General features: G+C 37.7%; 1 protein-coding gene across 1 annotated transcript; it reads right to left on the bottom strand.

The window, feature by feature from the left end:
- Nucleotides 1-36,723: 36,723 nt before the first annotated feature.
- On the bottom strand, nucleotides 36,724-120,439 carry FAM83B (family with sequence similarity 83 member B). Its single transcript, XM_008149574.3, has 5 exons — nucleotides 120,170-120,439; nucleotides 102,183-102,686; nucleotides 51,774-51,938; nucleotides 50,909-51,033; nucleotides 36,724-42,078 (listed from the first exon to the last, which is right to left on the bottom strand). The coding sequence occupies exons 2-5, from the start codon at nucleotides 102,624-102,626 to the stop codon at nucleotides 39,780-39,782; spliced, it is 3,033 nt and encodes a 1,010-aa protein (XP_008147796.2). The 5' UTR covers nucleotides 102,627-102,686; nucleotides 120,170-120,439; the 3' UTR covers nucleotides 36,724-39,779.
- Between the last annotated feature and the right edge of the window lie 23,740 nt (nucleotides 120,440-144,179).

Genomic DNA, 144,179 nt, shown 5'->3' with positions numbered 1-144,179 from the left:
AACATTTAATTGTATATTGTTTATTAGTGTTATAATGATTCACTTATACACTCCCTCCTTTCCGTATGACCAGATCATCTATGCTCTTGGTTTTGTTTGTCTAACTCTAGCAACATCCTTCACAAAATAATCAATAGAACTTTTATGAATGAAACAAAAAGAAAATAAAATTAGTACAAAGTAATATAATATGAAAACACATTTTGTTTTTAGTAGAAATTCATTAATGGTGTCATGAGAGTTGGTATAGAAGATCTCATTTTATAACAAGACACTAAAAAAATGGTTGGGAATGCCAAAAATCAGCTTAATTCGCATTAAAATTTACAAGGTTTGTAATCATACTGACTTGGGTTTCAATCTTAGCTTTCACAATTTTTGACTAAGGACTGAAAGAAGGTTGCTTAAGAAAATTTTCATTCAGGTCTCAGGATATGATGCACATCATTGGGTTGTTTTGAGGTATAAATGAAATCATGCATTCAAAACATACAGCACAAAGCCAAGCATAATGGAGGGCTCAATAAGTGGTTGTTATTCTCATTGTTGGTAGTAGTGTGATGGTGTTATCTACATTGTAGTTCAAGGAATATATCATTTGGTACAAACAGACTTCAACACCATGACTCACTCAAGATAGAAATGTGTTTTCCTCTTAAGTATGCAAGTCCAGAAGCAGGTGAGTGCTCAACGAGATCTTTCAGGAACCCATGTAACTTGAAACCTGTTAGTCTGTCATTACCAAGGGTATGAATCTGTTTCTTCACAACCAAATCTGCCTCACCTTCACATCTACATCCTAGCCTGAGAGAGGGACATGGGGTGAAGGACAGACCCCTGCGCTTTTTAAGAGTTTGAAGCAGAAATTGCACATACAATTTTTATTCAGATCTCACTGCCTCCTCATCTAGTTGCATGACCACATTTAGCTCTAGAAAGCTGGGAATTGTAATCTATAGTTGAGTTCTCTATACGCAGCCCAGGGTTTGGGGAAAGAACATCTGGGAAACTGGGAGATCATAGGAATTGACCTCGGATACAAGCTGCCAACAGCCCTCTTTAGCGTTTGTTCCCTTTTAGATTAGGCTCTCAATTTAACCCATAGAAAATGAAACTGCATTTGGTGGCACTTCTTTGGAATCGTTAAAATATCTTTACATATTCATTTTTCTTTCACTTTATTCCCCCAGGACAAATAGCAAACATTAGCTCATGAATCTTCAAACCCAGTGGTGAAGGTGGAAGTGGGAATACTTGTCACTTCAACAATAAAACCTTGGATAGGCTTAGCCCTGTGACAACAAAATCCTTAATGACCATGTCCACGGTAAAGAAAATATTTACAATGTGATTCAATGTATACATTCATTTCTATTATATGCAAAGTAGAATTTGTTTTCTCTATTTAAAAAATAATAGACACAGCATTTGATTTTATGACTCACAATTTTAAAAGATTGACTTGGTTCATATAAGTCTATTAAATATACTGGAATTGATCACCTTTCCTTAAGAGTAAAAATTGTCTTCATATGAATCAAGACTTTCCTTAGCCCATCATTACAAAAATAAAATAAAAAGTTTAAAATAGAATTATTTGGGCCCCTTATATTAAATGGACATGATAGCCTAATTGAATCAGAAATTCTAGTTTCAATAACTCTCATACACTAATAAGTATGATCCTTTATTAAGTACTTACTATGTTTCAGAAATTTACATATTTTACTGATGTAGTATGGTAGAAAGATTAGGAATATTAACCACCAAAACTAGATGCCTAAGAATTTTTATTCCACTTTAGCAGACTATCTTTGGCAGACTAATTTATCTTTGCCTCACTTCCTCATCACAAAATGACGATAATAATAACACCTACCATCAGGAATGGTTCTAAAAAATAAACTATGTACATAAAGGTCTTATAATATTCCAGCAAATATTAGCTAACTTAACTCATTCAACTATTATATACTGAATGTCAGCCATGTATGAAGCACGTTTTAGGCGCCAAAATGACAGTAGTTAACTTAATAGAAATGAGAACCTCGGGATTTTTGAAACTTTACATTTTAATACCATCTTATTTCAACTCTGAGAAATAGGTCTTCTTATCATTTTAAACATAAGGAAAAGTTACTGAACTAAAGGGGTCCATATGCCTGTGTGCAGCAAAGCCTAATAGAAACAAACAGGAGCTTGCAGCAAAGAAAGGGCTTACTAGTTGAGGAAGTGGTACCACACCCAGAGTCACAGCTGAGCTAAGATGGCTTCTAGAAGTTGAGCTATATAGGGAAAAAATATTAACCACGGTGACTAAGGGAGTTAGGGTCATGGATTCCACTGATTGGTAGGCACTAGGGTAGTGGGTATTTGATCAGTACATATGGTCCTGATGTTAGCCATGCTGTCCCTTTGTCTGCTTTCACAACAATGTGGTCAACGAGGTAGGTCATTTTGGAGCTGAAACATAACGGAGGCCTAGATTCTATCTCTAGTTTGACTGGCACTCTATCTCTGGGGTCAACAAACCCAAGGCTTTGTTGCTAAGATGATTTGATGCTGATCAGAACCTCATTGTCCTGAGGGCTTAATGATTAAGGGGGTGGAGGTGCAAGAGTGGAGGTGAGTAGGGTGCTGTATGAGGCCAGTTTGAATCAAAAGGAAAGAAAGGAGAAAAGCTCATATTTTAAAATGAAGTTTCGGTGCAGTTACACATGGACATCTGAGGCTGCATCTTTGTGGCAATGGGGTGTGCCGAGGAGTAGTTACAGTCAAGGTCTCTGGAAATGTCACATTTAAACCTGAGAGTGCTTTGCCTCTCACTGGCTGTGGGTACAGTGTGTGTGATTTGCCTCTTTCATGGTGTGTAGCAGAAGCTTAAGAGAAGTTTGCTGTACAAATAGCATGGTAGTTAGTAGCCAGAGCTAAACTGGCCTGAGTGTGACTTTTGGAGGTGACAATCATTGTTTACTTGATTAGCTGTTTGGATGAATCATGTCACAGCTCTGAACTCGATTTCTGTAACCTCATAGAAACTTCATTTCTTTAATATGACCTTTTCTTCTTTCTTTCCTTTCGATTTAAACTGGCTTCATCCAGCACCCTGACTCACCTGCCTCCTTCTCTCTTGCACATCCATTTCCTTAATCAGTAAGCCCTCAGGACAATGAGGTTCTGGTCAGCAACAACTAATCTTAGGAGCAAAGTCTCAGGGCTGTTGACCACAGAGTTTCAGTCAGACTAGGGATAACACCATTCAATTGTGTCTCAGCTCCAGAATGACCCCACTGACCACAGCCTTGCAAAACCAGACAACTGAGTCATGCGGCCAGGGCTATCACTTACAGTCTTGATGCGTCAATCTATGTACCCAGTTCTTGTCTGACCAGAGGAGTGTAATATGAGTTAACAAGACCAATCAGACTCTTTTCCTGAAATTTAAATCTCAAAAAGAATGGCACTGAAACCAGTGGGTGTGATTCATGCTTGTGGTGACATCCTGATGAGACTTTGTGCAATTCCTTCCTAACTAGATTCCATGTGCTGGATCGTGTTTTTTCCTCAGCCTCATGGTTCAACTCTTTCTTTGATTCCCTGAGTGTGAATGCATATCCTTCCTACCTATCTAGGTAGGCAGCTAGCTATCAGCATTCCAAATGCATAATCAATCCATATTATTTGTGGATTTCAATTTTGTGAACTTGCCTATTCCCCAAAATTTAAATACAACCCTAAAATCAATACTCCCCAAACTTTTGTTGTTATTCACACACAAGTACAGGATGTCGAAAACTTGCTCAACACCTCTATTCCCAGATGAACTCTCATACCATAAACAAGTATTCTTTTCACAGTCTATGTAAGTGTCATGTTTTTGCATTTGTGTACATTTTTGGTGGTGATTTACTTGTTTAAAATGTCTTTAACCATTGAGTGGCTGAAGTGATATTGTGTGTTCCTAAGCACAAGAAGGCTGTGATGTGCCTTATGGAGAAATGTCTATGTTAGATAAGCTTTGTTCAGGCATGAGTTATAGTACTATTAGCTATGAGTTCAGTGTTAATGAACTGACAATATAGAGCATCCAGAAAAAGGAAGAGGAAATTTCCTGTTTTGTGTATAAGGCTGTTTTGGAAAGTACTAAAGTAACATCTATAGTATATGATGCAACTATAGAAAAGATGGAAATGTGGTTCGATTTGTGAATTCATGAGATATTTAAAGATTAAGAAAAAGCATATTGGTCAGCATGTGTGATGCTAAAAGCCCAAGAAAGTTATGATCACATTACTCAGAGTCAGGAAAATGTTAAGACCTTCTCAGCTAGTGCTAACTGGCTCACATGTTTCAAAAGGTGATAACTGCATGAGAAAGGTTACACTGGCAGGCAAGACAATTAAAAAAGTACTTGGTAATTATTGTACAGGAAAAGGGTCATGTGGAACAGCAGATTTTCAACAGTCATGAGACTAGCTTGCTTTACAAGGACATTTGTAAACTAACCTGCATAATGAAAATGGCATTTCAGTTGACAAAAATGTAACATTACTACCATAAATAACAAGAATCAGCTCATATATATATGTATATGTGTATATATACATATATATATATATACATATATATATATATACACATATATTTTTATATACACACACACACATTTACACACACACACACATACACACACCACCAGTCTTTGTGATGCTGGTTACTATAGAATCCTGTGAATACACTAGATCAAAAGCTGAACCTTAATTACTCTTTTTGTTGTTGTTAAATTTATCTTTATTGATGAATGTATTATAGATGTCCCCTTTGCTTTTTTCCCCATTGACCCCCTCCACCCACACCCACCCCTCCCAGGCCTTCACCACACTATTTTCTGTGTCAATGGGCTATGCATATATGCATATAAATTCCCAGGTTAATCTCTCACCACCCATTCCCCCACTCCCACCTTCCCTCTGAAATTTGACAGTCTGTTCCATGCTTCTGTGTCTCTGAATCTATTTTGTTCATCATTAGATTCCACTTATGAGTGAGATCATGTGGTACTTGTCTTTCTCTGCCGGGCTTATTTTGCTTAGCATAATATTCTCCAAGTCCATCACTGATGTTGCAAATGGTAAGCATTCCTTCTAGTTTCCAGCTGCATAGTTACTCTTAATATAGCTTTCCAACAACACTCCTTCAGAAGCAAAGGAGAGATACTTTCCCAAACAAATAGAAGCAGAGGGAGTACATCATCAACATGTCTGCCTTACAGAAATGCTAAAAGAGTTCTTCTAGCTGAAAGGATACTAAGATACAAAGAAAAACACATAAATGTATAAAACTCACCAGTAAAGATAAATATGTAGTCAAAGTCAGAATTCACCTAATATTGTAATGGTGATGCATAAATGGTCTTAACACTAGTATGAAAGTTAAAAAAATACTAAACATAACTATAACTGGTTTTCAACTCTTCGTGTAAGGAACTTGGAAGCCACCCCTCCATCCTAAAAATAAGTAGATACTGAATAGACTGAAAAATCAGTAACTCTTCTTCGAGTCATAAAACAGACTGGGGAGGACACAGGGCAAATGAGGCCCACAAGACTGGAGAGAAAGGCAAACACAGGGAGTCATGGCTTACCAGAGCAGAGACCCTGGGAAACGTGGTGGGGTAGGAAAACCTGAATTACAATTGGTAAATTGTTAGAGGCAAAACCTTCAGGGGAAACCAATCATGAGAGGATTCCCACAATATTGTGGGATTTACTTCCAGTATTTCCCACAGTCAATATCAAGAAAAATCCCCTCAGGTTTCCAGCAGTGAAAAGGGCCAGGAGTCAATTAGAAATACACAGAGCACTCTGTTCTTCTTATCTTATCATGGAAAACCAGTTAACAAAAGCCTAACCTGCTGGGGTATCAGAGCATAACTGTTCTGAGGAAGGAAAATACCCAACCCTAGCCTGCTCAAGACTTCCAAGTGGGAGTAGGGAAATAACCAACTCCAGTATACTTGCCATCCTGTCTCACCTAGGTGGGCCTGAAAACTGACAAACACTGGGACATCCACGGTCCAGAAATACAGACTTAATGAAAGACTGGGATGAGCCTGGCTGGTGTTGCTGAGTGGTTGAGCATCAACCTATGAACCAGAAGGTCATGGTTAGGTTCCCAGCCAGAGCACATGCCGAATTGCAGGCTCGATCCCCAGTAGGGGGCATGCAGAAGGCAGCTGATCCATGATTCTCTCTCATCATTGATGCTTCTATCTCTCTTTCCCTCTCCCTTCCTCTCTGAAATCAATAAAAGTATATTTAAAAAGGAAAAGGCTGGGAGCTGATTACAGGACTGGAACAGTAGTCCTATAGAATCCTCCCCCTATACCTCAAAACCACATTACTAAAGAGATCTTTACAGTAGTTCCTTTTACCTGTACATTATGTACTCTACAAAAAAATTAATGCAAGCTTTATCAATAGCAAAAAAAATACAACAACAGCAAATAAACCACACACACAAACACCAAAACAAAAAACAAAACACCAAAAACAGTTTGAAGAGAGAGAGCAGGCGTCAGAACCAGACATGAAGGGATTATCAGACCAAGACCTTACACAATTATGATTTATATGCTAAGGGCTCCAATGAATAAAGTATACAGCATGCAAGAACAGATGAGCAATGTTAAATAAAGAGATGTAAATGCTAAGAAAGAACCAAAAAAAATGCTAGTGATATAAAAATTGTAACAGAAGTAATGAATGCCTACGATGGGTTTATTAGAAGACTGGATATGGTTAAGGAATAAGTGAGCTACAGGATATATCAGTAGAATCCTAGAAAATTGAAAAGTAAAGAAAACAAAGACTGAAGAAACAGAACAGAAAATCCAAGGACTGTGGGGAATACTACAAAAGCTATAAAATATGCACAATGAGAATACCAAAGGAGGAAGAGAGAAAAGAAGAGAAGAAATATTTGAATCAATAAACAATAACTACTGGGAATTTGCCCAAATTAATGTCAGAAACCAAACCACAGGTCTGGGAAGCACTGCAAACACCAGACAGAATAAGTTCCAACAAAACTATGCTTCAGCATATCTATTATAAATTAGAGAAAAATCAAAGATAAATTAAAACCTGAAAAGCTGGAGGGGGGAAAATTATCTACCAAGGAACAAAGATAAGAATTACACTGATTTCTCCTCAGAAACCATGTATGCAAGAGTAGAGGAAAGTGACCTATTTAAACAAACTTAGAATTCTATACTTTGCAAAATTACCCTTCAAAATGAAAGAGTAAACAAAGACTTTCTCAAACAAAATGTGGGGAAATGTGTTGCCAATAGGACTGCCATGCAACAAATGTTAAAATAAATTCTTAAGAGAAAATTGATTAAGATGATAAACTAGGTTTATATAATAAAGAAATAATATTAATAAAAGGAATTGGTGAAGATAAACAATATTTATTTTTCTTATTCTTCACTGATCTAAAAGATAAGAGCTCTTCAAAAATAATAATAGCAAAATGTATTTGATTTTGTATGCTTATGGATAGGATATATATATTTACATATATATAGATATAAGTGTAATGAATGACAGCAATGATACACATGATGGTAGAAAAACATTAGGATTATTTTGTTATTATAGCCTTCACATTATCCATGAAGCAGTGTAGTGTTATTTGATAGTGTACTTGGATTAGTAGTAAATGTGTATTGCAAACTCTAGGGCAGTGATGGGCAACCTTTTGAGCTTGGTGTGTCAAACTTCGCCAAAAAACTGAGCATAACTCGGGTAGTGTGTCACTTTGAGGAAAAAAGTAACTCCAAGACTCTAGTCGCAAATGTTTCATCCTCAGGAGCAGCAAATGTTTCATCCTCAGCATGCGGCCGCATGTCATCAGAAATGGTTATGCGTGTCAGTGCTGACACGCGTGTCATAGGTTCGCCATCACTGCTCTAGGGCAATTACTACAAAAATTATTAAAACACATATAATTTATATTCAAAGAAAAAAGATGTAAATTCCTAAATTAAAACCACAGAAGTGAGAAAAAAATGTGGAAGACAAAATTGGGGAAAAAGAACAAGGACAACAAACAGAAAATAGTAACAAATGTGATAGATATTAACTAACTATGTCAATAACCACTCTGATTACCAATGATAAAGGTATCAATTTATTGTCAGAACAGATCAAAATCCACAAACTCTATGTTTTCTACTACAGACTCCCTTTAAATATAATGACACATATAGATTAGAAGTAAATGCATGGAGAAAAATATACCATGCTAACACTAATTAAAAGAAAGGAGGAATAGCTACATTAATTTCAAAAAGAGAGACTTCAAAGCAAGAAAAGTTATCAGGGATATAGAAAAGCATTGTATACATAGTGATAAAGGAGTAAATTCTCCAAGAAATAACAATTATTAATGTACATGCATTCACAACACAGAGTTTTACACGAGGCAAAAACTAATAGAACTTCACAGAGAAACAAATAAATGAACTGTCGTAGTTGGAGACTTCAACACCCCTCTCTCAGAAATATGGATTCAGAAGGCAGAAAATCAATAAGGACATAGCTGAACTCAATGATACCATTGATCAACCAGCTATAATTGATATCTGTAGACCACTTTATCAAACAACAGCAGATTACATATTATTCTTAAGTTCACATGGAACATTCACCAAGATAGACCACCTGCTGGGCCATAAAACACACCTTAAAAATTGTTAAAGAATATAAATGATGCAATATCTGCTTTACACCACAACAGAACTGGAAATCAGTAACAGAAAGATAACAGGAAAATCCCCCAATACTTCAAGATTAAACAACACATTTCTAAATAAAACATGGGTCAAAGATGAATCTAAAGAGGAATTTTAAAATATTTTGAAGTAAATGAAAATGAAAACACATTATCAAAATGTGTGGGATGCAGCAAAAGTAGTGCTTACAGGGAAACTTACAGCATTAAACACACATAGTAGAAAAGAAGAGAAACCTAAAATCAATTATCTAAGTTTCCACCTTAGAAAACTAGAAAATTTAGAGCAAATAATTCCAACTTACATAAAAAAGGAATAATAATATAGCAGAAATTAATGAAATTGAAAACAGGAAATTAATAGAGAAAATCAATGAAACCAAAAGCTGGCTCTTTTTAAAGATCAATAAAATTGATAAGTCACTAGCCAGGCTAAGTGAAAAATAAAAGAAGGAGGACACAAATTACTTAGATATAAAACAGGGGACATCTCTACAAATCTCATGGACAGTAAGTAAAAGGATAATAAATACTATGAACAAGTCTGTGTCTATAAAATTTTACATCCAAGATGAAATGAATCAATTTCTCATGAGATACAATACACCAAAACTCACAGAGAAGAAAGTAGATAAGCTGAATAGATCTATGTTTATTAAAGAAACAGAATTAATAATCAAAAGCCTTCCAAGACTCAAAGCACCAGTCCAGAGGGGTTCACAAGTAAAGTTTACCAAACATTCCAGAAAAAAAAATCATGCCTATTTTCTATAATGTCTTTCAGAGGTTAAATCAGGTGGAATACATCGTTCAGTAATCACTCTTCACTTGAGTCTGTTCTGTTACCCATTCTATCTGATGAATTTTATTTAACAAACTAGAGGCCCGGTGCATGAAATTCGTGCACAGAGGGGGATTGTCCCTCAGCCCAGCCTGTACCCTCTTCAATCTGGGACCCCTTGAGGGATGTCCGACTGCCCTCTCACGATCCAGGACTGCTGGCTCCCAACGGCTTGCCTGCCTACCTTCCTGTTTGCCCCTAACCACTTCTGCCTGCCAGCCTGATTGCCCCCAACTTCCCTCCTCTGCCAGCCTGTTTGCCCCTAACTGCCCTCTCCTGCTGGGTTGATCACCTCCAACTGCCCTCCCTTGCAGGCCTGGTCACCTCTCAACTGCCCTCCCTTGCAGGCCGGGTGCGTCCCAACTGCCCTCTCCTGCTGGCCATCTTGTGGTGGCCATCTTGTGTCCACATGGGGGCAGGATCTTTGACCACATGGGGGCAGCTATATTGTGTGTTGCAGTGATGATCAATCTGCATATTACTCTTTTATTACATAGGATAGAGGCCTGGTACAGGGGTGGGGGGCCAGCTGGTTTTCCCTGAAGGGTATCCCAGATCAGGTGGGGGTTCCCTTGGGGCGTGGGGCTGCCTGAGCAAGGGGCCTGTGGTGGTTTGCAGACCGGCCACGCCCCTTGGCAACCCAAGCGGAGGCCCTGGTATCTGGAATTTATTTTCCTTCTACAATTGAAACTTTGTAGCCTGGAACGGAGCCAAGCCTGGGGCTCCCTTCGTGGCCGGCAGCCATTTCTGTTGGGGTTATAATTGAAACGTTGTTGCCTTAAGCAGGTGGGCCCGGCCAGGGTGTGCGGAAAGCTTTGCTTCCCCTGTTGCTGCCAGCAACCCTGTCCTGCTCTCTCAAGCTCCATTCTGCCGCCATTTGATTTAATTTGTTTACCTTCTATAATTGAAACTTTGTAGCTTGAGTGGAGGCATAGTCCTGGCAAGGGCAGGTGGAAAGCTTGGCTTGCTCTGTTACCTAGGAAACCTTGCTCTCTGTGGCTGTAGCCATCTTGGTTTGGGTTAATTTGCATGCTTGCTCTGATTGGATGATGGGCGTGGCTTGTGGGTGTGTCAGAGGTATGGTCAATTTGCATATTTGTCTATTATTAGGTAGGATTCATATGTCTAAGGTTTCTTATTGATTCTTTTGTGTGTGTGTGTGTGGCCTTTTCTCTTCATCACTTTGAGTTTAATAATTTTATCTATCCTAAAGCCTTGTTCTTTGAATTCAAGTCATACCATTCCATTAGGTGTTGGTTCTTTTCCTTGAGATTCATACCTCCTTTCCATGGAATACTTTCTTACATTACTGGAGATTTTTCCTTGTGTGCTAATTTTGCTGTGCAATATGATGAGGGGCAGGATGGTGTAGGAACAATTTAAACAGGAGCTACTTTTCTGGTCATAGAATTTTCCATTTTCTCCTGGATGTCTCTAGCTACCCAAGGCATTACCATGCCTCTCTGGCCCATATGCTAAATCTCTTTGCTTCTACCTGATCACAAATATGTCTGCTTGGCCTTAAACTGAGGAGAGGAGAGTTGCATGCTTTCTGGGGCATCCCCACCCACCAAGATTCTTGTCTTGTTGACTCATAGTCTTCTTTAACATATGCATCACATCCTAGATTGGAATACTTTCCTAGCTCTCTCCAGCCACTTCCCCTGCTCAGTATCTACCCTCTTCCATCATGAGTTTTTTTGCATATTGCTTTTGATTTAATCTGATTTGATTGTCTGCCACCATCCAGTGATTCATTTCTGGTCCAGTTATAGAATGGATTTTATATTTCTACTTCTGTTATAGCTTTTAAAATACATGCTATTGAAAGTGTGACTACATCAAACTAAAAAGCATCTGCACAGCAAATAAAACCATCAATAAAATAAAAGGGCAATCTACCAAATGGGAGAAAATATCTGTAAATCATATATCTGGTAAGGGGTTACTATTCAAAATATATTAAAAAAACTCATACAATTTAATAGCAGAAAAAATATCTGATTTTAAAATGGGCAGATATATGAATATACACTTTTCCAAAGAACATAGTATGTTATCTCACACCTGTTAGAACAGCTATTAAAAAGAAACAAATAAAAAAATAAAATAAAAATAAAAAAAGAAACAAATATCCTATATAATAAAGAGGTAATATGCAAATTGACCATCACACCCTTGCACAAGATGGCTGTCCCCATGTGGCCACAAGATGGCCGGCAGGGGAGGGCAGTTGGGGGTGACTGGGCCTGCAGGGGAGGGCAGTCGGGGGTGACTGGGCCAGCAGGGGAGGGCAGTTGGGGCAACCAGGCCTGCAGGGGAGGGCAGTTGGGGGTGGACCAGGCTGGCAGGGGAGGGCATTTGGGGGCGATTGGTCCAGCAGGGGAGGGCAGTTGGGGGCAACTGGGCCAGCAGGGGAGTCAGTTAGGGGCGACCAGGCTGGCAGGGGAGGGCAGTTGGGGACAATTGGGCCTGCAGGGGAGGGCAGTTGGGGGAGACCAGGCCTGCAGAGGAGGGCAGTTGGGGCCAATTGGGCCAGCAGGGGAGGACCGTTGGGGGCAACCAGGGCTGCAGGGGAGGGCAGTTGGGGGCGATCTGGTCTGCAAGGGAGGGCAGTTGGGGGGGGACCAGGCTGGCAGGGGAAGGCATTTGGGGGCGATCGGGCCGGCAGGGGAGCAGTTAGGCGTCGATCAGTCTGGCAGGGGAGTGGTTAGGGGGTGATCAGGCTGGCAGGCAGAAGCGGTTAGAGGCAATCAGACATGCAGGCAGGCTAGCAGTTGGAAGCCAGCAGTACTGGATTGTAAGAGGAATGTCTGACTGCTGGACCTAAACTGGCAGTTGGATATCGCCTGAGGGGTCCCAGATTGGAGAGGGTGCAGGCTGGGCTGAGGGACACCCTCCCCACCAGTACACAAATTTCATGCACCGGGCCTCTAGTGTAATAAATAACCAGTGTTGGGGAGGATGTGGAAAAAAAAGGAACCCTTGTGCTCTGCTGATGGAAATGTAAATTGGCACAGCCACTGTGAAAAAGAGTATGGAGGTTCCTCAAGAAATTATAAATTGAACTACCACATGATTCAGTAATTCTACTTCAGGATATTTATTCAAAGAGAATGAAAACACTAACTTATATGCAACCCATTATTTACCATAGAAAAGACATGGAAGCAGCCTAAGTGATTTTTAATGAGAATATCTACTGCTAACAAGTAGATATTTATTTTTTCAGAATCCTTCCCTTTTATTTCATGTAAACTAAACATTATCATATACTGCTAATGATTGTTGGAATGACTTGTTTGCCAAAGCTTTTGAAATATTCTAAAAATTTTAACCATTTGATCTAAATATGTGACTAGCAATACATTTAAATAAGGATGTTGTTTTATACCAGATATATAAAGGAATAAAAAAGTGTCTAATGATAGAATAACAACAGTTAAGTGTGTTATAGTTGAAACACATTATAGACCATTATGTTGGCATTAAAGTTGATGAATATGAATACATTTTATGGGGACATGCTTTCAATAAGTTAAGTTTTAAAAGTAGAGCATAACTATGCATATATAGTTTGTTTGCAACTTAAAAAATACATCAGAAACTAAAAGGAAATTTGCGGAAATAGCAAAGATTGTATATAATTGATAGATTTATTTTTAATTTTAACTTTTCTTTCTAAAGTATCTGTAGGAAGGAAGTAATACACTGATGGACAATAACAAAACCTATTTTAATAATTAGTCATCTGAGAAATACTTTATTTTTCAGAATCCTTCCCTTTTATTTCATGTCTAACAATTTTCCCTCATTGTGTTAGTTTTCTAGGGCTGCTGTAACAAAGCACCAACACTATGGATGCTTAAAATAACAGAAATGCATTGTATCACAGTCCTGGAGGCAAGAAGTCCAAATCAAGGTGTCAGCAGAAGTGTGAGCTTCTGGAAGCCTATAGGGGAGAACCCTGTCTTCCCTCCTCCTAGCCTTTGGTGGTGCCCCCCCCCCCCCCCCCCCCCCAATCCTTCGTGTTCCCTGGCTTATGATGGAACTCCAATCTCCACATCCATCTTCACAGGGCAGCCTCCTTTTGTCTTCCCATCTCTTCCTTCTGCACATGCCAGTCTCTGTGTTAGATCTTTCCTTCTCATAGGACACCAGTCATACTGCATTAAGGCGCACCCTGAGGCTTTCATTGTAACTTGGTTGTCTCGGTAAGGACTGTATTTCCAAACAAGGTCACATTCTGAGGTACTGGGAGATTAGGACTTCAACATACATTTTTCTCGGAGGGACATAATTCAATTCATAATACTCCTGCTTGGCAAGCTAGGTTGTCTTACCGATTCCACTCTTCAAAGAGATGATCTCTGAACTCCGAGCATCTCTCTTAACCCTCTTGATTATCAATAAGTGCTGAATGAGTACACAACTGCTTAGAGGCTTTTTCTCCATTAGTTGGAAATTTCTTTACAGGAAAGGGCTCAGTATCTACCCTCTTCCCTCATGAGGTTTTTGGCATATTGCTTTTGACTTAATCTGATGAGTACACAGATTAGGGTGGGGGTAATGCCCAGTAATGGTTGATGGGATCAGACACAAATGACAGACTGGCAGATATTTCCAGCACCTCTGTCATCATATCATCCAGGAAGAGTGACAAACTACCTCACCAAATGCAGGAGGAGCAAGCAGAGACGCTGTCCCCCACCCTGCCTCACTGGGGACCATCAAAGCAGAAAAGATTTGGAATTACGGAGAAGGGACAGAAATGTCATGTTAGATAATGTGCCTAGTAACCCTTTAAACTGCTTCTTTCATTTAATACTGTGATATTTTGCCTACAGAAACTGCCCCTGGAAGCAGTAGTACCCGTTTCAAAGGAAAAAAAATTATACATGAACCTATAGCCAATTACCTTGCCTTTTTTTTTCAAAGTCTGCATTCAAAATATAAAAAGGAAAAATATATAACAAATGTGGTAATTTAGGTGGTCTTGGTGATTCTCAGTAAAACGTGTTAAATAAGGTATCAAGTATATACTCAGGAGATGCTAAGCATGAAAGCATGAGTTATTCACCAAGTGGGTTATAGATTCAATCCTCAAAGTCAATCTCCTTTATTCAATTTTAAAGAAATCTGGAAACAGTTAATTATTCTTTTTTGTTGTTGTTGTTTTTCATCCCAGTCTCTACTCCTTTGGCAGCCCATATAAAGAATAGTGTTCTGGTATGTATTATGAACTCTATTCAGGGGACATCTTTTATTTTTAAGTGACTTTGGATTCGGTGTTAACATATATTATTTAGATCTACATATTAAATTATATAGCAATTTATTCTATTTCATTCCCACATTTAAGATGTATGGGCTGCATGGTGTTGCATCTATAGGCAGACTCGCAGGAACTAATCCCAGAGGCAGCTGCAGAATCAGTGCTCAACCATTATCTCAGTGTGACTCCGTGGCACCACACTGGGAGAAAGTGCCATTTCTTTTAGGGACAGTAATGTCTTTGGCCCTATTCATTCAGGCTCACTACAGCAGAATGAGGGGCTTTGACAAAGCGAAGATTATTCAAAGCCACACCTAAATGACAGATTTGTGTCCTTCCTCTGTGAAACTGTGGAGTATCCAAATGGTGGGCCCATGCTTAAAATTCCTTATATTCAAATTTAAGGCTATTATTATATTCAAGGCCATTGTTGTAGAACATCATTTTTTAAAAAAATATTTTATTGACTTTTTACAGAGAGGAATGCAGAGGGAGAGGGATAGAGAGTTAGAAACATCGATGAGAGAGAAACATCAATTCAGCTGCCTCCTGCACACCCCTTACTGGGGATGTGCCCGCAACCAAGGTACATGCCCTGACCAGAATCAAACCTGGGACCTTTCAGTCCGCAGGCCGATGCTCTATCCACTGAGCTTAACCGGTTAGGGCTAGAACATCATTTTGAGGGCTGTTGTTATTCTGAGTGAAATGAAGATTTACAGTAAAAAAAAAATTAGATATAAGTACAATCCAAGCAAAACTGGTATTTCAAATAGATAGTCTCTGAAATGTATTAGCAGGCAATTATTAAAGGTGTAAGGCAAACATTAGTACTGCACTTCTTTCAAATAAAGTGTTTTGTTTTGTTTTGTCCCCCCCCTCCCCCCCCCCGTTCGATAGAGAAATGCTACAAAATTCCAAACACATGATCTGCAGGCATAAATTTGTCTTACTGCCTAAATGGTTTCTTAGCAAATCAGCTAGGCACCTGCTAATCCACAGTCCCAACTTCCTGCAAGATTATTTTTCTGGTATATATTACTCCCCTATCTTGAATTTCTCAGTACTTGATCATTATTGGTAAATTTTAAGAATGCAAATTTTCATTTTCTTTTCATCTAAGACAAAGGCTATTTAAAAGTTGTTGGCAGTATATCTTTCTTGTGGCAGAAATATCAAATCCTAAATTTTGGAAGTTACACCAGAATTCACTCTCCAGCTATTATCTCAAAATAAAGCAAGTAAATCACTATGTCTGTTTTTTCTTAAAGACCTTTGGCTTAGGTGTGGTGTTGGCTTCGATCTCTGCACTGCGATAGATGCTGGAGTTCCTCCTGCCAAGCCACTTACTTGGCATGAGTGGGTGTGTAGGATAAGAGGCTGTGGAGATGAATAAAAGAGTTGCTATAAGGACTGAGCCAAACCCAGGAGCCAGAAGTATTTCTTCTTAGAGCTCTGATTATTTGATATGAAAATAAATACAATCTGTTTTCTACTCCAGTGAAAAATGCAGCACTCCAGTTACACTTAAAATAATATTTTTTTTTTGCATTTTTTATAGATGATTTCTCTAGAGCAGTTTTATTTCTTCAAAAAGGTATTGTCTCCCTGATAATATGAACCATATCTTCTACATATGTTTGTGTCTTATGATAGCATAACTAGTAGTAATTTATGTATATTAAACACCTGATATATATTTTTGGCTAAATGATACTTCATTTTTATATAACTTTGTGGTTCATGGTATGTTTTCTCTCTCCCCGCTCTCTCTCTCTCTCTCTCACACACACACACACGTATCTAACAACCTCACAGAGTGTCAGTTGTGCCAAATAAAACTGTTTCCTTGAAACTTGGGGAAATAAGGGATTTGTTCATGGATAAAGTCTCATGGGTAATAATTGGGAGAACCAAAATTCAAATCTAAACTTACAAAATCTAAATATATTACTATTCCAGAGACCACCACTGGTGGCAATTTGATGGCCCTCAAACCAAATTTCAGTCACAGATTTCTTTTTCCTCTTTTGATTCACCAGTAGATGACTCTTTCTCCAGTTGACCACATTGACCACCAGGGTTGAGTGACAACTGGTGCCCCTCAGTAATGCAGCTTCTTGTCTGGCACTTAAGGACTTGATATCCTAAACTTCACCATAAACCAAGCAACATGGAAAGCTTCCATACAAGCTTTGGGGTTTTCCTTAAAAGAGAATTCATTAAAAGCTAAAAGGAAGTAAAGTAGCAGAAAGAGAAACTGAAAGGACAAAGAACTATTGAGAAAGACATTTGTTATGGGAGATCCTCATAAAACCTCTGTGAGGGATAAGACCTCTGTCTTGCCATGATCTTTCCTTCTTATAGAATGCAAAAGAATTACAGATGATGAGTTTTGTTTTTAAACAAATGATAAGTCCCTTAATACCCCTTTTCAAAACATAGGCAGCATATAAAACAATGGAAATAATAATGTAAGTCTACAGTTCTACTCTTATAAATTTCTCCCTGCTTCTAAAAATAAGTTGTATTTGCTTGGTTAATTATGTTTATTGGGAAATTGAAGGTAATTTGCTCTTTAATGACATAAATCAAAAGTTATAACTGAAAATCACCAAGGATCCACAGAATCTACCACATGATGGTAATGGAAGCAGTCAGGACAAATTCACTTTAGAGCCCGACAGGCATGGCTCAGTGGTTGAGCATCGACCCATGAACCAGGAGATCATGTTTCCATTCCCAGTCAGGGCACATGCCCGGGTTGCAGGCTCAATCCCCATCAATGAATCTCTCTCATTATTGTTGTTTCTATTTCTCTCTCCCTCTCCCTTCCTCTCTCTGAAATCAATAAAAACATATTTTTTAAAAAATAATTAACACTTCAGAAAGAGATTCAACTGGCCCCACAGGTCACACCTTGCAGTGGCTATACGGTCCAAGCACTTTTCTGTGTCCCCATCCCCAATTACTGTAAGAACACCATAAGCCCCAGGTTCAGAATTTACTGGACAAGTAACGAATCTCAATTCAGACGCAATTTGGAAGCAATGCTATGATGGAATGATATTGTTTAGCATCATACTTAATAGGGAATTAAAGGACAGGCTATTCCTTCTGGCAATTCTGTATCTCTAATTTCCCTGACATTTCCCCTCTCTTTATGCTCTTAAACGAATCACATAAAACTCAATCTCAGAAAAGGGAATCATCCTGAATCTTGTCATATCTTAAAAGAGGATTAATGTTCTGATTCATACTGAGGGCCTTTTAATCATTGAATTGTCTAAAATGACATAACTTTTTAAATTAAAAGTCTACCCTCTTATCCTCACTCAACTTCTCAAATTCCTATGGCATTTCCCAAGACCTGGTGAGAAGGGTCTATAAGTCCCTTAAAGAGGTCTTTGGATAAAATGTACCTCCAGTGGAAAATAGGTTAAGATTTTTTTCCTCTTCTAATATATTGGTAGTAGTTTGCTATAGTGGACAGTTAGGAAGATCTATGAGTCTATGTTGGGCTCAGAATGAATTTTGAGATTACTTTGTGTTCTTTCCTCCAGGCTTCACAGAAGAATGAAGATGGGAAGGCCAGGTATTTGCCATGGTCACTCTGATAACCTATCATCAATAGGGAACACGTGTTTATCTCAGATGGCTATGACTCAGGCTTGTTGGAATCTCAATAAGAAACAAAGGTTAAGGGCCTGATTAGCCCTCATATAAAGCAGACAGCTGCTCCTGGCTTTAGCAGGTACTCACAAATTCAACTGCAGCATGCAAGGGGCTAAAAGGGTACTGACCCTTCATCAGGTCCATTCTCCCAGGCCTGGTTTGGCAACTACAGCCCCGCAAGTCAAAACCCCACACAGCAAATTACTTAAATCTAAGCAAATGACCTCATTGAGCATCTGGTTGATTGACCTTGTTTTTATACCCCCTAGAAGTGAATTACACATAAGGAACAGGACATGGTGCTTGGGTAGCATGAATGGTCAGTTAGGTCAGGGCAAAGAATTTGAGATTAAAAGGGAAAATCAGAGATTAGGAAACTGGGGCCAGGCAGAGGAGGGGATGTTTGCAGTCCAGTGAGCTGAGCCCACCAATCATGGTTACGGTAAAGACACCTGCTGCCCCAAGACACACGCAGCACAGTCCCAGGCCGTCTCCCACCAGCTCTCTATCTCCTGACTCATGTTGGTTCCAGAACTGGGGACCCTACCTTGGGCTCCAGAAGGTCAGTGTGATCTCCTGAGAGCTGCATGTTGGCAACATTGAGAGGACATATGCTTTTTCTTAGCTGACCATGGGATGCGACTGTCATGGACTTAAACATGGGAGTGTTTTGACAGACTCTTCACTTCTAACCATGGCAGACGAGGTTCAAAACAAACATCTTGCCTCCATATTTCATGCCACTCAGTACAACATCTCCTACCCATGCCAATATATCATTATCCTTACCCAAATCATTTTGACTTCTTTTTTAATTTTTTCTAAGTATGATTTTAAAGAGAGCAGTTTATACACAACCGATCCAATACAAGAAACAGCCAAATGTTGTGGAACACATTTTATGAGAAAGAGGGCTTTGAGCATATTTGTTGAAATAATTTTCATGTATCTATTTCTTAGAAGATTGTGCCTGTCTTGTAGTTCGTTTCCAACACTATTGGAACAATGCCATGAAATAAGTGATGTAATGTGCATGTTAATCTCTAAAGGAAAAGTAAATATACTTTTCTGTCAAATGAGATATGCGGGGCAGGGGGCGCGAATCGACCAGCCGGGCCACATAGGAGGCTCTTGGCCTGCCCTCGCACAGCTACACTGAATGCACAGCCACACGCAGAGCAACGCCCTCCTAAAGGAATCAAAACTAGCCGAGCAACTCCTACACATCAAACACAGGAGAACTAACCACACCAAAGGGTAGGAAAGGCTGGGACACACTCTGGCCGTACAGCCCACCCCATCTCAGTGCCATACAATGGCGGGGGAGGGGGGGTTCAACTCCTGGATTCTTTCTGAGGAGCAAAGGGTTTGGATTCCACATCTAAGTGTCCCAACCACAACTTCTAAGACTCCCACTGGAGAGATGGGCTCCCCTAGTTCTGAAGGCCAATGAGGAGTGTGTTTATGCACCCACGAGATTACAGCAAACAGAGAAGCAATTTTTTAAAATTTGTTTAAGTTATAGCTTTCTTTCTTTTTTTAATTGAGAGAGAGGAAGAAAGAGAGAAAATATGGGTATGGGAATGAAACATCCATCAGTTGCCTTCTGTACCCACCCTGACTGGGAATTGAATCCACCACCTGGGTATATGTCCTAACCTGCCACCTTTCAGTGTAGGGGACAAAACTCCAACCCACTGAGCCACGCAAGCCAGGGCAAGAAGCAATGCTCAGTGGGTACACAAGCACCCCTTTCCCCCCTCCACCCCCCCCCCCCCCCCCACACACAGCTATCCCCTCAGGGCTCAGAGCTCAGGGAACAGGCACAACCACCCACTCCGTGTCCTTCCTGGAAAAGGGTTTTTCTGTGTACTTTGCAAACTGCTCCGGAAGGCCTGGCTTCTCACTTAGCGGGCATCTGGGGGCTGGCCATGCTGCTGCGAGACCAGGGAAGCCAAAGGCCGCCTCTCCCCACCTCTCCAAGCTGCCAATACCTGCCTGGAAGGAAGGAGCTTGTCCACACAACTGCATCCCAGCTCTAAGGGCTGCTGCCTAAAGGCATAGTCCCCAATTGCCATTCCCCAAATCACACAGGACTGCAGCAAACAAAGCAGCAGTACTTACAGGGCACAGCACTCTCCACAGCTGTCCTCCCAGGGCTCAGCACGGAGGGAGTGGTAAAAAAAACTCCCCATCTTCCCCTGAAAGGCTCATCTGCATACTTTAAAAGCTGCTGCCTGAGGGCCAGGTTTCCATTTAGCAAGCATCTCAGGGCTGGCCACCGTCCTCCCCTGTGACCCGGAAGTCAGTGGCCACCTCTCCCAGATTCCTCCTATGATTAAACTGAGTCAAGTCACCTGGAAGGAGTTTGTACACACATCCCGCAGCCCAGGTTTCGTGGCTCCCACCTGATGGATGGGGGTCCCCAGATGACCTGCCCACCTCCCCACCTATCCCCATACACCTGGGCCCAGCACAGAGAAAAGAGGCAAACACACCATCGCCCAGTTTCTCCCTGAAAGGGATGAACTGCATACTTTCCCAGTTGCTGCCTGAGAGGGTGGCTACTAATCAACCTGCAATCAAAACTGTACAAGGGTAGGCTGTGTTTGTTACACCAACAGGAAACTCAGAGAGAGAAATTAAGAAAACAAGCCCATTGGCAATAGCATCAACAAGAAAAAAAATACTTAGGAGTAAATTTAGCCAAAGAGGTAAAAGGCAGTAGAACTTAGTGTTCTCACACACATCCAAAAGGTAAATATGTGAGGGGATGGATATGTTAATTAACCGGATGGGGGAATCTTTTCAATATATATTCATATATCATATCATCTTGTACGTTTTAAATATCTTACTACTTTATTTGCCAATTACACATCAATAAACCTGAAAAGTAAACTATGAGAGAAAAGAAACAATTATGGGGGGGTAACTGCTCCAATTTGGCAAATGTTAGGACAAGTGTTTCTTAAAATTTAGTTGCATGAGCCTCACCTGGGGATCTCTGTTGAGTCATCCATATAACAGTTTGAGAATTGCAGATCTATTCAATTTAGAAAATTACCATAAGTGGGGGAGTTTTCCAGATTGCTTCTAGAGACTTAATTATGAATACCAAATGCAAACTATATTCCGAAAACATTATAAACATTATTTTAAATGATGCATTATAAGTTTAATTATTCTCTATTTCAAAGAAACAATTATCTCTATTTTTGGGAACTGAATTGCTTTTTGTAAAAATGAATATAAAATTGCCCGATGAGTAAAATGTTTTCAGTAATGGAATATAGGTTTGTTTGCTTTTTGTGTATTTGGGTATATATACACATATATATGTGTGTGTGTGTGTGTGTGTGTGTGTGTGTGTAAATTCACCTGTGTCATTAAAAATATGAAAACTATGTTTCTATATATACATTTTAAATTTCCTGGAAAAATTGTTTGGTAAATATGTAACTGCTGAAAGGCTCATTACTTCTAAAAGAGAGGGATATGTTCATTCAATTTTCTGAGATATGTTTCTAACAATTAATTAAGTCTTATAGAAAAAAGCAGTCAAATAAATGATATGCACATCATCACCAGTACTGAGATCCTTGCTTATTTCGTATTAATGTAAGTGTGAGAGTTTTATCTAATCATTTGAAAAGAATGTATTTTTCTCACTAACTCTGAATTCAGACATATCATTTTAAACAAAATATAACTGAATATGCCTTTCTTTGAATACAGTGCAAGCCTGGGCTTCTTTGGTCTTTTATATTTCAAAGTCGATTTTGACAAAGCATCAGGAAGGAAGTCATATAGAAGGCTGCCTTGAATTTATAAAGCAGTGTTTTTCCCAGGAACTCAAAATAGCTTGCATTTCTTCTCACGCCATGTGTGTCCATCTGCCGGTCTTTATTGTGCTTTCTTATGCACTGAGATGTGCCAGGCTGAATGAACACCAACTCCTCCTGCCTTCTAATCAAGGGAGCTGGGCAGAACCAAGTCGCTCTACCTGGGTTCTGAGTCTGATTTAGTTTTAGGCACAACAAACCTCATACATCCACGGACAGAATTGTGTTTGTATGAACCTTGTCAAAGTAGTCACCTTGGAAAGATAAACAGTCCACGAAGTTGCTACTGTATCAGATATATCTGGGGAAAGGGTGGCGTTGCCTTTGGAGCCAGGCAATGGGCCCTTTAGTGCCACACGACACTCCGAGCACATTCCATCTCCATTAAACCCAGCTGCAACTTATTTTTATTGTTTCTCTTATTGTTTCCATCCATGAACTTACCCCCATGATTAAGATTTGATGCCCAATGTAAATATCCAATGAATGAGACACCAAAAACTAATCCCTGCCTTTCATAGATCAGGTCAATAAAAATGATGTTGATAAACATATTAGCTAACACTAACAATTTCCTAAAAGCCAGAAAGTATTCTAGGCCCTTTATTTGCATAATTTCATTTAATGCTCAGCACAAGATGTATAGACTTTTAAAAAAGAGATATTGAGAGATTGCATAATTTGCCTATGGCCATAGCTACTCAAATGCTCCCATATGCATATTCAAATTGCCCGTTTTCAAGTCATTTATGACCAAGGCAAGGAATACATGACAACTGACACAAACACGACCTCTAGCAATACATGAAGTGAGAAAGAAAGATTTATGGTCTAAAAATTTAAAAATTTGCAATAGTTGTCAGAGAGGCAGACAGTACTGCATGCCTCACCCTTGGATGCAGGCAGATTCAGGTTTTGTGATGCCTGAAGCACATTTAATTTGGGGACTCCTCTTTAAGGAAAACGTTATAAAAGTTTGAATAAAAATATAAAAGTACATAATTAATAAGAATGAGAATAGAAATCGTAAAGAATTAAAAAACTTAAACACAAAGTACCACATCTATTACATAATGCAGAAAAATAATATTAGTATTCGCTACCTGATATACCTGTCAATATTTTATTTCTATAATTTTCGGTGCATGTTCTTTTCTTCTTCCAATGATAATGATTTTAAAATATAACTTTCTAAAAAGAGTGTAAGAAAGTAATTTCAACTGCACCTCTACCATGGCTGATGGAAAGTTGAGTGTGTTAGTGATTCACTTTTTTTTTACAAAAATGCCACATCTGTTTAGAAAGTGTTTCTTGCCTGGAGGCAAGTCATCAGAGAATGTCAATTCCTGGTCCAGCTTGGCCACGCCCTCCCTGTACCATGACTCCTCCCCATTCTAGCCTTCATGGGGCTCTGGGTATGCAGAGCATGGCAGAGCCCCGAAGCCTGGTCATGGTGATCTCCAGCAGGGAGCAATGAAGCAGACTCTGAATCTATTCCTGTTTTTTAAGTCACAGATGGGGTCCGATTCCTAATGAGGTCTGCCTAGCACAGATCTAACTGTTGGAAGCAAATATGGTAGCCTATTGGCCTGCCCTCGGCCTCAGGGCCACCATTATGGGTTAGAGGGTGTTATCCAAGCTGGGAAGCACACCATGCTCTCAGCAACTCTCCACATCTCCTATGGAGAGGGCACCAAGCCATGCTTCATTAGCTTTCTGACTATAATACTTTACATATTTATAGAGAAGTAGGAGATGGCAAGTGACATCCCATGGATTATACAACTATGAAAGTTTTGAAACCAGGGGAATGCCTTGTTAGAAAATGAAAAAAGTCCAGGTGAGCCTGAATAAGCAGCATTGAATTTACCTGGAAACCTTGGGTTCTTCCTTTGAATCAGCTCAGTGGGCTAGCCAACTTCCTGCTAGGTTATTAAAACTTGAAGAAAGGGAGAGCTGACAGGGGCATTTGGGAGAAAAAAAATCAATCTCTCTTCAAAAAAGAGAATGGACTTTAGATCCAGTTAGACTGTGTTGGATTCTACCACTTACTATTTCTATAAAATGGGAATAATACATACTGACAACTATTGAGTAGAGATTAAATTTTTTCATTATATGTATAAATGAGAGTGAGCTACTCAGCCTATACACACTTAATGTTAAAATTCTACCATCTCTCCTGAACCAATCAAGACCAATATTCTTCACCAGTGGAGTGAGTTTTACTACTGCAAACTGGGCAGGCAGGAGGTCTTATTGAGCCCCAGTAACTAAATATACATTAAGTCATAGCCAACGTCAATCTCTGTTCTCTGTAGACTATTGCCTTTTTTAGTTTAGCATGTCAGATCACACTGGATTAAATCCTTACTATAAATCTCTGCTCAGTGGACTAATTCTGAGTGTATTCATAATGAGGATATTTTGCATTGATGACTTACTGATGTGAACACTTCTTGATGGAAGCGACCCCTGCTATCTTGTTCAACCCACTAAATTGGATTTCCTTTAACATTGTTGCTGGCCTGTCTGAAACCTAGAATTACCCAAGCCCTGTGACACTGAGGGGGTGGCTACAAAGCTAAGTCATTTGATTTCATCTAGTGCTTTCATGCTTCTCTTTCCTGCTGGCCAAATTCTCAGCAAGTAGGAGTGTCTAATCTAGTCTCTTAGGCCACTTCCCCAAGAGGTACACAAAACCATTCTGAGTAACACTATGGCTGAAAAATATATACTAACTCCCAGGATGACTAGTGTATAAAAACATTTATGTGAATAAAAATTGTAAAGATCAAAATAATGCTAAGAACTTTAATTCTTTCTCTTATTCATCAGGACACCATAAGGGACCTACTAAAATTATGCCCATTATAAAAAATCAGGGTTTGTCACACTATGTGTCTGGGCTGCCACCTATTTGTGTGTGCCCAATCAACTTTTTAAGTGGTTGAACCATAATCAGAGAAAGAACAATCTTTTCTGACATGGGGAAGTTATATGAAATTTGAATTGCATATCCATAGGTGACGTCCTAGTAGAACACAGCCACAGCCATTTATTTACATTCTTTCTGTAGGTGAATTTGCTCTCCAAGGCAGAGGGGAGTGGTTGCAACAGGGACCCTATGGGTGGCAAAGCCAAAAACATTTACTAGCTGAGCTTTAATTGAGTAACTTTGCTGACCCCATTTACAGATAATGAAGCTAAAGGTCAGAGAACTCAGTAAGTTGCCCTGGCCTGCCCTAAAATATAGGTGGTGAAACTAAGATAAAATGGGTTGATTGATTCAAGAGATCATACTTGAACAACTCCTAGTGTATACCGTGGCTACAGTTCTGGTTGTTACAAAAGTCAGTGAATCTCACACTGAGAAAGTAATCACATTTTAATGACTGAGGTCATATTTTCTCTCTTGACCATTGTAGATAGGTTTGGCAGAAGGTGCCTGCTACCACTTCTGTAAAATGGTGTGCAGCTGAATTTACAAGGAGAACATTTGGCTTTGCTGACGTCTGCATGGTGCAGTGAAGTTCTGGTCCTATTTCAAGTGGAATGATTGCCAAGTTCCATATTATAAACACGTCTACTTCTAACCTAACTTCAAAAGCACAGCACATATGCTAGGCGTTTGGAATTGGATGAAAGTTATGGGACCATGCCCAAGAAATAATTGCAAATGATTATTCAAATTATGTATTCACTTAATTGCCAGTAAAGTGAAAAAATAATCCTTTCTTGGTTTCAGAAGCCGGAAATAGTGGGAAATGATTCAATCCATTACACAAATTAAAAAGATGCCAGGTTGATGTGGCTCTGTGGTTGAGCGTCACATGAACCAGGAGATCACAGTTCAATTTCTGGTCAAGGCACATGCCTGGGTTGGGGGCTCGATCCCCAGTAGGGGGGTGCAGGAGGCAGCCAATTAGTGATTCTCTCTCATCGTTGATGTTTCTATTTCTCTCTCCCTTTCCTTCCTCTCTGAAATCAATAAAAATACATCTAAAAAAATAAACTTTATACCCACAAAATCTTTAAAAAAAGGAAAAACAAATAAATAAAAAATAATTCCATCATAATAATCATTATCTCAGGATAACATTTTAATAACCAACATTCATTTTAAGATCAGTTTATAATATAAATATTAAAAATATATTTATGATATTTTATTTGTATTGTAACTGTTAAATTTTAGATCTAATGATTTAAAATAATTGTACAGTCTGTTTTTGTTCTTTTTCACCACAGAGGTGATTACATTTTCAATTAGTGGTAATGCTAATTTCCAAGGATGCTATTATTTTATATGTTAGAGTATACAAGTAGGACCATGAAGGATTAAGGAAATCTGTTTTAAAATATTTTCAGAGCTGCATAGATGGCATGGACTACCTCTGCATAGACTGTGGCAAATGGCAAATTAATAGTATTGTGATGTGAAAGTGACTTATGAATTAACAAAGCCATAATGGCATTATCACATGCTATCTTCATTGTGGATGGTATTAGGATCTATGGACTGAAACTCTTAATCTGAATTTATGACATGTTGTCCACTCTGGAAGGCCTCATTCTCCAATTATTGCTATGTTGGATCTTAGAAAACCTGCTTTTGTGACTCGGCTCTAAAGGTAAATGGCATATCTTGGGAGAGCCCTGCTTTTGTAGAACTGTTGTTTACCTTAGTGGAGAAGTAAAAGAGGTAAGATGTTATTTTTTAAAACTCTAGGTAAGAAAAATGGACATAAGTTTTAGAAAATGTTAAAGGGTGAAATACTTGATAAAAATTAAATCTGTCTTTCCAATTTCCATTTCCATTTGTAAGGAGCTTAGAAGTAGTCCTTCCATAATGACAAAAGGCAAAAAGCTGTACAGACTGAAATATCAATAACTCTTTGAAATCTGTAAGAGATGGGAAGAAGACACTGGGAAAACCAGTGCCTTGAAGACTGGAGAAACACACAAGTGAATACAGGGAGTGAGGGCTTATGGGAGCAGCAATCACGAGGAAAAAATGGCCTTGTAAGCAAGTGCCAGAGTAGGAACAATGCACTGAAATTGAAGAATTCCTGGAGTCTCAGTGTGAGCAACTCCAAGAGTTAAAAACTGCAGGGGACCCAGTTAGATGGAGTCTCCATATATAGGGATTCGCCTAGAGGAACTCAGCCAGATTCCCAGGGGAGTGTGGGAAAGAAACCAGTTTCTTAACAAGTTGACCAGAGCCTATCCTGCTGAGGTTTTATCAGAGCCTAAAGCAATTTGGATAAGGGAAATACCCAAATCCAGCCCACTCTAGCCATTCTGTTCTAACATGGTGAAGGGGGGAGAGGGGGCGCTGAGAAACACTTGTGAAGGCCCCCTAAAAGTCTGTGGAATGCTCTCTCTCCCCTCCATACCCAACACCACTTTACTAAAGGCTTGTTTATAACAGTTTCTTTTACCCAGTAAATCACGTTCCCTATAAAAAATAAAAATACAATGCATACCAGAAGACAAAACAAAACACAACACAAAAGATCAAGCATGATTACTAGATATGGCAGGAATATTAGAATCACCAGACCCAGCATACGAAACATCTCTGATTAATATGCTAAGGGAGCTAATGGATAAAGTACACAGTATGCAAGAACACATGGGCAAGGTAAACAGGCAGATGGAAATCCTAAGAAAGAACCAAAGGAAGTGCCACCATTCGGGTGAGTCATGTCCATAAGGAGAGTAAGCATGTGCAGAGATGGGGAGAGAGATATAAGGAAAGTCTCTGTACTCTCCCCTTAATTTTGTGAATAAACCTAAAACTGCTCTAAAATTAATATTAAAATAAAATAATAAATCAAGGTATTCCAAAACTGTGCCTTTGACCAATTTTCTGGACAAAGCTTGCTTCATACTTAAAGCTATTTTCATACACATAGTAAGCAAAGCATGTGAATCTTCACCTGGTTATGTTTCTTTCATCTTCTGAGCCATCTTAGCATTTTGTCTGCACGCCTCTTCTTGAACTTTATGTTTTCTTATTGTTGATTTACTTGAGCCGTTCTGCTGGATTCAACATATTGTAAACTCTTTGAAGGCAGATGCTGAATCTTAAAAAAATATTTCCATTTCCTAATATAAGGGATTAATGAAAAATCATTGACTCAAATTTAATGAAACATTTAATTATGGAAATGCACATTATAAGAAAAGGTGTACTTTTGCTGGACAGACCCAGGGAAACTGCTATGTGCCACAAAATTTGCTGTGTAAACTAATGAAAATTTGTTCACTGTGAACGTATGATTTGCTTTGATCTTTTGCAAAGACAGAGTAAATAAGCATGAAGTGGAGAGGCAAATTTACTTTTTTAAGTAGAAAGTAGATAAGGAGAAGGAGAACTTCAGAGAGACGTAAGGAGATTAAACTTGAAAAGGACTTGCAATCCCAATGGAAGGAAGGTACAAGATAAAATATTAAGGGCATTGGAGAGAGTGTCCAATCTGAACATATCTTTCAGCATCATCTTCCTTGTAGGTACCATCACAGCATCCAAGAATGTTCCTCTCTTTTCCCATCTCTAATACTCATGGAGTATTCAGTATTGCCAAGTACTGTTCCGGGAACCATAATATTTTGTATTCTAAGTGCCTCAAATTAATTTTGCTGAGGTGAATAGATAAATCTGATTCTTTATTCTAATCTGTGATAATGAATCTGTTCTGAACAGACTTTGTGGTTCAGGCACGAATGGGCACACAATGGGCTTTGAACCATGAAATTAATTAATTTATCCATGAAATATCAATCAGTCCTAAACATATTTTTATGAGCTTTGAAATCTAACCATCTTAATCTTAATTCTAATTGACTACTTACTCTCTCCTTATCCTTTGAGACTATTAAGGAATTTCTGTAAGCTTCAGTTTCCTCATTGGGTAAATGGGAATAGTAAAACTTAGCCCATATAATTTCTGTGAGGTCACTTGAAACAATGCATTTAAAATACATTGCACCTTATACCGTAAGCCCTCAATAAATACTATTATAATCAGTGCTGATGTATTGTGCCACTGTCTCTACTATGTTCTCTTGACCCCTGGGGTATTTTTAAATGAATAACTAATACTGATAAAGTTTGAATTTATTAACTGGACTTCAATAAGATAGCATGTGTCCATTCAGAATGCTTTATATAAAAATAACTCTCCCAAGTCTGTGAGTCCTTAGTTTTCTCTCTCCATATTTAACAAAGCACAGAATCATCAATCTTGATGGCCATCCCCTTTTTTATTTCAATTTTTTAACTAGTTCCAAATAATAAGATGTATTCAAGCACATCTTATAATTCATTAGTTATTTAAGTGTAATGTGAATAGAATATACATCAATAATATTTTTTAAAATAGATTTCTAGTAGTTAAGTCCCTACTTGACCCTAGTATAAAACAAGAGTCCTCCTGAGCATATATTCTCCTCTGAGTATAAACATCTGTACTCTCATTGTACTGGCATTTCTGGTATTACATTCTAATTATTCTTTAACTTTTCAACCACAAAGAAATGTCCAGTTTCATAGACCATCCAGGTAACCAAAGTGACTCCTTAGTTTATACTGGTACAGCTTGGTTTTTAGATTTTTTTTTTTTTAAATTGAATGCCGTTGTGTGTTTTGAAATTTTTTTGTATTACCAAGGTCAGTTTCAATGTTATTTTTATGACACAAGCTAGGCCTCCTGAGATGGTACTATGTACACAAACAAAATAAATACTATTTATATTGCAGAATTCAGCTTAGTAATAAAGTTTATTCTCTGTAGCCCCACAGACCTACCTTTTTTACTGTCACCTACGACATAGTAACTCTTTATTTCAAGTCTCAAATTTATTTAAACTGATCAAGTAAATGTATTAAGTAATGAACATCTGGGTACTAAAGTTTTTGAAATGAACGAGTCATTTAGACATCTAAAAAGTGACAAACTTAACAGTTTTTTGGATGATTTAGTAGACATTCATCTATAGTGCTATATTTAAGAACCAAAAGACTTGACAAAAGTGACTATGTAAACATACTTGTGTTAAAGCCTCTATTTCTGAACTTGTACTACGTGTTTACATAATTTCCATAAATGTATCCTGTAACCCTTGAGGCCCATGCTCAATAATGTAGAGGACAGTGTTGATGGTAATTTAACAGTATGCATATTGAATTAAAATCCAAACCTATCCTATATGTTTATTACTCTGACATAGGGAAATATAAGACAAATAATATCCAGGTGTAGGAAAGAAAATAATTTGTTAAGTATTTGAAAAATGGACCTATAAATAGTTTTTGCTTAGACTATATTGAGTATAAGAAAAAAAAACTTGCATAAATTTGGATAAGTCAGTATGGAACCCGATGTAGAAAAGATCAGGCCTGGTCATCACATGCTAAACATACTTTTTGTCATTAACCAAACTGAGGTGTGCTGCTCTTGGGATAGATGATCTCTCAGAATCCCAAACATGAGATAGACAACTTAAAACTAACTTTCCAGAAATCTTGCAGTCTCTTAAACCATGTTTTTAGTATTCCAAGAGGCAGCAATGAGATTCTCATCTTTTACTGATGGAGCAGCTGGTACTCCATGCATGTCATTGGAGGTTGTACTGGATCATGTACCCACATGCTCTCCATTTCCCAGTTCTGGCCAATCTCTGACGTCTGGTCTTATATTTCTTGGAACTCATGCAAAATCATTTTAAGCTAGATGACATTTAAAAATATATTTTATCCTTCTATATTTACAGTTTTAATTCCCAGCATCTGGAAAGCAACCTCTTTGTCAAACTTTGAATTCACTGGAGATAACTAAGAATTTAAAAGCTATTACTGCCGTTAGCCAAGTTAAACACACACACACACACACACACACACACACACACACACACACACACACAAAGCAATGCTACGGAGACGATAATTCTACTACGCTAATGTTTACCTTGTACCCTTCTTTCAAGGGTCTCAAATGACAAGGGATGTCTTTAATATGCACTACTCCCATTAAGTACAAAATAGCCTTTTCATTAAATAAAGAAAACATGCACAAAGAAGTTCAGTTTCAAAGAGTGGTTTGTCAGAAGATGGAAGTAACATTCAGCTTGCCACTTGCTCTTTGCCCTTCCATCTATTTTTATTTAATTTATTTCCAAACAATGTCTTCTACCTTATCATTTTTAGAATGCAAAATATATCTCTCACATTTTTCCTTTGGAAGTAAAATGAAATTAGTACTTACTCATAGTCCTATCCAAGCACTGTGAAAGCACTTGATATCACAAATATTGTTTAATTTTGAATCACATAAAACACATTTAAAAGAATGCTTTGCAAAGGTCAATGAATTTATTTTTTATTTGAATTAGCAAAATATATAACATACTTTTATCTTATCTTTAAAAGAGCAATGTTATAATCTGCTTGGGAAGAAAAATAAATCAAATTTTAAGTATTTTGGACTCCTCATTTATAGAATTACATCTAATTCTGAGCTTTATGGTCAACCCTCACTAACTAGAAAACTCATTCTAATTTAACGAATATCTAACTTATTTAGCCTTAACAATTGGCTAAAATAAAATTTTTATAGTTCGTAAAACATCCAAATAAATACAAAACAAAAGAATGTTTTTTCTAAATTATAGCCTTAAATCTAATGGAATCTACAATGTCCTGTAGTTTTCCAAGTACAGGTCTTTTACCTCCTTCGTTAAGTTTATCCCTAAGTATCTTAATTTTTTTGTTGCAGTGATAAATGGGATTTTATTTTTAGTTTCTCTGAGAGCTCATTATTGGTGTATAAAAATGACATCAATTTCTGGGTGTTAATTTTGTATTCTGCTACATTGCTGAATTCATTTAGTAAATACAGTAGCTTTTTGGGGGAGTCTTATGGTTTTCTAGATACAATATCATGTCACCTGCAAATAGTGAATTTTACTTCCTTCTTTACAATCTGGATGCCTTTTTATTTTTTCTTCTTGTCTGATCATTGTGGCTATAACTTCCAGGACTATGCAGTCACTATGGAAAACAGTATGGAGTTTCCTCAAAATATTAAAAATGAAGCTGCCATTTGACCCAGTGATCCCATTCCCAGGAATATATCCTAAGAATCCCAAAACACCAATCAGAAATAATATATGCACCCCTATATTCTTAGCTATTTATAATAGCTAAGATCTTGAAATAGCTCAAGGGCCCATCAGTAGATGAGTGGATAAAAGTACACTTACACAATGGAATATTATGCAGCAGTAAAACAAAAAGGATCTTATCCTTTGAGTCAGCATGGATGGACCTGGAAAGTATTATGCTAAGCAAAATAAACAGTCAGAGAAAGATAATATCACATGTCACATGATCTCACTCATATGTAGAATCTAATGAACAAAATAAACTGATGAACAAAATAGATCCAGAGATATAAAAGCATGGAATAGACTGATGAATTCCAGAGGGAAGGTGGGGATGGTGGTGGTGGTGATGGGGATTAGGAAGAGATTAACCAAATAACTTTTATTCATATATGCATAACCCATGAACACAGACAATAGTGCAAATAGTGCAGTGAAAGCCTGGCAGGGGTGTATGGAGTGGAGGGGGTCTATGGGGGGAACAAGAGGGACATCTGTAATACTTTCAACAATAAAGATAAATTTAAAAAAAATGACAAAAATAAATAAATAAATCTAATGGAATCTGCCTGACAACGAAGACACACAAAGATCATTAACAATCTTTATTCCTATAGCTATAGCAAAAAAGAAATTTAGAGACACAATGTGCTAGTATCAGGGTATGCCCTGAAATTCTTTTTCTAAAATAAATCCCTGATTAAAGTTTATTTTTGTTTTATTTTGGAGGTTGTTGGTTCCCTCTCTCACTCCATTTACCTCTTTCTAACGTGTATTTCCTAGGTCAGTGGTCGACAAAATCATTAGTCAACAGAGCCAAATATCAACGGTACAACGATTGAAATTTCTTTTTAGAGCCGAAAACCGACTTCTGCGCATGTGCCACGAAGTTTCAATTGCACTGTAGGTGTGCGCCCGCACGTGGTATTTTGTGGAAGAGCCACACTCAAGGGGCCAAAGAGCCGCATGTGGCTCGCGAGCCGCAGTTTGCCGACCACTGTCCTAGGTCATTCTAACGCAGTAAGAATGAAGAAAACGTTAAGTTCCCATCCCTCCTGGCAATATTCTTTCCTGCTCTGGCCCATTGTGGTAATATTGCCAATTACCTTCCACACCAAAAGTGGTCCATGTACCTAATTGTTGCCCAGCTGTCTGCAGTTATTGCTACAGCCTTTCAACCTTGAGAGGTTGCTGTTGAAAACCCGAGGCTGTGCACTGGATTTCATGGTGATGGCCTAGCCCCTGACACCTGAGTCTTTCTAAGCACCATCCAGGGAGACTTTAGAGAAGCCATTCTTCCCTTATAGTTCCATATTTGGCTTACGTTGGTTGACTAACTAAATGTCTAACACAAAACACCACTTCCTTCCCTTGTGTGCCAATTGCCTTTGAACTCAATTTGAACAGCTCTACAGTTTTATTTAGGATGAATTCTTCATCAGGGGTTTCCTTTCCTTCAAATATATATTTGTGTGTGTGTGTGTATACACACACATATATATATATACATATATATATATATATATATATATATATATATATATATGTATACACACACACACATATATTATATATATATATATATATATATATATAAATATATATTATATTATATATATATCCTCAGAAGATCAGCCCTGTTGGGGCTCTAAAGATGCTTAAATCCTAGGGTAAATGTGGCTGAAATTTAAACTAGAAATCCTGCTTCATTAACCCATCAATGCCTTTGATAAAAATGGCTATTCAAATAGGTATAAAATGCAGATATTAATACAAGGATATTGATGGAATATATATTTACCAATTACAGTTCAGGAAATGACTGGACTCACACACAGAATACTTCCCAGGCACCTCTCTGTGCACCCTTTGCTAGGCACGAGGAGTACATCAAAGCACAATTTGGACCAGTAGCATACACATTTTGCTGTTAGTTTGGGCTAGTCTTAAAACACATGAGAACTTGCTCTAGCTTCTGATTATTCAAGACATTCTCTTTTTTCTTATATCAAACGTCTACTATAACCTACACACTTGGAATAAAGTAGGTTCCCAGCATGTGTTAAATAAATAAATGATCCAGATTTTTGAAACAGATTACTATGAGAAAAAATGTCCAATTTGACATGTTATATTTTTCGTTGTTAAATCAAGAGTTTTCTTTTGAATCACTGGCTTCTGTTTCCTACTGCATTCAGCTTTCAGCTCAGGTAATTCCACCTCATGAGATTCTTTCCCCAGGCAGGACGGACACACACACACACACACACACACACACACACACACACACACACACACTGCCCTTCCATATTTACATTACCCCAGGATGGTCTTTGATTAGTTAAATCAACTGAGCCTCTTCTAAAGTTTCCTTTAGGATGGTCACAAAAAGTAAACACTTATCTATTTCCCTTACCATTCCAATGAACCAGGCTTTTCTTAAACATCAGTTTTTATGGTAAATAAAAACTAAACATTTTTATTTAACTACTTAAAATTATACTTACCTACTTAAAAATCACATTTGCCTTTACAAAGTCACTAATTTCCAAAACACAGTATTTCAACTGTATCTTAATCTGCAATATCAGAAATTGTTTTTTCTAAGAAAAACACATTTGGAGTTGTAAATAACTTTCAGACTTTAAATTACCTAATGTCACTAATGAAATGTTCCTTTAGCATATTTTACTCAAACTAAATGCTATAGTTATTCAAATCAGCTATCAAATTTAAAACAAAATAGATTCTCTATTTTTCAAGTCCCAAATTATTTAAAATAGTTACTATAGTGCATTAGAAATAGAAATAAACAGGTGTATATAATATTGTTCAGGGAAGAATATTGTTACTGGATATCAAATATGGATAGGTTATATAAAATATTATTGCTAATCAAAATAAATCTAAAAATGTTTAAGTATGGTTTCAAAATTTATAGAAAACATGTAAAAATCTAAATTCATAATAAAATAACTAAGTGAAAGTATAAGCTTATATAGAAAAATCCAGGGTATGAAGAGAAAAAATAAACAACTTACAATATATTGATGTTTGTACAAAATTATTTAATATTCATTTATTAGATCTAAAAACAAAGTTAATTTGGAAGAATATTTCTTTGCTAACATTGTAGTTATATTAAAAATTGACTTTTTGGTTTATAATTTCATCCTTTTTATTTTAAATATTCTAGAACCAAACTCAATATTATGATAAAATTTATAAAAACAAACATAGCATCACATATAGTTTACATAAAAAGTTATTCTTCTTTACATCCCTTTTCCATAGGCACATTAAGAAGGACAGATATTCACAAAAGACAAATATCTGTGGAATAAGAGTTGAATAACTAGATAATCCTGAGAAAAGTTAAAGTTAATTCAGAGTTCAATCTTCTTCCTGCTTTTCTAGATCACATTGGATGTCATCTTGATTAAACAAGGTTTTTGGTTCCACAAGTGAGAATAGTAACATATACCCATACCGTAACACAGCACATCAGAACTGAGGTTAACCCGATCTTTAAGATAGAGAGACATCAATGTGCTCAGAATACAGGCACTTAAACTATTCTGAAACTACCTGCCAAGAACTACTTGGAAATCACATCAATTTTCTTGAGTTTCTGTTTACAGAAATCAATGTAGTATGTAGAAAGTAAAAATGACCTTACCAAATTTTAATATGAAAATACTCTTATGTGACATTATCTTTCTACCAATACTCACTTGGGAGCAAAATGAATTATATTACTTGAAATAAATATATCCATGGAGTGTGGAGTGCCTGTAAATTATCTGAAGTACTGTGTGCTTGCTCAGTTTTAACCTTGAGGAGTTTCTCGGCCACAGAAACTTTGGAAAGTTACTCTGCACAGATTCTGACATACAGATATTTCTGAAGGTAAAAATATAGAAGGAAAATAACCAAAGGGAAAAAAAGGCAGAGAATAAATCTGCTGTGCAAAAGTCTAAGCTACCCGTCACGAGTGGATAAAATGAAGCATCCTGTACTTCCAGTTTCACTAGGGAGAGGGGGAACTCAAGACACGGTGTAAAAACTGCTTCCAGAAGTGATGGCAGCGGCTGTACAGAAAGGCAACCAGCTCTTGCTTGTATTTAAACATGATCTACACACTAGTCTTTTTGTAATCTCAGCTTTAAAATTACATTGCTCTAAATTTTCAGGATTTGCCATTTCAGAGCTGCCTAAAGACAATTAGCCCACTATCCCCTTATCTCTGAAACGTGCCCCATCTAATAGTAACTTAGAATGGGTCAGATATTAAAGTCAATCTGGTTTGGTTAACTGTGGGGTCCAGAATTACAGAAGTCAATTTTTCTATGAGCAAAATTACAAATCTCTTTTACTCACTGTTAATGTTTTTAAATAACCTGCAGAGTACACACTTTCCAGTTGACTCTAAAAATTAACCCACTAACAATTAGAAACAGCTTTGTTGCAGCTGAATTCCTTTTCTGATTACAAGGAAATGCACATCAGTTTTGTTTTAATTCATTTTTTATAAATATACTTGGCTGTTCCTTCTGTGAAAATGGCTCTTCTGTCTCAAAGTTTTATTTTTATGCTATTAATTTATGACAAAATGTGCAAAACTTTCTATTACATTTAACTTACCGAAATAATAAAATCCTATGTTGTAGTACTTGGGAATTCCCTAGGTTATAATGAGAGTTTTAAAATCTGCTTTTGTGAATGATGCTAAAACTGAATATTATATTCTGAATGTGTTTATAAAATGCTACTGTTATAGAGTTACTGTTATAGTTTTGCAATTTGTAAAGAGAGCAAAAGACAGGGACTCCTTTCAAAGGAGGTTCCTCAAGCATCCTATATAATAAAGAGGTAATATGCAAATGGTTGTTACGCTGTGAAGTGTAACGACCAACCACGTAGTGACCAGATCACAGATCAGCAGGAGGGTGGGGCAGCAAGCTACAAGCGGGTGGCCTAGAGCTACAGGAGGGGGCAGGGCAGCAAGCTGTGAGGGAGGGCTGAGGGAGGGGGTAGGGGGAGCTAACGAAGAGCGGGGCGGTGGGCGGAGAGCTACTGGAGGGTGGCAGCGAGCTACTGGTGCACGGATTTGAGCGCAGGACTACTAGTAGAGGAATAAGAAGCCAGTAGGGTATGGTGTAGTATAGTGTTAAAAATATAAGCTTTTGTGTTTAAACCCGTTCTACCAATTAAGAGCTGTGTAACTCTTGTCAAATTATGTAACTTCTTTGAGGCTTAGTTTTCTTATTTGCACAAAGGAGGTATCTCCCAGGGTTATTGTGAATATAAAACTGGATCATGTATTTAATTAACCCTGAGTTCCATTCCCTGCCTAGCTTCCTACCCTAATGGGCTTCTTTGTCTAGTACAGAAGCAGGTTGAAGCTCACCAATGGTTCCTCTTCCCTTCCTCTCATTGTCACAGGTGAACTGGAAAGAGATCAAAATGACTACCCAGCAATTAAAACTGGCCTGCTGGGTTACACTCACACATCAATCTCAATTTAATTCCTTAATCTCAACTACTATGACTATTTTAAGCCCCATGTGTCCTGTTGTCTGGTGGCATTCAACTAAATCCTTTTTGGTTGATTGCTCTTGAGTCAGGAAATATAAACATTTTTCTCATTTAATCCCTAATAGTTTGGTTGAGGCAGAAGTTGAACATATTTTGGAGGTAATGTTCTGAGACTGTACGTGATAGATACTTTAGTACCATTACTTATTAATTATGTGACTTGGGGCATTATCTCTTTGTACCTCGTGTCTCAATTATCACCTCAGTCATCAACTATAAATAAAGAGGGTGATGCTAACCCACAAAATGTTGTTGTGGTGACTTTAGATTCAGGCTCAAGACCTGGTCTAAGTAAGCACTCGGTAAATGTTTTCTTTTCCTGACTGTTATTATTTCTCCCATTGTATTTCTTATCATGGTTTGAAAATACTGGGGAAAGTTATTTAAATGGCATAGATATTTTAATGCCATTATTTTAATTATCTCATAACATATATTAATATTTGACTGAATCTTGAATTTCTAAAACCATCAAATATTGCCCCATCCAGCCCCAGCCCCTGAGAGGAGCTAACTGTTACAGCTTCCTTTCTCTTGTGGATGCTGCCTTGAGAGTTTGACACAGGAAGCCTTAAAACCTTCAGCCAGGTCCCAAGGTCATGAAAGAACAGTACCACTTTCCATATTCATCACAGCACTCCTACGAAAACACTGCCAAATCACCCGGTATTTGGCACAGCATAAAAAAAGAGCAAAGATTTCTGGAAGCAAGACACTTAAGTACTGTCATACACTTAAGATAAAAATTTATGTAGAAATTTACGTTCCTAAAAGGTTATTTTAAAGTATGTAAAGGGGAGGAATAATTCAGGTTTTTCAATTCCTGCTGCCTTGCTATTAGTTTGAAAGAAGAAATGACTATAAAAGCTCAGCAGCTGATGGATACCTGAAGTACAGGCTCCCTGGAAAGGGTGCAGAGAAGCACATCTGGAAGGAAGACACATCCCTAAGATGTACTTGTACTACATGAGGCTGATACTTTGCCAACACCCTCAGGCAACATAAAAAATATGCTGATCTATAAAGTTTATTATTGTGCTACCCACCAGTGGTATATGCCCCACAGAAAAACTAATACAACATTAATAAAATATAACAAGTTATCCTGTAAAATTTAAAGGCAATTAAAACAAAAAGGCTTTGTCTTATTTTCTCATAATCTGAAGTTATGAAAACCCCACAAAGATGTGAGCCACTGAGAGTATTAGGATCCTTTTATAAAAGGAATGACTTTGCAATAAATGGTTAAAACCCATACACCCTCTCTCCACTAAAGCTCCTAGTTAAGACTTAAGAAGATCTTCATTCTGAAGAAACCAATTACATTTTTTTACCATTACCATTTAAAAATTACGTGTTTATAGAGACATTCCATTGGTAGCATAATTAAGCACAACTTCATCATAAACAATAACTTTACTGTACACAGTATGTTGGTAAAAATATATATCATACCCCAAATCCTGCCTCACAGAAATCTATTGGCATTTACAAAAACTGTCCACAATGTTCTTGGGACAAATAATTATAGCCACATTCCTTTTGTATTTTAATATCTACTTGCAATTACAGTATTTCACTTATTTTTGTTTATGAAGTTTCCAAACTTTTGCATAAATCCTCGAAACTTGTTTTCATTTGGCTGATACGTGTGGTAAACATTAGTGTTGTAATGAAGCCTTGGACTGGACCTACCATAGCTATTGCCCACAGTTGTGGGTTTCATTTCTGGGCGGTGGAGACTGCTATTTGACATGCTGTTTGTTGGCTGAATAGAATTCTCAATCTTACAAAATGGCTCAAAACGACTGTAAATGCGCCGGTCAGTTGACTGAGTTCTTAGAAGCTCATTGGGCTGTGACCTTGTAGGAGGAGCTGGTTTTCTGACAGGAGCAACGACTCTATTAACCTCCTTTGAATCTCGGTATTGGATCTGTTCTGTGTTAAATCTCGGGGCAGAGGCATCCCCCGCCCTTTCTAAGAACTTTTCAACTGGACTTGGAGAAGGCATTATTTCATTACTTCCATCGGGGGGAGAATGCATCCCCTGGGAGGAGCTAACCGTTACGTCTTCCTTACTCTTGTGGATGCTGCCTTGGGAGTTTGACGAGGAAGCACGCTTTCTTCTAGGAGACGACTCAACTTTCGGTTCTGACTTTTTGGGGTTTTGATTCTCTTCAGCCTCAGAAGCCAAAGTGTCAGAACTGCTACACATTCTATAAAAGGGAGATGCCTTATTTTTGGATAAATTTTCTTTCTTTTCTGGGCTAAGGCTAAGTAATGACCTTAACTTCTGAGATCCCTTTTTCAAAAAGCTTGGGGAACCCTTAACTTCTTTCTTTGAAGTGAGGTCTTTGTTAGATTCCTCTTTATTCACATCGAGCAAAGCAGCAATGGAAATGGACTTGGCAGCTGCGCCACTCGGCGGGTCTCCCTTGATCACCTCCTCCTCCTCTTCCACACTATCGGTCACATTGTGCATGCTTTTAGAACTTTTCAGCAAATCCTCTTTGGGTTTTGCAGGCTGTCGAATTCGATTCCTGGTAAGCGTACTATAAACATAATGCTTACTATTTCCATGATCTAAATTGACTTTTGAGTGGTCAAAGAATGGGAAACTTCGCCTTTTAAGCAGATTCTCGTTTTGTTGTTGATTCTTTAGGTTTTCTGTCTGCTTATTTGCACACAAGTTTGTATATAAATAGTTGCTTGACTCTGGATGGCCATCTGTAGTTTGGTTTAAGACTGCTGAGTGGTTTTCAGGCGTCTGCAAGGGGTGCATTCTTGGCGACTCTGCCTGCAATGGTAGCTTGGGGATGGATTCTGGCAAGGGTTCATCTGTCAAATGCTCTGCCCTGGTAGGGGTATCTGGGACCTCCTTGGGTGTGTCACTTCCCTGGGAACCAATGATAGTTGAATTTGAAGAGCCAGTTGTACAACTATTTACTTCTTGCTGCTCAGGTAAAGTTGGTTTAAACACTAAAGAGGGGCGAAGCCGCGAATGTGTATAAAGGGCACTGGCTTTCAAGTTCTCACAGCTACCATAGTTCTCAAACCGGTCACCTAGTGCCGATCCATTAGAATCAGGTGCAGCTTCTGAATGATCATTTAGGTAGGATTCGATCCTCCAGTTACGCAAGAATGACTTTGTGGTATTTTCAAGGGTTGGCATTCGTTGTTGCAAAAAGCGAACATGATTATCTGTCCCATTAAAAGACCTCCGGACATTTGAATTCCTCTCTGCAAGATGTGTTGTTTTCCTCTGGGCAAGCCAATTGCCAAAACTCTGGGCAGGGGTGACCTGGGGGCTCGCATAGCCTCCCCGGGACGAGGATGCCACACTCAGACTATCCGAAGGCTTTTTCCAGTTACCAGGAGGATTGATGGTGCGATTCACGGTCCTGTTCAGCAACAGGTATGACGCCGTTTCTGGCTGTTCCCCAGCATAACTGTGCCTCTTCCAATTTTCATTCTGACTGGGCTGATACTGACGGATTGTATTTGGACCATTAAAGTTGGGAACAAAATGAGGTTTGTATCCAGGATTCCTCATGCTATATTTGTCATGTTCATTCCGAGTGTATAGCCCTCTGTTTTTGAAGTAACTAGCATCTAGGTTATGGATTTGGTCTTGTCTAGCAAGAAAGTTTCTCTGGCTGGAAGCAGAAGCCAGTGAAGAGAGTGAACGCTGGTAAGTGCCGTTCTCCCACAGAGCTTTGCTGTGCTTCACCCTGGCTGATTCTTCCTGAGCAAAGGGACTGGGGACACAGGACCTGGCATAGAGTGTCCTGAATTCTTCATCAAAGGACTCAACAAGTTGTCCTGTGATTACCTGAACCATGCTGAGGTGAGCTTTTTCAAATGACCACATGTAGCTGGGGGAAAAAAAAATCAAAATTAGAAAATTTTACATTGGCTGAGTTAAAAGATTAATGACAATATATATAGCTCTACTAAGAAAAATGTGTGGCTTAATGCCGACAAAAGAGTATATTTTTCATTTGTTTTCCTTGACAACCATAATTTAGAACATCTCCAATCATTACATGCCTGTAATAAATACATAAGCCGCCCCACTCCCATATTCATATTTTAAATAATAAATCAACTCAAGTTCTGGGTTTGAATCCACCCACAATTCTTTATACAAGAAGTCCAAAGAAAAGTCTGCTATGCATTTTGGATCTCTGCCTGCTAAGATTTTATGGAATAAAAAATGATATGATATTTCATATATAGCATCCGGGCAAGGTCCAGGCAAACTAGTGCCACAGGAAAAGTTGAGAGAACTGGTTTCTGCTGATCTCTCTAGTCCCATGAAGTGGAGCCTCAGTTTATTCTTATCCAAAATCAGAACAAGAACAGCATAATCGCTAAAATTCTTTATACTTTGAACATGTTATAATGCCTGATAGGCCTATGCAAATAGGATGTGGGGACTTGTAAACCGAGAGAGGGTTTGTGGGCAGTAGTTATTAAACAGTGCACTCAGTGTTCTCAGGATTGATAAATTTAATCCTCACAAACCATGCCAGTCAGAATGCCAATTCAGATCTTCTAATATAGGTACAATTTCTAGGAAAATAAATTTGTGACTACTTTATAGTATTTTGTGGAACTTCCGGTCTCTTTTTCAGAGTTTAGAGCAAACAGTTACCTTGAAGCTTCATGTAAAATGTTAAATCTGTTGTTTGAAAATCTAAATAATTAATATGCAGAGTCACTGAGCTAAAAAGGAAATGACTAATATGTTATGTATCAAATAATTACATGATGCAATAGGGGTTAATACAAGGAAAAAACTACAGAGACATTCTCCGCAATAAAGGACTTTAGTGTTTATACAGGGGGTACAATAACGCAGGCAGATTAAATTATTAAAAGAATGTGCAGAGTAATAATGTAAAATACACTAAATACTATAAACAGTAGTATGCAACTTAATTATTCTGATATGCTTAATGTTATCTAGAATACTTATTGAATGATGGTATGAGTACAACATTTACTACGTGTTCTTTATTTACACACTAGAGGCCCGATGCACGGAATTTGTGCAAGAGTAGGCCTTCCTTTCCCCAGCTGCCGGCACCGGCTTCCATCTGGCACCGAGGACCCAGGCTTCCCTCGCAGCCCTGGCTTTTATTATTATAGATGTGTTGGCCACCAGGCTGACTTAAAAGAAATGGTGCAAAAGTGAATCATTAAAGAAATTTCAATCCAACTAAAATTTCAATCCAACTGAAATTTCAATCTAACACTGAAGTGTGTTAGAAACAGCAAGCAAAGGAATGAATAGTCAGCTATCAAATGCAAGAAAAATCCCTGGAGAAAGTGGAAGTGTAGCAATATTTTGATAGAAACTAGACAACCCTGAAGTTCACACACAAAAGGTGTGGGAGGACAATTTGTGTGGAAGAAGAAACATAGAAAAAGGAAGTAATAATGGTCATGTATTGATTGGACACAGGAAACAAATTACATTTACCTGAAGTAAAGAAGCTATATAAGAGATGGATGAACCTTAAAAGCAAAGCAGAGTTGGATTGTGTGGAATCTGTTCCCAGGTTTGAATAAGTTATAATAAAAAGAGATGTTTGAAGAATGATTTTTTTTCTTTAGCTAATTGTTGTATAGACTTGAAAGATGAGGGATTGCATTCACTGTGAAGAGTAAAGTAGCTGCAATGAGGTGATAAGAGACTAAACCAGAGCAGAAATTGGAATGAGTAAAAATGGTGAGCCACTAACAAGCAGAAAGAATATCTGCAGGTCATAAAAAGACTGTGCATAGGATATAAAAGAATTACCTGCAGGTGTGGAGCTTAGGAATCTGAGAAGATAATGGTACTAATGAATGTGTGGCAGTTGGAAAATGTTCTAGGATTTGGTAAATCAGAAAATACGATTGAATTCACCTATTGGTAAACATTTACTACACAATTTCCACTAAGTTCTACAGTCTCTTATTCTTAAATATAAAGACAGTGCAAAAGATAGACAGACATTAGAATAAAGTTTAGAAGATAGCTTATAATGCTTAAAAGCTTAGATGCATTATAGAAACCAAACCAAACAAACACAAAAAAGGTACTTGGAGGAAAAGAGAAAATGGACAAATAAGAATAAATATGCACACACACAATTAATATTTTCAAAGAAATAAAGAGAGAAATAAGTACATAAAACACAGGATGTTAGGAAAATATTTCAAGTAGCAGATATTCAAAATATTTTATAACAAAATTTTAAAAAATAGATATTAAGCAGGAGGAAATCCGCCTGTTAGTAATAATACCCCCACTACTGGATAGAAAATTACAGGGGGAAAAATACAATGGGAACTGAAATCTAGTTAAGAATTCCAGAGACAGACAATAGAGACAATTGAGGAGAAGACATTATCAAAGAATAAATGAGAAAGCTTCTCAGAATCCAAAGACACAACTATTGGGATTGCCCAGAACAACAAAAGGAAAACAGGCCTAAATCTAGAAACATCTTAATAAATTTGAGAATAGCATGGAATAAAAGGGAAATCCTAGGCCCTGGCTGGGTAGCTCGGTTAGTTAGAGCGTCCTGAAATATTAAGTCAGTGGTTTCGATCTCCTGCCAGCACAAATACAGAAATCAACTAATGAATGTATAAATATGTGGAACAACAAATCAATGTTTCTTTCTCTCTCTCTTTCTCCCCCTTTCTAAGCTCTCTCTTAAAATAAATAAATTAAGAGAGTAATCCTAGACGTTCCCAGAAAGAAAAAAAAATATATAAAGTTACATGAAGAGAATTTGAAGTACAATTGTTTGAGACTTCTTAAATAGCAATTTTGAATGCAGGGCAATGCCTTCCAAATTCAGAGGGAAAAAATGACTTAACTTAGAGTTTTATCGCCAGTTAAAACATAAATCATCTGGAATTATGAATTTTTGGACTTAAAAAATTCCTACGCTGATAGAAAATGTTCTTGAGCAAATTTGAGAGAAAAACCATGACTGGAAACAAAAAAATGAGTTAAAAATGGGATTAAAAGTAGGATTTTAAAAACTGTAGCTCAAACTACCTGAAAATATCAGAACCTCAGCTGTGCTCATTAAAGACCTGTTAGTCCAGACTGGACATCACAGATTGTTGGTAGTAATTGAGCATCTGGAAAAGTTTGTACTAAGAATTCTATAGTCAACTGGGAGAAAAAAAAACAACTAATAGAAAACAAAGACAATGAATAAAACCAAAACAAAATGGTCATTAACATTGTTGTGAAGGAGAAAACATATCATAAATCACTTCATCACTTATCAATAATAAATTCTGACACAACTTCAGTAATGTAAACCCAGATTTCTTATTTAACCAAAAAATAATGATAAACTGTATAGGGTGAATGGGAATCAGGAGGGCAAGTGGATATGAGTGGGTACAAAATATAACTCTTCGATTGCCATAATATAAAGTCAAAAGATCATATCTCAAAGTGATCAGTTTAGCCTGGGCAGGATGGCTCAGTTATTTGAGCATTGTCCTGTGCATCAAAAGGTTGCTAGTTCAATTCCTGGTCAGGGACATACCTGGGCTATGGATTCTATTCCCTGTGGGTCACATAAGGAAGACTACTGATGGATGTTTCTCTCTCTCTCCCTTTTCTTTTCTCTCTCTCTTTCTCTCTCACTTTCTCCCCTCCTTCTCTCTCCAAGCATGTCATCGGGTGAGGATTAAAAAATAATGATAAAATAAAATTGATAAATCTAGAAATAGCAGTATAATCACATTATTTAAGAGAATGAAATACATATCAGGAGAACTAGCTAAATAATTAAATAATTGCCCAGCTGGCATGGCTTGGTGGTTGAGTGCTGACCTATGAACCAGGGGATCACGGTTAGATTCCAGGTCAGGGCACATGCTCCAGTTGCAGGCTCATTCCCCAGTGGGGTGTGTGCAGGAGGCAGCTGATCTGATGTTTCTCTCTCACATCGATGTTTCTCTCTCTCTCTTCCTCTCCCTCTCTCTCTAAAAGCAATAAAAACACATTTTTTACAAAAAGTGATTCAAGAACTCTGAGTTTGGATTGGGGGTAATAAGTGATAAGTGATGTCCATGGAGTGAAAACAGTGACAGGTTGTGGCATGGATTTCTAAATATGATGATCAGCAAGTCTGATCAAAGATGGCATCTTGGAGCCAATAACTTCAGTGAAACTTACTTCACTTTAATGAAACTTTTAGAAAGATTATAAGATTTAAAAAGAGCTTATCAAATTCTGTCAGTCAATGTTGTGGATAATACTAAATATCTTCCAGATTTTCATAGAACTTCAAATGAGGGTATCCAATTAAAAAAATTTTATTTACACACATTGATAAAAAGTATGTAACTGTTTTATCTCATTAATGTTAGGATCATGATATGACAATACACTTAGGTTTTCCTGATAAAACCATCACCATGTTGAGTGAGCTGTCACACAATGTGTGACTGTGGTTAGTACAGACATCAGACCTGTGTAAAAATGCTGGGAGTTTAAAATATGAAGACTGCCCGGCTGGTGTGGCTCAGTGGTTGAGCATCAGCCCATGAACCTGGAGGTCACAGTTTGATTCCCGGTCAGGGCACATGCCCAGGTTGTGGGGCTCGATCCCTAGTAGGGGGCACACAGCAGGAGGCATCCAATTGATGATTTTCTCTCATCACTGATGTTTCTATCTATGAGAAAAACAGTGACAATTACAATTTCTTGCCTATGAGAAAAACAGTGACAATTACAGAATGTAAGAGACAAAGGATGGTTTTAACCTAAAGGAACTAAAAATTTTGGTCAATTTCTATGAAGACTGGTTCATAACTGTTTCACCAGATCCTGTTAACAGTATGAAAGTTTCATGATAATTAGTCAGAAAAAAACAAAAGTGACAAGGGCCGACAACCATTAATTTTTAAAATAAATATATTTAAAATTAACATAACATCATAAAGAGATAGAGTTATTAGTTAAGAGTTTTGATTAATTTTTATAATCTGTGGTCTTAGGCATTTCATATCCACTTCCATAAATGATCATTTTAATTCTGCTTCTGGCTTATGATATAGATAGAAAGATAACAGTTTTTGTTGCTGTTGTTTGTTTTTCCCCAAATCACCTCTAAACTAGCTCAATTAGCTGAAGGTCTGGGGCGGGGGGTGGGGACTGGCTGGAGGGGGGTCAATGGGGGAAAAAAAGGGACATGTGTAATACTTTCAACAATAAAAATTATTTAAAAAAATAAAGTAGCTCAGCTATAGTCATCTCAAAATATAGCACCTATTAACACCAAATGGTAGCAAAACAAAGTTCAGGTGAATTTATTGTTGAAAGATCATCTTAAAAGTCAAGTTAAATAATAAAAATGGAAAGCATTCATTATTATGAGATTAATGAATAAACACCATTCTATAAGTCAAGTGAATGCCCAATTTTAATTAAAATTTCAATTAAAATCAAGTGGATCTGAACAAATATATACACATATAATGAGTTTTTAAAAGGACTCATTAATTTTAAGCACTGGTTGTAATTTCTGCTCTTCACACATTTTCCTTTAGAACTCCAAACTACATTTTCCAAAAAGGATCCCCTAGAAAGGGAAATTGGCAAATAACAGTTTTTTTAAAGGCCTAAAATAACAGCTTACATTAGAGGTTTTGGATGCATTAACTCTAATTCTCATAACAACGGCATGAGGTAGTTCTATGATTATCTTCCCTTTAGAGAGGAGCAAGCTCAAGTGCAACCACATTAAGTAACTTGCCCACAGCCTTCCACTTTAACATGTTGCCTCATTCTTGCGGACTTTTAAGTTCCTAAGGTTTCCTCTCACACTGTCCTGCTTACATCCACAGGTCTCCTGGCTTCTTGCCACAGTCTTTAGTAAGGAGTCCACTCTGTCCTGGTGACCTGGCAGTGCATACATGATCGTTGGTACTTTCCTCGGCCTGTTAATATAGCCTCGCTCTGTATCCCATTCAGGACCGATGCCTGAAATTTGTAAGAGAATATTAGGGCAGTGGAGAGCCAGTGGGATCTGGACTGTGCTGCCAGTCCTGGACTGCCTGTGGTCCTTATCTGTGGGGTTTTAGACAAGTCACTTAAACTCCTGGAACTTCAATTTCATCATTTATAAAATGCAGAAGAAAACAACATTTGTAAGGATGGGATTGAAATATATAAATGAACTAAGCTGGAACAGAGTAGATATACCACCAGGAGAAGCCTCAAAAGATGCCAGAGAGTAGAATCCGAGTCACCTGTCTAGTGTCTACTGTGACAGCCAGACTCTTAAAAGTACTTTTTAGTAGTATTAGTGACTACATAATTATCAGCTTCTCAATAGCGATGAAATAAGAAAGATCTGTTCAACAGGTTCTTCAAAAATGATAAACTGCTTCCATTTAAAAATATATTTTTATTGATTTCAGAGAGGAGGGAGAGGAAGAGATAGAAACATCAATTATGAGAGAGAATCACTGGTTAGCTGCCTCCAGCACACTGGAGGGATCAATCCCACAACCTGGGCATATAGCTTGACAGGGAATCGAACCGTGACCTCCTGGTTCACAGGTTGACACTCAACCACTGAGCCAGGCCTTCTATTTTTATGAGCAATTATTATTAAGTCCACACTATGTACTGCTTTCCTCCATAAGGAACAAAAACACATTTACTACTGTAGAGCCATAGAGAACCTGAGATATCAGTTAACCCCCTCATTCTGGGGATGAAGAACTTGAAGCCAAAGGAAGTTACGGGATTTGCCCAATGTCTTAATGTTCTTGAGAGGTATAGTCAGAACTGAAACCCAAGTCTCCAAGATTGTTTTTATTTTTTTTATTTTTAAGAAATAACTAAATAGATTACATTAACATTGGAAACTAATAGTTTCTGTAAATGATTGATAACAATGCAGGTAAACACAAACTAGGCTGTTATTAAAAAGACAAGAGATACGTGTTGTGCACTGTTGGTGGGAATATAAATAGGTGCAGCCACTGTGGAAAACAGTATAGAGGCTCCTCAAAAAATTTAAAAACACAATTACCATACGACCCAGGAATTCCACTTCTGAATATTTATCTTTAGAAAGCAAAAACACTAACTCAAAAAAGATATCTGAATGCCCATGTTCACTGCATTGGCTATTATTTACAACTTGAGGCCCAGTGCACGGGATTCATGCACTGGTAGGGGGCATGGCCTGCGGGGATTGGCCTGCTGTGGGAGCACCGCTCATCCCGGTCAGCTGAGCTGCTGCAGTGGGAGCAGCCGCTCATCCCAGTCAGCCGAGCAGCTGTGGACCCACGCTCTGAGTGGCTGCTCCTGCTGCGGAGAGCAGCCGCTCAATCCAGTCAGCCGAGTGGCACTCCCACTATGGAAGCACACAGACCACCAGAGGGCAGCTCCTTCATTGAGTTGTCTGCCTTCTGGTGATCAGTGCGTGTCATAGCTACTGGTTGACCGCTCATACTGATTGTTCCGCCATTCAGTCGCTAGGCTTTTATTATATAGGATAGCCAAGATATGGAAGCAACCTACGTGTCCCTCCACAGATAAATGGATAAAAAAGATGTGGTACATATACACTGAGTGGCCAGATTATTATGATCTCTGAACGCATAATAATCTGGCCACTCAGTGTATATCCTATATAATAAAAGGCTAATATGCAAATTGTCCCCTCAACCAGGAGTTCGACCAGCAGGCAGGCCGGCCAACCACCCCGGCCAGGCTGGCCAGACCCCACCCATGCACGAATTCATGCACCGGGCCTCTAATACATACACACACACACACACACACACACACACACACTGAGTGGCCAGATTATTATGTGTTCAGAGATCATAATAATCTGGCCACTCAGTGTATACAACATAAAACTATTCAACCATAGAAAACAATGAAATCTTGCCATTTGCAACAACATGAATGGACTTGAGGTCATTACGCCAAGTGAAATAAATCAGATAGAGATAGACAAATACAGTATGACCTCACTTATATGTAAAAACCCTGTCCCCCCGTCCCCTCCCAAAAAAGAGTTTATAGATACAGAGAACAGATTGGTGGTTGCCAGAGGCAGGGAGATATGGGATGGGTAAAAAGGGTAAATGTGTCAAAATGTACAAACTTCCAATTATAAAATAAATAAGTCCTGGGGATGTAATGTACAGTATGGTGACTATATATATAAAAGCCAAGCGAGTGGAAGGACGGAACGACTGGTTACAATGATGCGCACTGTGGAGGCCAAGTGGCATGATCAGGGGCAGGGCCGGCAGCCAACCTCCCACATCTCCTTCCCCCCAGCAGCCTGGCCCAATTGGCCCCCATCGGAGCTGGCCGGCCGGACCCCACCTGTGCACGAACTCGTGCACCGGGCCTCTAGTAGTTAATAACACTACATTGCATATTTAAAAATTGCTAAGAAAGTAATCTTGAAAGATTATCTTCATCACAAAGATAAGTTTTTTTGTAACTATGTATGGTGATGGATGTTAACTACCCTTATCATGATCATTTAGCATTATATACAAATATTAAACCATTATACCTGAAACTAATATAATGCTACATGTGAATTATAACAATTAAAAAAAGAACTAAGCAGATTACAATAAAATTTGAAACTAATAAATTATTATTAATGTGGGAGATGAACACAATGATCTTACCTGTAAGAACCATACATAACTTTCTGGCAGTCAATTAACAAAAATTTCTGTTCCAATTTTCCATGGAATTTGGCTCCTGTTTTTGAAAGATAATCTTGGCCTTTTACTGTCCTCACTCGAATATTCTAGAATTATACATAAATATAACATAAAAATTAAGGCTAGAAAGGGAATATTTTGAAAAGTAAAATATATGCTAATATAAAACCTTAGTACCCAAAACAGTGTACTTGAAATAATTTTTAAACACATAACCAAAAGACAAATAGTGAAAAGTAAATTGTAAAACACTACCCAAAAAAGAAATACACTAGGAAAAGAGTAATTTAAGATACTACTTTACATTTATACAGGATGATTTCATAAATCACTTAAGGGTCCTATTGCAAGATCCTTTCAAGTTATAAATTCATAATGTCCAAACAACTAAAATTAAAATGAACCCGCCTTTTAAAAAGTCAAATGAAACTGAAATCACTATGCCAAATGACTGTGATAAGCAACATCTGCTGCATGAAAGAATCACTGGAGTCAGTAGTTTCAAGGTTGTATATGCAAAACAGAAGCATTAATTATGACTGCTAGCAAAAAAAATCTCAGAAGCTCAAGTGCCTCACTATCAAGAAAAGCACCATAAACATTCGTCATAAAGATGTGTGCTTTCAGTTACATTTGAAAAAGTACAAGGGGACCCTTTTGGGATCAACCATAATTCTATCTTAAATTATACTGCATATGTATGTATTTTTTTTCTATTTTACTTTTGGAGTAATATAGCTTACTATGTCTTAAATTCGACTGAGACAAAAATAGTACACACACTATCAAAACGGGTACCTGAGGGAAAAAAACATGGAATTCTTACCCTGAGACGTTGAACTTGGCAACCCTGCTTCTCAGTCATGTTTAGGAAATGATTAAAGTTGGATTCATCAAGCAGAATGTATACAGATACCCCTCGAGTTGATGCCTCCACTATTTCTTTGAAAATGTCCACATCTGTAAACATGTCCATCACTAAAGCAATGACCTGTTAAAGATAAGAATATCAAACAATGTTAGATACCCACTAGGAAAATATCAAGAAAGTGGTGCTTTCAATAAAAATTGGATAAAATAGAAAATTAAACACATGAAACATATACATGTATAAACAAGTATTTGTGTTTTTCTAAAATAGAAGGTAAAGGATAAAAAGAATATGTTGAAAATAAACAAAAATAAATATGAAATTAGAGAAAATGGAATGACCTGGGAATAGACACATGGCAACAACAGCCAGGATCATGTAATATGTTAGAAGATGAGCAAAATCATGGGTAGTATATTAAATCATTTTATTTACTCTAATAAGACATTAAAATGAAATACTGGACCATGCATAAATTATACAAGTTGATGACATTCTCTAAACCAGTGGTCGGCAAACTCAGTAGTCAACAGAGCGGCAAACCGTGGCTCCCGAGCTGCATGTAGCTCACAAGCCGTGGTTTGCTGACCACTGCTCTAAACTGTGAAACATATTTGAATTAGATTTTCTCCAACTAGAACAATTTCAATCATTCTAGTGGCCTCTCATGATCCTTTTCTTATTTATAAATGGAATAAGGTGCTGGAAGAAGGGAGATGCTAGGGTTAATAACATCACTCATGTCTTGTGAATATTCTTTAATCAAATATGTGACAAACTCTCAAATTACATTCATAATTATTTTTTATTGTTGATACTATTACACATGTCCCCATTTTTCCCCTTTGACCAGCTCCACCCAGACCCTGTCCTCACCCGCATTCCCTAGTCTTCACCACACTGCTCTCTGTGATTACACTGCATTAATAAGTGGTGTGACAATGTATGGGCACTGAGATGAAGACAAGAAAATGCCCCTATTATAAACTTACTAGTAGCCGGATGCATGGATTCGTGCACCAGTGGGGTCCCTCAGCCTAGCCTACACCCTCTCGCAATCCAGGACTCCTACGGGGATTGGGCCAAAACCGGCAGTCTGACATCCCCCCAAGGATGTAGTAGTGCACAAAGCAGCAGGTGACTGGGGAGGAGCCCGAGCCTGGCCCAGGTGCTGTGCCGCTCCCGCTCATCCTGGCCCTGCTGCACCTGTCACCACCGCTGCTAGGCAGCACTGCCATGGGGCAGGAGAGGCTTGCACCACCGCAGATGCGCTTGCCAGCAGTGAGCCCGGCGTCTGGCGCCCATTGGTCAGCTGAGCGGCGGTCCCACAGTGCGAGTGCACTGACCACCAGGGGGCAGATCCTGCATTGAGCATCTGCCCCTTGGTGGTCAGTGCACCTCATAGCAACTGGTTGACTAGTCATTCAATTGTTGGGTCATTCGGTCACTTAGGTTTTTATATATAAAGATTTTACAAAATAACTCTTAGACACATATGTGTAGAATAGTCTGGTACCAATTTCTTTTTTAACTTGAAAGAACTTTTTTTTTTTATTGATTAAGATATTACATATGTGTCCTTATCCCCCCATTGTCTCCCCACCCCACTCCCGTTTATGCCCTCACCCCCCTGGTGTCTGTGTCCATTGGTTATGCTTATATGCATGCATACAAGTCCTTTGGTTGATCTCTCCTCCTTACCCCCACCCTCCCCTGCCTTCCCTCTGAGGTTTGAGCATCTGATCAATGCTTCTGTCTCTGGATCTGTTTATGTTCATCAGTTTGTGTTGTTCATTATAATCCACAAATGAGTGAGATCATGTGATATTCATCTTTCTCTGACTGGCTTATTTCGATTAGCATAATGCTCTCTAGCTCCACTGATATTGTTGCAAATGGTAGGAGTTCCTTCCTTTTTATAGGAGCGTAGTATTCCACTGTGTAGATGTACCACAGGTTTTTAATACACTCATCTGCTGATGGGCACTTAGACTGTTTCCAAATCTTAGCTACTGTAAATTGTGCTGCTATGAACACAGGGGTGCATACATCCTTTCTGATTGGTGTTTCTAGTTTCTTGGGATATATTCCTAGAAGTGGGATCACTGGGTCAAATAGGAGTTCCATTTTTAGTTTTTTGAGGAAACTCCATACTGTTCTCCACAGTGGCTGCACCAGTCTGCATTCCCAACAGCAGTGCATGAGGGTTCCTTTTTCTCTGCATCCTCGCCAGCACTTGTCATTTGTTGATTTGTTGATGATAGCCATTCTGACAGGTGTGTGATGGTACCGCATTGTCATTTTGATAGAAAGGAATTTTTTTAAAATATATATTTTATTGATTTTTTACAGAGAGGAAGGGAGAGAGATAGAGAGTTAGAAACATCAGTCAGCTGCCTCCTGCACACGCCCCCACTGGGGATGTGCCCACAACCAAGATACACGCCCCTGACTGGAATCGAACCTGGGACCCTTCAGTCCGCAGGCTGACGCTCCATCCACTGAACCAAACCAGTTAGGGCGATAGAAAGGAATTTTTAAAATAATTATACACATGGTATTCTTAAAGACATTATTAGCATATCTAAAGAATTTATCTTTAATTTGCCAGATAGTTTCATGTAACAAATTACTGGAAACTTTGGAAAGGAACAAATACACAGTATCAGGATAAAGGTTTTTGTTTGCAAAAAGTAATTGAAGTCACTCATCCAATGGATGATTCTAGCACAGCTAAGGGGGAACAAATGCCAGTCTCTCTTGCCTGACAAATAATACACTGGATCAGAATTCAGGAGACTAGATTATATATCTTTGACAAGCTTATCTGATGGCAATTGAGTCTGGTAGCTTATCAGGACTTCTGGTGCACTGTACTATCACTTGATATTGAAAAATAATATGAAGTCTACAGAAAATTTCAGTTGTGCCAAGAGAGGTAAAATGAAATGTTGACTTTTCTTTCTTTTTAATAGTGGATTACATTCCTGGAAAGGAATAATTAGAAATGAGGTATGCCAAACCTAATCTGAAGGTATTATATTCTCAGCTATCAAAAATCACACTGTGCTTTAGAAATTATCACAATGGTTATATATAATCAAAGAAATTATACCTATAATATTAGGATAAAGACTTTTGAAAAGATATATCAATTGATTTTATAAGTCAGTATAGAAGCTGGTTACAGTAAATAGTATTCAACAAACTACCATGATATTATATAATATTTAAGTTCTTATCTTGCTTCTTCATTAATTCCTATTTTATTCTTGCTTTGTAAGTTGAAAAAGGAAATAAATTCATCCATCAGCAACATGAGAAACATTTTTAGAAAGAGATTCCAAGTTGTTTTTAAGATTTGAGTGAAACTTCACATATTTTAGTAGTTTCGGAGAATCTCACTCAAGGATGTTGGTTTTCACTTATCTTTCTCACAGTAGTAAATTTTCCTAAATTACCATGACAGTAAAGGCCACACTGAATTAAAATAATATAAATATGGACAATAAATTCACAATAAGTTCATATTCATGACATAATTTAAGGCCAGTCACAAGATTACATAATCATTTGGTAAGTAATATACTATAATAATAATTCAGAAAAATATTGCTCTATATGTACATGGTTCTTAGGGGTGGTAGAATGAAACAAACTAACAGGGTTTCATGGAAAACCTTAAATAATGAATAATGACTATTTTTAGCCATCCAAGCTAAAACACTATAGCACTGAAAATGACAGTAATATTTTAATACATTTACTGAACTAACCTAAAGTTAGATACTAATTCATGCTTATGAATATAGAATACATTTAGTAAAGATTTATACAGATTATGAAGGATCTTTAAACTGTGACACACGTTTAGATTTGATCTAGATTTCAATATAAAGCCTAAAAATGGAAATATCTGGCCAAAATAGTACCTTGGAAAATGTGTCTCGTAGCAATATTCATATTAAAAATATCTAAATTCTATTGAGTCATTTTGACTGATAAATATTATAAAGCCCTTCTTTATCATTTTATTGTAATTTTCATATTTATAAATGCACTGAAATATTAAAAACAATGTGAGGTAGAAACCAGTGATAGAACTGAAAATTAATGACAGTTTTGATAGAAACTGTTCATCACAATGTTGACATTGAATACATGCATTTCCTTAGAAATATGCTTCACTATCTACAGTATTTTAATTTAGAATCCTGTATTGTTTATTCCTTTGCAAGCTATTAGGATAGAAAGCCATTAGTAATATGCTTCTATATGACCTACTTAACAAAATGTAAGTGTACCTTGGGTTAATGTTCTGCAGTCACAAAATGGTCATTATCACCCTCAAAATTGAAAAATTGAATATTATACCTTTTCTGCTTCAAAATACTAAGCACCATTCAAAAGGACTCGGACTTTTTTGATAATTGCCTGCAAAGATACTGGTGGATTTATTTTTTCCCAAAGCAGAAAAGCTAATAAGGAGTTCAAATTAAAAAGAATGAATGGAGCTCTATAATGACTGTATTTATAAGAAAATTCCACACAACTAGAAAACTTTAAGAATTGAGTAATAGAAATCAAGGGAAACGATCCCTTAGGAAACATATATTTCTGAGTCTGCAAAGCCTGTCAAAAGCAATGTGCTAAATGGATTTCAGAAAAAAGACAGGTTGTTATTACGAATAAGTGCTCTTCGCCCTTCTTCTGCAGCCTAAGTAAAAATCTCCATTTTGTGTGAAATTTCATATATAATATTATGTCCACTAGAATATTATATAGTAAGTTACAGATTTACATTATAAATACTTTTAATTTTTGCAGATATTTAAGTATCTATCAGTGTAGACTAGTAGCTGTATCGATATATCAACTGGTTTGGTCTGCCATAAATTAAGTAATATTGGGGAAGTCTCTAAAGTGCATCATTGGAGTCTCAACGCCATCTATTACATCTATCTATATATATAAAAGCCTAAGCAACCGTTACGACCGGTCGACGAACGACTGGTTGACCGGTCGCTATGATGCGCACTGACAACCAGGGGGCAGGCGCTCAATGCAGGAGCTGCCCCCTGGTAGTCAGTGCACTCCCACAGCCAACCTCCCACCACAGCCAACCTCCCACAGCCGCTGGCCAGCAAACCTCCCGTGGTCCCTCCCCCCAGCCAGCTGGCCCCGATCAGCCCCGATTGGGACTGGGCAAGATGGCCCTGATCAGCCCCAATTGCTGGCCAGGCCAAGGGGCCCCCTCCTGTGCACGAATTCATGCACTGGGCCTCTAGTATTAAATAAACCAGAGGAGATCTTGCATACACCAAGTTCTGAAATTCAATGTTTTATTTCCAATTCTCCAACTACTGGATTAAAATGTACGCACTGCACTTAGCTTGTAAAAATCGCACCAAAGAGGACTTGGTGAAAGTGAAAAAACAACAACAACTGGATATTGTAATAAAGTGAACAGGATGTGTAAAGGGAAATGGGCTCTGTTATGTCTACAATATATATTTGGAGAGTCAATTCCTATGTTTGACAACTACTCAGAAGGGAAACTGCATAAATTATTTCCCAGATTTTTTATTTTGAACTAAAGGTCCAGTGCACAAAATTTGTACACTGGAGGTGGGGGATCCCTCAGCCTGGCCTGCGCCCTCTCACAGACTGGGACCCTTAGGTGATGTCTGCCTGCCAGCTTAGTCCCAATCTCCCCAGGGATCGGGCCTAACTTGGCAGTCAGAAATCCCTCTCGCAGTCCGGAGCTCTCGCAGTCCAGGACTACTTGCTCCATACCGCCCGCCTGCAGCAGAGGTGGGAGAGGCTCCCGCCACCGCCGCTGCGCTCGCCAGCTGTGAGCCCGGCTTCTGGCTGAGCAGCGCTCCCCCTGTGGGAGCGCACTGACCACCAGGGGGCAGCTCCTGCATTGAGTGTCTGCCCCCTGGTGGTCAGTGCGCATCATAGCAACCGGTCATTCTGCCGTTCAGTCTATTTGAATATTAGTGTTGTGTTATATATTGAATTATATGATGGAGAGTGCTCATACAGCGCTTTACAAACTAAATGTTTGTGTTCTCTCAAAATTCATAGGTTGACATCCTAACACTAGTTGTGATCCTATTGGGAAGTAGGAACTTTGGGGAGTGATTAGGTCATGAGGGTGGAGCCCTCATGAACAGGATTAGTACCCTTATAAAGGAGACCCCAGAGAGCTCTCACCCCTTCTAACCCTGCACCAGTGTGAGAAGACAGCTGCCCATGAACCAGGTAGGGGAGCCCCACCTGACACTAACTCTGCCAGGGTCTCGAACTTGGGCTCCAGGACTGTGAGAAACAAATATGTGCTGTGTAAGCCACCCAATCCATGGTATTTTTGTTACAGTAGCCCAGAATGAGACCACCGTAAGAATAAATTATGCTTTTATCTTTGTCATATTTAAGGAAAATCTTATATTTGGTTTGCATCCGTAGACATCCTTGCTTTTTAAAATAGCTTTTACTCTAATACCTCAAGAAGGAAAGAAAGAACGAGGAGCAGGCGGGCCTGAAAGAAATTACAAAGACAAGACATAGTCCTTTAACTGATTTCACAATTCAGTCCTCTTGCATGCTCTCATTTTCCTAGCACTTCTAAAAAAAAAAAAAAAAAAAAAGACTTTTCCTGAAAGTCGGCCTGGAAAAGGTTTCTAGCATGGGCCCCTAAAGTCAAAGTGTCAGGGGGTCTAGACAGAGCAGTGAGCTGAGGAAAAACAAGCTCAGGACTTGCCAGCTTAAGTGATCTCAGAAACAGCCCACCTCACACAGCCTAAGGAGGAGTTCTGTGGGAGTTACCTTGAGAGGCCTGGAGAGAGACAAAGAGGGAGCACCAGAGCCATTCTGTTCAACCAGCAAGCAGTTACAATACCCCTAAGTGTATGCAAAACCTAACTCTTGGTGTGTCTTTAAAGGGATGCTCTTTAAAATAAAGATCTGTGACATAATCACAGCACTAGAAATGCTGGTCTATTCGGCTGCTACTGAAGAATCAGAGCAACAGTTTAACCAAATTCTGACAATATTTGTAAAAAAAAGAAGAGTTAAAATGTATATATTTATTTTAAAGTAATAATACTCTACTAGGAAACTATGAAATTTTCAAAGACAAAGTACATGAGTATTTGTTATATAGTATTCTAATATATCAATGTATTAGGTATATAGTATAATAGTATAGGTATGTAGCAACATTACCTCAATAGGAAAGAACTTAAGCGTGTACCAAAATGTAATATTTACATACTAGAGGCCCGGTGCATGAAATCTGTGCATGGAGGGGGGTTGTCCCTCAGCCCAGCCTGTACCCTCTCCAATCTGGGACCCCTCAAGGGATGTCCAACTGCCCGTTTAGGCCCGTTCCCTGGGATCGGGCCTAAATGGGCAGCCGGACATCCCTCTCACAATCCAGGACTGCTGGCTCCCAACTGCTTGCCTGCCTGCCTTCCTGATTGCCCCTAACTGCTTCTGCCTGCCAGCCTGATCACCCCCTAACCACTCTGCTGCCAGCCTGTTTGCCCCCAACTTCCCTCCTCTGCCAGCCTGGTCACCCCTAACGGCCCTCTCCTGCAGGGTTAATCACCTCCAACTGCCCTCCTTTGCAGGCCTGGTCCTTCTCAACTGCCCTCCCTTGCAGGCCAAGTGCCTCCCAACTGCCCTCTCCTGCTGGCCATCTTGTGGTGGCCATCTTGTGTCCACATGGGGGCAGGATCTTAGACCACATGGGGGTAGCTATATTGTGTGTTGCAGTGATGATCAATCTGCATAGTACTCATATATTAGATAGGATAGAGGCCTGGTATGGGGGGGGGGGGCAGCTGGTTTGCCCTGAAGGGTGTCCCAGATCAGGTGGGGATTCCCTTGGGGCGTGGGGCGGCCTGAGAGAGGTGCCTATGGTGGTTTGCAGGCGGGCCACGCCCCCTGGCAACGCAAGCAGAGGCCCTGGTATCTGGAATTTATTTTCCTTCTACAATTGAAACTTTGTAGCCTGGAGCAGAGCCAAGCCTGGGGCTCCCTCCGAGGCCCACAGCCATTTGTGTTGGGGTTATAATTGAAACTTTGTTGCCTTAAGCGGGTGGGCCCGGCCAGGGTGTGCGGAAAGCTTTGCTTCCCCTGTTGCCGCCAGCAACCCTGGCCTGCTCTCTCAAGCTCCATTCTGCTGCCATTTGTTTGAATTTGTTTACCTTCTATAATTGAAACTTTGTAGGTTGAGTGGAGGCTTAGGCCTGCAAGGGCTGGCAGAAAGCTTGGCTTCCTCTGTTACCTAGGAAAACCTGCTCTCTGTGGCTGTAGCCATCTTGGTTTGGGTTAATTTGCATGCTCGCTCTGATTGGATGGTGGGCGTGGCTTGTGGGTGTGTCAGAGGTATGGTCAATTTGCATATTTGTCTATTATTAGATAGGATGACTCTTCTTTATCGCATCCTTAACTTTTACCATTAAAATTATCAAACATACAGAAAAGTTAAAAATAATACAATGAATATTTATACTTACTACTAATATTTTAAATTTTTCTTGTATTTGATTTAATTTTACATAGGTATATTAAGAGATTTGGGATCAAAATTCAGAGTAAAAACTGAAATAAATTTATTGATGGCTATAATTTTTACCCAGGGTTATGAAGAAGGCTGGGGTTTATATATAAGGCAACTTGCTGAAATAAAATATTTACTTAAGCAAGTTGCCTTATATATCCACCCCAACATTCTTCAAGCCATTCATTAAAAGTAACACACTTCATATTTAATTTCTTTATAGCTTGCTGTTAACCTTTCAATTTTGCACTAAAATTCTATGCGCAATTGGTTATTTTCACTGGTAATATTTTTTAAATATATTTTTATTGATTTCAGAGAGAGGGAGAAAGAGGGAGAGAAATAGAAACATCAACAATGATAGAGAATCATCCTTCGGCTGTCTCTTGCACACCCCCTACTGGGGATTGAGCCAGCAATCCAGGTATGTGCCCTGACCAGCAATTGAAAAGTGACCTCCTTGTTCATGGGTTGATGCTCAACCACTGAACCACACAAGCAGGGCTTCATTGGTAATATTTAAAAGAAAACCTATTATGGAGAATATTATTATAGTAAGTATGATGTTAAATCACTAATTTAATTAACAAAGCAAAACTACTCAAAATTGTGAAAAGAAGGTAAAAATATAACAAAAGATAGATTGCTATTATACTTTAGAAACTTCCTTGACTTTTTAATTTTCACTAATCATGGGTATTAAAATGGCATTAAATAATTGTTTAAAATTATTTTAAATTTGGGATAAGCCATGGGGAAGGAAATAATTAGGAATGAAAACATTTAAATCATTTTATGAAAATGTCTTTGTGAAATCTTTAATTATAAGTAAATTCTCTAAGTTAGACTAAAATATATTTGTGCTTTATGAATACGTGTTTTATAATTATTAGGTTAGTTAGAACTCTCTATAATTAATGCCACATAACTTGAGCATATTTACTCTTTTATACCTTGCTTCCAAGGTAGGTATAACTGAAATATATTAGGTTTCATTAAATTTTTGTTGAAATGCAGTGGCTAGATGGCGCCTGTTCTCAAAGAGCTCATAGCTTTATGAGATTTGTTTACAGAACTATACATACATCAATGTGACACTTGCTCTTATAAAATTATGACCAAGAATTAATACATTAGTATATATGGAGTAAGGCAGAAGTTGGAATATCTACTAGTAGGTAGAGAAGGGGGTTTCTGTCCTTATGTAGCATAAATGTGTAAGATACTAAGTGGAATGTTGGTAGCAGGGATAAAAGGAAGGTATAGAGGTAAAGTTGTAAAGAATGACTGGACAAGACTCAATGGCTGAGTGCTTATGGAAATCAAGAGGGGCTAGCTAAGAATCGTTAGGTGTGAGAGGCCTAAATTACATGGATAATTATTGTACCATTATAAAGAAAATTTCATTTTTATATAAAAGGAAGCCCAAAACAATGTGTTAAATGATGTGCTAAAAAGTTGTGTTTTTTATTTTTTCTATCCATCCATCCACCCATCCATCCAGGCTGTTTTTTTAACCATTAACTCTTGAGCACTTTTAAGCATACAGGGAAAGCTGGCAGGACACCAACAGAATAAAATGGGAAAGAAATGATTCTGTTGATGGCATATCTCAATGGTGTCAGAAAGGAATTGAAGGAACACGGGAGAAAGAGATGGCCTTAGAATTCCTGCTTCAAAGGCTGCATTCTTTAATTGGGTAATAATTCTTTCATTTTAATGTCAACTATAAACAAGGATTAACCTGACATACAAAAATCAAACATAATTCATGGCAAAAATACCACAAATCCTATTTATTCAATAGTAATTTCTATTTGATTAAGAAATGTAAATATAAAGGAGTTACATTAAAGTCATGAAGTATTACAGCAGCATTTTGTATTTAATGTAATGTGTTCCTATGTCTTTACCCTACAGTCAAATTATACAGATTTAATCTCCTGTTTATTTAACTCTACTACTCTTCTTTTCTCTTTTGGATAATTTTCACACTAATAGTTTCTGTAAATTGTACATTATTTTTTTCACTTTGAAGCCTGAGAGTTGAAAGAGAGTATACTTTGGTGGTAGGGTGCAATCATTCTAAAATCTAAGAGATACGAGAAAGAATTTTCAGTGGATCATTAAGCTGAATGGAAAAACTTTAACCACATTACTTAGAATATTTCCTGAATAATACCTCCTCCAACACACTTTAGTTTTTTAGTTTTTAAACACCCATTGATAGTCATTTTATAATGATAAAAACACAAAAGCATAAAATAAGTGTTTTCCAATTATGCCATAGTAGTTAAGACACAGATTTCATATTTTAAGAGCAGCTCTTTTATTTTAAGGTCTTAATTATATGATTAAAAAGTCTCATTAAAATCTTTATTTTCTCTGCTGAAAAAAATTATAAAATATAAGTTACTTACTCTCCTAAAGTATGTTCATAAAAAGGAACTAACTTATCAGTATTCTGGTAGAAAGTCTGTTTCTGATTATTACATATTTTACATCTGAAAATAGAGGTTTTATCAAAATTGAGATTGCTTTTATCAAAGCTAAAATAACCACATTTAATAAACTGTTTTTATTAGGTACAACGAAATTGTTTTATCTGTAAAATTAAGGAAGTTCTATCTCCTTATACATCAGCTGCTTGATATTCTTCATAAATGTTATTTGGAAAATGAAATATGTCCCATATAAATATCCTCAAGCAGCCAGTAAGTATAGGGAAAATGGAAGTTAATGATAGAGAAGAGAAACAGATTAAAAGTAGAAAAACTATAAAAAATTCTCTTAAATACATTAAGTTTGGTAAGTATAACAAATTTATAAAATGGCATTAAAAACTAATTTAATCTTGATGTATTTCCAAAGGCCAAATAATGTCATCTTTTATGTATAAGGACACAAATAGTATTAAGAAGGTACTTCCATTCTAACAAAATTCAAGTTTGAGTTTCAATTTGGACACATGAATATTTAAAAAGTAATTTAAATATGCCTATGATTTAGGTTTTATGAGACTTCATCGCTAGAAAAAGATCAAATGCCAAAATTACATCAGATAGGTATTATAACATTCAGATAACCACAGCAGAAGAAAAAATTATCCAAATCATAAGAACAAAGTATTTCCATAAGAAAGCTAACCCAAGCTTTTATTATTGAGCTGATCAAATGCAGCCATAAGTCTGCTACATGATAAGGGTCCAAAGAAATTTGCCCTGTGAGAGGAGGGTAAAAAAGGGTTATGCAAAATACTCTTGTGAATTTAAATATCTGGTAAAATTAACTTTCCTTTTTTTTTAATCTTTTCACTTTCTTGTTTAATTAACATTTTCAATAACATATTTAGTTTTAAATTAAGCTACAATTCTAGGCATCTAGAAAAGATTTCCAAACCTGCTTCTTCAGATAGGCTAATTATCCATCTAAAAAATCATCTTACTGTTTTGCTTTCTTAGACTTGATGTTTGCCTTTTTTTACATTAAACTCAAACTTCATAAGTAAAATTTAGAGATATTTTAATTCTAGTATCTGAATCAAAAAATAAATAAACAAGTAGTTAAAACACTCATGACATAAAAAAATTTACAAAGTATTTTTCTATTATAAAGACACACAATGTTCGTCTGTCTTTCTGTGTCTGTCTCGTTCCTTCTATACCCAAAGGAAAATTTACAAAAAAAAAAAAAAAAACAGACTAAGAAAAGAAAAACAGCAATAACGTCACAACCAGGAACAATGGCATTTTCCTTTTATCTTGCTAGATGTATATTTTTAACTGAGATCATCATATTTACATGATGTTATATGTTGTGTATTTACCATTATAGAATAAACTAGAGGCCCAGTGCGTGGAGTCCTTAGGCCTGGCTGGCAATCAGGACCAATTGGGGCCTTCTGGCTGCCGGCTGTCAGCCAGGGCCTCCCGCATTGAGCGTCTGCCCCCTGGTGGTCAGTGTGCATCATAGCAACTGGTCGACTGGCAGTTTGGTCTTTCAGTCGCTTAGGCTTTTATATATATATAAGAATATATTTTCCTATTATAAAAACTATCATCACATCACATGTTTGGAAAAGGTAGTTCTCCAAAGCAGTGTGAAGAATGAACTCTGAACACAGAAAGACCTGCAAGTATCACATGATCTCATTCATATGTGGAATCTAATGAACAAAATAAACTGATGAACAAAATAGATTCAGAGACATGTAAGCATGGAACAGAATAACAAATCTCAGAAGATTAACCAAAGAACTTACATGTGTCTATGTATAACCCATGGACACAGACAATAGTGTGGTGAAGGCCTCCAGAGAGGCGGGAGTGGGGTGGAGAGGATCAATGGGGGAGAAAGGGAGAAACATTTGTAATACTTTCAACAATAAAGATAAATTAAAAAAAAATAACAAAGAAAGACCAACTAAAAATCTGCTACTGAAGTCCACAAATGTAATTAACAAAGGGGATTATATCATTCAGTGTTCTGGCAGGAAAAAGAATTTCCTTAAGAGTTTTCAATGTTGAAAAATTTATGATAAGGACTATTTATGGAAGTATGAGCATAGTTCATGGGCCCTGTAAGGGAGACAGAGGCCTGGTATTTAAGCAAGGAAACATACAAATACACAGAATATGAACTTCTTCTTGTGTTCACTCCCCTGCTGGTGCCTCCTGTTGGGAATCTCCCATCAGGAAGGAGGGCAGCAGGAAAGGCCAGGTGTTGCCGTCTATTGCAACAGCCATGAAAATGGAAAGACAGGCAGAGAACGGTGGAAAACAGATCTGGCAGGAGTGGGAATAGAAAAGAATGTGCAGAGGGATATGGAAGAGGCCAGATTTCAAAGATATTTAGGGATGAGGTGGCAAAAAGAAAATGTGACAGTCAATATGTGATGGGAATATGAGGAGAACGTACTTGGGATAATTGAGTGGTTGGTGTTATCAATGACAGACATAGGCATATGGGAGTTTGAGTCTGGCTTTGGGTCTGTTCTGTTTGGGTCTGTTTCAGCCATTTATGACACAACTATGTGGAAACCCTTACCGGCCACTGGTTATCAGGGTCTGGGGCTTGGGGGAAAGTTTCTGACCTCTAATTTCACAGATTTCCATTCTATCTTTCAGACTAACCATTTAAAAAGAATTCATAGAATCAAATATAAATTCTTTACAATGACACTGAATGTCTATCAGAGTCTAAATAACTTGTCTTCTTAGTTTTCTTCATACTACGTATTCCATGAATCCAGCTCTGAAGGCTATGTCATTTCACCAGCTTTCATATCGTCCTTGCACTTCCTTTTATCTAAAATCCTCATCTTCTTTCTCTATGAAAATCCAATTCATGTTTCTGGGCCCAGCCTACCTGCAGGCCCCTTTCACAAAACCTTTGCCAATTGCCTTAGTCTATATTAATTGCATCCTAACTTATGCTCCATCTATAGTTTATTTATACTTTAACCACAGCATTTTCATTATTTGTTCATTTATTTCATCCATTGTTGCTTATAAATTTCAAGAGAGTAATAAGACACTAAGGGTGGGGAGAACCTTGGTCATTTTTGTGACTCAGTCATCCCCATTCAACTTCAATAAAATGTATTAAATTATTTATTGTTTTTCTCCCAAAGCATTGCAGAGTTAATTTCAACTAGTAAACAAGCAAATATTTATATTTATTCTTTTGGATTCCTCAAAATTCTAGTGATTCACTAAATAAAGCACTGTCTTAGAAATGAAAGGTACTTTTCATTTGAAACTTAACAGTTCTGGGAAGGAAGTACGTTGGAGCACAGGGACTATTGCTATAGCTTTGTGTACTGACCTTCCGGATCTTGGAAATATTTTATGCATGTATACGTATAAGAAATAAAATACTCCTAAAGATCAAAGTCATCTGCCTGCTATTCAAATGAAAGTGTGTCTTGAAATATATATTCTAAATCCTGCAGATAATAAAATGTAGAAGTCTGGGAATAATAATACTTGCACTGTGGAAGAAAGAGGGAAAGAGAGAGAGAGAGAGAGAGAGAGAGAGAGAGAGAGAGAGAGAGAGAGAGAGACATTGATTGGTTGCTTTCTGTACATGCCCCAACTTATGAATGAACCCACAACCTAGGAATGATGTACCCTGATTGGGAACTGAACCAGCAGTTTTTTGGTGCACAGGATGCCTCTCAACCAACTAAGCGTTTCCTGCTGGGCCATCTCATTAATTTTAAAGTGAAAAATCAAGTGATGAGAATAAATCATATGCTCATCCATGTTAAATGCACAGAATTTTTAAGTAAGACAGGTTTCAGGATATTTAAAAAAGTTATTCGTCCCTGGTGTAGAACTATACATTAGGAATATTCCTCACAATGGAAGTACCTTACCTATTAAGGAGACAGCACCCCAACAGTATAAACAGAATGACCCATTAAAAAATTACTTATTTCCAAAAAATAAATGGAGGAAAGAAGAAAGTGGTATAAGGGAATAAGGAATTTGAGGATGAAGCGTGGAGAGCGGCTACAGTGTTTGGACAGGTTCAAGCTTACAACTATAGCCTCTGGCTATAATTGTGCTGGGAGGGCGCTGCCCTCCAAGCTGGGACTTGCACGTGGCAATGAGAGGACTGTGCCCTCTCATTAGTCCGAGGCTTGAACCTGTCCAAACACTGTAGCCGCTCTCCACAATGAAGGAAATCACTGAATATAGCTTCTGTTAGTAGAATATCTTTCACACAGCATGTTTGTCATCATTCACTAGGCTTTTTCTTCTCATGAAATCCCAAGAAAGCAGAGATCTGGTCAACAAAAGAGGTAGCAACAGCAGCCTTTTATCTCACAAACATCAAGTCCATTTACTTTTTCTTCCTCTAATTTTTGTAAACAAGAACCTTGAATAAATAATGGCTTAAAAAAATCTGTGGAGTTTTGGCTTAAAAAAATAATGGCTTAAAAAAATCCGTGGATTTTCTTTCATAGCAATTTATCTATTACATCTTTTTACTGCCATTCCATTGATAAAAATCATATGGCAACTTACGGAAGCTTAATGTGTAACATTTATGGCATTAGTTCACTTTTCAAGCCATTTTAAAAATGTGTTGGCATTAGAAATTGAGGTTCCTTCAAATCTTAATACCTTGTCTGAAAATTGTTCAGCACTGCAGTGTTTAACTGGAATCCTGCATAGAATGGAAAAATCCATTCACTGAGCAAAGAAATCAATTTGATCAATTCTGACCTCTGAAGTGCTTTGAAATTCTATACTTCTATGAAAAAAGAAAAAAAAAATAACTTCATGAAACATTCCCTATGAAAATAGAAACAAGACTTTCTCTTCCTCCTCCTCTGTCTCATGACATCAGGAGGCTCCTTATGTCGCAACCTAATGAGATGTTAGATAAAAAAGTTGAAAGTAAAGATCAAATGAGAGCAAAGAAAGTACAGAGTTCAAGAGACACAGCACTCGGCTTATGACAATGGCTCATCAGTATGGCTGACATTACTTAAAAATGTCAGCCATACTGAATTTTTTTACTTCTCTATTTTAGCTACATTTAACAATGCTTTGGAGGAGTTGTCCCCACCCCCTCATGCCCTGCCCCATGGTAACATTTCCAAACAACTGAGATCAGTAAATGAAATTATACTATTTAAGAAGAAGAATACATTCTTATTTACCATCTGAGTGAATAAAACAATGATAGAAATAATCATATAGAATAATCTTATTTATTTTAATTGAAAACATAAAACTAGTTGAGATAATAGCTTTCCTTTACTAAAGAAACAACAAAAAAGGCTAGAAAACTATTCTAACATTTGTCTTTTTTTTCCTTTTCTTTTTTTACAGTTGACCAGCATTCGAGAAAAGGTACAGGCTGAAAATGCACATTTTAAGAAATGGGCTTTCTTCGTATAACTTCATTGAGGTTTATTGTTTGATGGTACTGTTTAGCCTAAACACATTATAATAACAGAATAAATGGAAATGGGTACATCATATAACATCATATAGCCAGGAAATAATGTTAAAAAAAAAAAGGTTCATAAATATATAATGGATGAAAGAGATTGCATAATACCTGCTGTACCTGTGAATGGATATTTCACTGTTGTTATTTAGTCTTAGTACTTTATCAGAACTTATAGGTAATTCTTAGCAACATTATATAAACCACTGTATTTTAAAAATCACCTGTTAACTGTGAGCAGTGTCAATAACAGGTTTTGCTTTGACTATCAACTATACCAGATTGAGTTCTAAGTCTAGAAAACATTTGAAATTTTTCTAAATTTAAATGTAGATGATAAAAGTCAGATAAAATAAATACCAGTCCGTGTATGTCACCTTTGTGGGGTCACTGTCACGGGTTCTGGTACTTTCATCTGCTCTTAATAGTAAAAATGAACTAGTTTATTCCTAAGCCCAACCAGACATTCTACTGATATAAATTGTGGTCCTTTGAAAATTCCACTTAAATGGATTCAGGTTCCCCATCGAGATAGAACAGGATGTTCAATTGAAACAAAAGTTTTGGATTCTTAATTTAGACCTTCCAGCACAATCACACACACACTGAAAGCCTCTCATGTCGGAGCATGAGAGGGAACCTGTTTCTTGAGTGGATTCCTGGCACCTGGCTGGCTTGAAAGCAGCTATGAGAGGCACAGATGGAGCCGACAGAGATTTCAACCTGCTCCTCAGCCTTGCATTTTCCCTGCAGCAAATAACTGCTCCCTGCTTATCCCTAAGTCCTTTGCTCCCCCTCCCCCTCTTACCTCCAGTGGAAGCAGAGGAGACTTTACACCCAGAAGCAGCATGACATTAGCAGGTGGCCTGCAGCTGCTCCTCAGCTCTGCCTCCTCCGTTCCTGCCTTCCACCAGATCTGCTGCCTCCAGGAATCATTTCCCAGCCTTCCCAGAAGGTCCTTCCTCTCCTCTACAAGTAGTTAATCCCCTCTCCTCTCTCCTGCTCTCTGCCCCCTCTCTCAGACCCTCTTTGTTCCCTCTTTCTTTTTACATCTCTTACTGGATACTTTTTATTTTCTTTACTTCTCTTACTGCTTGGCTTCTCCACAAAGTTAGTTTTTGCCTCCCACTGCCATTCTGCCAACTTTGGCTTCTGTGAGTTTCACGTGACCAGGGCTAGATAGACTCTGGTTCTTACTATTTCTTGGCCTCACAGTTCTTGTGCTAATTTCATCTGTTACTCAGACTGAAACTCAGTCTCTGAATTTCTTAGTGTGATGTCTTAACACTCATAATCTTTTTTGGTCCACCCATGGGAACCAAACACTAAATACTGGAATGCGCAGAGGTGGGGTCATATCCATCTGTTTATTTTTTATCAAAAAAAATAATGTACTGAGCTCTCATTCTCTGTCAGACACTGGGAGAGGTATTAAACCGAGGCTGGAGGAAGGCGGCAGGGTATGGTGGAGGAGTGTTTATCTTAAATTATCTTAGAAAGGAGTAGGGAGGCAATAATCTGGGTTAGAACAATACCTAATCTTTGGACAATTGTACTTTTAGGTAGAAATGATAATGTCTGTAAATTCATTGAACAGGGAACCTTTGGACTTTTGGAAGATGATTCTACTCACTGCTTTTGAACAAGTTTTGTTGCTCAGGTAGACTTTTTGATAACTGCCTCCACATCAGCATATTTACTGATCATCATTCCCTAACACCATTAAATATCTGAGAAGACCAAGTGCTGTGTAGAGTATTTTAGAAGACAGAGAAATAGTCTTTCGCTCATAATGAAAAAAACAACAACAACAATGACAATAATTGAACACTGAACAATATGTAAACAAAGATTTTAAACCATTTGTGATTAATTATAGGAGCCTTAAAATAAAAAGTGCATATCTTGGCCAAATGGGGTGGGGCAATAACAATGGATGCACAGGACAGATTTCCACCCAACAAGGAAGTCTTCTCCTGTCACACTGAGTAAGGGTTGACACTCATTCCTTCGTGAAGAAGAGCTAGAAAATGATATACCCTATGTAGACATGACCTATAAGCATTCAGAGCAATGATCCTAATATTAGCTGGGAAAATGAAATGTGAGTAATACAGAAAAATCAGAGAAAAGAGTAATTAAAAAGTGCAGTTTTATTATAGAATAAAACAGTATGCTTCTGGCACATCAAAACATAGCAGTGGAAAGGAATGGAGAAAAAAATAAAGGAAAGGGGAATGAGTAAAAAACATATTCAAGATACTTTTTGATAAAGATGATTTTAGAAAATAACAATGTATTACATTGAGTTAGGAAATAAAAAAAATAAAGACAAATACCCCAATAGAAAAATAATTAAAGCCAAAACACATGACCAATGAACATATGAGAAGATGTAGAAGACCTCAATACCAGACAGGATTACAAATTAAGCTACCATGCTTTGTCTTTCATTGTGTCCAAAAATTGAAGTGACTGACAACACTCAATGTTGGCAAGTGGTGAGAGAAAATAGGCACTAGCATGAAATCTCAGCAGTAGTATAAATTGAGACAACTTTCCTAGATGACAACCCGGTAATGTTCTTTACAGTTAATAGGTGACTAAACCACATCCTTTACCACAGCAGACCAATTCTTTGGGCTTATCCTAAGGGGAAACGTTACTCAGATGTAGAGAGAGATATATTTGCATGTTCAACACTGCACTCTCTATAACTACATACATATGTAAGCAACCTAAATATTCAATAAATAATAGTGCATTACAATTATGGTACATCGATATAATGGGGGCAAAAGTGGTGAAAACAAGCCAGGTTCAAAGCAGAATGTAAGACATAAACCCATTTATTGAAATATAGAAAATATATAAAGAGAAAAAAATCTACACCAAAATTATTAGTTCAGGTTATTTTTATTGTCTTCTATCTACATCCTATTATAAGTATGATTAGTTCTATTTTTATTATCAAAATGTATTTGTTTAAATATTTTTTAAATTAAATTGTATAAATTTCACCTTATATATTGGGAGTTCAGTCATTCTGAACAAATCATTTTGTTTTATTCTAAAGGCTAAAGCTAAGGAGCCCTTCAAGATTCTTGAGCATAGAGAGAGCAATAAAGTAACCATCATTCCTTAAAAAATTATGTCTTACTGAGACTTATTTCTATCTGACTGAGCTATAGGATACAAGTATATAAGATTTTAGACATCACCAGTAGAATACTAGAAATAAAATAAAAGGACCAGTCTGATTCATACAAAATAATGAGGTTTGCCTGGAATTCTACAGTCCTTTTTATCTTAGGACTGTGAACTCGGAGGGGGGTTGGGGGAGTGGGAAGACACCTACTAAGAAGGGCTCCTGGTGGCTAACTGGGCTCAAATAAAAAAGGCAAAGCCTAGCAGTCATTTCCGCACAGGGCCTCTCACACAAACTGCACTTCATGGAGAACCTCTGGTCTAACCTGCCTGCCTCTGCACTGAACCACTCCCTTTGCACTGAACTGCCTGCCAGCACTGTGTTTCTGCCATCTGACCCAGCCCTAGTAAAGGTTTCCTGGAATCTATTTCAACCAACATGGGCCTTCCCCATCCAATTGGAGCTGTGCAACTCTGACCAATCAGAGAGGCTCTATTCTGACTAATCAGGACAGTGTCTTTGGGCCAATCAAACTTCAAGAATTTGGCATCCTCATTTGTATGAGGATGGTCCAATCAGGAACTGGGGGCGGGGACTTCTGTCCATATCAGCCAGCTTCCTTCTGGGTCAGAAAGAGCATACTCTTCTCCAAAGACTGAAGACTGTGTTTCCCAGGCTAGAGCTGAAACAAGTGAGATGTCTCATTGGAGCAAAGTGTGGGGGCCTGATGCGGCGGGGGCCAAACATGGCGGGGGTCTCCCTTTTCCGCGTCCCACGCGGAAAGAGAGATGAATGAACTGGTTCTAAATGGAGGCGGCCAGGGATTGAGAAATATTAGAAATAAAGAAAACAAGGCGCAGAAATAGATTCATAAAGCTGGGAGCTGGGTGGATCTTTCTGTGCCTGGCTGAGGCCATAGAACAGATCCAGACTGCAAAGCTGGTGCTTTATTTATCATCAGGGACAAACAAGGTAATCTACAATGTTGTTGTAAGTTTCACTTGTTTTGGCAGCACTTGCTGCCCCTCCCACAGCCCACTAGCTACCCAGGAAAGATCTAGGGAGCAGTCACAAGATCAAGCTTAATTATGCTTAGAGGACTGAGCCCTCCAAGCTGGGACTTGTTTGCGACTTTGCCAGCAGGTTAGTCCGAGGCTTAACCCTATAACCGCTTCCTACACAAAGCATAACAGATGATCTTGGAGAGGAGCAGAACTGTCTAGCTAGAGAGGGGCTTGGCCCCAGGGCTGCCTGGCCCCAGAGCTATTCCATGACCATGCTGTTTTCATAGCCGTGCTGTATCACTGTTTGCACTGAATAACATTTCCCTCTTCACCCCACCCCAAATTGGGGATTCTTGTTGGCTTTGAATTGGCAAAATGACCATCTGTTGACAGGACAAACACAAGAGTATTGGAAATTATCAAACACAAGCTAATTATAATGATTAAGGAGAGCATGCATAGACTCCCCAATAACTAAGACAAACTGATTAGAATTCTTAGAAAGACTACGATCACAACAGAATTAAAGGCTGAAATCATGAGAGACCTAGCAAATTCTTACTAACTTAGCCCCAGATACAAAGAAATTCCATATGGGTGATATTGGACTTGTCAAATTTCTACCTCTGGAAGTTTATAGAGTCAAAATAATAAATATATAATCCAGAATGACTAAATATGAATTCATGATTTACAGAGTCACAAATGTCTCTGAAATAGAACATGGAAAAATTTCCAGGACACAATCTCCCATTTCTGGAGTCAACTCGTGGAACAAAATTACTCTGTTATTTCACAGCATGCAGTCTGATGTCTATGTCAGAAACAAACACAGAGATATAGGAAACACTGTTTGACTCAACAATGCAATATCTTTGCCAAGAGTTGCATGGAAAACAGAAACAACTGTGCTCAAAGTGAGTCAGGCAAAAGATGGTAAATTACCATATTATGATGAAAATAAAGCCAGCCTTATCTTCCCCAAACAAGAAACACCTAGGGAAGACCAGCTGACCTCTAACGACTTGAAAAGGAGGCAGGAGAGGGACTCCTGGAAGGAAATGTAGTCTGCCACTTCCATACAAATGACACACTTGTCACTAAACACACCAGCCAATTACTTCTTTGTAAATCTGGTTAAATGCGAATGCTCTGAATGTAAAATACTGACTTATCTTCAAAGTCATTCCAAGGTAGAACTCGGTACCTCAACAACTGCTGTTTCTTTTCTTTATGTTTTAGTATTAAATGAATGAATAAAGGAAACAATACTATTTTTATAAGAACCTACATATGTTATTTTATTAAATTTCTATACTATGGCAGTGCTGAGTCACCACAACATTGTAAAATGTTTCTTTCAGTGCGTATGCGATGTTATACACGCTTTCATATGACAGGAAATTTTGCACAATAATATTTTCAGGGGATAAGACTATCATCCCTTTGCCTTACTATATAACAGGATTTGACCACATTTGTTTCAAGATAACAATACACACTTTTGATAATGGTGAGCAACACTGTAAACCTGACACAATTTTAGTTCCTGAGATTCTATATTGAGCTAGGTATTTTTCAAATTTCCCAGTCCCAGCAGTATTTCCTAGAAAAATGTGCTAACTGTATTAAAAGGAGAACAAAAGGACTTAAGGATAATAGCCTAAAAAGCAGGATCAACATGAATTGTATTCTGAGGCACTTGTCATATTTGTTAATTTCCAGGCTTTTTGTTTTTAGACTATTCAAGATTCCAGGTTTGGCTAGGTATATAGACAAGATTCCCAGTTTTTTCTACGTGTCAACAATAGCTCTTGTTGCAAGTAACTCAGCAAAGTTGACTGATGTCAAAGAACAGTTATGTTCTATTGAAAAAATTTAAATTTTGACCTATAATAACCCTTTAATGTCTAGAAACACAGGGTTGCTTTGAATGTTGAGTATACCAGTGCCTGATATTATTAGCGGTTACATATGTGGATATAGTTTTGGGGTCCTACACCCACATTTTCCAGCCATCCTTACTAAGTTGAATAGGGTGGTCTAGCATGCTCATCAGTTTTGGCATCTCTCATCCCCCCTTCCCCCCAATATCCCTACATCTTTCATTTTCTTATTAAAGGAACTTATATGATGGGACCGGTGTGGCTCAGTAGTTGAGCATTGACCTATGAACAGAAGCTGCTCACAGTTCGATTCCCGGGCCGGGCATATGCCCAGATTGAGGGCTCAATCCCTGGTTGGTGCAAGAGACAGCCGATCAATGATTCTCTCTCATCATTGATGTTTCTATCTTTCTCTCCCTCTTCATTCCTCTCTGAAATAAATAAATAATATATATATATATATATTTTAAAAAGGAACTTATGAGGCATGCCACCATTTAATTGCAAGCACAGAGTTAATTCAGCCTTCCAAAATCAAGCATTTTATTTGCTATGTATTATTTGTTACATATATATGTATATATTGTCATGAAAAGTCCCTTTTCCTTATCTCAGTAATCAACTTTTACTTGATTAAGAGCAAAGACAGAATCTGTGGCACCAAATCATTGTTTTATAAATGCTTTATTTCAGGTATGTAAAATATAAGAGGTATTATATTTTTGGTATTTCTGAAATATGAAACAGGAATCATATCAACTGTTGACTTCTTTATTTAATAGTGAGCTCATTTTTCTGCCTCAATATTCATTAAGAATGCCAGCAGACCACACTACAGTCAAGTAAGGGCTTTCTTTACACATGGTGATTCCTGCTGGGGCCAGGGAGAATGAGCAGTCTGCAAAGTCCCCCCAGAGATTCTGATAATGCCTTGTATTTACATGATGTTGCTAAAAGTGGAAGGCCCCACCATTAAACTGAAGTATGCTACAATATATATAGTATATCATGGGATGAATCATTTAATTTCATTATTAACCTGAATCATTTAATTTCATTATGCTAAAAAAGTGTACTCTAGGTCATTTGGCCCCAGTAGCTCAACTTATCTTCAGTCACCAAAATGTGAGAACATTTGAACAGCATTCAAATTGGCAATTTCCACTAGCTTTTGAACAAATCACTGACGATGGAAGGACCACGGAAACGGAGCACTTAAATTATAAGTTCCAACAAAAGATAAAATGTGTTTTTGAACCAGGCAAAGAGTTGCTGCATTTTCTACTACATACTAAAATCCCAGTGCAAAATGATCTTTGCTTGTGATTTTTAAAATGCTTAAAAAAGAAATGTTTGGGAAAACCTTAAACCTATTCCTCCACTCACACAAATGCTGTATGTAATGTCTGTTTAAATCTACCTAATAAAAGAGTAACATGCTAATTGACTGTACCTTTGCAAAGCCCACCAGCCAATCAGGAGCAAATATGCAAATTAACCCAACAAAGATGGCGGGTTAATTTGCATACACAGGCACCGAGCGGCCGGGGTGGGATGGTTGCATTGTCGCCATCAACGACACAGGCATCCCGCACCACTCCCGGCTGCTCCGGGCCTCTGGGCAGCGTGGGAAGGTAGAAAGGCGGCTCCAGCCAGAGCGATGGCAGTGCCGGCAGCCAGGGAAAGGAAGGCCCATTCTGGCACGAATCTTCATGCATTGGGCTTCTAGTATAATAATAAGGCCTTTCTAATTTCTATTTATCAACTTATAAGACTAATTTGGATTTAATGACTAATTGGAACTCTATTTCTCATTTTTATTTAGGAAATATGCTAGGCATTGACTATGTGCATAGTAATTTTAAAATGTATAAGAACGTTCCTCTCTCAAGGACTTCTTGGAAGTCTAGTTGGAAAAACAGCAGCATAAACAAAGATTTGAATCACAGCACGATTGTTGCAAAGATGTGCATGATAGGTAATACTGAACTAACTTGGGAAGTTCAGGAAATGCTCAGCAGTGAAGACATGCTAATTAAAACTTGAAGGTTAAAAAGAAATCAACAGGAAGGTGCATTTCAGGAGAACAGAGATGTAAGAGGTTCCCAACAGAGTCCAGGCAAGAGACCAGGCAGGCCTGCAGCGGAGCAGATGGCAATAGGGGCAGAGCAGAGAGAGTCAATGTGGTCTATGTCGGCAATAGAATCAAAGCATCTTGTTACAAATTTGGATGGGGGTATGGGAAGGTAAGTGGGAGAGGAAGGAGTTAAAAAAACACACGTGATTTCAAGATTATGATTTTGAACACATGGTAAGATGGTGATACCATTATCCGAGGCAGAAAATATAATATCTGATTTGGAAGAGGGGTGGAGTTCAGTAAGGAACGTACTAAGGTTGGCTCATATGAAACACTCGGGTGGAAATACCCAGAAGACAATGATTGTGAACTGGTGATAGGCAGCCCTTCATTCTTCCTGGCCTTTGTCCCAATTCTCACTAAATAGCAATCTCCCCCCCCCCACCCCACCCCCCCCCCCCGCCTCAAAGACCAGCATCGCCATGTCTGAGTCTCTACAAAGTGTAGAGAGCGCCAGAGTCTGCTTCACACCAAACAGAGCTAGTGATGAGTCTCCCAAGGGACTTGGTCATTCCCACACTGCTTCGGGCTACGCAGGGAATTCTTTCTTGAGCTAGAACATCAGATAGTGGCAGCCATAGGCAGGTTCAAGGATGCCAGGAGCTTCTTGTTTATCTTGGGCATTAATTCCCTGGGGATACATGTTATGTTGGGTCCTTGGAAACCCTACTTAAGAAAAAAGTTTGAACATCCAAAGGTCCAAAGGGGCAGGAAGAAAATAAGATTTAGCCACTCTAAGAAAGGTCAACCTGAGTGGAGGAAGGGACGAAGCTATGTATTAGTTATATGCAGCCAAGGTATATAAGTGATAGCATGATTTTTGGAATGTCTGATGTTGGAGCCCGGGGCAGGCTGTCCCCAAGTATCCCACAATAACCTATCGATTGTTTTCTAGTTCAAATCACTTAAGAAGCAGCCAGAGGAGCTTCTTGACTCTGCTCTGTTTCTCTAAAAGCAGGAAATTCCATTTGAAAGGTGGCCTCCCTGCTCTAAAAGGGCCAAGGAGCAATCAGATAAGGGAGAGACAGCCTTCTGGCCAAAGAGGGAGAACCCAGAGCTCAGAAACCTCAGTAAACAAACTCTTGTTACTTGGACTAATCAACTGCCCTCACCTAACCCACATTCTACTTAGATTCCTCACGAAGTACACTAAACCCTGTTCTCCTCCCTCTTCAAATCTCCAGAAACGCATTGTTTCTTTACATATAAACTGCTTGTTCCACTTTTCTCCCTCACAGAGAGTTATTCTTTGAATTCTGCTGTATACATGTAATAAAACTTGGGATTTTCTCCTGTTGTTCTGCCTGGTGTCAATTTTATTAATGGCCTACACGCAAGAACTCCAGGAGGGTAGAAGGGGAGATTCCCCCTCCCTGACACTGATAATGCTAAGTAAAAATGTATAATTCAGATATTTTCCTTATTCGGGTTTTCTCTTTGGCCCAAATAACTGACTGTTTTATTTGATTATGCTATAATTATAACACAGAAATTCCTTAAACCTTAAGATGGCTCACTAGGAAAATAGTACAGGCACTAGTTCCTTTTGATACATGTCTAAGGCCCACTTGCTTGCCAAAAAACATCACTGGCTGTGAACTGGCATGTGAGCTATTTAATTCTTCTGTTAGATAGCTTAGTGTTACTGATGTGTCTTTTGTACTGTCACATTATCCTGCCAGTCCAGAAAAAAAAAAACAACAACAAAAAGAATGACTAAGAAGTCCCAGAATATAAATCTACTGAACAAAAGCTTTGACCTGAATTTGACAGCTAATGTAACAGTTCGGTTTTGTGCGTTCTTTTGTCTTTTTCCAGAAATCTGCACTTTTTCAGATAGAAATTGTTATTAAGATTTCCATCAAAAGTTCTAAGAAAATTTGCTTAGCCTTTCATACCTATATTCTATTTGTAGAAAATATAATAATAGGTAAGCAAATTGAGAAGTCAGGGACGACAGTCTACATTTAAGAATGTTTTTCACTTAAGATTGACAGAATAAAGACAAAAAATATTTTGGTGCTTAAAGTCGCACTTCTACAAGTAGCTATCCTGAAAAATATGTAATTTTAATCAGAAATACTAACTTCGTTTAAGGTTTTTCCAACTTAGAATATTTAAACTGCTCAGAATACATAACAAGGCAGACGTGGTTTTCATTATCAGCAAGATTTTAGATATTATTTTAGATTTATCATGGTACCCATGGCTGTTTCCCATCTGTGGTTTCCATACTATTAAGATGTTGTTGTTTTCCATGAGGTCACATGGTGGGCCACCACCATGCCAGTACAGCAGCAGTTTTAGCTGGTGAAATCTGTCCCAAGTTTGTTGTAAGGTAGGAAGTAGTCAGAAGAGCTGAGAGAGCGGACATGAGAAGGCATGCAGTATCACTGAACAGGAAAATAATAACAAAAGCCATTATAATAATAACAACAGCAAATACAACTCAAGAGAAGGCAATCCAGAGACAGTTTTTTAGCTAAATACTGTCAGGATGGTATCAAATGTATTTTCAAACTATTTTGCATTCCTATTGTTTCCATGTGACCTCTAAGAATCTAGATTTGACTATAATATTCAATGATGTTTAATTTTTTTAACAAATTGATTTTTATTATATAAGTTCCTCCTAAGGATTCTAGCTAACATATATCAACTCAAATTACATATTTTTCAAGATAGCTACTTGTAGAAGTGCGACTTTAAGCACCAAAATATTTTTTGTCTTTATTCTGTCAATCTTAGATGAAAAACATTCTTAAATGTAGAATGTCGTCCCTGACTTCTCAAGCATTATTGAAAATAATTTAAATCTAGTATTAATTAAATGTATTCTAAGACAACAAAAATTGTAACAGTTGTTGACAGTGGCAATCACTACTTTCTGGGGCCTTCACTGTTATGCTTACGATATACACTTGTGTACTTCTTAACTGTTTTTCTCCTGCTATCAGGATGTTAAGCTAACACGTCCATATCTTGTCATTACGGCTCCTTGTATATACTTACTTAAGACTTGCAATCTGCTCTGCTCTGGGGAACAGAAGATCAGGGAGATTTGAATTGTGTGTAAAATAAGGATAAATGGGTTCTGGGATGGAACCAAGTGGCCTGTTTCATCAAAAAGCTGTACTTTTTTGTCAAGTCTATTTTGGCTGTCCTAGGGCTGATGTGTTTACCTCTTGGTTCTCTGCATCACTAGACAGATGCTATAAACAAGGAAGCCAGCTACAGAAAGGCAGTGTACTGGGTATATACTTTTAGTTTAAGCGATCGATAAAGCATTTTAACCAACAATCTTTTTTAACCTACAACTTGCTATTGGTTATTGGTTTCAGAACTCATTTTTTCCTAATTTAATTGAAGCCGGTCTCACAGAAACAACATAATATACGTTGATATGTTTATTTTCATAATATACGATGTCATGATATGTAAGTGTGTGTTAAAAGTCTCTGATGCAACAACTGTGTTTCAACAGATACTGCTTGTGAAAGTAAAAGCAGAACCACAAACTGGCACACCTACCTAAGGATAAAAAAGACATACATATATTATTTTAAAAAAAATGTACAAGTCTCAAGAAAGTGCAACAAAGCTTAATAGAATTTAATCAAGGCTACAAAGATAGCCTAAAGGGACCTTAGCATGGTATTGAACCTATGCCTTTATCTTCCGAAAAACATATGCTCTCCAATCTCACAAAATGTGATCTCTCCAGCTCAACAGTGATCATTTCTTCAATGCCTCTTTCTAATGCTTAGTCTCACTGATCCAGATTTTGGATGCTAATGTTGTTATTGTTCTCCCACAACCCTTCTGAATTATTGAGTTCACAACAATAAAGTATTTGTAAAATCCCTAATGATAAGTCAGAGACTTAGGTTTCAGTCTTAGGTCTACCAAGAATGAGTTGCTAACCTTGGTCTAATTACTTAACATTTTGGAATTTCAGTTTCTTTATCTGAAAAATTGTAAGATAAAATATACCCTCTAGTGTTTTCAAGGATCAAATAAAATACTCCTTTAGGTCCGTAGCATCATACTTAGTACATAGTAATAAAAGCTAAGTATAGAGCTGAGTGAGATTCATCGTCAGGCAGTCTGGACCCAGAGTTCTTGCTCATGATGACTGACCTAAGCTGCCACATACATCTGTATATCTTGAAGTTTCTTTCTACAAAGTATGATATCAGATTTGTCCTGCTTATTTCTAATAATCTTTTAGCCAAACAAAGCCATTCATTAGAATATTCAATTCCAAGGGCCTGTTATCCTTGCTAATATGTCATCTATTGAAAACTGAAGGAACAAAGTGTATATTCTATTTCAGTCAAAACTAAAAAATGTTAAATCAAACACCAGATGGCTGAGGACAAACCCATGCAGAGTTCATTTCTTAGTATCTCTAAGATGCCACATATTCTTAATTAAATTTCTTTAAGTATGTTCTCTCAAATATAAGACATGTGTGTAAACTAGATTGTATTTGTATATTTTGGGGCACATTTGTGTATTTTATTGACAAATACCATACACATATGTCAAGTTAAAGAAAGTAGATTATATTTCCCAACTTATCTATGAGACTGTCATATTAAAAAAAGTCAAGAGATTTATCAGAATCCAAATAAACTGCATGTACCATCTGACCACTATTCTATCAGAAAAGAAAATAAATGCTTCTAGGACTTGGAGTTTGCAAATTCTTGGCTGGTCCACTGCTCCTTGAATTTATGTATGGGACACTTGGGAGAGCCACTTAAATCAACAGACACCACACTACAATCACTGAAGACCATTCATTGGCTACCTGTCCTACAGCATTTCTGTGATTAAAGTGCGTGCAAAGATACTCTTAAATATCAACCTAGCGAGAACTCTTCTCCCTTTCCCTTTAATTAACCCTTTAAAAAAATGTAAACATCCAAATGAAAAAGAACAGTTTTCCTCCTGGAATAATTAAAGAGCACTGTTCTCTAACCACCATAAAACATAGTGATTTAGGTTAAGATAAGATGACAAGAAACCAATTATATTTTAGCACGAATAACACTTAAAGTCACTAGAATGTCATATCATTTGCAAAATGGAGAAGTAGGAGGGCTATAGTAATTAAATATTGAGGCCTCACATACATACACATGTGCACTATAAAGTGCTCTTTAGAGATTCCTTTTATATTGCTCTGCACATAAATGTTATAGAAGGAGAATTCTTGATGCTAAACTTTAGAAGGTTTTAAAATAAAAAGAATAACTTTCCATCTACATCACTTTATTTAAGTATTAAGCCTTAGATTTAATTTAGAGATTGGCTCTGCATGTAACTTGATTCAGTAGAATCATAATTTTTTTTATGGCTGTTGAACATATAATTGGGAATGTGAATCTTAAGATGCTGAGAATGTCTTTTAAGACCCACCAGGTTAAACATTCATATCTAGAACTATTTTAGTACAAAAGTGTTAAGTTACTGAACTGATATTAGAAATTGGGTTCATATTTTAAGCTCTGGTGCATTTACATAGTTTATTAAATAGTTTAGACTTGTAAAAATTTGTCATAATAACCCAAATTATAAAATATGTTAGTAACTACAGTACAAATAGATTGTGTTAAAGAACATGTAAGTGGTATAAATCAAGAGAATTCTCAGGAGTACTCTCATCTCACTAGTAGAGACCAAGGTTCCTGATCGTAGGAAGAAGCAAGATGTCTGTCATAACCTGACCACACCACCATTTCTACCATCTTCTATTCATTAGAAGGGAGTCACTACGTCCAGTCCACACTCAACAAGAAGGAAATTCAGATCCAACTTTGTGAAGGAGGATCATTGAAGAGTTGTGGACATATTGCATATGCAACATTAAAATCGGGTGCACAAAAATATATACAATATTAGCAGGCAGAGATACAGAGGAATATTTCTGGAAGAGAGGAGGGCAAAAGCAAAGATTTAAAGTCATGTCAAATCTAGAAAAGTAGATGGTGCTGGATGAGGTCAGTGATTCTGTGTCACTTACAGAATGCAAAGATACAAAGGTGTATAATTAGGAAAGAATGACTTAGTCAGAATGACATGGTTATTGATCATTCTGGCAAGTGACCGTAGGAATACTGGAGAAAGCAGAATTGTTATGTAGCAAGATGAGTTAAAGGGGCTGATGCAATTAACCTGAAAATAGAGAGCAGAACCTGGGCAGTAGCAATGGAGAGAATTAGGAGTAGGTAGAGGTGGCAGAGATCCAAAATTCTGCCTGATGACAAAACTGAAGGTATAGAGTGAGAGAGGGATGAATCGCATGTGATTTTGAGATATTATGGCCTTGGTGTCTAAGAAAGTGATGATGCCTTTAACAGTGAGAAGACCAGAGAAAAACTTTAGTGAGCTTCATAAACTTCTGGCAACTGTTTGGACAGTCTGCATTTTGAAAGGCCAGTGCACCATACAAGTAAAGAAACTGGACCATGGGATTTAAAGGCCAATGTTCAGAAGACCAGAGCTGTAAAGGGCAGAAGTAGCTGAAGGTGTGGAAGTGGAAAGTAGGAATAAAATGTGGAGAGAGAACAGATCCAAGAATAAAAAATCTTTTAAGCATTCACTTGCAGGAGATAGAAAGAGAATTACCAAAAGACATTAAGAAACAATAGAAGTATAGGGAAGGAATGGAGAGAAATACATGGAAACCAATGGTAAGAGAATTGAGGGTGAATACTACTTACAGAGAAGTGGAAGAAACTGTGGGTCATTAGAAGGTCGCTGGCATGTCTTGACCATGTGGACAATAGAGGACTATGAGGCACCAGATTAGGAGAGGAATGGAAGAGAAATCCAGACTGCAGGGTTGAGGGGAAAGAGAAATCAGGAAGTACGGACACTTGATGGAGACTTTCTTAAGGAAGTATAACAGTTGAAAAGTAAGAGATAAAGAATGGCAGAAAGAGATGATAGTGGATGGAGGCAAGCAACACTATAGAGGAGTGTCATATAGGAAAGCAGAAAGGAATGGACCAGAAATACAAATTAACATTATAAAATTCAAAGTAATTCAATTGTGGGGGGGTGTCAAAATCAGAGATTTTTATTTTTCCTTCTGAGGAAATTTTCAGAAGATAAGATAGCTGAAATTAGGTTTTCTTTTTCTTTTAATCCTCACCTGAGGACATGCAGAGAGAGAGAGAGAGAGAGAGAGAGAGAGAGAGAGAGAGAGAGAGAGAGAGAGAGAGAGAAAGTATGGGAGAAAGAAACATCTATCAGTTGCAGGGGCACAAGGATCGAACCCAGGCATGTGCCTTGACCTGGAATCCAACCGGCAACCTTTCGGTGCACAGAATGATGCTCAACAAACTGAGCCACGTTTGAGGTGGAAAAGCTGAAGTTTAAAGGACATCACCTGGGAAGTCCCCGATCAGGAAGAAAGCAATGCGATTATCCAGGGAAGCAGCCCTTAGCATGTGAGAAGATATTCAACCCAGTTTTAAATGTTAAGCCCAGTGATAAACAAGTGTAACTTTAAACATTGTTTTGATCACTGTTTTTTCTCATTAATATGGTTACATGAGTTGAATATATTGTTACACAGGTTATAGCAATCTATATAGCAGTTTCTTCAGCAGTTACCAGAAAGAAAAAAAGGAAAAAAAAGGGACTTTTTCTACTTCTGGGGCTGATGGGAAAATTTCAGCTGTAAATGGATGAATGCATTCTTTAAGTCACATTTCCTGAAGTGATATTTTTAAATAATTGTTTGGGCTGTCTCAATTTCTTTGGTCTCACCCTTAAAAATAAGGCAGTGTGGACATATACATTATTGTGAAACTAAGCTCTGGGAACTCTGACTTTGAGCTCCAGGGATTTTGCTTCTGTGAAACTATATAAATAAATCCTAAGAGCTCCGTTGATTGAATCAGAATCCGTCTGCCTTTACAAAAAAATAAAAAGGCAGTTGGCATGACTAACTTTTTTGTGTTTCTTTGTTTTTAGGAATGAGCTGAATCGTTTTCAAATTGGATTGTTAACTTAAATTAACTATTTGAAATGTAACAGAAAAAAAATGTTGGTGTGCTTGACTCATGAATGCATTTATTATTTAAATGTGACAAATGATTTTTAAAAAAGATGAAATGAACATATACTCAAAAAAATTAACATCATACTTTCCCAAACTTACGTTTTCTAGAATATAAATGTGGGGACTATACTGCTATACAATTCTTGTATTTGCTTTCTTTGGAGCTGTTCATTTTCACCTGCATGTTTTGAGTACATTATGGCATTATATATACTTCTGTTTAAAAAAAAAAATAGATTAACAAAAATAGTTAAATATAGAAGTTATATATAATGTTTACATATAAACTTTACAACTAAATTATATTTGTCTATATGTAATATTTATGATCATTCTGGTGCCATTTTAAAAAGATGTAGAGTAATTATTTGAGGCTTTAAACCAGGAGTGGGGGATCATCCAGCCACGGGTCTTATAAGACCCATGAAATCATTTGGTCTGGCCCTCCCAAGGTATTAAGGGTGAGTTAATTAAATGTTTCACTACATATAGCAGGCTAAGTTTTAAGTTGATAATTTTGTAAGGCCCGAGAATGATGTTATAAATCTCCAAATGGCCCTTGGCAGAAAAAAGTTTCCCTACCCCTGCTTTAAGCCTAGGAGCCCTTTAAACTCCATTATATTTTCCACAGAGTTAAAATTTGTGTGTTTAAAGGACTCAAAGGTCTCCTTGTAAGATTTTAAACCTGATGAACTGAAAAGTCTGTACATATATCCTCATATGTATACATGGACATCTATCCTTTCAGAGAGAATATAACACAAATATAGCACATAGAATACAACACACAAACATATTCTTACATGTATACTATTTTTAAGAAGTATTTTAAACACAAAAATTTATCTTTTATCTTTGTAGGTTAGATAGACAAAGCACTGCACAGGAAAATGTTAGATAAGTAAGACATGAGAGAAAAAGATGATTTCCATCCATAAAAATGTTGGAAGTGCTCAAAATAAGAGTAAAACAACAAAAAAAGCCTTTAACTGATTCACCGAATGAGCAATATTTATATTTTAGTGCTAGACATAAATTCTAAACAATTTTCTCTAAACATTAATAAAGTGACAGCTTATCATTTCTATTTAAAACTCCTTTACTATATACCTAATATGTATAAATTCTTAAATTCACATGCAGATTTTGTAATATTTAATCATACTAATTTATTCAAAATAAAATGAAAGGGACTCCTGTAATATAAGACTATGATAGCTTGTATAGACCAACTCTCCCAAAGGAAATCATGATAAGGGCTGGAAAACAAAAATAAAAACAGCCAGGATTTGTGGGGCCAAGATCATAAAAGAGAAAAAAAATGAGGTAAGCTAACGTTTTCTTGCCACTTTTCACCTAACATTTTTTTCACATTTGCCAATTCATAGAGCAAGGAGGCCGAACAGTAAACGGTGGTGAAGTGCTTTCATCAATCTCAAAGGGATAAAGAAAACAAAAAGTGGACTCCAGGACCACCAGGGCAAAAACGACTTGAAGACCCCTAATCACAGAGAAAAAGGGAATCACAATGAAGTGAACTCAGGATTCTATGCAGTTACTAACCTTAACACATTTGCCAAGTCCTAAACTATCAATGAGCAAAAGGAAGAGAAACTAAATAAAAGGAAGTTGATATGAGAGTACAAAGTTCAAGAAAGCTTTTAACAATCATATTGGGAAGATAAAAGCTGGAGTTCATAATCTTCCAAAAGAGGCTACTGTAAAAACCTCCAGTGTCTAAAAGAAACCCCAGTAGAGTTGCACTAGGAGTAAGTGAAAACTGGAAATAGATCACTAATCTAAAAGACTAAATCTCAGCCTCATAATATCTGAATCCCTGTCTGAAATAAGATGATCTACTCTTACTGTCAATCCAAGAAGAAAAAAAACCTAAATCCTCTCTAAAAGGGATTACTTCTGAAACTTTTCATACTAAATATCCATCATTCAATCAAAAATTCCAAAATTGTGAGAGGACAGAACCAAAAACACCAAACACCACAAAACAAACAACAAAACAGACAACAAAAACAGATGTACAGGTGATCCAGAGATTGTTATTATCAGAAACAGACTTTAAAATAACTGTTATTGAGGCATTGAAGATTTACATGACTGAAAAAATACCAACACCAAAAATAAGAATACAATAGATAAGTTTAATAATAAATGCTATGCAAATGAAAAAAGAATTATTTACTTAAAGATAGCTATACAGAAAATATCCAAAATTAACTAAGGTGAGAGAAAAATATGGAAAGCAAAAAAATGAACATGAAATATATATGAGTTGTGTTTAAATAAAGAAACAAAGATGTACTAATATATCATATATATAACTGGAATTCCTAAGAGACGAGAAGAAATAGAATAAAAGGCAGAAGGAATATGTGAAAAAAATTCTAGCTGAGATATTTCCAAACAGCAGGTAGACTTTAAGACACAGATTCAAAAAGCAGTTAAGGAGAAAAAAATTTTTTTGAAAAATAAGTACTCACATAGTTAACATTCTATTAAGGCTTCATGAAAAGGAACTCTTAAAAGCAGACATAGAAAAAAAAATGCATTATCTTTTAATTAGCCACAAAAAAAGCCAGCTGACTTTACAATGGAAATGATAAGAGTATGTTTAAAAACAAAAACCAAAAATAACCATAAATCCACAGCAAGAACCCTAGCCCTATGACAGCATGAAGAATATATCTCATCTATATTATAAAAACACAGTGGCCCTAATGCCGTAAGGACCAAAGACTGGTCACCAGGAGGCCACATGCACGGTGAGGCGCGTGTGGGTGGGCGGGGCCATGCGATTTTGTGCACTGGGCTTCTAGTCTAAAATCAAAGGACAGGAGCATAACGTGACAAAAGCATAGGGGGGTGACTAAGTCAGGTTAGGGCATTGATCAGAGCTCAACCAAACACAAAATTTAAGACAGACTTTAAAGGATGAATGGAAGGCAGAGAATATGAGAAAGGATGCTCCAAGTAGGGGAATGACCATGTACAAAATTAGGAAGGAATAAGCTGCCATGGAAGGCCCGGAGAATTCAGTAACACCATCGTATAAGGTGACTGGAGAAGGTGGAAGAAGATCAAGCACAAAGGTAAGGATGCCTACAGAGCCACATGCTTATTGAGTTGGACTGTATCTGGTGGATAACCAGGAATTGAATGTAACAATACCTACACAGAATTGTGAGAATTCAGTTGGTTTACCAGTACCGGCATGGAATGGTCTATCTTAGGTAATGTTGATGGTGAAGTGTTCTGTGTTGCTAGCTCCTACTTCTAATTACTCATACAAATTATTTAACCTCTTTGGTTTTCACCACTGAAAGGAGACAATAGAGGTTCCTATCTTAGAGACAGGCTGTGAGCCTAAATTTTAATACATATAAAGAGCTCCAAACACTGTCTGGCACACACCACTCAATAACAGTCAGATATTATTCATGACATTAACAAATTTAGTTACCTTTCCCAAGTAGCGAAGCAACATAATATAAGAGTCTTGGGATGGAAATGGAGATGCCTGAATGCTATTTGATTTGATAGATACTAATTAGGTGGGTGATTTTGGACCTTTGGACTTTCTCCGTTTCCAACTGTTTACCTGTAAAAAGACCATGTGGCCACAAGCCCCGGATTCTTTATTTATTTATTTTACTTCCATAACTGCTCCAGAATTTCCGCAGGCTTGACTATGACTTCTATGACGCAGATACTTTTTTTCACTCTCATGATTATGGATTTTCCAGTAGCACCTACTGGATTGATATTTCGCCAGATGGCAATGTTTTTGCCTCTCACATTTATTAACTGGTTTAAAGTATTTGTTTGAGTTCTTGGGGCAGGGTGGGGGAATCAAAATATAATTATTAACAAGAAATTAATCCAGCCCAAAGGGAAGTTCTGGTTTGTGAAAGAAAATGTACACTTGCTGATTTTCATGCTTTTAAAGCTTTAAGAGTCAACTAATTATTGAATGGCTAATGATCACACAAAGACAGTTGTGAGGCTTTCTTCATTTCTACAGGAAGATCACCTCTTTATATTAGCACAGGTGTCCCAAGGGGTGGGAGGAGAGGTAGGGACGAGTGGAGGCTGCAGGGATCTGCCCTGGTGAGGAGGAGCATATTATCACTGATATTATTTACCACTGTCAGCACATGGTGTAATGAAAAGCAGACTGCATTTTGGTCAGTCTCAGCATTGTTTTTAAATTCCATTCCTTAGAGCCGATGAGCTTTCTTACTGCCTACACCCAGGGCCAGTGGCTCCCAATGCCGCCTCTTTTGTTACGCCATTGCTTACCAGTACAGGAAGTCAATTACTTTATCATGGGAAAAGTCCTTAGCGAAAAAAGTCAGGAGGCACGTCTTTATACATAAGCTCAAGTATGATCTCAGTATACTACATATGTATATTCTATTTCAAAGGACTATATAAGGTATTATATATGCCCACACTCACAAACATATGCACATGTACGTCTCTATCCTTCTATTTATCTAACAAGGAAGAAAATTTCTAAATTGTATTTTCTTAAGCCTTCTCAGTATTTTTTCATATTTTCTATAAGGAATATATGTACTCTAATAATAAAAAAATAAATAAATCCTTACAATATACATTTGTTGAACTAATAAGTTGAACTAGTAAGAAAACAGAGTAGTGTTTGCCAAAAAATATTTTAAAGCTATTTTATCTATCTCAAATTTTTTCTACTTTGAAGTTTCAGGAAGTGTCTCTATAATACTCTGATACCTAAAAAAATTATAAAAAGTGGAGGGAAAAATACAGATCCTTTGTAAAACATAGGTTAATCACATAAATGTCAATGCATTGGCAATATTTTATTTATATAATGAAAGGAATGTTAGGGATAAAATAGGCAGGTTTAGGAAAACTTAGGAATAAAGGGTCCATGGGAGAGCAATGCATAAGTGAGGGCTTGGAGCATACATTCACCGAGAAAAGAAAAGGTAGCCACAGGATAAGGGGCAAGGAAGACATACATTCACAGAGGGTAAAGAAAGGTCACAGAGTGTGGGGAAAAGGGAAACATACTTTCACAGAGCAGAGAGAAATGTCGACAGATGCTGGAAAGTGGGAAACATATGTTCAGAGGAGATAGAGAATGTTACAAGATAAAGGAGAGAGAAAGAGTAGGGCACCACGTGGGTTTTGGCCTTTGAAGCTGATATTTTGCAAAAGACTGACCGATTAAAAAAAGCACAGGGTTATAAAGTAGGGAAGGGGTCCAATTAGAAGGGAGCATGAAGAGACAAAGAACTACCCAGCCTTTACAAACCTTAGAAAAAGGGGCTTAGTGGGTTACCCTCTTGGGAACCTCTTCCTATGTGGGAGTCTATATTTGCTTCCAATAAATTTTCACCCTTTTATTAACAAGTACTTTTAGTCCATGGATTTTATTCTTCAAACTTCGTGAGCAAGAACCCACAAGGGGGAGATCTGCTCATTGCACCCTATGTTTCAAATCCCACATAAATCTTTTACCATGCCCCCCAAATATTAGACTTTAAACCACTTGAAGTGTTTCTTTTTCCACCTATATGACCTAACAGCATGCTTTGTACATAGTAGGGATTCAATAAGTAAATATAGAATTAAACTATGTATACAAAATATCCCAAAAATGTGTATGCACACTGCAATAGCTGATAGCTCAATTTTGAAAATGACATGTATTTTAATAAACATTGTAATTATTCAAAGTGTGTATGTAAATTTTGGGGGCACTCTATATGTAGTTGAAACTTTTTGTACAGAAATAAACTTTGTTAACTTAAAATCAAATAAGACATTTCAAATATAGTTTTACGGCCCCAAAAATCACCTTTCTTAAGATACAGAATTACATATCTAGTTATATTTTTCAATAATATTATTGAATATACCATCAATAGCAGGAAATTGATGGTATATTCTCAAGAAGAGATTGTGTTTTACATTTAATTTTAGTCCACTCCAGGCTGTTGTTAGCCTGTCAGTGAGCATTGTCCCTTATAACCTGTTTTCTATTTTCCTCTACGTTTTTGCTAACCAACAAAATGTTGATATATCCTATATCAGGTTTGATGGCCTCACTGACTTACTCAAAAACATTTCATGACTTCCCACCATCCATATCCACAAAGCTGGGTTGAAGAACCTTCACAATTTGATCTCAATCTGCCTCTCTCACCAACCCCCACCTTCCTTTCTCGACCCACTTCTACACCCCTCTCACCCCATCTTTAAAAATGCCAAACTCTCCACCATACATCTCCTACTCCTCAAAATGTATTCTACCAAAATGATTTATGAAAAATCATAAAAAGGTGATCACCCAAGTGATACCTTCCCAGTTTCTTATTCTGTCTTTCACATACCTGACCCAGCATATGGGAGTTGCTTAATAATTGCCTTTGGGAGGTTCTGTTTCTCAGGAGGTTATATAATCTGTTTTATTAGGTCCTGGGTCAGCATCCAGTCAGTCTTCCTCTTATCTCACACTCCGTATTTACCCATTCCTTTGTAACTGAATCATATCCAAGTTATTTGTAATGCCATCCATTAGAATGAGGACTGATCTCCAAGCCCAGGCACTCTGTATTTAGATTCTAATGTGAACCCTAATCTCTACTTAGACACATCTGCTGGTCTTGATGGCTGGGGTAATTCTGGTCAACCATCCCAAGGCTGCGGTGAAAATGATAAAGTCTCTGTAGCTTGGCCTCTGTGTCTGCTTCCTAATCCAACCCTCTGCTGCCTCTGACACCAACTTCGAATGACAATGCCTTCATTCCAACTGCTTAAGCCAAAAATTTTGGAGCAATCTTATATTTTTCAACTTATATGACATACACATTTTACTGCCTTCAAAGTATATCCTAAATCCAACCATCACTGAGCATCTGAGACATATTCATCTCACACTTGAATTATCTTAATAGCCTCTACTATTCTTAAGCTTCTTGAGTCAATTTTCAAAACTGCAGCCAGATGTATCCTTTTAAAACAGCATATTTGAAATGGATCATATCTCCCTTTTGCTCAAAGCTCTCCAGTGACTCCCCATTTGACACAGAGCATAAGCCAAGGTTCTTGTAATGGCCTGTGAGGACCTCCATGTTACCTCTCTAAACTCACCTACTCAGCTCCCCTTTGCTTTCTGGTATCTAGCAGTTGTCATCCATACTGTTTCTCTATCAAACAAGAAGCCATGTTTCTGTCCTAAACCTTACTATATATACACTGAGTGGCCAGATTATTATGATCTCTGAATATATATATATTAGAGGCCCGGTGCATGAATTCGTGCACGGGTGGGGTCCAGCCAGCCTGGCCAGGGGGAGGGTACATGGGCAGTTGGCCGGCCTGCCTGCTGGTCGAACTCCTGGTAGAGGGGACAATTTGCATATTATTCTTTTATTATATAGGATATACAAAGAGTGGCCAGATTATTATGTGTTCAGAGATCATAATAATCTGGTCACTCAGCATAGATAGATAGATAGATAGATAGATAGATAGATAGATAGATATAGATAGATAGATAGATAATAGATAGATAGATAGATAGATAGATAGATAGATAGATAGATAGATAGATAGATAGATAGATAGATAGATAGTCAGGCTGGTGTGCTCTGCTGGCAAATAGATGCATGGCTCATTCTCTCTTTCCTCAAATCTGGACTCCAGTGTCACTTTCTTGATGAGACCTACTCTGATAACTCTATCTAAAAATACGCCTTCCCCCCTCCCCAACACACCAATCTCAAGCCTCCTTCCCAACCATATTTATGATTTGTTTTTCTCCATAGCAATCCTCATTTTTTATGCTTATTATCTCTCTCCCTATTTGTATGTAAGCTCCATTCAAAGGTATGATTTTTTGGTATTTTATTCTCTTATATATCCCCAGAATTTAGAACCGAAGACAGTAAATAAATATTTGCTGAGTGAATGAATAGCCTGCCATACCTTTTCCTCTAAGGCTAGCCAAAGACTGACTGACGCCCCCTCATAGTTAAACCCAGCAGAGGCCAAAAGACAACTTCACTGTCTGAATGTCCTCTTAGTTTTTTGAATCTTCCCTATATTTGAACTCCGAAAACCCATTCCTCTTCAGTGCCTTCTAGTCTGCATTCTAGGTGCTATACCTCCTCTACTAATTATAATGTTATCTCAGTTCCAGGTTTGTTGCTTCTGACTTCTAATAGCAACCCCCTATTATCCTTGGGCCTAGCTCTTCTAGAAACTAAAATACTTATACATCACCAAGTAGTCTCAATCCCAGAGCCTCTCAACGAGGTCCTCCAATACCTCTATTTAGGAATATGTAGTCATTATTACTTTGCAATTATTGCCATTTTGGATCATTACCACTGACTAGGTCACATCTATCACAAGAATGCAGATTATTCGTCTGTAAAATATGAATGATAAATGTATGTCACAGGATGGCTGTGAAGGTCAATTTAAGGTAATATATCTAAAGTGCTTAACATAGGTTATGACACATAAGTGCTCAATAAATATTACCTGTTACTCTTTACTAGACATTAAATTCACTACACAGAATCAGAAGGCAATTGCCTGCTGATGATAAAAGCAAACCATTTTTTTCTAAATAATTTGAAGAGGGACTGGTTAAAAGACCTGAATAATTGATGTAAAAGCATATACCACATGATGAATCTATGGCAACTCTAGAAGAGCAGGCAGAATCCTTAAAATACAAAATGTTTGTCTAGTGCTACATCCCTCCTCATCTCAAAAAGGCTCCCATAGCTCACCTCCATGACATTTTACATCTCATAAGGAGGCTAGATAAGGAAAGCTAAATGCCCTTATTCTTATGAAAGTTAACTTTTGATAAGATGCCTCAAGGTGTGCCTGAGGTCCTAAGCTTATCATCACATTCAGCTGCAAGCTACACTTTACTTATAACATTTTAAACAAGAATTCCTACAGAGTCAAGTTATCTTCTCTTCCTCCATGTACCTTTTGCTCCCTACTGGAATACCACTTGTCCTCTTTTCCTGTACAGGATTATTTTTCTGGCTTGGCCCTAAAGACATCTGAGTTTGTAAGACTGCTCAGTTCAAGCCCTATGGAATTTAGGTGTTATTTAGACATTAGAAAAACTCTGTTTTATGAACATAATGTTTTATGATGACAATTGGCATTGTCATTCCAACAAACTACTAAAGATATGTCATCAGAAAAATATTACACAATTTCATTAGTAGCTCAATAAATATTTGTTTTTTATTTTAATCCTGTGACAGAAAGGAAAATGAGTAAACAGAAATAATCATAAAACATAAGCTCTCTGCTTTAGAGATCTGAGAAGTCACACATCTAAAATTTTTCCTACAAGAATTGTTTCTCACAGCTTATTTGGGAGGAGGGGGTATGTGAAATTAAAGAGTATCAACGGATAGTAACTGACCAGAGAAAACTGTATTAAAAACATTCCCCTTAATCAGGTAAGTCATATATACTCTAAAATAATTCAAATTTTAAATTGTTTACCCCCAACAATTAATAGAGGTATAGATTAATATTATCAAGGCAGGGTTTCTGATAAATTTATTGTCCCTAATAGCAATCATAATTTTTCTTTTTAAGGGTAAATTCTCAAGTTGCCAATTTTCAAATGAAATTGTTAAAAATAAAAATCATAGGTGATCTTTAGCTTTTAACTGATAACACACTGGTGAAACATCTGAAACTCATAAATTACAGATGACTGTAGTGTGTAACCAAGTTAAAGGTCTCATTTAATAAAAATTTTTATTTTTATTTTTTCACGACCTTGAATTTTTTTGCTTCAACAAAGCATAAAATATAATCTCTTATAAGAAATCATAGTTCTTTTGCTAATTACTGTACTCCTTAAATAATATTATCACTTTTTGAATTATATCAAAGATATTTAGTAAGTAGTGATAATATTTCATAAACTTGTAGTTATTTAAACCAAATTTGGACAACAAATAGTAGGTCTATAATAAATATAAACTTTAAAATTTTTCAAAACCTTGTTCTTTTTCATAAATATAAAACCCTTGTATAATGTATTTATTTAAAAAGCTAATACAATTATCACTTTTAAAATTCTAGATGAAAATGGAAAGATTATTGCTTTCTTTTTGTCTATAGAACATGCTCTCCCTCCCTAGCTTTTCATCAGATCCCTGCAGTTTTTGAGATCATCAGAACTTTAGGTAAAAAAGTATGGCTTAGAATGTTTTCTTCCATGCCTGCCTGCTTTCCATAAAAGAGGAAACATATATAGTGTGCTAAAAAGGCTTTTCATGCCTTTTTAGCACACTATATATCTAAGCCATCTTCACAGTAGATCTTATTTTCAAATATACTTACATTGAATCAATATTTTCCCAGTTTGAACTTTCTACCAAATAACACTGGGAAAATACTGTGTTGCTCTACAGCTAATGCAGTGTACATAATCAGTATGATACTTCAGAAAGGTGTTTAAGTATTTTCAGGAATAGTCATTTCACAAAAGCTAATAATCCTAGATGGCATTCCTAGTAACATACTATCTTGTTCAATACATTTTAAAGAACAAATGCCTAGCCGAGGCCAGGTAGCTGGTGAGAACATCACTCTGATGCACCAAGATTGCGGGTTTGATATCCAGTCAGGGCACATACAAGAAGCAACCAAAAATGCATAAAAAGGTGGGAAAACAAATTGATGCTTCTCTCTCTCTCTCTCTTCTCTCTCTCTCTCTCTCTCTCTCTCTCTCTCTCTTCAATTAAAAAATTTAAAAGAATAAATTCCCAATCACAGTGATGCAAAAATGGATTGATGGATTTTTTTTCTTAACAAAATAAAGCTCTGGAATGATGTGGTAAGAGTAGGAAGTGCAGGAGGAAGAGGAGGGGGGAGGTGTCCCCTCAACACCATACACAGGGTATTTAATATGTGGTAGGTGTCATGTTAGATATGTCGTCTATTTCATTCCATTCTTGCAAGGATTGTATAAAGTATTAGGATCTCCATTTTACAGGTGGGAAAAATAAAGCTCAGAGAGATTGTAGTATAATATCTAATACGAATGGTCGTTTGAGACTAAGATTCAGAGTCTTCATACCATTCCATGAAAGCTCAGAGAGATTGTAGTATAATATCTAATACGAATGGTCGTTTGAGACTAAGATTCAGAGTCTTCATACCATTCCATGAATCCTCTTTTTAAAAAAGCATCATTTGGCCCTGCCAGCGTGACTCAGTGGTTGAGCGTTGACCTCTGAACTAGGAAGTCACAGTTCAATTCCAGGTTAGGGCACATGCTTGGGTTTTGGGCTCAATCCCCAGTATGGGGCATAGGGGAAGCCGATCAATGATTCTCTCTTGTCATTGGTCATTAATGTTTTTATCTCTGTCTCCCTCTCCCTTACTCTCCAAAATCAATAAAAATATATTTTAAAAAAAGAAAGCATCATTCCAATTTGGCAATTTTAAAAAAGAGAGAGACTACAGCTTTGTTATCAAATCAGTCATGCAAGTCCAAAACTCCATCTTGCAATGAAGTTAGAGTCCTTACATGCTATCTTCTTTCCTCTCTCCTCTCCCTTAAGTAACTTGTTGAAAAGTATATATTTGATGTTATCTTGGTTATTGGTAGTGGAGGGAGTGTGTAAATGAATTGAGGGGAATATGGAATGTGTTATCTCTCTGTATAACACTAGAAGTTTGGCATAGAAAGAGTATTCCCATACACAGCTATAAGAGTTACATGACAATGTCAGTTTTAACAGGAAACCCTTCTCTCTCTCTCTCTCTCTCTCTCTCTCTCTCTCTCTCTTTCTCCCTCTCTCTCTCCCCCCCGATTTTTTATATATATATATGTATATATGTATATATATGTGTGTGTGTTATATATACACACACATATATATATATTAACAAATAATGCATTATATTCAGAGAAGAAATGTTCAAATTAATAGCAAAAGATAATAATAGATCTCACTAAGCAAAATATATTTCCTGGCAGAAACTAATTTTGACTCATATTCAATGAATAAAAGTATTCACAGTGAGAGCTGGAATAGGGAGGGGGCAGAGAGGAAGTTCTTAACAAAAATTGGGAATATTAGCAGAGAGACAATTGCAGTCCAAAAAAAAAAAAATGAATACACAAATATCATTTAGTTGGGCAGGATATAGTTGCAAATTAATGCAGACGGAAATGACACACTATGACACAATAAAAATTATTCATCAATGGACTAATTCAGCAAGGAGTATATCATATTGAAAGATGCTTAAGTTGGTAAGCACTATGAGAGATTTAGATAGGAATATTATATTTAAAAGACATTAAAGTGCTTTGCTTGATATATTTCACTAAATAAACGAAGATACCTGGGGAGATGCAATAACTTGTTAGTGGTAGAGCCCAGGTGATCAAGCCTCTAATCCAGCACTATTTTTATAATACCAGTCAAATCCCAGGAAACGCCCTATCATCTGTTCACCTTCCCAGTTGCAGCCATGCGACAAGCTGGTAGTTAATGTTTCTCTGTATTACTAATAACTCCCTAGGCCATAACAGACACACCCAGGAACACTGACTCAGGGAGGAAATAAGACCTGAGCTCAGGAGAGGCAGTACAGAGCACCTCAGGAATTACTCTGCCCTAATTCTCACTAGACTTCTGCTTATGTATCTTCTTGATTCCATATTTCACAAGACTAAGATTCACATCTCATAGAAGCAGCTTAGAATTAGGAAATAGGCAAATAGCATTCTGGTTAGACATTTACATATTCAAAACTATCAAAAGTTATAATGCATGGATATCTACCACTGAGCGGCTAGAAGAAAAATTCCTTTCATGAAAGATGACTTTAAAGTAATTAGAGAGGATACTTTCATAAGAGGTATTCATAGTAATTAGGAATACATGCATATATCATCTTGGGAACAGCTTTTGAGAGACAAATAATTATCTGGGAAAGTCTTGCTAGACGCTATCAGACTTTACAAAGTTGACCCAAATATGTCAACCACATAGTAAAAAATAGAAATAGGTTTGAAAAAGGGCCAGTAAATAAAAATATGGCCCTTTTAGGGCACAAGTAAGATGTTACCTGCAACTGGATTTTCCCAAAGGAAAATTCTCAAATAAAATATAAACATACAAAAGAAAAAGAAAAAAAAAAAGCAAAGGGGAAAAAAGGCAATCCTCTAAACAACTTCTAAGTGACAAGGGACAAAAATAAAATGAATCAATAAAAACAAATCTATGATTTTATAAAATATTATAAAGATTTTATTCTTCATATAAAAGCAAATAATTTAATGATTGTATTACTTAAAGTAGAAATTGTGAAGATTAAGAACATAACCTCATTTAAATTGGAGTTAGGAATGACTTCTCATGCACTACCTCTCCTAATGAATTCCCATCTTCAACAGGAAGATTTTTTTTACTACTACACCAGCAGGAAGAGGGACTCTCCTGGCCCAGCAACCACTCAGCCAATGACAGACTATTATAATTCAGCCAATGAAAAGCCACTATACTTCAAATTCTCATTTTCCTCCAATGGACTCTATTTACAACATCCCCACTGAGTTCTCCATTCCCTCTCTAAAAAAAATATGTGTCTCCTTTTTTCTCTGAATTAGTGCATGGTTAACCAATAGACCATGTGTCCCAAATTGCTGTGCATTTCTGTTCCTGAATAAACCCATATTTGCTGGAGAAATCTGGCTATCTATTTAAGATTAACACATCAAATGCATATAAATTAGTGAAATTCAAAACCAAATATTTCCAGTATAGACACATAAAATACAGTATTATTTTTATTTACTTTCTCAAGGGACTAGAATGTTAACTTGGTGGTTATGGTCAGACTTCAGATGTTTGGATTGATTAAGAAACTTGCTTTTGGATTCTTTTTATTATTTTAAGATTTTTCAATAATATGGCAGGGATAGTCAGAGTACCTTATCTCAGTTGCAAACAGAACAGTGAAAATGGATTTAAATTTTTCTCTGAGATGGCTGGCTTTCTGGTTCTGTTTGCTGGTGGATAGCCCTATTTGTTTGACCTCAGACCTCCACAGCTGTATAATGTTGATTACCAAAAAATATATCCCTGAGAAATTTGAGGGCATGGAACTTTCTTCTATTAAAATACAGGAAACAGTTCAAAATCAGAATGTTTATCCTGATAACTAATAGGCTTCCATTGACTCTGAAAGATTATAAGAAACTAGCTTATCTGCTAAGCAAATGATAGTCACGAAAACCATGTTTAATCTTTAAAAAGCAACGTGTTCTGACAAGCTTTAATTTCATAAAAATATTTGCTCTTATTTTAAAAATTATCAGAGGATCTTGTCCACTATGGGCTAGTAAATAGTCTAAAATCTGGGAAAAAAGATGAATAACTTCAAAAATCTTTAAAATAACAAAGATCTTAAAAGATATTTAAATAAACATAGTGACATATGAAGAAATTTCCAAAATACTTCAGAAATATATATTCCATGCATATTATAGCTCATTTGACCTCAATATTTATTGCAACTGGGTAGAAACTAATCATTCTTCAATGCTTTGAAGGGAAAAACAACACTAAGTTATCTATTATGATATATATTCAATTGCAATGTATGCAGTTTGCAGAGTTAACATAATTATTTCTGCAAGTTGAATAAAGGTAAGAATTCTTTCTTATTTTATGTCACTTTGATTACTTCAAGTTCCTCAGCTCATTAATGCACATCGGAGTTCCCAGCAGACAATGACCAGGCAGAGAATATATTACTTTTAGAGTCTCTCTAAATAAATAGCTGCCACATTAAAAATAATACACACACACACACACACACACACACACACACACACTAGTGGCCCGGTGCACGAAATTTGTGCACATTAAAAGGGGATTAGAGGAAATAATTTAATATTGCTATTTGCCCTTTCTCTATAATAGAAGTGTCAGAGATGAAAGAAAATTAGTAAAATGTATATGAAAATCTTCCTCCTATCAGAGTCTGGGGCACACCACGGGACCCAGAGTCAAGTCCCCGCTCACCCACATGCGCCTCAAAATCGCGTAAGACCCAGATCCGGCCTCCCCCCCCCCCCCCCCCGCCACATTGGGCAAGATCCAGACCCGGCCAGTCCTACCCTTGTCAAGCCCAGCCGAGCAGGAGATGTAGCCTCAGATCCCCTAGCCTGGCATCAGGATGGGGGGCGTAGCCTGAGGTACCCCAGCCCAGACCAGGGCAGGGGGCATGCCTTGAGAACCCCTATCAAGCCCCGCTGGGTGGGGGGCATGGCCTGAGGTCCCCCATCAAGCCCCGCCAGGCGGGGGGTGCGGCCTGAGTTCCCCCAACCCAGCACTGGGGGTGCACCTTGAGGTCCCCCGTCAAGCCCCGCTGGGTGGGAAGCACGGCCTGAGGTCCCCTGTCAAGCCCTGCCAGGCAGGGGGGTGCAGCCTCAGGTCCCCTGGTCCAGTGCTGGGGTGGGGGGTGTGGCCTGAGGTTCCCTGGCCTGGTGCTGGGGCAGGAGGTGCGTCCTGAAGTCCCCTGTCAAGCCCCACCTGGTGGGGGGCGCGGCCTGAGGTCCCCTGGCTTGGCGCTGGGGCGGGGGGAGCAGCCAGAGGTCCGCTAGCCAGCACCACGATGGGAAGTACACCTTGAGGTCCCCCGTCAAGCCCCGCCAGGTGGGGGGCACGGTCTGAGGTCCCCTGTCAAGCCTCACAGGGGAGGGGAAGGGCGTAGCCTCAGGTCCCTGCTGATTGCTTATTAAGGCTCCTTATTGGCCTCAGCTTTGGGTGCAGCCATCTTTGTGATGGAGTGATGGCCAATTAGCATATTCCCTCTTTATAAGATAGGATATCTCAAATGGTAATGACTAGTGTTCAGTTTTCAGTTAGTGCTAGCCCAAGAACTCATGATAGCTCCTGAATTTCATTTTTGTGTCACAGAAGTGCAATGCCCCATAGGAAACTAGCTGTGGTGTAGGTTGATGAATTCATAACTACTAAGTTTACTCTAATAATAATGTTAATCTTCACTAATGTATTTTTAATTTTCAGTTAACCAAACAGTGGTTCAAAAACATATTGTGTCCCTAAACAGAAATTAGCAAATGTTGGTACTTGATATTTGTTGTTTTACCTTTGCAAGAACTCATATATATCCTTGACTTTTGATCTGTAATTTTACAAAATACAATTATACAATTTCTTCACAGAGCATAGGAGAGTACAGTTTTAAAAATACCCATGGTTCAATTTGGGAAATTGAACTGATAGTTCAACTCATTCAATAAAAGTGTGGACACCTACCGTGTGCCTGATTCTATAGCTAATATTTAACAACTGAAATAGATTAGTGCTTTCTTTAATGTAGTTCTGCTAAAGGAGTTAACACAGCAAAAACGCCAGGTTATTTGAGAGGTTTGGGAGAAAAACACCTTACTTTTGCAAAGCCTACATTTGACATCAGCCTCAGAACATTGTGTCTCCCTAACATGATTGCAAAACTTTTAGTTGCTTCTCCTACAATCTACAGTGTTCTATAGATTTCAGGGATCTTGGTTTTACATACTTCATAAATGCATACATTTCACATATTTCTGTATCTTATTGACATGGAAGAAAGCAACTCCATGTATGTGTACATCCTAAGGACGTTTTTAGATCTAAATTTATTTATTATATAGTATTTGTAACTAAGAACTAGACACTTTATAGCTTTAAAAATCATAGCTTTTTTGTCCATGCATTTAAAAATGCTACAGTGATCTCAATAAATACTTTAGAAAATTTTGTTATAGTCTCCAAAATTCCTATCATGGTGCTGAGTACATAGATAACTCTCAATAACTTTTACTTAATTTATTTAAAGAAAATTTGTACAGTTTAATATGAGCTCTAAAATAGAGTTTCTGAGATTTATAACCCAACATAAATATTTAATAAAGAAGACCAAGGCCCCAAAATGGGGAGTACCTCAGGAACTTCCTTCAGAATTTTACATTATCATGCCTGATTTTATACCATTTCCACACAACTCAGGAAATAAATAAGTAAATCTATGATGTATTTACCAGCATAAACCATATCTATAGCAAAAATTAAGGCACAAGTCCTGTTGAGAACAAAGAAATTTTTACCAGATCTACTAAAAACATATCTCCTTTCAGAGATTAAGTAAAATTTAAATGCTCTGAACTTTATAAATATGTCAAAGCATCTCATTCACAGTCCTCATATCTTAGCCTTTACGGACATATGGTCTCCTGGGTGTATGTATATTACGAAGAGAATGAAATCTCTACCATTAGCAGGGACCTCACAACTCTCTCAGATATTTGCAAGATATAAAAAGTACAATCTTCCTATGTATCCATATGTATATTTCCTGAAAATAATAGACATGGTTCACACATATAGAGATTATTTTAACATGCATACGTGGTATATTATTCTCGTGCTTTTCCACAGTTTGAGTTTTCATTTAGAAATAGAAATAGCATTACCTTTCTGGCTTCTTTTATCATTTTCCGAATTGTTTCCTTAATTGTAAGTAGCTGTGCTCTTGGTGGATGAAAGAGGAGGTCTATGTGGGTACCCCCTAAGAGTCCAGGCATCACATATGGCCAGCCTAAGTCAAGATCTGGAGCTTCCACATCAGATTCAATGGGCCAATACGTCCCTGAAGATGAGGTATCATCGCAGGAATTGTCAGTACCATGGATTGTACTTTGTGCAATTTTCTGGACATTTTTCAAAATATAATTAATTTCTTCCTCAGCTAGAAAGTCTGATACTCGCTCCTTGGCAAGAAATTCCTGGTATGCTTCTAGCCCATGTTCAATCAGCGTATCAATGGCTACTCGATACCATTCCTTGTAGTGAGGCTCAATGTAATTGTCAGATTTACACTCATCATTCAATGAGGACAGCAACGACGAAGTCTCCATGCTTGCAAGTGCTTGACAATAGCACTGTCAAATGTCCATTTGTGCAGCAGCAAGAGGTATCTGCGTGTTTTAAAGGGGAAAATTAAGATCAGTTAGTGCTCTGTAATCAAATGTTTGATAACCCATGTCAATTATTAGTTTCTACATTTACTCATTTCCATGACCTCTAGGTTAATATGACATACATTTCATATCAAAAGTGGCATTATTGCACTATAATTCAAAAACTACCACAAAGAGATGTTTGTTTTTTTTACAGACTATTCCTTGATTTTTCATTTGCAAGGCCTCTACTTTCAATTTTTCACCTAAGGAAATACACATTTCTTCTCTGACATCCAGAGAGTCCATCCTTCATAACTTTAATCTGATACTACACAGGGTGGCATCAGTTTCTACAAGCCTATTTGATTCTGGTTTTAATATATATAAAAATAGAATTAGAATGAAATCAGTACCAGGCCAGCCATTAATATAAGTCTTTACTGAGTACTTGTTATGCATATAATCACATACTGATGAAACATTAAAAAAGCACAAAATACTTGCTTTCCAGGAATTTAGTAATTATCGGAAGAGGCAAAATGCACACACGAAGCTGTTTGTTACCACTTTGAACAAAGCCATACTAGTATACTGCTAAGGGCCAAAATGAGTACTGCCTGCTGTCAATGCCTTCAGATAAAAGCAAGTAGAAATCTAAATGGAATACAGGAGTTGTGGATATCCTTGTGTAGGGCGTGGGCTTCAGCTGAACCTGGGGTACTAAGTAAGAATACAACCATGTGGTAAGAATGAACATTTTCATCCCACACAAGACTGAAAAACACACAAAAAGCCCAGAACAGGTATGAGCTTGTACATTCAGGACCTAGTGAAAAAACATGGTCTGCTAGAAAGCAGGTTCCTTTGAGTAGGAGTAGGAGATAACGCTGAATAGACACAACAGAGCCAGGTGTGGAGGGACACAGGAGAGTTCTGTGATTCAGAAAACTTGTGTTTAAAACAATTAGTCTGGCAGTGGGGAATGGAGGAGAGACAAGTATCTAGTCTTTCAGCATTCAAATACCCAGTGAAGAAGTGACAAGTGTATTCAAGAGATGATTCAAAGCAAGAACTCCTGAGATTTGATAGTTTGACAGCGTAGAGGTAGTGAAGAAATTTAAGACATTAAGATAATTCAGGGATCTCTCCCAGGAATCAAATCTGCCTATTCAAGCTCACACCTCATCCTTCACAATGCCCCACAATGTTCAGCATTCAATCACTGAGATACTGGATTGGACTTTATCTTAGTCAAATAAGGGCCTTCCCAGGCTTTTGCAATCATGATCTCCATCGTGTGGAGTCAAATAAAGTACAACTCGGTGATGTGCTACAAGCCCCGAAAGGCTAATTTGACCAAAAACATCTTTGTCAGTGGCCTGGCCCTAATTTCATTTATTTTTCGTTTTTTAAAATAATTTTTAAAAGTTTTCCATTACAGTTGACATACAATATTATGTTAGTTTTAGACATTTTTATAACTTACAAAGTAATCACCTGGTATGTTTAGTACCCATCTGAAGCCATACATAGTTATTAGAATGCAGGGTGGGGCAACATTAGGTTTACAGGTTTTCGTGTGGGGAGCCTGACCCTAATTTTCAATTGTCCACTGAACTCAGCCTTTTCAGACTCAGGCCTACCAAAATTCAAATCAGATTTGGGAGGGTCACCTAGGAACCATTACCATTTGTTTATTCCTTAGCTCACAATATGTAACAGAAGTCACTAATCATACAAAAAAAGTTGAAAAGGGATGGACAATAAGGGACACAAGTTTCGCTGGGCAGGAAAGGACCAAAAATGATCCAGCATCTACTAAGCAGAGCTGAGGAGCAAAATTAAGAGTCCACTTTACTATTTCAGTGGAGACAATACTCTCCCCATCTCCAGGCTCAGAATTTTCACTGGCACTCTAAAAATATCAAGAACCTAAAGATTAAACCTGATATAAGATTAAAGACAGAATATGTTCATGCTACTGGCACGTACTGTGTAGAGGCCAGGAATGCTGCTAAACACACTTTAATGCACACGACAGCCACCCATATTAAGGAACTAACTGGATCAAAATGTCCAGGGTGCCACGGTAATCTTCAACTTGCTCACTTCATATGCATGGCATCATACTACTAATTAATGACCTTTCAATGTTCATTAAAATTCTGTTACATGTAGTATCCATTTGTAACAAAGAAAAAAAGGTTTGTATCTACTTAACAGAATCAATCCATTTGATTAAAGTATATTTCCCTAAGGTTTCGTGAGGTGTGATTTTCATTTGGTAATTCTAGTCTATGACAGGACAAGGATCCAGTGATTGCATGAAAATCACACGTATTACTTCTAATTGTTAGAAATGGTAGGTAACTGCTGGTTTTTAAAAAACACACACAAACACACAAAAAACACATTGTGTTTTCTCAGCACTAATTTCTTAATTTTAAAAATTTAACTTTTGAATTCCCATAACATGTGATATTAAAAACCCATTACCTATTTGGAAGTTAAAATGCATAAAGTAATTTAAAAAACTGTATTCGTTTTTGAGCTTCATCTATGCAAAATATACTTTACTACTGTAAAAAATTATTTCTTGAACTATGGGTAATTCAAGAAATCATAGAGGTCAAAAGAACTATGAATACAAAATAAAACCATGAAGACATAGTTGAAAAGTTAATCATGGAAGAAACAATTGAAAATGAGAACAAAGCAAAATATTATAGGCCTAATCAAATAGCAATGCCAGATACAAAACCGAAAAATACATGATAAAAAAAAAATGCAATAGCCCTGGGCATGGAAGTTGAGATAGCCTATACAAGGGTTTAAGATAAGAAATGAATACACTTGATATTGTCCTGCTAAAGAAGTAATACTCTGACCACAGTCTAGAGTTATGCATAAATTTGCATTTCTAGAATAACCAAAAACACACCAAAGGCTGTTTTGTGAAGGAACCATCTACAAAGAAATTTTAAAGGAGAAGAGCAAGGTAATGGCACTTGCATGAATGGTTACTGCAATAAAATAGCACCTGTATTTAGACACAGACTTAATATTAAACTCTTAAGAGTTCAATCACTGAACATTTGAATGGCTTAAATTGAGAACAAAAATTAATTGGGTATGCCTTTAGACATATAAAAGCACATTATTTTATTAATAACCATTAAACACTCCTAGAAAGTACATGAACATACATGATAGAATTAATGAGTAGAGAAAAATAAAATCTCGCAATGATGGAAAAGCTGAACAAACTGCTAGGCTCACGTACTAGTTAAGTGACTCATTCCAGAAAAACAGTTTTGTATAAAAAGAGGCTCACATCCATTCCTCAAAACCATTACAGACTGCACTTGATATTAAATGTTTAATGTCATTTTTGGAAAGTATAATTTCCAAACATTAAATATGTAAATACAAAGGATACAAAACAAAGTATAAAAAATTAGATTTCAAAACAGTTTGGCAGTTTCATTTATAAAACTAAATATGCAAATGCCATGCGATACAGCAATTGCACTCTTGGAATTTATCCCAGAGAAATAAATTTACTTTCACTCAAAAACTGTCCATTAATGTTCTAATGGCTTTATTCGTAATAGCCCCACCTAGAAATAACTCAAATGTCCTTCAACAGGTGAATATGAAACAAACTATTGTACGCTCATTCTACGGAATACTATCAGCAATAACATGAACAAGCTATCGATCCATGTTATAGCCTAGATGGATAGGCAGAGAATTGTGCTGAGTAAAGAAAAAAAAAAATCAATCCCCAAAGATTAGATGCTACATAATTCCATTTATATAATATTCTTGAGATGACAAAATTATAGGGTTGGGGATCAGATTAGCGGTTGCCGGGGTTTACCTCACTGAGTCATTCTAAGAAAGGTGTGTAGAGGAGGGAGAAGGAAGTGACTCCAAAAGGGCAACAGGAATGATCTTTGTGGTGATGGAAATGGTCTGTACCTTGATAGTATCAACATCAATGTACTGGTTGAGATATAATATTATGGCTTTTGCAAGATGTTACCACTGGGGGAAACTGAGTAAAAGATACAAGCAAGCCCTAGCTGGTTTGGCTCAGTAGATAGAGTTGGCCTGCAGACTGAAAGGTCCCAAGTTTGATTCCGGTCAAGGGCACATGCCTGGGTTGAGGGCTCAGTCCCAAGTAGGGGGCATTAAGGAGGCAGCCGATCAATGATTCTCTCTCACCATTAATGTTTCTATCTTTCTATCCCTCTTCCCTTCCTCTCTGAAATCAATAAAAATATATTTTTAAAAAAAGAGATACAAGGTGCCCTAACGGGTTTGGCTCAGTGAATAGAGCGTCAGCCTTCAGACTGAAAGGTCCCAGGTTCGATTCCGGTCAAGGGCATGTACCTTGGTTGCGGGCACATCCCCAGTAGGAGGTGTGCAGGAGGCAGCTGATCGATGTTTCTCTCTCACTGATGTTTCTAACTCTATCCCTCTCCCTTCCTCTCTGTAAAAAATTAATAAAATATATTTAAAAAATAAAATAAAAAAATAAACTGAGTCTTAAAAAAAAAAAAGATACAAGGAAACCAGCTGAAATATTTCTCTCACCTGCCTGTGAATTGACAATAATCTCAAAATAGGAAAGTTTAAAAAACAAATACTGATACGCAATTTCATGGACCTTGAATAGAAAAAAACACACACACAATATATAGAATCAAGGGTGAGAGCTTATTTGTAGGGTCAGATTGCCAGGTTCAAAGCCAGCTTGCCCGATTACAGTGAAGCTCTTGGACAGGTCACCTATGCCCAAAGCCTGAGCTTGGTCACGTGTAGAAAGAATAACAGCAGTCTTCACCTTATTGAGTCATTGTAAAGAGTATATGAGGTAAGTCACTTAAAGTAAATGCTATTAACTTTATTACTTTACATTTAAACAACCTATTAAAGTAAAATTGCCATAAAGACATAAAAAGGTTTTATCACAAAAGTGTTTTTTTTTAAGATTCAAAAAAGATAATGATTCTGTCATACCATTGGCATTGTCACTCGCTATTTCAGCAATTGAAGCATTAAATAAACAGCCAAACAAACCTAGTGTCAATTTGTTTATGGTTTCTGATCTGAGATTCACTGAGAAGTCTTCTGAAATAATAAGTCAATGGGAAAATGCTTCCAAGAGAAATAACAATGTTGTTAAATCACAAATAGTTTGAGCTTATAATTACTGTATGTAACTAGTGTGCAAGCAGAAGACCCAAAGGATCACAGCTGCTAATGTCTCTGAATTCCCTTTTCCAATTACTGTCTTGGGCTATTTTTATTCAACTATTGATTACTGTTACGGGTTCAAGTGTGTCTTCCAACAAGATATGTTCCAGTACAAATCCTCAGTATCCGGGGAATGTAATCTTATTTGGAAATGGGGTCTTCTTTTAGATGTAATCAAGTTACAATGAGGACATATTCAATTAGAGTAGGACCCAATCCAATATGACTGAAGTCTATACAAGGAGAGAGTTGCCAGAGACAAATACAGAGGGACAAATCCAAGTGATTACAGAGGCAGAGATTGGAACACTAAGGACTGACAGCAATACCAGAGGTAAGAGAAAGGCATGGAACAGGTTTTTCCCAAGACCCTCCAAAGAAAACATGGTCCTGATTTAGGACTATTTACTAAAATCTAGAACTATGAGATAATAAAGTGTTCTTTTTTTGTCCAGCTTTATTGTTTTATTTTGTTTCAGCAGGACCAGGAAGCTAATACAAATATACATAAAGATTGCCTTTACTTTTAAACCTTAAAATTTTAAAATAAAAGAATCTAATAAGTAAAAAATTAATTTTCCATTCAGAAATTATTTCAAGTCTTTTATCTGGCTTATGTGAGGACATAAAACTAGTTCTCTGACATAATTTCTATCTTACGTAAATTTTATTAAGGATCATTTCAGTCTTTCAAATACTAAACAAAAAAATCTCAAATCAATCTTTTTGAGATAATTGAATTTTTTATATTTATCAAAATTTCTACCTACAGAATATGAGAAAATGTTTCATAAAGAAATGTTGGAAACATCTCTGTCTCATAAAATCTTAATCCATGGTCCACAAGAGTTGGAAATCAAGTATCTCTTCTTTCTTCAAAATATTAGCTACCAAAATTGTGTTCACTTTGAATTTGATTGTCAGAAATTTAAGATGACAATTAAAACATTCAAGAAGCTACTATCAAGTTAAAAATTCACTCTAATACTTAAGCTGTCAAGTACAATTTGATATCTAAGTTGGCATCCAAACTTATTAAAAAATTGTAAGCTGGCTTCATAGTAACACATAAAAAAAAAATGGCCCAATGGCACAGATCACAGGGTATAATTTTTGGCAGGCCAAGGAATACATGAACATACAGCACACACAGTCCCAGGGTGGTGGGTGCAAACATCTCCATATGCAGATTACTGGAATCACCCATCTCATCAAACCTATGAAAAGAATAAACCTAAACACTCAAATTAATTTCATAAATCTCAAATGAAAATTCCTCTTCTTATACCTAACATTTCTTAATTTCCTTAATTTATTTTAATTGAGGGGTGGGGTGATGTTATATCACTTTCTCACCAAAATAATTCCAGGGTTTATTTATATTGGCTGTTATTCAATATATTTAAAGACCTCCAATATATATTAATGACATTTAAACATAATCATTCACTATCATGTGGAAGCACTGAGTGATTCTGGTAGAGAAATTCATAGAGAAAAGCAATAAACCCTTAACTCAGAGCATACTAGTATACTCAACAGTCAAAATGCAGAGGAATACTCTATGCATGCAAGTGAAATTAAAGCAAAATACTCTTTTACCAACAACCAACTACTCCTGAATTGTATTCCATCATGATATTAGCATTCCAGGAGCTCAAATGATGGGGCTGTATCGTGCACTTTGCCAAAGTGCTCCATCTTGCCCTCGTTCTGATCAATGTGTGTAATAGGAACTAAATGAGATAAAAGCTCTCAACTTTATATCAGCCATAAAAACTGCTAAAACACAGGTAGGTAATAAAATCCTTTCTTACTGAACACCCTCTTTCTGTATGTATTCAAGCAGAGCACATATTTTTGACAGAGTCTTATAATGTGCAACAAGTTGGGTTTTGGGGCACCCCCATTTCAAACTTCTAAGATGATTATTTATTTTGCCTGCTGAAAAATTGTGGGATACCCACAAACCTGCTAACTTTGCTTGGAAATAGGGATATGGTTTGGAAAGTGTTTCTTATTCTGGTAGGACAAGGAACTGCCTACTGCCCCTTATCCTGCTTCCCTGTTTCTTCTGAGTTAGCCTTCACAGTTCGGCTTCTTTTCTTTTCTTTTTAAATTTACATAAATGTTATGCCCACCCATTATCAAATGCAAAACAAACAAACAAAAAACTCAAGAAAGTCAAAAGCCGCCTCTAGTTATTTTAAGAGCATGGAAAAAATGCTTATGTTATGATGCTCTGTGGATAACAAGCAGGCTACCAAGCTACCTAAGAACAGAATTATAATTATATAAAATTCATCCAAAAACAAAAAGAAAAACATATGCATAAAAATAACAGTGGTTGTCTTTGAGCGGTGGGTCTATGGTTCCTTTAAATTCAGTAAAAAACATATTTACCAAATGTTTTACCAATGACTACGCATTGTTTTGCACTAGAGAAAAAGAAAAGTTTTAAAAGAAGTACCCTAATATTGTTTGTTTTTTCCACTTTAGAATATCTTCCTTTCCTTTCATTCATGTACTAAGTTGATAGTAATAGGTAATTCAAAACCCTGCATATAAGATCCTATATAATAAAAGGCTAATATGCAAATTGTCCCCTCGACCAGGAGTTTGACCAGGGAGCAGGGCCGGCTGGCCAACCTCCTGCGTCCCCTCCCCCAGGCCAGCCGGATTGGCTCCAATCAGGGCGGGCTGGCCGGATCCCACCAGTGCATGAATTCGTGCACCGGTCCTCTAGTATTTTAATAATTCTTACAGAGAAACACATAAGCAAGCACAGAACATCCAGAAACTAAAGTTACATGTGTAAGGGACCATGAAGGAAAGAAAAAATAAAAAAATAACTACAGGCACTTAATGAGGTCTTGGCAAGTAGCTCACTGACAATGTCATCTCTAAATCTCAGGGCAAGGACGAGAGCCACTGCTGGGAGCTCCCACAGCAATTTCCATTAGTGACCACTTCTTATGCATTAGTTAAATGCATTATTCTTCACCTTCTTTACTAGACTATAGGATCTGCTAGCACAATTATTAATGCTCAGAACATAATTGTTAAGTAAACTAATAATGTACTGCTGTAATAATGCAACAGCATAAGCCTTGATGACAGGCTCCCAAAATGCTTAAGTATAAATGTGTAAAATATACTACCAAAAAGAACTTTACAAGATTGAAGCACATATATGTTAATGTTAAATGGAGGTTAGGTTTTTTGATAATACAAAATATTACCTATTTGTAAGTAGAAACCCACTGAGTACTATAAAAGTGATTCGATAAATCCACAGATCACTGTCAAAAAATATAAATACTGATTTCAAATGAGCACTCTGTCAGAAAAGTAAATAATGTTGTCAAGTGTTGTTTGGGGAATCTCCCCAAAATTTGTATTTTGAAATGTTAAATTATGTTACCCATTCTGAAAGTAGTTTCTGTGCATTTGAATTAGTTTTAATAAAGTTCTAGGTCTTAGTCTTATGTTTTTCAACATAAATGGTGATAAAAATTAGCTGTAAAGCATGACATATTTCTCCTAAGCTTTTGATATCAGTTCTGTTATTATATCAATTTATATCAGCAGAAAAAATTCAGTGGGTGTTTCAGTGAATTATGAACATAGATGTTAATCATTAAGGTGAAATTGGAGGAAACTAAATATTCCAGAGCAGCCCTGAGTTTAGAAATGCATAGTTTACAACAGGATAAAACAAAGAAATACAAGGCTTAAATTTATCCAATAAATCATCCAGGTCCTAACCCAAATTCTGGTTTCAAGAAATACGTATCTCTCTCTACTCTAAAGGTAAGTAAAACTTGCAACAGGATCAGGAGCTTTTTTTCTTTTTGAGAATGCTAGAGTGCGGGGGGGAAAGGATTTTTAATAATGACTACTGACAGTGCTGACAGTTTCTGAGAATCACTGCAGAGAAATCCTCAATGCCTGGTTCTAGGACAGAAGGAAGAATTTCCTTCAAATGCCTTCACAGCTACTTATTTTCCTGTTGTGCAGGCTTGGACTTGGGAGCTTTAGTCATCTCTACTGTGAAAATTAATAAACAGATATCTCATTTAAAAGGGCTTCCAGAGGCGAGAAGAGAGAATTCCCATGCATGCATCACTTAAGGCAACACTACTGACCCCACAGGAAGAGATACTACTTTACTGCCTCAGGAGGAGGAAGATTCCTCCTTGCCCAGTAACGGCTCAGCCAATGGAAGATGGCCATAATTCAGCCAATGAAAAGTCACTATCCTTCAAACTTTCAGTTTCCTCCAATGGACTCTTTGTTTACAACAATTTCTACCAAGTCCATAAAAGAGCCTTCCTCTCCTTTGTTTCTCTGGACTTGCACTTGGCCATTGGATTGCATGTCCTGAATTGCAATTCTCTTTGCACTCAAATAAATCCATTTTACTGAAGAAATATTTGACTATTTGTTTAAGGACATCCTGCTCTTCCCAGGATAATCTCATCAAGTTTTACTGCATGAAATAACTTATATCCACAGATGAATTGCAAATCTCCACACCTGACTGACTGTTCCCCTAGGTTCCAGACATATATTCAAGTGGTTTCTGGACACCCTCCCTGGATATCTAACAGGTTTCTTTCTTTATATTTAACATGCCAAGTTAATTCCTATCTTAGGATCTTTGTGCTGGTTGTTCCATCTGCCTGGAATGCTCCTTGTTTTCATTCCTATCTTACTCATATGCTACCTCCTTATAGAGAAGTCTTTCAGACTACCCATTTTAAAAACAACCCACCCTCTCTGCCATGCTTAATTATATTTAACTTATGGCACTTATGTAAAATAACTGGTTTTATTTAACTTATAGCACTTATGTAAAATAACAAAGGTATCTGTTTACTTACCACTGCCTGTATCCCACTCACTAGAATGGAAGTTCCTCAAAGGCCACTAAGCTGGTATATTCTAATTTATCAATGCCCCTGTCATATTGGTTATTGCACATTTTGTGTATCAAGGCTATCTTGGATAAGGCCTATTGTCTTGCATTTTAAGTATATTGGGATCTATGTTCCATCCTTTCCTCATTGGGTCATCACAAAGGGTTCTACCTATCCAACTATGTACCTACCTACCTATCCATCTATCCATCCATTCAATCCTCACTCGTTTGCTTGCCTCTCTACCCCACTTCACAACAACTATTCACAGTTCTCTGATTACCATAGGAAGTGGAGTTGAGGATCATTCAACCTGTTTCTTAATCTTAGTATAATTTATAACAAAGACTTTATATATCTATATGAGAGCAAAAAGAGTCAACAGGGGCCCCATGGCGTGAGATGATGAACACATTTCATATGCACTCATCTATTTAAGACAATAAATGTCAATCTTGGTAAACTTTCACATATACAGAGGGACAGGTAAGGTAGGAAAACGGATCAAATATATGTGCTCCAATATAAACTGTTAAAGTGGCTTTTTGAATACATTAAACAAAACCGTTTGCTTCATCTGTGAAAAAGTGAAAGTTTGCAAATGAAATGCCTTAAGAAAATGTATTTTGCTTTGGTATGTCGGGAACAGCTATCAAAAGTCAACTGTTATATTTAGTGGCAAAAAGCAATCTTGGGCTATTAAAAAGTAGAGCTTTAAAAACAGTAATAAGGTTGTGAAAACTGTATAAGTGGGAAGAAATTTATTTGATTAAAATGCCAAAAAATATTAAATGTCAACAATATACCTAGCCAGAAATGATTAATTTCAATTTGTGTAAAAAACCACATACAGAATCAGAACATCTAAAACAACCTCAGTGCCTAGCAATCCTTTAATAGTCTTTTCCCTTATAATTTACTTTTAATCAAGCCTGTTTATATAGCCATATCACAGTTGAAATAAAATGATATTTTATTTTCCCCCAGAAATTAAAAAAAAAAAATCTGATTGGAAAACTACCCCATACTAGTTCAGACCTTTGTTTCCAAAATAATCTGGATTGGCTCCTTTTGCTTGTTTATGGAACACTAGCACATGTTGAAATGAATCCAGATATAAGCGAATACATCTTTAAATGTGTAAAAAGCTGCTGGATGTGTATAGATGGACTTCTAGCTCTTGTGGATTACATATGAACCTGGGTTTCCTGTAATCTCTCATCACAATTGTGTTTAAGTCCTCTGACAATGGTTCTAACCTGGAAGACTATAACTGAGACACAGCTGATGTTTATAAAACTCTAGTCACCTTTGCCTAAACCAGACCTGAACCAGAAAAGGCACCTGGCAGCTCTGTTGATTCACTTGCATTTGTCCTTAATGCACATGTGAAGGAGAAGGGGATGGCTTGATCACATGGTATCATGGCTGCACTGGTGACTTTCTGTTCTGCACAATTCACGTTCATGTGTGTACACTTGTGCAGCTGTGTGAATCTTGCTCTTTCCACTCCTTGGCTGTTCAGAGTTCTGATTTCAAAGACAGGACTCATCTCTTAATCTCTCAACTTAGCTCCCCTCAAAAATGTGGCTGGTATTTAGCAATTTCTACAACATGCATTTTGAAGAGGAAAGACCTTCGCACTCTTTGGAAGGTGTTATCATTGATTTTACTATCTAAACTATCCTCTCTTTCTTCAGTTTTAACCATCTTCTATACAACTCAAGAAAATTACATGAAATGTATACAAAATAAATTGAACTGTTTGAGGTCTCCCCCCAATAATGGTACCACTAAGTTATGATATTAAAATCAAAGAAAACAATTCATTTCCTTAACTCAAACATTTAATAATTTTATCCAGTTATTCACTCTATGTGTGATACACAACACACCTACTTATGCTCAAGGGCTCCTGTCCCAACTTTCTGGGGGATCACATTTTGGATCCAATATCCTTGAAAAGACTTTACGCATTTTTAAGTTTTTTGTATGCTAACTCTTCTACAAATAAGATTTAATCTGCTAAAAGGGAGTAAATCTTCTCTAAAAGCAAATGTGGAATTTAAAATAGCTTGAAGATCCTATCTCAACAACAGGGCTCTGAATCTAGGCTTTGAGTGTGTTCCAGAAGTGACTGCATTCTGAGATCATACTTGTAGATATGAGTGTACTAGAATTCGTCTAGTATTGCACAAATAAATGCTCTTGCAATAGAACACTTTCAATATTACTTTCAATATATATAAATGGATGGGTGTGTTGGGGTGTGTTGTGTGTTTTTTTTTTTTTTTTGCCTGATATTAATAGACATAACAAATGTAGACTTTTGCTATAATTTTAATTTTCTTTGGTATCATATTCACACTGAGATTTTTTTTAAAGAAAAGTCTAATTAGTTCTTTTGACCTTCAATTTTTCTACACTGGACACTGATACTCAAAGTACCTTTTTTGTGATAAATCCAGTCTTTAATCCACCAATTAACAAATGTTTCAATGAACTCCACAGCAAGGCTATCAGCATATCAATATGCAGTTTCAGGAGTTTTAATAACATTATCCTTCTTTTTACAGTATGATGTGCACTCTTATTTGAATATTTTCTTGCAAATTGAACTTACAAGTTTTTGGAAAATGGAAAAATGAAAGTCTTCATGCTAGTGATACAATGTTTAGCTAATAAATTGACTATAAAAAATGGAAAATCACTGGATGTGCCAAAAGAGGTAAATCATTAGTTTTATTAGGATGATCATTGTACACATGCTCCATGTTAATGGAAAATATATTTTTTAAATGTACAAAATGATAGAAAAATACTGTAGTTAGCATTTAAAGTATAACTGGACACTTTATTTATAATATATTTTAGCTATTAGAGAATACAATTCCCCAAATTGTATAATGTACCAGAGAACTATACTAATAGAAGAGATGACAGATAGAAATTAAAGAAAAACATAAATGAATAAATAGTTGAACAGAAGGAAAAATAAACAAATAAATAGAAGTGTGAAATGGGAGAAGAGGGAAAAGATAAAAAAACAGGATAGAAAAAGAAAAGCAAAAGGATGAGATGAGTAAAGAAGATAAGGGGAGACCAAAGAAAGAAAGGGAAGGGAAGAGAAACACTAAGAAATAAAGGACAGGAAAGACAAAGAACAAGAAGGAACAAAAAGGGGCCAGAAAAGATAAGATTGGACAAAAGGAATAAAGGCACAATAGAGATGAGAAAAGAAAGAAAGGGTTGAAATTAAAAAAAAAAAAAAAACGAAGAAGAAGAAGAAGAATCACTGGGAAACACTGTCAATAGTTCCTTACTCTAGAAACAACTTTGATTAATTTCACTCTTCTCTAATAAATAACTCGAAGTTAAATTTATTTGAGAAAAACACATATTTTTTAAACATCAGGAAACAACTGTTGAATGAGTCAGATGAGACTAAGTATTTGGAGACATGTACTGTTAAGAATTAAAGCCATCCATTGCTTGTGCATGTATATAAGTGACAGCCTAGGCAGGCCTTCCATGTCAAGTGATTCTATTACAGCCAAGGAGGTGGAAGATGCCACTTTTTAGTGCTTTGAAAACTGCCTTTTCTTACCCAAGTGTGTAATGGTTGTATAATTAAGGAAGCAATCTGATGACAAATAGAAAACTAAAACCCTTTGAAATGAAAATTTGGCAATGGAAGTGGAAATAGTGAGCTTCCCAGTGGTACTTTGGGGAGACCTTATAGTTAACGTTATTTTATGGTACCCTTGATTAGAAGTGACCGCAGAGAATTTCGGAGCAGACTGTGACACACTAGTGATCATGTAGTCCAAACCCTTTACCACACCAGTAAAAAACCTGTGAGGCCAGTTGAATGTAAGTACTTTCTCCAAAAGCACAACTCATAAAGGTCCATTAATGTTCTATTTCTCAAATAATTAATGAACGTATATAATATCTGATGAGACCTTCAGAGAATATGAAGGCAGGACTAAGTAAATGGATCTGATCCATTAATTTCTGTTTGTACTTAATAATGGTTATTGGGAGCCCAACAGTGAGCTTCCTAAGATTCAGCATAGCTTCCTATGCTACCTTCATATCCCCAGAGTGGAACACGTTGTTGGTGCACAACTGTCAATACACACGTTTAATGAATGCATGGAGTGCAAGAGCACAGTAATGACCTTTAGATATCATGACTCCTTAGCTTGTGTATAAACTCTTTAAAATGAGCTACTGACAGTAACATAGATATTACACCTGACCCTGCCCCAGTACTGACCTGACCATGACTAAGGGATGGGCGCAGTCTACAAACTACTTGACACATAGCTTAAAAGATCAATGACATGTGCCTTTAGGGGACAGGCGGCCTCACTCATAAGGACTTTGTGAAAATGAAACAAAAATACAAACTGGATAGTAATTAGAGATGTCCCCAGAGGAAAAGGTTCCTCATATCATTCAACCATCATGTTATTCAAGTACTTCCCAACATAGATGTGCCCAATGGGTGAGAAAAGTCCTTCTGTTTGGAACATCTTTCCAACCCAGGCTTCTCTTCCTCACAGACTCATACATAGCTGCTGAAAACATCTTTTGCCTCTCTAATTTTCCGCCCCTACTTCCTGTGTATGTTAGCCTCCTGACACCCTAATAAACTCTCCTCCTGAATCCTTCAGCCAATGTGCTTCCACTCTTCTTGACCCCCAAACATACCCTTTCTACTGGAGTTCACCATTTCCCCAGCTCCTGCACCACCACCCCACAGTACTCAGTCTCCAAGGACTGGCAGTGCCAATGCCCCTGGGAACCTTAGTCACCCTTGTGGGGTGTGACAGACACCTCAAAACAGTGCCAATGCCCACTGGCCACCTCGGTAGGAAAGAGGCACTACCTGGAGGCTTCAGCACATTTTCTCAGAGAAATATGAATGGAGTTATTCTTTTAGTGGAACTTAGGTGTTATTTGTACAAAATTTAACCTGTTATTTGTATAAAATGGTATCTTTCAAATCCATAACCATCATTCAGAACTGTATTTCCATGGTGGGAGGGTGGGACAAGGAAGAAAATGTATTCTGATTTTCAAATGATAAATTCACCAACAAAGTTCTAAAATACATTACATTTCCAGATTAGAAATAATTAAGTGAACGAAAGTACACTTCAAAATTAACAGTAACATTGTGTTTAACAAACTGTGAATTATGAAATTTCCCTAGAGCACACAATATTTTGCAAGTTACAGAGGGAGAGACATGTAAACTTACCTAACTAGCTAAACAAGGCCAACCTGTAATTTTACAAATAATTGGTTAAATTAAGCTAAGTGGAGCCTTGTCAAAAGGCCTCCGCCAACCAGATTTATGTTACAGAAGAAGCCTACTTTCCTACGGTCACATTTTCACCACAATATTCCGCCAACTTACAGTACAATGTTAAGTCTTGGAAACTCATTACTGAGTAATATACTGGTAACTGAATGGAAAACAGGTATATGAGTTGTTGCAGGGTAAATTGTGGTCAAGAAAATACTCAATGTATGAACCTCCACTGTAAACTGGAAGGAGCTCTGGTACCAGGAGGGGTTATAATAAAACGAATAATAAAATTAACCCATCCCAAAAGCATTTACTCAGTTACAGTTAAAGTAATAATCTCCAGAGAGTAATCGCAACAGACATCACTGAGTCAGCACCAGAGAGGTGCGGTTTGTCTGCATCTGTGCAATCCCTTTCAACAACTGCTCACTAGGTGATGCTTCCCACAATACACTGGGAGCATCTGCGGTCTAGAATGTGCCAGCTGTGAAGGCAGGACCCACCCAGCCCCTCAGGCAGACTCTGTAGGGCGCAGTCAGCACCAGTAATAGGTGTGTGCACCACGTGTGACCTAAGCCCAAAAGCAAGGGAGGTGGAATCTGGAGCTGGAGAGTGTGGGGCTTCCACCCCGCTGGGAACTGTGGGAAGACAGGGAGAAAACAAACCAAACAAAGGCCCACCCACGCCTCCCTCCTTCATCCTGTTTCACACCATTCTCATTCTTAAGCTACTTTGACAAAACAAAAAGACCAGCTTTCTCTCCCAAGTCCCTTTCATCATTATCCTATTGCTTGTCAGGGCGGATTCAGCCAGTCATGGATTTCCCTGGGGCTCTGGCACTTGTTGGGGATGAGAAAGGGAAAGAAGGGAGGTGCCTGTCAGTAAGTGGCCTGGCAAGATGTCCAGCATGTGGGGATCTGGATGGGAGCTGTTGAACATGAGTCTTGTGTGTGTGTGTGTGTGTGTGTGTGTGTGTTCTGGCCTCCTTGGTTCTCACCTGCACTTTCAAGTCAGAGACCCTCTAACCTCATCCCTTCATGATAGTCAACTTGCTATCCTGGGTTCCCATAACCTCAGACTCCACCCTATAAAGCACTCTGGTCTCTTTACAGGCCCCAGGATTCCAACAACTAACACATGCACACTATCTGCCTCCTCAGCCGCCTTCTATAGGGAATACTTCTCCCGGCAAGTCTCAAAGACTAGGCCTGAAGTTTCCAGGTGCCTTTCCATGGGGCCATCTCTACTAGTCACACTCTCCTTTTAGGGTGACCACCACCTACAACAGTGGTTCCCCAAATCCCATACAGTATACCCCACAATCACCTGCCCAGCGAATCAAGGGTACGGACGGGCCCAGGCTTAGGTCAACTCAAGTTTGAAAAGCTCAGTCCACCACTAATCTGGAGGCAGAAGCGGGATTGGATACAAATAAAAAAGAGATTTTTCGCAAGAAAAACTTTTCCTTCTCCAGTCCTGCTCTTCAAGTGAGATCTAAAGAACACCCCACCCCACGCCCCCCATGCAGCCCAAGCTCCCCACCTTTTCCCGGTACTTCCCACCCCCCTACACACACGCCCCTCCACCTCCACCTCCACCCTTCCTTCCTCCAGGAGGCTCTTCCCAGCCCCTCTCCACGCTTCCTCCCCGGGTCCCCAGCGGACTCTCCAGAAAGAGGGAACAAACCCCACGCCCAGGGCGGGCGCCGCCTGTCCCCGGGGGGAGCCCGAGCCCACTCCGCCTGAGCCTTCACTTTTCAAACTTCCTCCCTCCCTCGCGCGTCCACGAAGGGCAAGAAACCAGACCAGGCACAGGAAACACGCTCCGCACCCCGGTCCGTGTCCGACCCCGCGCGCGCGCTCCCTCGCAGGGAGAGGTCCCTTCCCCTCCCCGCGGCCCAGGGTGGGCGCGGTCCCGGGCCCCCGCCGCGCGCCCCTCCCGCCCGCCCGCCCGCCGAGACCCGGAGGGGAGCCGGGAGCCCCGCTTACCCCCAGGAGCGCCCGCCGCCGCCGGTTTGCCGCCCAGGAAGCGGGAGCGCGAGGGCGGGCAGAGGAGTTACCTGCCCAGCGTCAGGCCGGCCCTCCCCGCGCCCCGCGCCCCCGGGGCGAGGTGCCGAGCCGAGGGAGGGCGGGTGCGGGGACCAGTTACAACAAGTCCGCAGTCGTGTCACACCAAACTCCGTGCAGCCGGAAAGCGCCTCGGAACCTGTCTGAACTCAAACACCCAACCCTCCACCAGCAAAGTCTGAAGCTGTTCTTTCCAATCCGCCCGCCAGTAATTACAAGTCCCCGCCCCGGGTCCCGGCGAGCAGAGGCCCGGGAGGGCGGAGGCGCGCACCTGGGCAGAGGGTGGGCCGGCCGAGCAGGGCTGGGCTCCCATTCCCCGCCCTTCCAGGGCTCCGGAATGCACGGAGGGGAGGCCCAGGGCGCTGCAGGGTGAGAGCCGGGGTCCCAGCACCCTCATGAGTGGGGCGGATTCAGCCCCCAGTTGATCATTCCCATCAGCAGCCAGCAATGCAGACCCCTACCCAACCGCCAGAGAGTTTCCAGGCTTGGAAAAGACAGGAAGTGGAAAGGTGGAAGGAAGAGTGCTTGTGCATTTACCCTTTTATATGAAAGAAGAATTTTAAGTATCATTAAAGATTTGGTTCCAACTTAGGACTGCCCTGGTTATTGACTTGGAATGAAAACACACTGTTTTGTTGTGTTTTGTTTTGTTTGTTAATCCTTACCCAAGGACATTTTTTCCATTGATTTTTAGAGTGGCAGGGGGGAAGGCAGGAAGAGAAACATCCATGTGACATGATCAGTTGCTTCTCGCATGGCCCTGACCATTGCCGGGGATCAAACTTGCAGCCCAGGTGCTTGCCCTTGACCAGGATAGGAATCCAGGACCCTTTGGTTTGTGGGCCTGTGCTCTAACCACTGAGCCACCGACCAGGGTGAAAAGACACTTTTGAAAAGGAACACCTGAGTGATAAGCAGGTCACTCTAGGTCAAATGCTACAGAGCAACTTTATGGCATTAGAAACTTTTTAATTTGGTTTTAATATAAAATCAGAAGTTAATAAAATTTGTGTTCATTTCCTGGTCTACAACTCAGTAAATAAGTTATGGGTTTCTAGTAATTGTATAACCATATAGTCTTCAAGATGTAACTATTAGCAGCAAATGGTAAAAATGCAGCCTCCCAGGGGAACAATGGAACTAAGGGTAATGATAGGCGTGTTAAGCTTCCAGCATGATAACTAAATTACAAAAAAATGGTTAAAATTAATTTTATAGCTATTTTGTTCTGAATAAAACACATGGGGAATACTAAGCTATGGGGATTTGAACTAGGTCTTGACTGATGAGGGGACTTTGACAGGAGAATGAAATTTACATATTAGATGGTGAAACAGAGCAAAGGCCAAAGGCAGAAAGTAAAAGTGAGTTTCAGGATAGTATAAAACTAAGCTCCCAGATTGTGGCATCTGTGACCTATGGTTTCTTTTTTTCAACAGCATATAGAGAATTGTTTTTGCTTTACAAATTTAACAGGTGTTTTTTTTTGTTTTTTTTTTTCTGTTTCTGCTAATCTCCGTGTCTGACCTTTTAATATATTTGTAATTCTGGTCTTCATTTTTGACATGCTTTTATATGATCGCTCAATGTATATTCCCTGCATGGCACTTTATCTGTTGGTATGCTTTTTCAGTGTTCAAAAATAATTCTGGATGTTTCTTAAAAGAGCAATATTTATGAACCTTTTGAGACCACATTCATAAATATACACATATTTATAAAAACAGCAAGAATATTTAGACTCAAGTTAAAATGGGCCCATGGGAACTCTAATTTTATTGATATGTATACATACATAAATCAAGGGAAATCACAAGGAAGGATATCTACTACAGTGCTAATTATTCAAAGTAAATAAAAGAGAGGACAATGTAAAAGAAGAGGGACTATTCATTAAAGGCACTATGGGAAGGGCTTTCTATCCTTACTGGGATAGGAGAATATATGAAATTGGAGGAACCCATTAAGGAGCCTACAAGTTAGGTGAGGAGAGAAAACACTTGCACAAGGAAAAGGAGCTAATTAGTACAAGCCAGTGTCAGGAACGTTAAGTGGAAAGGACTCAAGTCCTTTCAGAGGTAAGAGGAAGAAATGATTAACCGCTTAGATCATTGGAGTATGCTGGCAAGACTTCACAGAACTGCTGGAATTTGAATTGAGTCCTGATAGATGAGCAGACTTGACAGGAGTCTGAGACTGACATCTGACTAGATGCTGAATGTACAGAGTAAAGGCTGGACATGAGAAAGTTCCAGGACCATACAAAGCAATTGCCAGATTTGGCCATGAGCGTGGCATGCTGTGTTTGGAAGGTAAGTTTGGGAATATAGTTTAGAGTCATTTTCTCGCCTACATAGTGAGATCAGTATTATTGATGATCTACGATTGTTATGAGAATTATGAATTAGAAATAGTTTATGGAGAACGCTTATCACAGCACCTGATATATGGTAAGGCACAATAAGCGGCCACTATAATTATCCTGGGGGTCAGACTGTGAAGGGACCTGGTTGCAAGGTGAAAAACATGGACTTGTGTCTACTGATGGTGTGAGATAATGACTCATTTCACAGTTGGTGACCTTTAGTAGAAATTCTAGGAAGTCTGGAAGAGCAGTTTGGCCCAGCTGTGGTATGAAAAGGGTGACAAGGGAGGAAGTAATGAAAATGAAAAAGAGAGACCAATTTGAGAGCCAATTAGATTGAAAATATCATTTGGGGTCAGAGTGAATGTGAAAGTTAAAGGGAAAGAAATAAGAAATAACGAGTTTCAAACTGCTAAAAGTTATCAGTGGAGGGAAGGAAAGAGTATACTAGCCATATGTGAGCAAAGTAGAAAAAGGCAGGAACAGGGTCATGTCAAAGGTTATTCTTTTTTTTAAATACATTTTTATTGACTTCAGAGAGGAAAGGAGAGAAAGAAAGAAACATCAATGATGAGAATCATTGATCAGCTGCCTCCTGCATGTCCCTCACTGGGTATCAAGTCCACAACCTGGGCATGTGCCCTTGACTGGAATCGAACCTGGGACCCTTCAGTCTGCAGGCTGATGCTCTATCCACTGAGCCAAACCAGCTAGGGCCAAAGGTTATTTTGAGATGTTCGGGTCCTCTCTATATAGACACTCAGAGAAAGATGGTGGAGAAGTATAGAATAGAAAGAATAGTGGGTAAGGAACAAGGTCCAGATGGTGTAGGCAAGGAGCCAAAAAACTCAGGCTTTACATATGAAAAATGACCTTAAAAAATCCTCAACTCTGATTTATTTTTACAATACATAGGTTATATTAAAAACAGAAACTAAAATTTTACAATTAATACTAAAACCTACCTAGTTGAGAAGATTGTACTCATGATTAAGAGGCCCCCAACGCAGTATCCTATCTAATAAAGAGGGAATGTGCTGATTGACTGCCCTGCCCTCAAAGATGGCAGCACCCATAGCCACAAGATGGTAGTGCCCAGTCTCCTCAGCCCTGCGGGACAGCAGGTGTGCAGCCACTCCACACGCCTGCCTCCAGAGTCCCTCAGTCCCCCCAGCCGCACAGGACTGGCCCAAGGTGCAGGCAAGCCTCAGATAGGAGCTGCCCAGCCGCCCAGGGCTGCCCAAGTCTCAGGTAACCAGGGCCAGCCAAGGCTTGTGCTGCCAGCAGTGGCAGTAGCAGTGGTGTGATGGGGTGTCGCCTTCCCCTGATCACTGGGTCGCCTCCCACCCCTGAGGGCTCCTGGATGTGAGAGGGAGCAGGCCAGGCTCAGGGACCCCCCTCCAGTGCATGAATTTTCATGTACCAGGCCTCTAGTTTATTGATAAAATAGCAAGTCAATCTTCATTGGCTCTTAATTCCATTCTATAAAATTTAGTCTGAAGTTCAAGAACAAAATAGTAGACATGTTAAATTACATTCAAAAGACTTCAATTTATCTCCCATATTGAGTTCAAGTACACCAGGGGATTCAAAAGCAGTATCAGGTGTTGTTGTTTTTTTGTCCTCAAAGTGATTATAATTTAATTGAGAAGACAATATATATATGAAATAGAATAATACAAAGATTAATATAGATATGCACAAAAATACAGATAAAAATACAAGATGCATAAATTACAGAGGAGAGGAAGCAAGCACAGTTTATTGGGAAAGAAAAGTTATATTCTTTGTGACTTTTTTTTAATTGTTTATATTGCTTTTAAAAAACATGTTCCTTAAAAAATTCTTAACAATATAAGAAGCTATTTCATTGGGTTATAAGGCCTCAATCATTATCCTATCTAATAAAAGAGTAATATGCAAATTGACTGTCACTCCAACACACAAGATGGCTGCCCCCATGTGGAAACAAGATGGCTTCCACAAGATGGCTGGCAGGGGAGGGCAGTTGTGGGTGATCAGGCTAGCAGGACAGGGCAGTTGGGAGGGACCAGGCCTGCAGGGGAGGGCAGTTAGGGTTGACTCGGCCAGCAGGGCAGGGTAGTTGGGGGCAACCAGGCCTGCAGGGGAAGGAAGTTAGGGGTTACCAGGCCTGCAGGAAGGACAGTTGAGGGGGACCAGGCCTACATGGGAGGGCAATCAGGCTGGCAGGGGAGTGGTTAGGGGGTGATCAAACTGGCAGGCAGAAATGGTTAGGGGCAATCAGGCAGACACGCAGGCAAGTGGTTGAGAGCCAGCAGTCCTAGATTGTGAGAGGAATGTCCGACTGCCCATTTAGGCCCAATCTCACCAGGATTGGGCCTAAATGGGGAGTCGAACATCCCTTGAGGGGTCCCAGATTGGAGAGGGTACAGGCTGAGCTGAGGGACACCCCTCCCCCTGTGTATGAATTTCGTGCACTGGGCCTCTAGTTTGTAGATAAAAGTCATTATTTGTAGATTAACCCTTTGCACTCGCTTGCTTTTTTCTTGATTCCTTTATTCTACTCGGGATTTAATTTTTTAAATACCCCAGATTTTACAAAGCATGGCAGTAGAATAAAAAACTAGAGTTTCTTTTCATACAAACTTATTTATTTGGATTTTTTTATATTTCAAACTATTGATACATTCAATAACTGTCACACTCGACATCCTAGTGCAAAAGGTTAAGCTCCTAGTCCCTTCAAGCGTTCTGAAATATTCATATTTTAATGTGCTTCAAGAGAATGGCCTCCAGGCAGATAAAGCCATTGATACAGAAAGAATATCATGTCTAACATTTCCCCAAGTACTTTGGAGAAGTGAAGAAGCAAAACTTGTTAGTGTTGGCAAAACCTATTGCTGGATGAATCATAACATTAGTTTAATAGTCTTATGACATTTCATGTAAGACTACTGTGAAAATAATTGAAATGAACGTTACAATCATTTCGTATATCTGCCATATTTAAATAGTTACATAAAGTATTATGTGTCATTAATTCAACACATATTTATTGAGAGTTTGCTGTGGGAAAGGCATTGTTCTAGGCACTAGTTGGGGCAAAGGATGGAAAGATTAATAAAGCATAGTAGGTATAACTAGGATTCAATTATCTGAATCCTTGACATGTCTGTGTATGTTTATGTGTGTGAAAAGATGGAAATACTTAAATACAATTTAAAGTTCAAAAAGTTGTACAGTATTTGTGAAAAGCAGTGTGGAAATGAATGTAATTAAATCAAATTAGATAGATATGTAGATTAGTAATTGTTTTTCTGTGTGCTGTTTTTTTTCCCCATCCCTAAATTTCTTTCGAAGGACAGGCAACATTATTATACTTTGTGCTTCCTCCACTCTTTCAAAATTATGGTGTAGTACTATAATTATTTTTTAATCTGTAATTATCTGTAAAAATTAGATAACTATAACAAATTATTTGAATGAATGAGAGAAAGAAATAAATGATAAAACAGTAGAAAACCATGTTCCTTTGTTTTTAAGCTACACTCATGGTATTCTACTCTCTCATGAATGAATTTCCTCTTTTTTCTCTTCTGCAGATCAAAGACATGAAAATATTAGGTTGCTTACATTTTTTATAACACATAAATAACTAAAAATCTTGCCAGTATCAATTGCTAAAATGTATAATCATGCAATTAGGAGGCTCAACAGAATGAGATGTGATGCTATCTAGGGGAAATGATGAACAACATAAACTGATGAACAAAAACAGACCAGGAGACAGGGAAACATCTATCAGACTGTCAGACCTCAGAGGGAAGGTAGGGGAGGATGGGGAAAAGGGGGAGAGATCAACCAAAGGACTTGTGTGAATGCATATAAGCCTAACCAGTGGTCACGGACAACAGGGGTGTGGGGGCATACGTGGGGAGGGGTTTGGGGTGAGAATGGGGGGATGAGGACAATTATGTGATACCATAATCAATAAAAAAAATAATAATAAAAAAGAGAAGTGATGCTAATACAAAGATATTTGATATAAAATACTAATTATTATAATTATTCCATTTTAAATATATCTTAGGCTTTTGTTACCAGTGTGTACTGAGACATATACTGTCCAGTTTAAATATCTTTAAAAATATGTTACCTAATTTATGAAAAGTCATTAGCTATTTATCATTTTTATGAATGAAAATGAATAGCCCTCTTCAGGGGTATTTTATCATGGCAATATGTAACAGTCATTATCACCAATATTATTAACAAAACTAGAGGCCCGGTGCATGAAATTCTTGCACTCACAGGGGAGGAGGTCCCTCAGCCTGGCCTGTGCCCTCTTGCAGTTCAGGAAGGCCAGGAACCCTCGGGGGATGTCCAACTTGGACATCCTTAGCACTGCTGTGGAGGTGGGAGAGGCTCCCGCCACCTGCACTGTGCTTACCAGTCATGAGCCCAGATCAGGGCTTCTGGCTGAGAGGCACTCCCCCTATGGGAGTGCACTGGCCACCAGGGGGCAGCACCTGTATTGAGTGTCTGCCCCCTGGTGGTCTGTGCACATCATAGCAACCAGTCTTTCCGCTGTTCAATTTATTTGCATATTAGCCTTTAATTATATAGGACTAGAGGCCCGGTACACGAAATTCATGCACGGGGGTGGGGGGGGGAGGGGGTGTATATGTCCCTCAGCCAAGCCTGCACCCTCTCCAATCTGCGACCCCTTGAGGGATGTCCTACTGCCTGTTTAGGGTTGATCGCGATGGTGGGATCAGACCTAAATGGGCAGTAGGACATCCCTCTCACAATCCAGGACTGCTGGCTCCCAACTGCTCGCCTCCCTGCCTGCCTGATTGCCCATAACCGCTTCTGCCTGCCAGCCTAATCACCCCCTAACCACTCCCATGCCAGCCTGATCGACACCTAACTGCCCTCCCTTGCCAGCCCGGTCACCCCCAACTGCGCTCCCCTGCAGGCCTGGTCCCCCCCAACTGCCCTCCCCTGCAGGCCTGGTCCCCCCCAAATGGCCCTCCCTTTCAGGTCTGGTCCCCTGCAACTGCCCTCCCCTGCAGACCTGGTCCCCCCCAACTGCCCTCCCCTGCTGGCCTAATCACCCACAACTGCCCTCCCCTGCTAGCCATCTTGTGGTGACCATCTTGTGTCCACAATGGGTGGCCATCTTTGACCACATGGGGGCGGCCATCTTGTGTGTTGAAGTGATGGTCAATTTGCATATTACCTTTTAATTAGATAGGATTACAGACAACCATTGTTATTCCATGTTGAATGCATCTGGTGGAAATACATCAAGTTATCATTCTAGGTGTCCTCAGAATCAGTCATTACCTGAAATGGGTTTCACAGAGGTTAGTTGAGGTCTGGGATATAACTTGTACTTCTGTAATTAAAAGAAAAAGAGAGAGAAAGAGATAGGGAGAGAGAGAAAGTAGCAGTAAACTTCTAACTTTAACTGCCTTTTCTGGAAGGTCTAATTCACAGATATCTGTAATTCTGTATCACTGTCTCCCAGACATATTATGTCTATTTGCATTCCATGCCTTTGCCCACCTCTTCTCAGTGGTTCTCTAGCCTGTGGCTCCTTTCTTGTTCCTTTCTGCCTCTCTGTAGGATAGCCATCACTCATCATCTAAGTTTAGCTTTAACTAGTATGAGCTCCTTAAAATGCATAAGTTTTGATCCCTTTACTATTTCTCTACCAAAAATATGTGACCATATAACATCATTTTATTATTTTATGGGCTGTGATTGAGGTTTGCCAGTATAATGTAACCTCCCCAGTGCCTTGTCTTCCAGTCAGTGGAAGCGATACCAGCCAGCCCATAGGAGACATTTGGAAAATGCTACAAATGACAGAGGCACTTCTTAATTTCTACTGGCATTTGGTGGGCAAGGACCAGGAGGAATGACATATGTCCTATAATGTGTCCTGCACAAAAATTACCCCATGTTTTGTACAAATGGTAGTGGTTCCCACCAGATGTAATGAAGGTGAAAATCCATTATAATTGCCCAAGACTAGAACTTCTCTCTGCTTTATACACAAAGATAAGAATTTTTGTGCAGTTTTAACATCCACCAAATTCCAGAAATCTAATTACAATGTATCTTGCTTAATTTAGACATTTGCTAAGAATTATTCTTTATTTTGTAACTCACAGCACTAACAGAACCGCATCGGAGTTACCAATAAAACTCATCAGTCTCCTGAGCATCTGAAGTCTGATGACTTCATCTTTTCTAGTCTAGTTGTCTGTGAATATTTACTAAAATAAATAGTATTTTTATAAATTTCTATTACAATTAAGCATAGCATTATTTTTTAAAAACCTGTGTGGGTTAAGTTATTTTATCAATAAATTTATTTATTTTATTTTATTGCTATTATAAGGAGAGATTAACCTTCTTAACCTTAATTACTCAAAAACATAGAGGTTCATGAGCCTGAGAGTTGAGAACTGCAGAACCAGATTATACCTTCCATGGGAAAAGCAGGAGATGCAAGGGAGAAATAAGTGAAGTCAAAAGCTAGGACTTATGAAGTGATGCCTTTGCAGGTATAGTGCCTTGGATTCTACTATATGCTCAGTACTCTGCAGGATCCGCTCAGTGATGGCATTTAAAGGCTAAGTGAGAAAAGAACAAGTAGTTCAAAGGTGTAAATCATTTACTGAATGGTAACAACAGAGTCCTTAGCATGGCCTGTTCTTTCATGGTCTCGCCCAGCTACTTCTCTACTTACCCTGGCCTTTCCTCTTCCCCTGGTCCTGTGCTCCTGCCAGCATTTCTGAACTCTAACTCCATCAACCTCCTTATAGTTCATCTGTTTCATCAGGCTCTCATCTTCCTCAGGGAACTGGAAAATGCTGGTCCTTATACCTGGAAAGCAAGTTCCTCACTCTGCTTCCCCTCTTTTTTCCTTCTTGAAACCACTCTCTGGAATTATTCCTGTGCTTCAAATATATATAATATAATACAATATATATATTTGTCCCATTTCTCACTCAATATCGCTTTAAGTCAAAAGGCAAAGCTCTAATTGATTCTTTTAATGGGTGCATAACGTCCCTTTGTGAGATATACTCTATTATGTATGCAGCATTCACCTATTGATTAGAGTTTGATGTCCATATTATATTGTTCTGCTAGTCATAGTGTTGCAATAAAGACCCTTGTGCATTTAAGAAAAAAATCTACTATGAACTCGTCCTTCAGAGTTAAATGCAACTCTTCCTTCCACAGGAAAGTCTTTCTGGCTTCTCAGACTAGACAAGTTCTAGGTTTATAAACAAGTTCTAGGCATGTGCTTTTTCTTCCGAAAAAATGGTCATAATTATAATTTTAGATTTTTTTAATGCAAAAGCCCAACTCCTCTAGTTTCAAGAGAACTCACACTAGTTTCCAGATAGCAAGCATCTGTTTCTTTCTGTCCACTACTGTATCCCTAATGCATAATAAGAACTCAATAAATATATGATGAGTAAATGAGGAAGTGAATACAGTGTATGAACTCATAGAGTATTATAACTTAGAGCATCCTCTATTGAACTCTTGCAAATAAAGCTTGCATAGTCTCTCTTTTGTCACTTAACAATTCCTGTAACTGACATTTATTTCCTCTTTTCCTTCTGAGAACTGAGAGTTGATATAGAGTTGAAAAGGATAAATGGAAGATACAATTATCTTCAAAGATCTGACTTCGATATTCCTCAATATCAAACTTCCAATATTAAAATTTAGCTTTTAATCACTGCTTTAATTATTGAGTGAAATGATTCATATTTAAACATAAGCAGACACACTTTTGAACAGTATCCTTTTCTGCCTTTGCCGCTCTTCATATTGCAACCAAAACTATATTTCCCCAGTGGGGATTAAACAGGAATTTAATTTAAACTCACAACACTTCATTTAGGCAGATGTTCCCTAAGGCTCCAACTCTGTTTACAAACATAGGCAAAATAAGATCCACCATCAATATGATTATTAGTTGGAAAAAAGGAATTAAAGGAGAATGTTTACAAAGAAAAAAGCGTAGAAAACATATAGGATACTGTTGCAGCAGATAGATTAGTTTTAGTTTTCTATTTGTTATTATATAAAGAACACACTTTTTCATTTAAAAATTATATTAAGAAAAGCAATTGGGACATTAGAGTATCTGGAATGAGAAATGAGAGAAGAAAATAGAAATCCAGGTAGAACAAAATTTGGGATCCAATAGCATTGCCTAAGTTTACTGCACCCAAGTTGTTGAGTCAGTTGATTTGCATTCAAATCTGGGATTTGTCATGACCCCTTAGCAAGGCTTTTTAAATTCTTGTGTCTCCATATCCATATCCCTAAATCTGGCATAATTATAGTAATACTGACAAACCTCAAAGAGATGTTGGATAGCTTAGAAAACCTACAATTATGGTACAAAAGTCTGATATTACTATGGTTATCATTACTGCAGACATTGTACACCTATTTCAAACATCAAAGCCAAGACAAGCCCTAAGATGAATTAAGACACAAAATACCGTATTATTCACTAAATGGCAGAATTCCATGCTGATGATTCACCTTCAATGATTGTGTTCTACAGAGATTATCTAATGTTTCAAAATAACACCCCCCCCAATTAAATTTTCACTTATTACAACCTATGAACTAGGGAAAGTATTTGTCTTAAATTAAGCCAATCAGATTTTCTCTTGGAATTTAGAAACAATGTTCACATGTATCTGGAGTCTGTGGAGCCATGCGTAGCCATGTAGACAGTAAACTGGTCTGCAAAATGAACCAGGACACAACAGGGCAGGGTGAAGTCAAAAGAAAAGCTGAAACCGAGTCCTAAGTGCTTTCTACTTCCTAACTCCAGATTCTATTGTGGATTTAAATGCAGTCCTGTCCTTGGTCTCTGGGAGATGTATATCCATGGTCATAACTGAAAGGTTCAGAGTGGGCCAGGGTCACGCACCTATGACATGAGGCTATAATGTATCAAAAGAGATTTTTATTTCAGGCACCTGGATGCAGGTGGGCTGAGTCCGACAAAAAAGAGTCAGTGGAGACTGAAGGGGGAGGCAGACTTTTATTAATCCTTGCTCGCTGAAAACTGTTCTGCTGACATAAGGGTCTGGTCCATCCTTGGCTCCTCCCCGTGCCAGATGTCTAGTCGTTATGTAGGCTACATTGTGCACAAGGCTGCAAGCTTTCTGCAAAATATCTGCTAAGCACAATAAGTTTTCTCTGCCCCGTTTTATTCTCTTTAACCCGTTCAATAACATATTTCCCAATCCCACAATTATAAACACAAGCTGGTTTCTGTTACTGTTCGAATTTTAAAGAATTCAAATTACCCACTTTAGAATCAGGTGAAGGACTAAGAATAACATACCCCCAGAGAATGTTGAATGGACAAGTCAGAAAGGTTCAGGTTCAAGGAAGACTTTTCCCACCCCAGAAGAGGAAGTTGATAGTCCATACCATGCCACAATGAAGTATTTGATTACACTATTATCTGTTGACTCTTAAGACTTAAGCAGAGTGCCTACCTAATGATGAATTATGTGTTAACAATGAAACATTAGTGGAAATAGCAGCAAATGACAGCATATGTGGAAATGTGTGGTTTTGCACCTTGAAATTTAGCCCAGGGTGTTCTTCAGTTTGCATTCAGCTTCTAGCATATAAAGAAAAACTGGGTCAATGATTTTAAATATTTGAGGTCTAGACAAAAAAAATAATAATAATCATAAATTACAGGAACTGCAGTAGGTACATTTACCAGGTACTGTGGATAAGACTGATGCACTGATTAAAAAACACACAGAATCTAAATATTGGGGGTACATCTATCAAACTTGACCACTACCACCTGGCTGCCTGTCTTTAAAGCAGTCTTCAAACACTTGTTCCCAACAGTGGTAATCTCCACATTTCAATCTAAAGCTCATTCCATCACTACATTCTCAGGAGGAAGGAGCAGGATGTGGTCATGGAAAGAAAGGCTCCTTTCTCCTCCCATTGTTACCCACCCATGGTCTGTGGCTGAGCTCAACCCTCAGAGAAAAATGGGGATGTTTGAGTTCTGATGACACTTATAATCACCTGCAGGGAGCTTTCCTGGTAAAATAAGGTTTGAAGAATACCAAACAGGCAATGTCTTGTGGAAGTGTGTTTGTTTGTTTGCTTGTTTTTAACAAATTGAGTCCCCCAAAATGAAGTCAAAAGGTGATAGTCCAGGAGGTTTCAGGGCAGTGTGAAGTTCTGAGGCACAATGACACATACATAATGAAAAATAGTGTGGGGAGTGTTATCCACCTGGGTCACCCTCAGATCCAAATTCAAGCACCACTAAGAAGTAAGTGGCATTTGCATACATCTGTGTGCAAGTATGCACACACATACACACACACACGGAAGGTTTCCTTATGCTCCTCCCGGGGGTGGCCTTGAATGACATTGCACGAGGAAAAGATGGAGACTTATTGTGTTTAAGATTCATCTTGTTCCCCCCCACCATTGTTTCCCAGGTATATTTGCCATAGTTAATGCTATAATTTCAGTTGGTAGTATATAAGGTGGTGAGATTCCATACCTGGACAAATTGAAAATGAAGTAGAGAAATAATGAGTTACACCTATGTGTGTATGTATGTGTGTATGTATGTATTTATGAAAACCATATTTTCCCTGTTCCTTTTGGATTCGATGGGGCTGAGAACAACAGTTTCTCCTCATTCTACCCACAGCCACAGTGGTTAGCATATACCCTAGCCTTGTACAATTTAGTGCAAAAATAAAAGTGAGGGAAAAGACTGCTCAAGTTATCCAAATCTCTGCAATCAAAATCTTAATATAAATAACATTATTTTTCCTTTTTCAAGTATAAAATATATTGGCCATACTAAAACATATAAGAAAACATATACCAAGAAAAAACATCACCCATATAGCTGAAGTTCCTATGTACAACACCACAGCTCATTCCCCTGTGACCTCACAGAGGTAATTATTCTCCCCAATTTGGTGTTTATCATTCTTATGTCTGTCCTGATACTTTTTTCTTTACATGCGTGTATATTCCTAAATGACATAGAAAAGTTCTTTGTAGCCCTATCTGGTTTGGCTCAGTGGATAGAGCATTGGCCTGTGGAGGGGTCCCAGGTTCAGTCGATTCATGTCTGGACACATGCCCAGATTGCAGGCTCGATCCCCAGTAGGGGATGTGCAGGAGGCAGCTGATCAATGATTCTCTCTCATCACTGATGTTTCTACTGTTCTCTCCCTCTCCCTTCCTCTCTGAAATCAATAAAAATATATCTTAAAAAAAGAAAATTACTTTGTAAAGTTTAAAACTATATTAATACATCAGAAATCAATTAGAGAATTTAGAAGTCATCTTTCCGCTGAGGCAGTTAATCTGAGGCGAGGGAGCCTGGAGTATCAGCTTCCTTCACGAACTTCATGGAAGAATGTGAAGGGGAGAAAATCAAGCCAGTTTATAAGAGAAAACAAACCATAAGTAGTGTGTGTGGAGTGGGGTTGGGGAGGGAGGAGAGTCCTAAAATGATTGGGTCCTGGATACAACCAAATATAAAACCATCAACCCAGTCCTGTTTTAAACTTAATCTGAATTAAATTAGGTTTTTGTCCTTTGCACCCCAAAGAGTCCTCATATATAAATTGGTGTCTTGAAAAGAAATACTGTAGGAACAAAGCCCTGAGATGGGAAACTGTCTGTCCAGCCATGATTTCTGTCTCTGGATAGGAAGTTGGAAGTGTGTGTTTGATGTATCCAGGAATTCATACTTCCTGTGGTGAAATTTTGGGGGACCTATTAAAAAGATGAGAATGTTAGCAAATGTTGGGCATTTCTAGCAGCTTCCGGTAAGATCCTGCAAGAATGGGGATAAGCTTTGATTCTCAATCCAGTGATCTGCAAGCAGAAAGGAAATATTTAGATTTGTTATGAATCTGAGATGGCTGAAAACCCTAAACCCAGTGCTTTGTTAATTGTAAAACAAAAGAATTATTTGGTTAAAGAAAAGTTAGAACAAGCAAAAGCAGTGAGGTGAGAAAATAAGGTTGGTACCTATGAGTGGCATAAGTCATAGACTCTTCTTCCAAATGGAATCTCCTAATGTTGTACCCAGACTGACAGAGGAAGTACTCTCCCTAGGCAGTAAGTAGTGTGAAGCACTATCTATTGGGATGCAGCAGGATAGGGCAGAGATGGGCTCACCCTCACCACCACCAGCTGAGCGCTCAGCGGAAGCCGTTCATCAGTGGCTTTGAGAAATCAGCAGAGCATTGAGGACAATTACTGGGAGAAACACCAGTGCTCTTGATCCAAGATGGCTACTGCTGCTTATTATACTGTAGAGATTTCAGAAACGAATTAACAATTAGAAAAGTGGGGGCTTTAGGATGTTTAATTGTCAGAGAACCCTCAAACCTGGAAAACAGAAATCTGTTATTGCTCACCCATCAACTCAACACTCAGGTCATTATAACCATATCTTCAGAGAGTGGGTGGATTAAGCAATTACAATCTTACAGAGGGAATCTTTCCTCCAGCATGTCCATTGAGGAAAATGGGCCCTGGCAATCCTCCTAGTCTTTTGAGTACAAGTAGGTAGATTGTGACTGAATATTTGCTCCGTGGTCAAGGAGGGGCTCCTTACTCTTCCTTCCTATGGAATATGACTTTTGCTAAGGTTCAGTAACAACTATTATTTCTTCTTCTTCCCTTTTCACAAACAGTAGGTTCACTTCTGTTATCATTTTATCCTGCCAACCCTATTGCAGACTGTGTTAGGCTGGTTAAATTCGTCATGGAAATCCACATATCCAGAATTGATCAAGGGAGAGTACACATCAGTATATGTGTCATCTAGAGATGATATTGATTTGTTGCCTAGGGAGAGGGACTGAGTATGTATCTGATGACATTTGGAATTATTATAGCACATTAGGTGAAGACATTTATAATTGGTTACAATGTGGATGCTGGACAGCCATGGTTGGAATACAGGAATGGATTAGACAATATTTTATTAGCACTTCTACCTTTGTGAAATTATTATCTTCCCACTCATGAGGTTCCAGTGTGGCTGTCAATCACAGATCATGTCCCTCTCCTCCAGGCCTCAGAAATAAACACCTGACACTGGCCTGCCCATAGACAGAACTCCATTTTTCTTAAATAGAACAATTGGTCCTATGACTAAAACAAGAGCAATTACAACCGTCCTCCTCTGGATTGTATAATTGGATAGTGGAGAGAAAACTAGCTCAGTATGCCGTGAATCTAACAGTGACCCAGCGCTCCCAGACTCAGGAAGAAAATCCCCCTGAAGCACAGAATATCAAGGTCACATACAAAGAAAAGCAGTAGCCATAGAGATACACATATTGGAAAATTTTTCAATCTCTGGAATCTAGTTGAGCCTGAATCTAGAGATACCTTTTGACTTCCCAATTAATGATTTAGTAAATTTTCCTTTCAGTTTTAAATGTTTGAGCTGTTTCTCTCCTAAAAAAGTCCTAATATATTCCCTATGGGATGCCTCTGGGAAAAGAAATACATTTATGTTAGGTTTCCTCCATTTATGAAATAGTCGAGTGTGTTTGTTGCTATGTATCATTTAGTTGAATTGTGGATATATCTTTGGATATATGGGGAAAAAGACAAATATTAACCGAGGAATAAGAATAGGACAAAACATGTCTTGTTTGCAGTGCTAACACTAATCCTCTTTCCTCTGGAAACTGTTCCAAGCATCACAAGAGTGAGATGGCAGCCATTTCTAAATTGTATCAACTCTTTGATCCCAACAAGCTCAGGAGGAGATTTCTGAACCAAGTTGGACTGCTCCCATTTTCTATCCTATTTGGAAATGATCTTGAGAGTCAGCTAGTCAGTCATGGCATGTGGCTGGAACTACAACGTGTAAACATGAGGATTGTTGCAACCCGGTTTTACCCTAAAGATGGAAAGCAGAGAACGCCATTATGCCAAGATGGGAAAACTGATGCATATGGGAAGAGATTAAAAAGAAAGATGAAAAGAGGATTTTGATGGTTCTCCTAGGCCTAATCCCATTATCATCTGGAGCTCAACACTATTCTAGCCCTTTATGTCACTCCTCTGACTCTGCAAATTCAGCTAAGCTTCATTGTGTGCTTGCCCTACTACTAGTTGGGTTTTGTTTTAAATAATATATCTGTGTAATTGTAATAATAATTTGATTATAATGGTAAGCATGTTAGCTAACATTTATTGAACATTTTTATAGCTTTACATATATTATTTCATCTTCACTGTAACCTCATTAGATAATATTATTATTCCCAATTTAAATGATAAAATAAATGTTAACATATATTGTTATATGTTTAGTCGAAAAATTACTCAAGCAAAATATTACTATAAATTAAACATGAATAAATATTGAATTCCTTTAAATAAACTATAATATTATATTAAATTTCCAACAGAAAAGGTGAATAATAATCTCAGGAAGAAAGCAAATTATTTTTTGGTGTTTGTTATTCAGTAGCACGGTATGATAGTTATTAAGAGGTAAATACCATTATGAGTCATTTTGACATGTACTATTATTTGATTCAAATATAAAAAAAATAAGATGTCCCACTGATACTAAGCCTGTTTTAAGTTCTCATAGAAAATCCTGTGAATATGTTTAGAGAGATAACACTTGGTGCATAAAGTCTTCAGTATCTAGTTTTGTTTTCCCCTGATATTTCTCTTAGCTGAAACTCTGGCTTTAAATTTTAAACAAATGCTTACATGACTCAGACAATTTGATGTAACATGAAAAACCAACTTTGCCCCAAGCTGAAGAGAACTTAGGTGGCTGCCTAAATAAAATGTCAGGGAAAAAACTAATCATAGGAAATCTCACCTATGATATGACCTCCCATAATATAATTCAATATAAAGACAGGGTTTTAATCTAATATATCATTGTATCTTCTTCTGTACTTTGTACACTTTTATGAAGTACTCACTAGGTTTTTGAGAAAATCAATGAAAGGTCGATCTATTCTTGAACTACATCTAGGGATGACTGCGTATGATCCAGAAGGCTTTCATTTCAACAATCCACCACTATCATAATTTCTTATTACAAATGTTTCACAGATTTCTGGAATGCATTTTCTCTATATTACCATTTATTTCCCATGTTTCTCTCCCCTATTAGATTGATGTACTTATACCAGAGACTGTGCATCCTAATTCACCTTTGCTTCTTTGGTGCCTAGGACAATGTGAGCACTTGATAAAAATAGGGAAAATAAATTGATGCTGTATCTAACAGAATTGTCTCAAGGTTCCAGTGCATTCACATAGCTGAGATAGCTCAGTTTAAGGAGTGCATGCGTAGTCTGGCCACTTATCTCTTCTTAATGGTCATCTATGATTTCTTATTCACTCTCTTAATTCCTTAAAAATTCCAGCATCTGTATAGCTCACTAATTTTTGATGAGTGCAATATCTACATAAATCATCTTTCCAATATACTCTGGTCACTTTTTTGTTTGTTAGTTTTGTTTTTTTATCTCTTCTCCAACCTACCTCAGGTAACCACTCCCATGAATATATCCTGGACCTTGCTATTACCATTAATGGTGCCATCTGAGAAAACTGAAATAATTAGAAGAAAATGTCCCAACATTTCAGCAACCAAATAGGAAAGCCTAAAAATAAAATATTACTCTAACCATTGGATGAACTATCTTTATTCCTGAAAAATGTTAATCTCTCCACAGATGCACTGGATTCCATCCCTTGTCACCCATTCATAGGCAGGACATGTTTCATCCTTTCCACTAATTCTCTCTATTGAACATTTTTCATGAATGTACAACTACTATACCGTGCTATAGTATTCCCGTCTAAAAGAAAATGAAAAAGAATTTTAAAAGCTATTTCCTCATATCTCTGCTCCTCATTACAATAAAGGTTCCAAATAGAGTTGTTTATATACCAGGAGACTCTACTGCCTATCTTCTCATTCTTTTAGAATTCATTCCATTGAGACTTCCCCCCTACCACTCAATGAAAACAACTCTTGGCAAAAGTGTCCACATCACTCACATTGACAAATCCAACGGTCAATTCTTGATTTGTATTTAATTGGATCTATTAGCAGCATTGGTCACAGTTGATCACTCTATTCTTCTTGAAACACAACACTCTACCCCATGCCCTCAGGTCTCAAAGACACCTTACTGGCTGCTCCTTTTGAGTTTCTTTGCAAATTAGTCCTCCTTTTTTGGATTTATAGAATTGGTACACCTCAGATCATCCTTTTACTTTTTCTTTATCTATACTTCTTATCTATGTCTAATAGGTCCATAATTTTATCTCCACCATGGTCCTTTCCTATGAACTGCTATATCATGCCCGCATCATATTTCAGTTTAAATAGAGAATATCATCTAAAGCCAATGTATCCAAAATAAAGTATCAGTTAGGCCTGCCCTTCCAAACTGAAACAAAAGAAAACAACACCCCCCCCCCAAAAAAAAATAAGAAAAAAGAAAACAATCCTATATCCCACAAATCTTCCTCAAATCAATAAATAGTAATTCTATTTCATTTTATTTCAGCAAAACATATGATGCATGCTTGATTTATCCTTTTATAATATAATCTACATTCGATATATCAATGATTCCTGTTGGATTGTTCTTTAAAATATATTCTAAATCTTAATACTCATTATTATTCCATTATGTCTTTACCCTGGTCATTTTTCACTTGGACTATTGCATAAGTCTCCAAAATTGTTCACCTACGTTCACCTTTTCTCCTATGTTTGTTAGACTTGAATTCTGCTATGTTTAATAGAAATACACAAGCAGTGTTATGAACAAGTTAGGAATGTCCAGGAGGTTCCACAGTCATCAGGGGCCAGGGGTTCTTCTATCTCACTGCTCCACTGTTCTAATTGAATAGTCTCACAATCTAAGATGTATGCTTGAGCCGATCACCTGTCAGCCTTCAGAGGAGCAAGAAGAGAAATACAAATTAGAAATACTAGAAATACTCCTTAAAGTGGCTCTGACCCTTTAAGGAGTATTTCTAGGAGTCCTCATATAACATTTCTACTCCCTACTTAATAGCAAGAAATTTGTCACTTGGCCATGCCTAACTATAAGAGAAGTGAGGAGGTATGAGAATCTTTCATCAATGTGTTGATCTAATACTCTCTTACTAGAGAATAAGAGGGAAGTAAATATTAGGATGCATCTAGCAGTTTCTGCCACACTTTCTTATATAATATTCTTCAGCATCTGCAATTATTTTCAGCAAGAACAACTATCCAGACAACTAAACATCGTATGAATGGAATGAGACTATCAACTTAATTATTGGAAGAACCTCTTAGCTAGTCTCCCTACCCTTGCCCATAATGTCTACTCTCACAGAGCAACAAGTGTAAAATTTTTAAAATACATCTGATCATACAGTTCTTCATTATAAAATTTTCTAATGGCCTTTTATCCCACTCAGAGTAACATCCGGTGTTCATACAATAGCCTGCAAGCCACATAAATTTTTATCTGATTTTCTTGCCATTGACTTTCCCCCCTTGCTCACTAGTCTACATACACATCATCCTCATACATTTCACACATAATCTGACTGCAGCACCTTGGCACTCCCCATTCCTTCTGCCTAGAATATCCTTCCCTCAAATACTCATATCGGCTTACTAGATATGACCTCATAGTGAGAGCTTCCCCTAACACTTTACACAAGAGAAAGACCCATAGTCATGTTCTAGGCACTTTCACCCTTCTTTCTTTCATTTCATTTACTTACTTTTATATTGCATGATTTTTGTGATCTTTTCCTATTAGCATGTAGCCTTTTCAATGGCAGGGACTTCATCATATTTGTTCACTATTCTACCCCAAAACACCAAAAATAACGTTGGCAGAGTGCATTCAATTGGAATTATAAAACAAGTTGATATCTATTGTAAAAAAATATTTTTTAGCTCATTAAATTTGCTTTTCTGTATGTTTGATGAGTATTAATTACTCATTTAATAATAGCTTTATGAGCAAAATTAGAAGTGCTGCTACATGAATGTTCTTGATCATTCTGATATCCTGGTGTGAAACATGACAAACACATACCTCCCATACAAAATATTTATGAAATTTAAATAGATTTTTCTTACCAAGGAGTTTTGCTCAAGGAGGAATAATTCTCAAAGTTAATGAGACTTCTTAGAATTACACTAAAGCAGTTCCAAGATTCACTAAAGCCAGATTTCTCATGCTGGGTGAATATTTTTAGAGATCTTCATTCTACTTCAATCCCTAATGATGAGGGTGTTGAAATAAATTTTAATAGTTCTTCTTACCATAATTTTATATTGCTAATATAAAAACATTCTATTATTTCTTCTCATAAATATTTTATTGAATTTTTTTGTACTCTTTAAAATATATATATATATATATTACAGATGTCCCCTCTCTTCCCCCTCTTTGCCCCCCTCCACTCAGCCCTTGCCCTACACTAGACCTTCACCACACTAATGTTTATGTCCATGGGCTGTGCATATATGCATATAAATTCTTTGACTAATCTCTTCCTGTCTCCCTACCCCACTCCCTTCAGATCTGTCAGACTTTTTGGAACAACTGTTGTATAAGTTACAACTATACTAGAGCTAACCTGATGATCTAATTCAACAATCTGGCTTATATTTTAATACCTTAAATTGGTTGGTTATCTCTTAAATCTTGGTTATGAAGAAATTATTTTTTAGCTGAGTTCCAAGTTAAGAACTATTTTTTCTTTTGTCCCAGTCCCAAGTAGATTGTGTTGCTCTACTTCTTAGAGACTTTAGTTGTGAAGTAAAACATATAAAAGTTTTACGCTGAGTACCTACCATTTAATCTGTCGATTAGCTTACTGCAGTAGATATCATTAGCCACTTTGAAGATGAGCAACCAGAAACTCATACTATCTTTTTATATATTTAAGATCTATTTGAATTTTCTCTTCTGTTAACTTTTTAATTATACTCTCTGGCCATTTTTCAATTGGTTACCGATTATTTTTTATTTATCTGAAGTTTCTTACAAATTAGGAAAATCAACTCCTGTCTAAAAGTTGCAATTCTTTTCTTTTTTTTTAATTTTTAAAAAACTATATTTTATTGATTTTTTTACAGAGATGAAGGGAGAGAGATAGAGAGTTAGAAACATCGATGGGAGAGAAACATCGACCAGCTGCCTCCTGCACATTCCGTACTGGGGATGTGCCTGCAACCAAGGTACATGCCCTTGACCGGAATCGAACCTGGGACCTTTCAGTCCTCAGGCTGACGCTCTATCCACTGAGCCAAACCAGTTTCGGCTAAAAGTTGCAATTATTTTCTAGTTTATCTTTTTAAAAATATATTTTTATTGATTTTAGAGAAGAAGGGAGAGGGAGAGAGAGATAGAAATATCAATGATGAGAGAGAATCATTGATCAGTTGCCTTCTGCATGCCCCTTACTGGGGGTAGAGCCTGCAACCTGGGCATGTGCCCTGACAGAATCAAACCATGACCTCTTGGTTCATAGGTCAATGCTCAACCACTGAGCAACACTGGCCTGGCTAGTTTGTCTTTTTATTGATTTTTCTTATGGTGATTGCAGCCATACAGAAACTATTAAAATTTTCATTTTTAAGTAATCAAGTTCAACAATATATTATTTCATGGCTTCTGGGTTTTTTTCCATATCTTATTTAGATTTTTTTTTCTCATTCTGAGATCTAAAAGAAATTATCTTCATACCAATTAGAATGCCTATAAAAAGTAAAAAAGTAACAAGAATTGGAAAAGATGTAGAGAAATTGGAACCACTGTGCATTGCTGATGGGAATGTAAAATAGTCTAGATGTTATAGGAAACTTTTTGCAGTTTCTCAAAAATTTAAACAGAGAATTACCATATGATCCAAAAATTCCACTTCTAGGTATATACACAAAGGAATTGAAAACAGAGATTTGAGCAACCTTCATGCAGTATTACTTACAATAGCCAAAAGGTAGAAAACACTTAAAAGTCTATCAACAGATTAATGGATAAACTATGGTATATACATAAAATAGAGTATTATTCAGCATTAAAAAGGAATGACTTCTGATACATAATACAACATGGATGGATGTTGAAAACATTGTGCTAAGTCAAATAAACCAGACACAAAAGGATAAATATTATATGTTTCCATTTTCATGTAGTAGCTAGAGTAGGCAAATTCATAGAGACAGAAAGTAAAAGAGTGAAGTTACTTGTTTAGGGGGCACAGAGTTTTGGTTTGGGATGATAAAAAAAAAGTTTTGTCAATGGATAGTGTTGTTTCTGCACACCAATGTGAATAAATTTAAGTTTACTTAAAAATGGTTAAAGTGGTAAAATTTGTGTTATGTAAATTTTACCACAATTAAAAAAAATACCTCATTATATCATTTAATACTTTGTAGTTTCATTTTGTAGAATTCAATATTGGACCATTGGTCAGTTGCAAGAATCAGGTCAATTTTTAATAGAAGAAAGTTTAAAGAAAGACATTTATTTATTCAGTTTTATACTAGTTTTTTTAACATTAAAATGGAATTAATTTTTTTAAATGCTCAAAAAACATTATGGAGACTTTTCTGAAATGTAGATTTAAGTTGAAGATAAAGTAAAACTTTTTGTATTAATTCTAACAGATTTTACTTCAAGTTGAGAAAAGGAGGAGGCTACCCCTCAGGCTCACTTTTCACTAGGAATCACCAAAATTCAAACTAGATAAGCATATTAAAAGGTAAGTTAGGGTCAGATTTTTGTTTTGATAAGGTCTCTCCCTTTAGAAAAATGTCCATTGACTAACTTTTCTGGTGTTATGTTCTTTATTAGTGGCATATTATATCTAGCTGAAATGAATTTTTCAAAACCCATGAGAGAAATTAAAAGTAACCGTTAATCCCTATTTGTTTTCCCAAACACAGAAGTACATTTAAATACTATATTTCTTTAAATATAATGATTGCTTTTACTCCCAGAAATTTCAACCAATATTTATATATATAAAAGCCTAACCAACTGGCAACTGGCCAACCAGCCAACCATCCGGTAGCTATGATGTACACTGACCACTAGGAGGCAGACGCTCAATGCAGACATGGAAACATGGAACAAACTGATGAATCTCAGAGGGGGAGGGCGGGAAGAGATTAACCAAAGATCTAATATGCATACTAGAGGCCCGGTGCCCAGTGCACCCTTTGCCTGGCCTGCACCCTTTTGCAATCTGGGACCCCTTGGGATGTTGGAGAGCCAGTTTTGGCCCGATCCCCACAGGTCAGGCCGAGGGACCCCACCAGTGCACGAATGTATGCACCAGGCCTCTAGTTTTAATATAAAACTCATTTTCCATCTTATTTTATCTTAATATTATAGGTAGTGATCCTATATTTTCACAAATTACCCCTAAATAGATGCCTACTAACAACATTATGTATCAATGTGTCTAGTACAAAGT

The sequence above is a fragment of the Eptesicus fuscus genome, chromosome 10 (genome assembly GCF_027574615.1).
Source record: "Eptesicus fuscus isolate TK198812 chromosome 10, DD_ASM_mEF_20220401, whole genome shotgun sequence".
Lineage (NCBI taxonomy): Eukaryota > Metazoa > Chordata > Mammalia > Chiroptera > Vespertilionidae > Eptesicus > Eptesicus fuscus.
This window is presented reverse-complemented; position numbering and strand designations above follow the sequence as displayed.

Excerpts from the sequence above, each read along its gene's own strand:
- FAM83B (XM_008149574.3), bottom strand. The coding sequence starts at position 102,626 with ATGGAGACTTCGTCGTTGCTGTCCTCATTGAATGATGAGTGTAAATCT. Across the intron at positions 51,034-51,773 it reads GCCAAGTTCAACGTCTCAGG|AATATTCGAGTGAGGACAGT; the intron begins GTAAGAATTCCA and ends GTATAATTCTAG. Across the intron at positions 42,079-50,908 it reads GTTATGTATGGTTCTTACAG|CTACATGTGGTCATTTGAAA; the intron begins GTAAGATCATTG and ends TTTTTCCCCCAG.